General features: G+C 56.3%; 10 protein-coding genes across 17 annotated transcripts; 3 read left to right on the top strand and 7 right to left on the bottom strand.

The window, feature by feature from the left end:
* Positions 1 to 4,386: 4,386 nt before the first annotated feature.
* Positions 4,387 to 9,088, bottom strand: PYCR1 (pyrroline-5-carboxylate reductase 1). Its single transcript, XM_070390163.1, has 8 exons — positions 9,007 to 9,088; positions 8,470 to 8,582; positions 8,158 to 8,228; positions 7,219 to 7,398; positions 6,747 to 6,968; positions 6,344 to 6,436; positions 6,028 to 6,191; positions 4,387 to 5,199 (listed from the first exon to the last, which is right to left on the bottom strand). Exons 2-8 carry the CDS (start codon positions 8,534 to 8,536, stop codon positions 5,034 to 5,036), a joined length of 963 nt encoding a protein of 320 aa, XP_070246264.1. The 5' UTR covers positions 8,537 to 8,582; positions 9,007 to 9,088; the 3' UTR covers positions 4,387 to 5,033.
* A 2,740-nt stretch (positions 9,089 to 11,828) lies between these two features.
* On the bottom strand, positions 11,829 to 14,128 carry MYADML2 (myeloid associated differentiation marker like 2). Its single transcript, XM_005905371.3, has one exon. The coding sequence runs from the start codon at positions 13,974 to 13,976 to the stop codon at positions 13,053 to 13,055; it is 924 nt and encodes a 307-aa protein (XP_005905433.1). The 5' UTR covers positions 13,977 to 14,128; the 3' UTR covers positions 11,829 to 13,052.
* Positions 14,129 to 24,799: 10,671 nt separating this feature from the next.
* On the bottom strand, positions 24,800 to 32,311 carry NOTUM (notum, palmitoleoyl-protein carboxylesterase). Of its 2 annotated transcripts, none has more exons than XM_070388871.1 (11): positions 31,644 to 32,311; positions 30,445 to 30,497; positions 30,267 to 30,362; positions 29,690 to 29,750; positions 29,377 to 29,435; positions 28,869 to 29,073; positions 28,011 to 28,202; positions 27,785 to 27,885; positions 27,066 to 27,213; positions 25,802 to 25,849; positions 24,800 to 25,570 (listed from the first exon to the last, which is right to left on the bottom strand). In XM_070388871.1, exons 1-11 carry the CDS (start codon positions 31,973 to 31,975, stop codon positions 25,264 to 25,266), a joined length of 1,602 nt encoding a protein of 533 aa, XP_070244972.1. In that variant the 5' UTR covers positions 31,976 to 32,311; the 3' UTR covers positions 24,800 to 25,263. The 2 variants fall into 2 exon arrangements, with proteins under 2 accessions (XP_070244972.1, XP_005905432.2); XM_005905370.3 differs by having other exon boundaries at positions 28,869 to 28,971; positions 31,644 to 32,309.
* Positions 32,312 to 46,406: 14,095 nt separating this feature from the next.
* Positions 46,407 to 74,370, top strand: ASPSCR1 (ASPSCR1 tether for SLC2A4, UBX domain containing). Of its 4 annotated transcripts, none has more exons than XM_070390160.1 (16): positions 46,409 to 46,589; positions 47,500 to 47,555; positions 50,500 to 50,614; positions 51,898 to 51,998; positions 57,498 to 57,555; positions 58,549 to 58,622; positions 58,970 to 59,405; positions 68,312 to 68,451; positions 68,662 to 68,743; positions 69,116 to 69,182; positions 69,604 to 69,666; positions 70,184 to 70,236; positions 73,590 to 73,641; positions 73,872 to 73,941; positions 74,018 to 74,193; positions 74,276 to 74,370. In XM_070390160.1, exons 1-16 carry the CDS (start codon positions 46,488 to 46,490, stop codon positions 74,287 to 74,289), a joined length of 1,659 nt encoding a protein of 552 aa, XP_070246261.1. In that variant the 5' UTR covers positions 46,409 to 46,487; the 3' UTR covers positions 74,290 to 74,370. The 4 variants fall into 4 exon arrangements, with proteins under 4 accessions (XP_070246262.1, XP_070246261.1, XP_014336814.1 ...); XM_014481328.2 differs by lacking the exon at positions 46,409 to 46,589 and adding an exon at positions 46,759 to 46,973; XM_070390162.1 differs by lacking the exon at positions 46,409 to 46,589 and adding an exon at positions 47,059 to 47,321.
* A 1,179-nt stretch (positions 74,371 to 75,549) lies between these two features.
* CENPX (centromere protein X) lies at positions 75,550 to 79,176 on the bottom strand. Of its 2 annotated transcripts, none has more exons than XM_005905369.3 (5): positions 79,120 to 79,176; positions 76,729 to 76,780; positions 76,477 to 76,530; positions 76,110 to 76,198; positions 75,550 to 76,021 (listed from the first exon to the last, which is right to left on the bottom strand). In XM_005905369.3, the coding sequence occupies exons 1-5, from the start codon at positions 79,147 to 79,149 to the stop codon at positions 76,007 to 76,009; spliced, it is 240 nt and encodes a 79-aa protein (XP_005905431.1). In that variant the 5' UTR covers positions 79,150 to 79,176; the 3' UTR covers positions 75,550 to 76,006. The 2 variants fall into 2 exon arrangements, with proteins under 2 accessions (XP_005905431.1, XP_070244971.1); XM_070388870.1 differs by lacking the exon at positions 79,120 to 79,176 and adding an exon at positions 78,826 to 79,071.
* Positions 79,177 to 79,320: 144 nt separating this feature from the next.
* Positions 79,321 to 87,475, top strand: LRRC45 (leucine rich repeat containing 45). Of its 2 annotated transcripts, none has more exons than XM_070390157.1 (17): positions 79,321 to 80,021; positions 80,505 to 80,566; positions 80,948 to 81,018; positions 81,283 to 81,461; positions 81,681 to 81,809; positions 82,691 to 82,803; positions 83,150 to 83,208; positions 83,500 to 83,577; positions 84,030 to 84,165; positions 84,244 to 84,321; positions 84,402 to 84,513; positions 84,600 to 84,670; positions 85,076 to 85,168; positions 85,262 to 85,354; positions 85,882 to 86,052; positions 86,146 to 86,293; positions 86,534 to 87,475. In XM_070390157.1, exons 1-17 carry the CDS (start codon positions 79,802 to 79,804, stop codon positions 86,728 to 86,730), a joined length of 2,010 nt encoding a protein of 669 aa, XP_070246258.1. In that variant the 5' UTR covers positions 79,321 to 79,801; the 3' UTR covers positions 86,731 to 87,475. The 2 variants fall into 2 exon arrangements, with proteins under 2 accessions (XP_070246258.1, XP_070246257.1); XM_070390156.1 differs by having other exon boundaries at positions 79,322 to 80,021; positions 85,879 to 86,052; positions 86,534 to 87,394.
* Positions 87,476 to 87,677: 202 nt separating this feature from the next.
* On the top strand, positions 87,678 to 90,229 carry RAC3 (Rac family small GTPase 3). Of its 2 annotated transcripts, none has more exons than XM_070390159.1 (6): positions 87,678 to 87,840; positions 88,433 to 88,504; positions 88,696 to 88,813; positions 88,957 to 89,019; positions 89,425 to 89,588; positions 89,717 to 90,229. In XM_070390159.1, exons 1-6 carry the CDS (start codon positions 87,806 to 87,808, stop codon positions 89,910 to 89,912), a joined length of 648 nt encoding a protein of 215 aa, XP_070246260.1. In that variant the 5' UTR covers positions 87,678 to 87,805; the 3' UTR covers positions 89,913 to 90,229. The 2 variants fall into 2 exon arrangements, with proteins under 2 accessions (XP_070246260.1, XP_070246259.1); XM_070390158.1 differs by having other exon boundaries at positions 87,685 to 87,840; positions 89,425 to 89,584.
* A 662-nt stretch (positions 90,230 to 90,891) lies between these two features.
* Positions 90,892 to 93,559, bottom strand: LOC138992032 (L-xylulose reductase). The gene is made up of 8 exons (XM_070388869.1): positions 93,445 to 93,559; positions 93,270 to 93,367; positions 92,633 to 92,787; positions 92,473 to 92,515; positions 92,297 to 92,396; positions 92,130 to 92,194; positions 91,921 to 92,038; positions 90,892 to 91,801 (listed from the first exon to the last, which is right to left on the bottom strand). Exons 1-8 carry the CDS (start codon positions 93,494 to 93,496, stop codon positions 91,698 to 91,700), a joined length of 735 nt encoding a protein of 244 aa, XP_070244970.1. The 5' UTR covers positions 93,497 to 93,559; the 3' UTR covers positions 90,892 to 91,697.
* Positions 93,560 to 104,597: 11,038 nt separating this feature from the next.
* LOC102266439 (L-xylulose reductase-like) lies at positions 104,598 to 107,407 on the bottom strand. Its single transcript, XM_070388868.1, has 8 exons — positions 107,352 to 107,407; positions 107,211 to 107,308; positions 106,574 to 106,728; positions 106,416 to 106,458; positions 106,240 to 106,339; positions 106,075 to 106,139; positions 105,866 to 105,983; positions 104,598 to 105,746 (listed from the first exon to the last, which is right to left on the bottom strand). The coding sequence occupies exons 1-8, from the start codon at positions 107,401 to 107,403 to the stop codon at positions 105,643 to 105,645; spliced, it is 735 nt and encodes a 244-aa protein (XP_070244969.1). The 5' UTR covers positions 107,404 to 107,407; the 3' UTR covers positions 104,598 to 105,642.
* A 2,763-nt stretch (positions 107,408 to 110,170) lies between these two features.
* LOC102279110 (carbonyl reductase [NADPH] 2) lies at positions 110,171 to 112,405 on the bottom strand. Its single transcript, XM_005905367.2, has 8 exons — positions 112,354 to 112,405; positions 111,750 to 111,847; positions 111,491 to 111,645; positions 111,358 to 111,400; positions 111,170 to 111,269; positions 110,984 to 111,048; positions 110,656 to 110,773; positions 110,171 to 110,559 (listed from the first exon to the last, which is right to left on the bottom strand). Exons 1-8 carry the CDS (start codon positions 112,403 to 112,405, stop codon positions 110,456 to 110,458), a joined length of 735 nt encoding a protein of 244 aa, XP_005905429.2. The 3' UTR covers positions 110,171 to 110,455.
* Between the last annotated feature and the right edge of the window lie 8,494 nt (positions 112,406 to 120,899).

Here is a 120,899-nt window from a genome sequence, read left to right as displayed (position 1 = left end):
TTCTCCTGTGCCTTGTGTGCAGGACATTTCAAAGGCCACGTGTCCAGGGTACAGGTGCGGATCAGAGGTCCCACACATAACGGAGAAGATTCTCACGGTAGTTCTGATGCCGCCTGTCAGACTCTGCATGCACTGCCCCCATAACTGGAGCGGGCCTCAGCCCTGCCAGGAACGTTGGCCTGGCTCACGGAAGACCCATATACTCCCAGAGGTGAAGGGCTTGTCCAGGATTCAAAACTTAGGTCTGTCTGCCACTTCCAGCATCCTTCCTGTAGTGTAATCTGTCTTCACCCAACATCCTGAGACCTCACAAGGACTCAGGTGGTCCCTGGAACACATCTGGCTCAGAGTGAGTGAGGGGTAAACATCTGTTGAATTAACAGTTGACGTAGGAATTGTACCTTTCCTTTACTGTTTCATCAGCATCTGCCTGGAGCTCAGGTCACCGGTCCATGTCTGCTCCTGAACTTTCTGTAAGTTCTCACGGCTCTTCAAAATTCCCAGAGAAAAAGGTGACAAAAGGCAGACGGGAAATTGAAGGGATTCAATTTCTACTTTGAAGTTTTGGATTTACCTTCTCAAGTGTAAAGCCAGGAAGGGGGACCTACCCTGCCAGGCAGGTCAGAGGGATCAGGTGAGCTGAAAGAAGGATGAGTGAGAAGTTGCCTGTCCTCAGGGGGATTCAGTGCCGCTGAATGAATAATGGAGGCCAACCCAGGAGGCCCCCAAAGCCAGGAGACATCAAGCTGTCAGCAGCTCTCTCTCCCAGACTCTAATTCCCTCAGAATCCACAGGACCTACTTTGCAGTCACCTACTTTGGATCCTTCAGGACAAGATGGGAGCTAACAATTCCAGCCTCACTCCTTTGAACTGTATCCTGAAAAACTGGGATAGATTTGATCCCCAGGGCTTAAAGAAGACACACCTGATCTTCCTATGTGATACTGCATGGCCACAGTATCCATTGGAGGACGGCAAACAATGGCCAGTTGGAGGGTCTCTTAAGTATAATACTGTTCTACAATTAGACCGGTTCTGTAAGAAACAAGGGAAATGGGTGGCGACCCACTCCAGTACTCTTGCCTGGAAAATCCCATGGATGGAGAAGCCTAGTAGGCTGCAGTCCTTGGGGTCTCTAAGAGTCGGACATGACTGAGCGACTTCACTTTCACTTTCACTTTTCACTTTCATGCATTGGAGGAGGAAATGGCAATCCACTCCAGTGTTCTTGCCTGGAGAATCCCAGGGACGGTGGTGTCTGGTGGGCTGCCATCTATGGGGTCGCACAGAGTCGGACACGACTGAATCGACTTAGCAGCAGCAGCAGCAACATGGCACCCCACTCCAGTATTCTTGCCTGGAAAATCCCATGGATGGAGGAGCCTGGTGGGCTGCAGTCCTTGGGGTCGCTAAGAGTCGGACACGACTGAGCAACTTCCCTTTCACTTTTCACTTTGATGCATTGGAGAAGGAAATGGCAACCCACTCCAGTGTTCTTGCCTGGAGAATCCCAGGGACGGGGGAGCCTGGTGGGCTTCCGTCTATGGGGTCGCACAGAGTCGGACACGACTGAAGCGACTTAGCAACAGTAGCAGCAGCATGTGGTTGTCTTATCATCCTGTCTGTGTTCTTTAAGGGCAAGGCGTGTCCCGCTGCACTGGGTGTAGCCTGAGTCTCACAGATTATAGGGCCTTATTATACTCAGGGAGAGACTTCTAAAGCCCTCAACTCTTTTCTTTTTTAATTTTTTTTAAATTTTTGATTGCGCTGGGCCTTCATTGTGTGGGTTTTTCTCTAGTTGCGGCAAGTGAGGGCTTCTTATTGCAGTGGCCTCTCATTGTACAGCACAGGCTCTAGATGTGCGGGCTCTGTAGTTGTGACTCTTGGGCTCTAGAACACAGCCTCAGTAGTTGTGGACACAGGCTAAGTTGCCCCACAGTATGTGGAATCTTCCTGGACCAGGGACTAAACCCACGTCCCCTGCTTTGGCAGGTGGATTCTTAACCCACTGGACCACCAGGGAAATCCCACCCTCAACTCTTAATCTACTAGACCACAAAGACTTGCCTCTGAGGCCAAGAAAGAGGTCTTCTTGGACCTCTCGAATCCTCACCACCAGCTGCAGGCTCTTCTTCTGTCCTGCTCTGCTTAGGTCTGCTCATACTTGCAGGGATTTCCACAGGTGTCACTTCCTGCAGGATACCAAACACCTCATAGCATTCTCCCCACATCACATCCCTTCTCGGGCCTGTGTGGCTCTGCCACACTTCCCCATCTCTGGCCTTTGGTGGTTGGAATCAAGGTTCACAGACCTGCTGGCTGAAACCCAGTGTGTTCTTCACGGGGTAGCACAAAGCTTGTTGCAAAGTTCGTCTGGATCCCTGTGCCTCCTCCGAGGCTGCCACGGGTGATTCCTTACTTTGGAACCACCTTCTGGCTTTCTCCAAACCCCAGACCAGGGCACGTGTGGGAGCAGCAAGACCCCCTCATCTTATTGGTAGACACCTGACACACAGGAGGCGCTCCAACAGCGAGACTGACCTTGACTTGAAGGGAACAGTCAAGGAGAAGCTTTGGTCCTGGGCAGATGTGCAGTCTGTGGGACCATCTCGTCCAGGACACATTTCCCCCAGAGGGATGGTGCCAGGGTCTCCCCGCACTGTCAATTACTCTGCCAGGTGAGGCCCATAGCCCACTCATGCTTCTACCCACCAGCATGAGATGCCAGGGGCTCATGCCCTAGGGGGCCCCTGCAGGGACTCCAGGCCTCAAGAGGGCCTTCGGCACTTGGTACGTGGGGAATGACTGGGACTCTGGAGGCCACCCTGACAGGGACGAGGGAATGTAACCTCGCCCCTCGTGAGCATGCGTGCTCAGTTGTGTCCGACTCTTTGGGACCCCATGGTCTGTAGCCCACCAGGCTCCTCTGTCTGTGGCATTTTCCAAGCAAGAATGCTGAAGTGGGTTGCCATTTCCTCTTCCAGGCGATCTTCCCAACCCAGGGATCGAACCTGAGTCTCCTGTGTCTCCTTCATTGGCAGGCAGATTCTTTACAACTGAGCCACCAGGGAAGCCCTAACTGCTGTAGTCTTGCCCCTTAACTGTTTTTTCTGTCTCCCGTAGATTTGGAAGGCCATGTCCTTGTCCCCAGAGTGCTCCCTCTACCCACCACATTTGCACAGGGCTTTGGTCCTAAGTGGGCCCAGGGGAAAGAAATGAACCAGAGCTGAGACCTTGCAATGCGGTTCCTGGAAAACCTCTGCCCAGGGGCTCTCCTGATCCCCTCCCCTCACCCTCCTAGGACCCATCGCTTCACCTGGGTGCCCCCCCACCAACACCCTACAGATGCCCCGTCTTGCTCCTCTGACATACTCACTCACGTGTGTGTGATAGTGAACCTCTGGAGGCAAGGGGCCTTGTCTTCATGCTCAGTAACTGTTCATCAAACAAATGTGAGCCCTCTTGGCCCCAGAAAAGGTTCTGACCCTCACCAGCTCCTCTGATCTTGTGGGCCTCTGATAATGGATAATTTTAAGTCAACCTGACTGGGCCGTGGGGTGATCAGATACTACTTCTGTGAGGGTATTTTTGTAACATGTACATCAGTAGACTTCAACATTAGACCAAATTAACATTTTAATCAATAAAGCAGATTGCCCTCCTTATGTGGGTGTGCATCACTGAAGCAGTTGAAGGCCTGAATAGAAGACTGACTCTCTGCAGAGTAAGACAGAATTGTCCATCAGACCACTTCAGACCTCACCTGTCTACGTCAGTTCGCCCTGCCTGATGGCCTTCAAATCGAAATACTGGTTCTCTGTGGGTCTCCAACCTGCCTGCTTGACTCCATAATTGTGAGCCAATTTCTCATGATAAATCATATGATATGAGTTTTGCAACATATATAAAACATGATAAATCCTGTTTTTATATATATATATATATATATATATATATATATATATATAAGCCATCTCCTACTGGTTATTCCTCTGAAGAACTCTAACACATGTTCCTAAGGGGCTTCTTCCTTATCTGCCCTTGGCCTTGCCTGGGTGAGCTGGGGAGACATCTGTCTCCACCAGCCTCCACCAAACCAAGAGGTGCAGAGTGCTGAGGCTGGTACCCCTCCCCGCCACAGCAGGGCCTGCCAAGACCAGCTATGGTACCAGCTTCCAGTCATGCCTCTAGTGACTTTCCCCAGAAGCCGCCTTGCGCTCTGCTCACTGGAAGGCTCAGCCCCACCAGCCAGGCTGGCTGCCTTGGAATGTAGGGCTCTGGGCATGTGGGTGGCCAGACTTCAATGTTATACCAGACAGCAATGACCCTCTGGCACAGGTGGGAGCCTCCCTCCCCACGAGGGGACAAAGTTGCAAGTCCAGGCATTGGGGCTGGAAACCAATTTATTTATCCTAAAAAGTTAAGAGACAGAGCTGACAGCGTCTGTGGGTCAGGCTAGGAAAGGGAGATGATGGCGTGAGTGTTGGGGCCTCAGAAGTCCAACGGACTGAAGACCCTTTTTCTCAAATGTCCTGCTGGCCAAGAACCATGGGCTCTTCTGCAGGATGTCGGGGACCCTCAGGTCCTTCCCACACTGAGGAAAGGTGAGTGGGGAAAGGGCAGATGCTCTCCTTGGGTGGGCCTTCGTGGTGGGGGTGGGGAGGGGTGGGGCCTTGACCTTTGTACTCAAGCTGAAGCCAGCTAATGCTGAGGGGGGAGAGTAAAGCCCCCTCAAGCCTCCTGAGCTTTGGAGGAAGGTGGTCCTGACGTGGTTTGGGGACGGATGAATCAGGAGGCTGAGGCCAGAGAATCCTTGTTTTGGACCAGGACACACTTGGGGGACCATGGAGGTTCCCACTGGGAGGTGATGTGCCCCGTCCCCGGCTATGACTCGCGGGTCCGAGTGGACCAAGCCATGGGCAGTGTGGATCAGCGTGAGGACACCCTGTGTAGCCTGGGGCTAGATACTCCCAGCGCAAGAGCTGTGAGCCCAGGAGAAGGCGGAGAGTGGCCCACAGGCAGGCTCGACCCCTCAGTCCTGCTTGCCTGCTGGGGCCATGCTGCGGGGCAGCAGCTTGGAGTGGCCAGAAGGGGCCAGCGAGGTGCCGGGAGGGGAGTCCAGTTTCACCTTGTCCAGGATGGTTTTCTTGATGGCAGCTGGTGAGACCTTCTCCTGGTCGGCCATGGACTGCAGCTCTCTGGGGAGACAGTGAGGAGGGATGCGTCCAGGGCCCCACCTCCTTCCAAGCTCAGGGGCCCAAGAGGGAAGTGGGAGGAAGTCCATGGCTTCCAGCAGGGAGCTGCGCTGTCACCCCTACCTCAGGGCCTTTGTCCCTGCAATGCCCTTTGCCAGCGACCCCTCCCCTACACTGCCATCCATCTGCCGCTCACCCCATTCAGGTCAGCTCAGGGTCACCAAATCTACCAGCAGCACCTGAGTCACGGAGCCCTCCTAGCCCGGAGCACGGGACACGGGCCTCATCTGCCTCCCTTGCAGTCTGGCACCCAGAGGGCAATGCTATGTTCTAGCGTCACTGTCAGACAGGGGTAGAGAAGCCTGGGGGCTTGGACTGGAGGGCAGGCAGGATGCTGAGAAACAGTCCTGTCCATCCTGCAGTCCTGAACTTGCAACAGGAACTCTGAGCCAAGATGCCACACCGTGTCTGTCCCCTGCTCTTTCAGCTTTCACTGACCGCGCTGATGTTGTGCCAGTACCTCCCGCGCATCTCTCACTCTCCCCGCAAGGCCAAGAGGAAGGTGGTATCATCAGCCCCACAGAGATTTCCTCCTGGCCTGCCTCCCTGGCTTGGATGACCACCCCGGTCAAAAGGCCACAAGTGATGAAACAATGAGGAGCACAGCCTGGGCCCGGGAGGCAGCGCCTCCTCACAGCATGATGGGGGATGGTGAGAGATGCTGTACACTGCAACCCCAGGGCTCCCCGTGCCCTGCCCACTGCCAGGTCAAAGCTCGATAACCATCTGCTGAGCCAGTGACAGAGTGGGTGGGCAGTGGCTGAGGCCCACCGTGTGCGGGTGCAGGAGGCCTCCACGGCCTTGATGAGCAGCGAGCGAAAGCCCCCGCTCTCCAGCACGTGCAACGCATGGATCGTGGCCCCGCCTGGTGAGCAGACGTTGTCCTTGAGTTGGCCTGGGTGCTGTTCAGAGTCCAGTAGCATCTTGGCAGCCCCCTAAAGCCAGACAGAAGGTCTGAAGGTTGTGAAGGTACTGCCCCCACCCCATCCCAGCCACACCCACTGACTCTCCACCCATCCGCCCCAATGCACCAGTCTTGGTCCTGGCAAGGAGTGGCCCCCACCAGAGGGTCAGAAAAAACACTAACCAGCAGAGCCTGGGCCCCGAGGCGGACTGCCAGGCGTCTTGGAAGTCCCATCTTCACACCTCCATCAGCCAGTGCGTCCAGGGCTGTGAATGCCTGCAGGGAGAAAGCGTTTAAGCCACTGTCCCAGGCCCATTCTCATTTTCCTCCAGGCACTGCTTAAGACAACAACCCCAGGGAACCTCATGGCTCCCCGTGCCCTACCCACTGCCTGGCCAGAGCTCTATAAACAGCTGCTGTGTGAATGACCGAGTTGGTGGGCAATAGTTGGGAACCACCGTGTGCGGTGGGTCTGCAGTAGCTCTGCCCGCAGGAGTCCAGAGCAAGGAGGAGGGTGGAAGATGGGGAGACATGCCCTCAGGTCCTGGGAACCGCCTACTTGCCCCTGCCCCTCCCCAGTTCTCACATAGGCTGGGCCACTGCCACTGAGCCCTGTGACGGCATCAATCAGGTCCTCCTCCACCTCCGTGCAGAAGCCCACGCTGCTCATGAGCTGCTCCAGGAGCCTGCCGTCCTCCACCTGGGCATGGGTGCCTGTGGCATACACTGTGGCCCCTTCCCGCACCACGACCGGCGTGTTGGTCATGCAGCGGATGACTTTGGGAGCTGGCTGGAACGCCGTCAGCTTCTGGAGGAGAAACCAGCTGTGTATCCATCCCGGCCCCTTGCCCTGTGGGCTGTGCTGGATGTGGGTGTGAATGTTCTCACCCAATTCACCCAACCGAACACTTCCTGAGCTCTATGGGCTGCACCAATGCACCCACTTCACAGGTGGGGGACCCCAGGCGTGGAGCAGGCTAGGACTCCTAAGCCCTCTGTAGCACACACATCTGCCCCATCTCCAAACCCTCGAGCCAGCCTTGAGCCGCAATGCCCACCTTCTCAATGGAGCTGATGGTGACACCGGCTGCACAGGACACCACGATGTGCCGAGCCTCAATGTTGGCGGCGATCTCATCCAGGATGAAGGGGATGATGTGTGGCTTCACGGCCAGGAAGAGCACGTCGCTGTGCTGCACGGTCTCCTTGTTGTGATGCGTGAGGTTCACCCCCATCTTCTGCAGGGAGTGCCCAGGCAGGCTCAGCCTGTGATTCGTGGCTGGCTGGCCCCCCCAGTGTCCCCCCCCAGGCCAAAAGCCCCTCACAAAGCCCCTCATCATAGAGGATTCTGGAAATGTCAGCATGGCAGGGCTAGCGGCTCAGGGCATGAGGCGCTGACATTCTCTAACTGCCACTCCCACCCCAAGGTGGAGGAAGCATTCTGCTCTGAAAGGTAACCCTTTAGTGGGCGGAAGAGGGAAACTGCCCGCAGTCCAGGCCCAGCCCACCTGGGTCTGCAGCCCCTAGACCCCTGCCCTGTGCCCTCCAGGTGTGAGTAGTGCTGTAGATAGTAGTCTTAAGCTGGGAACCTGCCAGCACCCTTGGAGCCATCACTCAGCTATGGCAAACTGAAGCTGTGTTCAGCCCTTGGATGTCTGTCCTGGCCCCCACACTGTGACTGTGACCCCTTGTGGGGGCTCCACTAAGGGAACCGCATTCCTGACCAGCACCCTTTCCCCACCAGCTGCACATGTGCCCGACGAAGGTCCCAAGAGCTGAGGGAGGGAAGCCATCTGTAGTCCAAGAGGCAGAGTCTTTAAGATAGTCTTGCCCAGGGACCCTCTTCTCATTGGTATGGGGGACTGCGGCATGGTGCCGCCCACTGGGGCCCCTACTCCTAGTCTTCCAGGGTCAAGGCTGTCACACACTGGCTTCCAGAAATACTGACCAACCTCCAGAGGGACAGCCTCCCAGTCACCCTCCAACCCTGCACCTACCCTGAGGGCAGAAACGGTGGCCAGGTCCATGTCTGGAGAACTGGCCATTATCTTGTGGGCAGCAACAACACCTGCAGGAGTCAAGAGTCCCTCCCTCAAGGCCAGGCCTGGCATCCCTCCCCCACATCCCAGGAAGAACAGAAATCCCCCCACCCCAGGGTAAAACAGCAACCACCGCCTTACTCCAAAGTTCCCAAGGCTACCGTTTCCCACAGGGCTCAAAGGAGGCATATTATTCGGACTCCCTCCCAGCCTGGAGAAGGGTAACCACCCACCCTCTTACGTTTGTCCTTTCCTGGCTGTAGAGCCTACCTGCTGCTGTGAAGCCCTTGGCCAGCGCAAAGGCCAACTGGCCAGCCCCGATGAAGCCCACGCTCATAGTGTCTGGAGGTCTGCGCCCACCGCCCTCTCAGCTGGCACCGGCTCTGCAAGAACAAGGCGGGACGATGGGGCAGAATCCAGCCCAAGAACTTAGGCAGACAGTGCCAGCTCTGGCCACTCCACCGCCACCGGGAGTCCCCCCGCACCCGCCCTATTTCAGCCGGTCTAACTCTCCCCTACTCCGGTGCCCCGCCCACCGCGGCTTCCCGATCGGTTCCCGAGGGTCCCGGACACAGGGAGCAGGGAGAGGCGCGCCCGCCTCCGGAAGAGGTCGCAGCTGCTTGGGGTGGGGAGACGAATCATCTGCGCCCCGACGCACCCGGGCCCGAATCCCCTCCCCACGCCCACACCTCCCCAGGTCCGAGCCCCCTCCAGGCCGAAGGCGAGGGCACGGACCCACATTTCCCTCCCGCAGTACCACCGCCCGCCCAAGCCCGACTTCAGCCTGGCCCCCGATAACCCAGTTACCCCGTACGTGTCGCCCCCAGTCTGCACCGCCGCGCCCGCCACGCGGCACCCACTCCCGGGGGCCCCACCTCCGCCGCCCCAGCCAATCCGCGGCGCGGCCGCCCTGGAGCCGGCCAATCCAGGGGCGCGGGAGGTGCCGAGGGGCCGTTGCATCATCCTCTCGCCCCGGCCCCCCGCCCCCGCCCCCGCCCCCTAGGCCCTGTTGACCCCGCGCTTGAGAACCCGCACCCCGCTACCCCCAGCCCGGGCTCTGAACCCTTACCCACCCGAACCCGGACCGCGCTTGAGGACCGAGAGCAGCGGGGGAGGGGCGGCAGCAGCCGGGTTCTCAAAGAGCGGCCCTGGGTTTCGGCTCCCCTCTTGGGGCCCTGTAGATTGAACACGGTCGCGGCTCTTGCTCGCTGAGTCCAGACATGTTATTAACTTGATTATCGAGTATGGAAGAGTACAACTAGCTAGGATTTTTTCCTTTCTTTCTTGTAATGCCTTTTTTTTTTTTTTTTAATTACTTGCTAGGCTTCTTGCTTTATTTTCGGGAAGGGGGGATTGAAAACAATTTATCAAATAGCATTTAAGGTATAACACTATTTTGATACTGTATTTTGTCACTTAAATTTTTTTTTTTTTAATTGTATCCGGAGGTGTGGAAACTGGAGAGACAGCCCCGGGCTTTCTCAGAATCTCAAAACTGGGAGGCACCTGGGAAGTCCAGGTCCCTCCCCCTGAGATCTGTACCCCTTCCTTACCCACTAGTTTCCCCTCTGTTAGTCTCAGGCTCAGGCGCCCTTTTAAAACTACATGGCCCTGGGGGTCACTGGCCTATTACCACCGTGACCCTCCCCAAACAGGCTCTCAAGGTGGGTAGTGGTCAACCAGTAGACAGAGGAAGATGACCTCCTAATGGCCCAAGTTCCCACAGAGCACCCCATGTCTCTTGACATCTTGTCTGCAGGGTCCATGAAATCTTTTGGCCCTGGATTCTCAAAAGATTCTCAAAAGATTTCTAGTTGTCTTTGTGAAGGACATGCTCAGGGCTCATTTGAACTGAGCCTGCTTTTGGGGTTCAGAATAGTCTGGAGTCCCAGTCAGCAGCAAAGTTAAGAGCAAACGTAAGAAGCGATTCTCATTAACAACCCATCCCCTCCCCTGCTTTTTTTTTTTTTTTTTTTGGTTTTGTATCTTAAATGATGACAAGCTGTTCTGAAATGTAATTTCAGTGTATTTGGATGTTTGTGCCCCAGAAAGCGAAGAGTCAGACACGACTGAGCGACTTCACTTTCATGCATTGGAGAAAGAAATGGCAACCCACTCCAGTGTTCTTGCCTGGAGAATCCGAGGGACGGCAGAGCCTGGTGGGCTGCTGTCTATGGGGTGGCACAGAGTCAGACACGACTGAAGCGACTTAACAGCAGGAGCAGCAGCAGCCCCAGAAAGCAGGGCTGTGAGTTCTTGACATAATAATGATCAACACCGACACCACCAGACCACTGTGCAGTGAGCTCGTGTACACAGCAGATGTTCAGGCCTCCTTGTGTTTATTGTGGCGTTCAGTCCTCACCCTCTGAGGGAGGAGCTGTTGTAAGTTCCGGTCCAAAATGGATTGCTCAGGGAGTGGCCCAGACTCAAACGCATAGATGTGAAGCCAGGGATCCTACCGTGTTTTGACTGTATGTTATTAGAGAGGGGGCCTCCCAGGTGGCTCAGTGGGGAAAGAATGTGCCTGCAATGCAAGTGACCCAGGTTCCATCCTGGGTATGGAAGATCCCCTGGAGGAAGGCATGGCAACCCCCTCCAGTATTCTTGCCTGGAGAATTCTATGGCTAGAGGAGCTTGGTGGGCTACAGTCCATGGGGTTGCAAAGAGTCAGACGTGACTGAAACGACTTAGCACCCACGCGCGCACATATCATCAGAGAACAGAGTCCATCCTTTAAAAAGTATTGTTTTTCGCGTGACAACAACAAATAACTCCTTTCTCCAAAAAGAAAGAGTCCTCTGATCCAAGGAGTGAATATCATGAGGACATTCCCCATTGCAGCCTCCTGGGAGACAGAGGACATCTGCTACGCTTATCTTGAGCCCTGGAACCCCTCTCCTCCCCCTCTGTCTCTCCGCTCAGGACCTTTGAAATTTGGAGTGGATGGAGCTTTGGGGGCAGAAGATCACAGGGCAGTGAACGAACTGGGGACGTGTGACAGATAACTCATTTCAGAAACTGGGTTAGAAAAGGAAGGAAAACTGTTAAGGCCTCCCTGTGGGCTGAGAAGGGTGTGGCCCGTAGGCGCCTTTGTCACCTAGTAACATGCTTCCAACCCCCACCCTCCTTCGTCAGCAGAGCCGTCGGGACACCTCGGGACACAGGGGCTCCTGCCCCCTCCTGGATCTGCTGCTAAACTCGGGCCTCTGCAGGTGAAGGACCCCTGTGCGTGTGCCCTCCCCAGTGGGCAGACAGGCCATGTCTCTCTTACTGTGCATGGTGCCAGCACAGGGAGCCCTCGGACCCTGTGCCTAAAAGCTGCTTGGGCTCTGCTACCACGAGTGTAGTGGCCCCTCTGCCCACTGCCATGCCCAAGACCCCTGGGAACCGCAGTGGTGGTGGGGGTGCTGAGAACTCCCCACCCCCATCTTCCCCTGCTGTCACCCACTACTTCCTGGGGAGGCTGCCCCCCCACACACCCAGTATCCCAGCACCCCCCTCCCCCGCCACGACTGCCTCCTTACTCAGCCAGGTCTAGTCTAGGCTGTTCTCTGGGAACATTGTGGCAGATGGCCCAAGAGGTGCAGGTGGCCACCACCCCCTTAGCAGAAACTACTCAGTGCAAATCAGCGTTGGTGTTTATTTCCTGCTCAAGGCCCTGGGCCAGGCTATGGGCTGAGCGGCTACTGTGCTTGGGCAGCTAGTGGTCTGCTCCAAGCTGGCCCAATCTGGGCCCTTGAGTGGGAGAAGCTGGCTGGAGTGTGGAGAGCAGTGGCCCCAGCAGGCCCTTGTGGTCAGCTGCCAGGCAAAGGAACTCTTGAGCGGAGGTCGTTGGTCTGTGAGCCCCAGGGGGTGCTTGATACCCAGGTTCGTGTCTCAGTGGCTGCCCCAAGCTGGTCCTCCTCTGGATCAGGGCTGCCCCAGGCCAGCCCCCCCGGGTCCTTGGCAGGTACGGCAGGAGCTGCTACATCGGGGTAGATGCTGGGGGCTCAGCGGTGGCTCCCTGGTGGGTGAGAACCCAGTGTCTTCCTAGTGCTGTGCCCTTAGCAGTGTTGTTGGCCGCTATGGGCCCCTCCAAGCCTGCGCTCTCTAGCTTGCTGAGGCTGCCCTACGCGACCACTCTAGAGTCCTTGCTCGGCTTCCGAGGCTGTGGCAAGGTGGGCACCAGAGGTGGGCAAGGCAGGGTCCTAGTTCCCGGCTCCTCTCCTCGTCCCGGCACAGATACCCCAGCAGGAAGGTATCTGTCTGGATCTTTCCAGGGTTCCAGAAACTGCCCCCTCCAAGGCCAGAGGAAGCACTGGCTTCCCACACCCCTCCGCTGACCTGGCTCTGGCCCTCTCCTGGGTTCCCTTCTGACCCCTTCCCACACCTCTGGGAATTGTCGCTCTTCAACTCTACTTAGGTGACTCAACCTAGATGTGGTCTCCAGACACTGATGGGCTTTTGGGTCAACTTTGTAATCCTGGTCTCAAGGTCCCCATCTGCATAGTGGGTCACAAGAGTGCCTGCTTCAAAGGCTTCTCATGTGTTACAGGGGCCAGCACTGAGGGAGGGCATGCCAGGAAATGGAGAGAGATGGAAAGAGAGAGAGAACAAGAGAGAGACAGAGAGATAGAGTGGGAGTTGCCTGGCGAGACTCCTCCCCTGTGACCTGTTCATGGCCTCCTGCCGCTCTGTCCCCTCTCTGTGCCTCCCTGAGCTGCACCGCTGAGCACTGCCAGAAGCCCAGGCATGACTCTCTTGGCTGCCTCCCTCCAATTCATCCTCACGGGTCTGGGTTCACCTGGGTCCTCTCATGATGCCTGAGCCCCTGGAGAGCAGAGGTGGGTGGGCTGCTGCCACCTGTTATGCTAGAAGGTGGGCACGAAGCGGATCCTCTGGGAGTAGGCCAGGTCGGCGACGTAGAGGAGCAGGTTGACGTAAGTGAAGGTGGCCACCACCAGCTGGCTGTCCCAGGGGCAGCTGCCCCTCGGGCAGTCGGGGGGCCGCCCAGGCTCACCATACTTGGGGTCGAAGCAGAAGACGGGCCAGATCACTGCAGCACTGAGGTAGAGGAGCACGGCCAAGAAGGTGTACACCACCACCATACGGTCGAAGGGGCAGCCCAGGCCCCCCGTGTGACCCAGCACACTCAGGATCACCACCACCACTGTGGCCAGGAAGCAAAGGCTGTAGACGGCCACACACCATTGGGTGGCCACGTAGCGCCCATAGCGGCTATCATGGACCAGCGCCCCAAATATGATGCAGGCCACGAAGGCCTGGACGATCTTGAGGAGGCCTGACACTGTGGCCATGTAGCTGGCCACCTGGCCTGGCCGGGCCCGGGTCAGGGCCACCTCCGTAGCGTAGGCCAAGAAGAGGAGCCCGGCGAAGACGCTGGCTGCCAGGCGGAAGTTCCTGGCTGTGCAGCCCTCGGGCTCAGGCGGACACTCCAGCCGGGTGAAGTATAGTGGGTAGATGACCGCCGCTGTAGCGGACAGCAGCGTGGCGAGCATGGCGAAGGCCGCTGTGAAGTTTCCCCAGGACAGGCGCAGACAGCCGTGTAGCCGGGTGAACTCGCAGGCCACCACCAGGACGGAGAGCGCAAAGCAGAAACCCCAGGCCGCCATGCAGAAGGTGCCCTGAACGCCCGAGAAGCCACCCCTGTGGGCCACCAGGCTGAAGGTGGTGCAGCCAAAGACCAGCTGCAGCACGCGGGCTGTGCCCACGGGAGATGTCACGGCACCCAGGTGCAGGTAGCCGCCCCCGGGGGGCTCCATGGTGCTGCCCATGTGGCCGGCCGCGTCCTCGCCTCACACAGTGCCCGTAAACCCTGGGGTCTCTCTCGGCTCCGTCTCCTGCGGCAGTGGCAGGTGCCGGCAGCCTGCAGTGGCAGTGACGCCGCCGGTGACATTGCAGCAGAGCAGCCTCTCTGCCGCCTGTGTGTATGTGGGGGGGCCGAGGCCCCCCCAGCACTATAAATAGGCGACCAGGATCAGAGCCCCGGAATAGCAGCCTGAGTGCCTGTCCCCATCCCAGAGCGACATCTGACCCTTGCGTCCCGCCAAGCCCCAGCCATTAACCCCTTGGCCGCTGGCACCGCCTCCGCCTCTGAAGCACCTGCTTCTGTCGGTCAGTCAGCTGCGTTGCTGGGGGAGAGGCGGAGGGAAAAGAGCAGAAGGGACCAGGCACCCCAGCTCGAGCAGCCTCGGGCGGCAGTGCTGGGGGAGGGGCACAGAGAGAAGAGGACAGCAGCCACTCTGAGGCAGCAGTCTATCTGGGAGGCCCGCGGGGCTTGGTTCAGAGCTGGGATGGTGTCAGGGTCCCATTGTCCTCGTCCCTCGGCCAGCACTCAGCTCTGATTCCTGGGAGGTGGTGGGGAAGGGGAGTGGAGACCCTCCTCCCGAAGATGCCCACCCTCATTCTCTTCACCCTGACCTGGGGGCTGAGTTTTAGCTTTTATTTGTGGGGATTATAATGGAACTTTTTACTTGATCCTCCTAGTCATGTAAAATCCTAGGAAAAACTCAACTCTCCCATTTTTAGCCTGAAATATTAACAATAGGGACTTCCTTGGTGGTCCAGTGGCTAAGACTCTGTGGCCTCCTCAATGTAGGGGCCCAGGTTTAATCCCTGGTTGGGGAACTAGATCCCACACACCGCAGCCAAGAGTTCACGTGCCACAACTAAAGATCCTGCACGCCGCAAACCAGACCTAGGGCAGCACAGCCAAATCAATAAGTATTCAAATGAAGTAAAATATTAAAAATCTATGAAATGTTTTTGAAAAGGAAAAACAAATTTTGACCGTGAAAGTAGTTTTTGTTCAGGCCCAATCAATACACGAAAAGTGTAATTAATTTGCCTACTATCCTATCACCTGGGTTCAGTTGCCTGAATATTGACTTTCTATTAGGTACTATAAGTTACCTAGAGATGATTCAAAGTATTGAGGAGAGGAATTACCTGGTGGTCAACTGATTAGAACATGGCACTTCCACTCTCGTGTCCCTGGGTTCAGTCCCTGGTTGGGGAATTAAATCCTGAAAGCCACAAGGTGTGGCCAATAAATAAATAAAAATAAAATAAAGTGTATGAGAGGATGTGCATAATATTATACTGTTTTATACAAGGGACATGGATATCAGTGGATTTTGGTATCCTGGTGGTGTGACTGGGGGTAGTCCTAGAACCTATCCCTTCTGACACAGAGAGACAATTATAAGTACAGTCTTGTGTGTATTTCCCCCAACTTTCCATTTAGAAAAGTTTCAGATTTACAGACGAGTTTCAAAATAGCACAATGAACACTCATATGTCTTTCACCCAGATTCAAGAATTATTAATATTTTGCCCTGTCCATGCTGTTTCTCGTCCTCCATTAATAATTAATAATAACATTAATTCTGGCAATGTGACAATTCTCCACTAGACTTCCATGGACACCTAAGAGGGAGGCCGTTCTCCTGCAGAACCTGAATTCAGTGGCCACACTTGGGAAATTGAAGAATGATCACCTAATACACAGTCATGGGCTTCCCTGGTGGCTCAGTCGGTAAAGAATCCGCCTGCAATGAGGGAGACCTGGGTTCGATCCCTGGGTTGGGAAGATCCCCTGGAGGAGGAAATGGCAACCCACTCTATTCTTGCCTGGAGAATCCCCATGGACAGAGGAGCCTGATGGGCTACAGTCCATGGGGTCGTGAAGTGTTGGACAAGACTGAGCAACTAAGCACATACATAGTCTTTCAGTTTTCCCCACCTGTCCTGGAAATACACCTTACAGCATTTAAAGTTTTTGTGCCAGGATTTAATTGGAATTAAACATTGCATTTGGCCGTCATGTTTCTCACTTTCCTTTATTCTAGAATAGTCTCTCTCTCTCTTTTAAATATATTTCATAACACTGATTTTTTTAAAATGCCCCAGCTGGCAGCTTTATTGGTGGTCTTTCAGCGTGTTCTGTCTGTTTCCTCATGTTTAGATCCTGGCTAAATGCCCTTGGCAGGAAAACCATGTGGGAGATGTCACCTGTCAGGAGAATCACAATGGCTGTACATCCAGAGTAAGAAGTTTGACCATCTGGTTGGGGTGGTGTCCATGTCTCGTGCCCCTGTGATTCTCCCAGGCATCCTGGCATCCCTTTATGCTTCTTATGGGCAGCATTCTCCATGAACACACACCCTCTTTAAAAGCTGAATTGTGCTGGTCATCCGACAACATGATTGTTGGCGATGGTTCCAGAGCAGTCAACATGATTGTAAACAGAGGATTCCTGTTGCTGTTCGGAGGGTTTGCAGGCCCTCTGAGACTGTGTCTGGACACTGTGGTGGAGCAGAGTGGGCAGTGAGGTCTCACCAGGAAAACTTTTTATGGAGCCCCTTAGGAAGGATAACCCACCTCCTCTCTTCAGGCATCCGCAGCAGGTGCTCCTGACCCTGGACAAGGGAATGAGGGGAGCACGGGGCCTTAGGCTTCAGGGGTACAGACAAGCTGGTTCCAAACCCTTCTGCCCCCTGATCAGAGAAACCTGGAAGGAAGTCTTGCACAGAGCGGACGGTTTAGTTTATCTCAAGCAGACATGTGCAAACTTCAGCCCAAGTTCATAGCTCAGCGAATCCTAACAGTGAACATGCCCACATTTCTCGACCACACAAACTGTCCTTGGGGCATCAGCCTTGCAGTACTCTTGGCCCCTGTTTCCATTCCCTTTGTACCCCCAACCAAAAGGGTTCAGGTTGTAGTACCTGAAGCCTTGGGCACTTTGGGGTGTCCCCAGGTGCTCAGGGATACCAGCACATCGGCAGGTAGGAGGCAGCCTCTCAGGCGCTCTGTGGCCAGCGTGGCGGGTGAGACAGGCACCTGACTGGCCTTCTCCACAGGAAGTTGGTCCCCTTCCTCAAAATCAGACACTGCACTGTGCCTCCATCTTCTGGCACAATGAAGCCTGGAAACCAAATTGAAAAATGGGTTGACAGACGCTGGGCAGAGGCAAGGCACAACAACATGACCATCCTGGGAAGCCCGGCCGAGAAGCTCCCTGAAAGTGGTTGGGGCCACCGGGTTCTGAGTGAGGGTATGGAGCCCAGGTGAAGTGGCATCCTGGGACCCGTGTCCGTGGCTGTCCAACAGTGCCAGGAATGCCAACTAGCCCTCCACCTGGCCCCACTCAAAGTCCAATTGGCCCTTCGGAGCCTGGAGTCTTTCATCTGGGCCTGACCAGGCGAGAGCTGTGGCTGGTGTGGCTGGCCTGCAGGGCTGAACATGGCAGTGGGTGCTGTGCTGGGGATGGGGGTCAGTGTGTGGGTGTGGAGGGGGGACCTCAGTGAGGGAATCTCAGGTGCCAGTCAAGCCGAAGTCAGTACCATATGCTGGAACTCTCTGGGAAGCAAGATGCCCACCTTTGGCATCCTTACTTTCCTTCTCCACATGAGGAAGCTGAAGCTCTTGGCCTGAGCTGCCCAGCTTCCCACAGCCACCCTGTGCCTGCATGGGTATGCCTAGAACTGCGATCAGCCATCTGGCTTGGGCCTACCAGGGAGCTATGTCCAGGCTTGAGTCCTCTCCTGGGCCCAGCTTTTCCTGACCCACTTAAGTGACTGCTGTGCCCATGTGTGGGCTTCCTAGGCAAACAGCAAGGTCCTACTGTATACCACAGGGGACTGTATTCAATGTCCTGTAATAAACCATAATGGAAAAAGAAAATGAAAAGAATACATACATACAGTCATCAAGACAGTATGGTACTGGCACAAAAACAGAAATATAGACCAATGGAACAAGACAGAAAGCCCAGAGGTAAAGCCCACGCACCTATAGGCACCTTATCTTTGACAAAGACGGCAAGAATATACGATGGAGAAGGGACGGTCTCATCAATAAGTGGTGCTGGGAAAACTGGACAGTTATGCGTAAAAGAATGAAATTAGAGCACTTCCTATCACCGTACACAAAAATAAACTCAAAATGGATTAAAGACCAGAAACTATAAAACTCTTAGGAGAAAACATAGGCAGAACACTGTATGACATAAATCACAGCAAGATCCTTTATCACTCACCTCCTAGAGCAATGGAAATAAAAACAAAAATAAGCAAATGGGGCCTAATTAAACTTGAAAGCTTTTGCACAGCAAAGGAAACTATAAAAAGGTGAAAAGACAGCCCTCAGGATGGGAGGAAATAATATCACATGGAACAACTGAGGAAGGATTAATCTCCAAAATATACAAGCAGCTCATGCAGCTCCATACCAGAAAAACAAACAACGCAATCAAAAAGTGGGCAGAAGGGGCTTCCCCGGTGGCTCAGTGGTAAAGAATCTGCCTGCTAATGCAAGAGACAGTTTCGATCCCTGATCTGGGAGGACTCCACATGCCGCAGAGCAATTAAGGTTGTGCGCCACAACTATTGAACCTGTGTTCTAGAGCCCACATGCCCTAGAGCCCATGTTCCACAACAAGAGAAACCACAGCAATGAGAAGCCCGTGCAGTGCAGCTAGAGAGTAGCCCCCACTTGCCGCAACTAAAGAGAAGACTCAGCACAGCCAAAAATGAACGAATCAATAAAATTATTTTTTTTAAGTGGCAAAAGACCTAAACAGACATTTCTCCTGAGAAGACATACAGATGGCTAATAAACACTTGAAAAGATGCTCAACCTCGCTCATTATTAGAGAAATGCAAATCAAAACTATGATGAGGTATCACCTCATACCAGTCAGAATGGCCATGATCAAAAAATCTACAAACAATAAATTCTGGAGAGAGTGTGGAGAAAAGGGAACCCTCTTGCACTGTTGCTGGAAATGCAAATTGATATAGCCACCATGGAGAACAGTATCAGTTCAGTTCAGTTCAGTCGCTCAGTCGTGTCCCAGGAGAACAGTATAGAGATTCCTTAAAAATACTAGGAATAAAGCTACCGTATGACCCAACAATCCTGCTACTGGGCCTATACCTTCAGGAAACGACAATTGAAAAAGACACGTACCCCAGTGTTCATCGCAGCTATGACATGGAAGCAAGCTAGATATCCATTGAACGATAAATGGATAAAGAAGCAGTGATACATATACACAGTACAATCTCACTCAGCCATAAAAAGGAATGCATGTGACTCAGTTCTGATAAGGTGGATGAACCTAGAGCCTATTATACAGAGTGAAGTATGTCAGGAAGAGAAAGACAGATAATGTACATTAATGCATATATATGGGATCTGGAAAGGTGGTATTGATTAACCCTCTGTAGAGCAGCAATGGAGATACAGACATAGAGGACAGAATTACAAACACAGGAAGAAGGAGAAGGTGGGACAAATGGAAAGAGTAGCTTTCAAAGGTATACATAACCATATATAAAATTAGATAGCCGGTAGAAATTTGCTGTATGATGCAGGGAGCTCAAATCTGATGCTCTGACAACCTAGAGGGGTGGGAGCAGGTGTGAGGTGGGAGGGAGGTTCAGAAGGGAGGGGACATACATATACCTATGGCTGATACATGTTGGTATATAGTAAAACCCAATAAAGTATTTTAAGCAATTATCCTCAAATTTAAAGTAAATAAAAAAGGAATACATACATATATGTATAACTGAATCACTTTACTGTACAGCAGAAACTAGCACAACATTGTAAATCAACTGTATTTCAATTAAAAAAAAAAAATATCAGCTCCTTTTCTGAAAGAGGCCTTGAGAATCTGAGAACAAATCACAGCAAAGTCATCTTTCTTTGCTTTGCCAGTCGGGTTCTGCCCACCCACGAAGCCCCGGGGGAGCTCTGGGCTCCACCGTGGTCAAGGGAAGCGCTTCATGGCTGGACCCGTGGTGAGGATCCCTGGACCCTGGCATGGGCCATGCTTCTGGTTCTAGACACCGACTCCCAACTGGTTGGCCACTGTGCTGCTTGGCAACAATGTCTTCTGCTTTTGAGCTTTTGCTAATGTGTCACAATTACAGAAGCACAGTGATTCTGGATTGACAGCTTCTCGTACTATGGAAATGTCAACAAAATTTTAAGTGAGTTTGGTTGGAAGTCACCTAAAGTTCAACAGTAGGGACTGGTGAGTAGACTAAGAAACATCCGTGTGAGGTACACTCAGGCTGCCTTGAGATCACCTTGTAGAAGAGCAGAGTGACGAGGCAGGAGATCACAGGGGCAGTGTGGGAGACTAAAGGGCCCATGGCACATCTGCATCGGAAGATAGAAAGGCTGGGTAAACGCCTGAGGATGCCCTGCCATCACCTCCAAGGTGAGGCGCAGCGGGTGCTTCTGCTCTTTGGATTTTCAGTATTTTCCCAGTTTTAAACTAAATAGCTATTACTTCCTAAACCAGGAAAAGAGAATAATTTAAAAAAATAAATGAAGTGCATTTTGCTACAGTTCTAAACATGGTTAGGTTTATATTCTTGTATAAATAAAAAAAGCTGCTTTAAAAATTTTTTAAATAACTAAATAAAGGACTTCCCTGGAGGTCCACTGGTTAAGACTGCACTTCCACTGCAGGGGGCATGGGTTCAAGCCCTGGTCAGGGAACTAAGACCCCACATGCCACATAGTGTGGCCAAAAAAACACAAAACTTGCTTTTACAAAATTTTAAAATAGACTTTATTTTCTAGAACAACAGTAGACACACAGAAGAAATTGACTGGAAGAGCTCCTATATTCCTCACATCCAGAGTGTTCTATCGGAAACATCTTTCAGAACAATTGTTACAATTAATGAGACATTGGCATATCATATCAATACATTATTATTAACATTTATTCAGGTCTCCTCAGGTTTAACCTCATGCCCTCCGGCTGCTCCAGGACCTCGCCTGACCTCACATGATGAGTAGCCATCACGTCTCCTTCAGCTGCTCTTGGCCAGGAGGGTCTCTCAGACTTTCTTGGTTTGAATGACCCCAGTGGTTTGGAAGAGGGCTGGGCAGTGATGCACAAACTGTCCCTCTGCTGGCCTGTCTGATGTTTTTCTCGTTATTAGTCTGGGCTTGTGGGTTTGGGGAGGAAGACCAGAGAGCGGAAGTGCCCTTCTCATCACGTCCCCCTAGGGCCGTGCTCTCAACATGACTCCTCACCTTTTGCCCTTGATCACTTGGCTGAGGTGTGTCTTTCAGGTGTCACCTCTGAGGAGTTCCTCTTTCTTTCTCCCCCTTCCCATCCTGTTCTCTCTGGGGAGAGGACCCACACTTGTGGCCCACACTTAAGGGGAGTGTATTCTCCCCCTCCTTGAGGGGACAGTATCGACATAAATTATTTGGAATGCTTCAAAGAGGTTGGTCTTTCCTCCCCCACTTAACTTTCTTCAATTATCTACTTATATCAGGATCGACTTGAGGACATTCATTTTATATTTTGGGTTACAATCCAAAACTACATTTTTTATTCTGTTGCTCAAAGCCTTCCAAGTGTGCCTTGACATACCCCATCAGTGGGGGTTGGGGTTTGTTTTCAGCACCTCCTCACTGCAGGCACTGCAAGATATCCCAGGCTCATCCTGCGCATTTCTCCCCAGCCTTAGAGCCAGGTGTTTTCCAAGAAGCCCTGGTTCCTGTTACTGGAGACGGTGTAAGAGACCAAGATCTGGACTTTTCTGGTGGTCCAGTGGTTAAGAATCTGCCTGCCAGTGCAGGGGACAAAGGTTCGTTCCCTGGTCTGGAAAGATTCCATATGCCTCGGGGCAACTAAGCCCATAGGCCACAACTACTGAGCATGCACTCTAGAGACTGAGAGCAGTAACTGCTGAAGTCTTCGGGCCCTAGAGCCCACGCTCTGCAACAAGAGAAGCCACTGCAATGAGAAGTCTGAGTGCCGCAGTGAAGAGTAGCCTCTGTTTGCTGTAACTAGGGGAAGCCTAGGCAAAGCAATGAAGACTCAAAGTAGCCCAAAAAATTAAATTAACAAAAAAAGAATTGGCCACTTCCACTCCAGAGGGCATGGGTTCAATCCCTGGTTGGGGAACTGAGATCCTACCTGCAATGTGGCTCAGCCAAAAAAAGAAAATAAAAATAAAAGAAGTTGAGACGTCAGGGTAGACAGTTCCGCCTATCACTTCGATCATGCACTGAACACTACAGGTTTGACATCACTCACTCGCCTTATGGGTCCCAGGCTCATTTTGCCAATGGTACCCACAGTACTTTGGCCACCTGATGTGAAGAGCCAAATCATTAGAAAAGACCCTGATGCTGGGAGAGATTGAAGGCAGGAGGAGAAGGGGACAACAGAGAACGAGATTGTTGGATGGCATCACTGACTCAATGGACATGAGTTTGAGCAAGCTCTGGGAGATGGTGAAGGACGGGGAAGGCTGGCGTGCTGTAGTCCATGGGGTTGCAAAGAGTCGGACATGACTGAGCGACTGAACAACAGCACTCGCAGTAAGGCACAGACGCTGGAGGTAAGCTAAGCCTCCGTCCTTCTTTATCAGGAACATGGGGAGAAAGGATTTATTCATTTGGTGAAATCCCATTGGGCCTAACCCACAAGTATCATGTTCAGTGGGCCTGGCACGCCCGAGACACACAAAGCCACCCTGTTACTCTTCTCAGTCTACCTCATACAGAGTAAGGCATCTGTCTGTGCCGATGTCACCACCTGCTGCCCTTCTCCACACAAAGAACTGGCCTCCAGCCAGCGCCTCTGGGGTCCCTCCCCCAGAGGCCCAGCTCTGACCGCAGCATGGACCCCTCCCTCCATGCAAGTCTCCCTTGGTAGGTGAAGGCCAGGCCCCTTTTGGGTCCTCCCAGCCCCCATCACCGACTCGATGGACGTGAGTTTGAGTGAACTCCAGGAGTTGGTGATGGACAGGGAGGCCTGGCGTGCTGCAATTCATGGGGTCGCAAAGAGTCGGACACGACTGAGCGACTGAACTGAACTGAACTGAGCCCCCTCTCCCACTGGAAGGCCACTGTCATGCTGGGAACCCTGTTCATGCCTCTCCAAAGAGGCTGCTCCCCAAGCCAGCAGCCACCCCAGGGTCCCCCTTCTTTCATCTTCAGCCTTTGGCCACACCCCTCCCTGACCTCACTGTCTCCCTGGGTCAGTGAAACCACAAATGGGCCATTTAAGCTCCCCTTGGGGAAGCCAACTTCAGTGGGTCCAGAGCTGGTCAGACTTCAGGGCATACTCCCAGTCTTGGGGGGCCGTTGAGAGGATGAGGTCTCCGTGATGCTCCCCACTCTGGGATTGACGCTGCAGGCTGCCTGAGAGAGACTGGGTGGTCAGAGGCTAGGAGCAGGGTCCAGGCATGAATCCTTCCTCTGTCCCTTCACATAGCCTCTTCAGGCCTCAGTTTCTTTTTTAAAATTTTTATTAAGATATTTGGCTGCATCAAGTCTTTCCTCTATCCCTTCACATAGCCTCTCTGGGCCTCAGTTTCTTTCTTTTTTTAATATTTATTAAGATATTTGGCTGCATCAAGTCTTTGTTTCAGTATGTGGGATCATTTGTTGTGGCTGGGAGTGCGGGGGGTGGGGGCTTAGTGGCCTCAAGGCATGTGGGAGATCTTAACTCCTCAACCAGGGATCGAACCCATGTCCCCTGCATTGGGAGGCAGATTCTTAACCACTGAACCACCAGGGAAGTCCCAGGGCCTCAGTATCCCAATTTGCAAATTGAGGCTTGTAATAAGACCTACTTGCTGGGCACCGGGGGAATCAGGGTGTCATGTGTGGGGGGCACATAGTGCAGGGAACGCTGAGGAAGCCAGGTCTGTTGGAGAGTCATGACCCGGCCACCTTTGGAGGGGGTGCTTATCAGTATGTCACAAAACCCACAGGGGCTCACTATCTTCGATGCACATGCCACCTCGGGGTGCCTCCATGGAGATGCCGGCCTGTGAGCCTGTATGCAGTGGCGCTGACACAGACTAGTCACGCGGCCCTTTGTACCTGAAGACAGTATGAAGCACAGAGCTCACTGAAGACTGGGAATGTTCTCTTCAGTCCCAAGTTGCAGCAGGAGGTAGAAACCAGGCAACGAGTGTATGGTGTGCAGTCACACGTGAAGGACAAGATTGCGTCTATGTGTGTATGTTTGTGTGTGTGTGTGTATGTGTTTATGGGGAGGCTGTGTCCTCTGGGACTAACCACAGAAGCAGAGTCAAGGGCTGGCCTAGAGGGAGAATTTTCACCCTCCAAAATTCTGCCTCTTTCAAATTCTGGACCATGTGCATGTGTGATGTTGTGAAAATAAATATAATACAAACTTCAAAGAATGTGCTAGCTGGGTAGGGAGTGTTTTGTGATGAAGTTTTGAAAGTGGAGGTTGCTGTTGGAGACACAGCACTGTCGATGTACAAATGCCGAGTCGTGCCCCTAGAAATGGAGGAGGTGTGGCGTGAATGTCACCCCAAGATCAAAATAAAGAGGAAAGGGAGCTTCAAACCATGCTGGGGGCTTGTCTGAGACAGGCCCATTACTGCTGTGTGTGGAAAGGATGAACAGAAGGAGCAGGGGTTGGAAAAGGCCCCGGAGTCCCTCTCAGCTTCTCCCTGCTGCCCTGGGTTTGTAGGGGTCCGGGTCAGGTCGGGGTGTGAAGCAGCCAAAGTACCCCCTCAAATAAACACGTCTCCAGGGTGAGGCTCTTTTGTTATCTTTTCTTCATTATTTAAAAAAAATATGTTACAAAACAATATCATTCACTATATATTTCTTGCTTATTTTTCTTTTTTTAAAAAATTAATAAAAAAGTCACTTTATAAAATAATACAAAAGGGCAGGAGAGGCTGGGGGGCTGGGCTGGGGGAGTATGCCTTCTGGGCTGGAGGCTGAGGAATCCAGTGCTTCTGGCTCCCTACCATGGGTTGGAGGTGGAGGGAGTATGGGGCGGTTAGGAATGAGGCAATGGGGATGGGGGGTGTCAGGAGGGCGGGGCAGGAGGGGGCCAAGGACCACAGCCAGGCTGATGGCAGGTCCACCATCTCTGGCTGGGGCCCCTCAGAGGCAGTAGGAGAGAGACAGTGAAGGTTGCCAAGGGAGGGCGTCCAGACCCAGGGTGGGGATGGCAGGGGCCCTGCGGTCCTAGGAGGGCAGGAGGGCCTGGAGGGGAGATGGCCGGGGCGAAGGGCCCTAGCTTCCGCTGCTCAGCATCCCCAGCAGTTTACTGGGCTCCAGGCCCTGCTGCTGTGCTACCGTCTGCACGTCGAAGCCCATGTGCATCAGGAACTGGGCCACATTCATCTCCTGCCCCGTGAACTGGTCCCGGATGGTGGGGCATGAGGGGTTGCAGTGGGGCCAGGGGCAGCTGTCCACCAGGTGGATGGGGCAGCCCTTCAGGGGGGCTTTGTTGGCCTTGTGGCTGTCGTGGAGGCTTCGGTCCCAGCAGTGCAGCGCCCGGGGCAGCGAGGTCCCCTTCACCTGGACGTCTGTCCAGTGGCTGCAGACAGAAACCCAGGTTGGGGATCACTCGGGTGTGGCCAAAGCAGGGGACGGCATTGCCACCACTGAGTTCTTGCCACACAGCTGGTTGTGCAAGTGGTTTTGAAAACCCTCAGAAGAAGCCAGAGCTGGGGAGGCTGGTGGGCAGGCCTGCTGGGGATGGGGGCGTTGCAGATGTCTGGATTGAGAGCCATGGATACAAGCTGTTCTGGGGCCAGGGGGCACTGACCTTCGGATGATGATCTCGTGAGAGAGGCAGGCGGGGGCAAAGCTGGCCCTGTTAGGGAGAAGGCAACCTGTGAGCAACCACATCACACCTCAGCTCCTTCCCCACCCCAAAGCGCATAGGTCACAGCTCCTCTCCTGGGAGGCTGTCCCCTACCTGGCTCCTACTTCCCTCCTGCTGCTTGCTGTGTTGGCCAGTGGCTCCCCCTACGCCTTATCCCCACCAGCTCCCAGGTGCCCTATTAACCCCTGTCCCTTTCTGCCTCCAAATCCTGCTCAGAGTAGGGGCTCTGCTGGACAGGTGAATATTTGTTTTTTTAATAGACTTTAGTTTTTCACAGAAGCTTTATGTTCACATTGAAATTGAATGGAAGACATAGATTCTTTTTCATCCCCTGCTCTTATCCATTCACAGCCTCCTCCATCATGAATATCCCCCACCAGTTGGTATGTTTGTTACAATCAATGAACCTAGATGACACATTATCACCACCCAGAGTCTGTAGTTTACATCAGGGTTCATCCTTGGAGTTGTACTGTCTATGAATCTGGACAACCGTATAATGACACATGGGCTTCCCTGGTGGCTTAGATGATAAAGAATCTGCCTATATGAAGGAGACCAGGCTTCAATCCCTGGCTTGTGAAGGTCCGAGGGAGACGGGAAGAGCTACTACTCCAGTATTCTTGCCTGGAGAATTCCATGGACAGAGGAGCCTGGTAGGCTACATGTCGCAGTCGGACATGACTGAGCGGCTAACGCTACTACGACTGCAATGACATGTGTCCACCGTTGTACCATACAGAGCAGTTCCTCAGCCCTAAACATCTACTCTTCTCCACCTATTTATACCTCTCTCTCCCAACCCCTGGCCACCACTGATCTTTTTACTGTGTCCATAGTTTTGCCTTTTCCAGGATGTCATAGGGGCTTCCCAGGTGGCACAGTGGTAAAGAATTCGCCTGCCAATGCAGGAGATGCAAAAGACTTGGGTTCGATGTCACAGAGTTGGAATCACACCACATGTGGCCTTTTCAGACTGGCTTCTTTCACTTGGTAACATGCATTTACAGTTCCTCCTCTTTTCGCGGCTCAGTTGCTCACTCCTCTCTAGCGCTGGGTAGTACCCCTTTGTCTACATTGACCACAGTTTATCACCTCAAGGACCCCTGGGCTGCTTCCTGTTTTCCATCTTTGCGGCCTCTCTTTTCAAGTCAAGTGGTTTACTATGTATCTGGGGGGCCAAGTGGGGTCCCCACACACTCACGGCACATCCTTGAGTGTGTTCCGCAGCTCACGGCCCAGGTTCTGGATGTACAGCCATTGGCCCTCCTGCACTGGCTGCCCCGTGAGGTGCACATTGTCCACAGTCAGCTGGGCCTCGTCAAACAGCCACTGCACCACGAACACCGGGCCTGGGGGGATGGCTCAGCTGGGCCTCGCCTCGGAGCTCTGCCCCCCACCCCAGGCTCCAGGGGCAGAGGCCAAAGCCAGCTCCACAGCAGGCTCACAGCCCAGCCAGGCCCTGGCTGCAGAGTGCTGGCGACTAGTCCCCCTGGCACGCTGCCTTGAAGAGGTGCCTCGTTCCCTCCTCCCACCTTGGCCTGGCTCCAAGGACTCCGCTTTGACCAAAACATGGCGATTATGTTGCTTCGAGTGTGGTGCTGGCGAGGGACAGCCAAGGCCCCACGCAGGGACAGCACTGGGATTCAACTCCAAGGCACGTTCCTCACCGTGGGTGTGGTCAGCGTAACCAACCATCCTAGTTTGCTTTGAACTGAGTGGACTTTTAGCGCTAAAACTGAGAAAGTCCTGGCCAGGCTCAGATGACTTTGTCAACCCTTCTTGGGTGTGGCAATGGTCTCTGAGCCTAGCCTCTAAGGACTGGACTCCAGGCTGGGTTTCCAGCAGACACAGAAAGGCTGGACACCCACCGCCAAACCCCACCCAGCGCCCCCCCCCCCACCTCCCTGCGTGCCCACTCACAGCGCAGAGTTGGGTAGACTTTGTAGCCAAAGAAGCAGTTCCATTCCTCGCCCTCCTTGAACTGGCGCCGACAGCGCTCCGGGACCACCCCGTTCCAGTACCTAGGCCACACACTGCAGGTTAGGCTGCTCTCCCCCTCCCACCCAGCCCCCACGAGCTCCTCCACCCCCTGATGCCACCCAATCCCAGGCCCTCTGCACAGAATGGGCCCTCCCTCCCGGGGCACCTGATGCCCCGGCGGATGGCCTCTGTGGGCGCGCAGGTGATGGTGTCGATGCAGTCTGTGCGGCGGTACTGCTTGTTGTCCAGGAACCAGCCGGAGTCAGCCAGGCCCCGCACCTGGATGGCTGGATAGCCCAGCTCCTCCAGCTGCTCGGCCACGCGGTCCACGTTCAGCAGCACCCCTGTGCCCCCCGCACTGCAGGGAAGGTGGGAGGTCAAGCCGGGCAGATTGAGGAAGGACACTCACCCACCAGGCCTGCCCAGCCCCAGCCCATTCCCCAGGGCACAGGGATCCAAGAGCATTCTGAGCTGCCACCACGTTCTGGGTTCGTGTGTAAGGCCCCTGGGCCCTTCCAGGTCTTGGAGGCAGAGAAGGGCTGGCAGAGCTCCAGGCACTGACACAGAGCTAAGTGTCGGGTCATCTCACTTCCTCCCACCCCTTCTTCCCTCCCCCCCTTCTCACTCTCTGACTCAGTTCCCTTATCTGAAAATGAAGGTGAACTCTGTGGTCCAGGCCCCTCTGTCCATTCCTTAGACAACCCCTGAGTCCCCTACTGGGATACAAGCCCACTGGGATACAATGAAGTGATCTTGCCTACAGGGACCCCAGCCCTTGGCGGTGCATTGGTCCACAGCTAGCCCCTAGTCAACTGCCTAGGTCACTGTGATCCAAAGCCTCCCTCACACCCAACAACCACGGAGGCAGAAGCGTCTGCGGGACAGCTTCCAGCCACATGGCATTCGGGAGCCAAACCTCAGAGATGCCCCATGTTGCTGAGCCTCCTGGCCATGCGTCTGCCCTGGCTCAGCCCCATCTTCTCCCTTCCATCCACACTCCCACCCCAGCCCCTGCCCAGCCCACCTGCTCCCTGCCAGCAGCAGCACCTTGGCCCCACTCAGCCCTTTGCCCAGGAGCTCTCGCACAACCTCCCGGATGATGAGGGTGCCCATGAAGGCGTACTCATCTGCACAGAGAAGGAGAGCTGGCTTCAAGTGGTGGCCTGGACAGCCAGTCCTCCCATCCCCAGGTTGGAAGGAGGTCAGGTATAGCTGGGTGTCTGGAGGGTCTTCCACAGGATGGGAACAGGGGCAGGGGTAGATTGAAGGAAGGTGGGTCAGGTACACAAGACTGTGCTGGGGGCCCTTCCTCGGGGAACACCTAGGAGTGAGGAACCCCCTCCCCCAGTGTCAGGCCAGCCATGGACAAGCCAGGCAGTGGGCGCTGGGGGCGTGCACCCTGGGACACACTATCGAAGGGTTAGAGGGAGTCACAAGGCTGAACGTCTGTATTTCCCCACAAGTGCTGTCCTCCCTGCCCTGCCTCTGTGGGGGTGGGGGGGAGGGGGTGGAGGGGAAGGCATGGGACTCACTCTTCTCAGACTTGGATGAAGCCCCACTCCACACATCGCTGGAGCAGTAGGGGATGAAGCTGTGACACATGGATGGTGTGAGCCTGCCATGCTCCTCTGTTGCCCGAGGACCCCAGGAAGGATCACCCTCCTCGGGAAGGACTCCTGAGGACAGGACCTCCCTAGGAAGGACCTCTCCCAGGACCAGATCCCCTTAAGGACAGGATCCCCCAGGATGGACTTCCCCTAAGAACCTCTTAGGAAGGAGCCCCCAGAAAGGACCCCCAAGACAGGACTCCCCTCCCCCAGAAAGGATCTTCTGGCTCCCTCTTACACCATGTTGGCGTTCCACCAGTGGGGGTTCTCCTCTGGCTGGGAGGACAGGATCCCTGTGCCTGTGACAGGGAAGAACAGAGGCAGTAGGTCTTTTTGGTGGGAGCAGGGCATGCAGGCAGGGGTGAAGACTACAGGAAGGTAAGCGGATGTAGAGGGATCCTACCAAGCTCCAGCAAGGAGGTGGATGGTGACACCCACCTGAACTAAGGTTGCCGGGGAAGTGGGGAATGGATGGGTTTAGTTACTCCAAGGAGTCTCCATGACCAGGATGCCCAGCCGGGCTGTGACTTTTGGACATGACCTCAACCTCCCCCCCTTCCACCAGCTACTTTGACCAGGGACCAGCTCTGTACTGTGTAGCCAGGGTGAGCCCTGGGAAGTTACCTGTGGAATAAGAATGAAATGTTAGAGTGAATGTTCCCTAATCTTGGTGGGGTGGGGGACGGATGGGGTGGGGCCTCTCTGGGGATCTAGGGAATGAAGGAGAAGAGGCTTCTTCCAGGACTTCCAATTATGAGCCCCTTTCCCTTCCCCTGGCCTCCTGGGGATTCCTCGGCAAACCCTGGCGCGCTGACCTGTGCGAGTGCGGGGCCAGTCCTTGGAGCTCATGAGACGCCGCATGGTGTCATATCGGGAGTCGCAGTTCTCCCGGTTGAAGCAGTACCAGCCTCCTGCGGGCACAGCCCACAACCTCAGGGTCCAGTGCCGAGGGGACCCTCCTCTTGCCCCGCTGCATCCGCACCTGAGACTCACCTTCCAGAAAGAGTAGCCATCGCCGGCTGCCCTTGGATTCCTTCAGGTAGTAGCTGCAAGGGAAGTGAGTGGAGTGGGTGGTCATGGCGGGGGGTAGGGGGGACGGCGAGCGGGGGCTGCAGGGTCCAGCTCGGGGAGATAGGGGTCATTCCACCTGTCGCCGGGCACGCGCCGGCCGCACGGGGGCGCCAGCGGACAGGCCCCCGAAGAGCGCGCCCGGCCGGGCCAGCGGCGGTCAGTCCCGGGAGGTGGCGCTCGCGAGGCGGGGAAGGGCGGCGAGGGGCTGTGTGGTCCGTGGAAAATCCCCACGGCCCGCCCCGCGCGGGACCCGCTGTAACCCCGGCGCAGGCGGCCAGGCGGGGTGGGGGGTGGGGTCTTCGCCAGGGCTCCAGATCCTCCTGGGATGCGCAGTGGAGCTTGGAGAGTGAAAAGCACTCTCGAGGGTGCGTGGGGCAGGGGGACGGGGTCGCACAGGCGGGCGTGGAGGGGCCCGGGCGCCATCGAAGCGGCGTCGCATCCTTCCTACCAAGGTCGGACCTAACGTCGTGTTCCTCAGGCTGTGCAGTCACTTGAGGGCATGGGCAGCCCTAACCCCTCCCCAACCCTCAGCCTCGCATCCTTCCTTTATCTGCTAGGGGCTGGAGAGGGGGTGAATGCCGCACCCCAGGTCCTTCTGTCCCACCTGCGCCCCCTGTCTATTCCTCCGGCTGGCTGGATCTCTGGCAGTCCCAGCAGCAGCCCGGAGCAGACGGGGCGAGTTGAGCTGGGATGGGGGTGGAGGTGCGGACGGCAGGCGTCCCTCCGCCCCGCTGTGTCACCTCCTCTTGCTGGAGTCAGGGCCACTCGCGGACTGCCATCTCCCCGCCCAGGGAACGAAGAACGCGAGTACAGGGACTGGGTACCGGTGGCCGAGGGGTCAGTGCCCGGGGCTGGCCCAGGACCAACGCTGCCCCAACCCCCGCGCAGCTAGTCGCCTAGCAGGGCCCTACCCGGAGCCAGCGCCTCCGAGGCCCGACGGGAGCCCTTTCCCTTGTGGGCGACCACCGCTGCGGCCAGCAAGGACAGTCCAATGCAGGCTCCGTGCGTCTGAGCGGGGACAGGGAGGCGGGTGGTGCGCACCCGCTGGTGACCAGGCAGCCGGCGGTCCCGGGGCCACCGACGGGGGCTCGCTGGTCGCGGCGGGCGGGTGCAGGCCTTACCCGGCCGGGCTGCCGTCGTTGCAGGTCACCGACGTGTTGAGCAGGAGGTGCAGGCGCAGGTCTTCGTTGAGCTGCTGCGCCGAGCAGGGGTACAGGGACTGCGCCAGGCTCTTGACCTGTGCCATGAAGCTGTCCATGTTGCCCTCCACGGCCGTGAAGTCCAGAGGGAAGCTCTCCACCGGTTGCCCGGCTGCCGGGGCCGCCTCGGCCCGCGGCGGGGGCGGCGGCGGGGGTGGCTGCTGGCCTCGGCGCCGCCAGGTCTTCCTGCCCTCGCCGCCCCCGGCCCAGTGCAGAAGGCCCAGCAGCAGAAGCACGCGCACCCCTCGGCCCATGGCCGCACCGCTCGGGCCCGCGGCCACCTGCGGAGAGCAGGAGGCGTTGAGGCGGCGCGGCGGCGAGGGCGCCAGGCCGGGGGCGCCCGGGCCGCGGCGCGCCAGCCGCGCCTGCTCGCTCGCCCCGCTCCCCGCGTTGGGCCCGGCCGAGGAGGCGCGGGCGGCTCGGCGTCGAGGCTCTCGGGGCCGGGCGCCGTCGGCCTGGGCAGCTGGGACTCCGCGCGCGGCCGGCCGAGGGCAGCGCAGGGTCTGGGTGCGCTGGCTCCGGCCCGCGCCAATGAGCGGCGGGGGCCGAGCCTGGGCGTAGTTTGCGGGGGCCGCGGCGGCCCGGGTGCCCGCGCGTTAGATGTGCCGCCGCCGCCGCCGCCCGGGCTCGGCGGAGGGGGAGGGGGCCGCGCTCGCTCTTTTCTTGGCGGAGGCATCGCCTTTTCTTCCCAAACCGCAAGCCTGACGGAGGGGCCTGGACTACCCCGCCGCGGCCGCCGGAGGCGCTCCCGGCCCGGCTCCGTGGGGGGCAGCGCGGCCCGGCAGCCCCGGCGGCTCATTCACCGCGGCCAGCCCGGCGCCGCCGCCCCCGCCCCCGGGCGGCTGGAAGGGGCGGCGCACGGGGGCCAGCGGGGAAGGAGCGGGGTTTTTCCGCGCGGGGGGAAGCTCGGTTGGCCACGCGGCGGGTCGGCCCGACGGGTTGGGGGCGCAAGGGGAGCGCTCACCTGAGCCGCCGGGGGCCCTTCGCTCCCGCCGCCCAGGCCCAGAGCAGCGGCGGGCGACTGGCACCCCGGTCGGCAGCCCCCACCCCGAACCGGCCCGGAGTCCCGCGCTCACCGCGGCCCGCGCGGGCGGCCCCGCGGCCCCGGCTCCTTGGCGTCGCTCGCCCAGCGCCAGCCCGCTGTACGCCCGGCTCGGCTGCCTCCCCTCTGGCGCTGGCGCGGAGCCGCCCGGGACTTTTATCCAGCGGGGCCCCCGGGATCAAAGCGACGGCGGACACAGGGCTCCGCGCCGAGGGGCCGGCAGCAGAGGCGCCGGGGCCTCCCGGAGGAGCGGACAGGTGTGGCGCGAGGCCCCGGCGCCCTCGGCGACCTGCCGGAGGGACTGGGCGCCGCAGCACGGCGCCACGGGGGAGTCGCCCTGTCCCGCGCCTGGGTGGACAGATTCTGGGCGGCCCTCGGAGACAGTGGGTGCAGAGGGGGCGCCGCCACTTTCCGAGGTCGGTGGGCCTCGGGGTGACGTCCTGGTTCCTCCCCGCGTGTTCTCTGGCTTTGCATCCCGAGCCAGGGACCCCTAAGAACCTCTTCCCGCCCCAGCCGACACCGGGGCGTGGGCCAAGATGGAAGAGCTCCCGGCTTGGTCTCTGTTCAGTGACCTCCGGGCAATAAAGTGTACCTGCCCCTTCGTCTCACCTTCCCAGCGCACCTCACTGGGGACAGAAGGAGAGTTCTCAGAATCCAAAATGGGGTGTGTGTGTGGGGGGAAGCTGCTTACTTAGGAGCTTGTTCCGGGCTGCGTGGACAGACAAAAGAAAAAAAGGGGGATTTATCTGCCCTACACACAACACACACTAAGCACCATAGACAGCTTTGGTAGAAAGACCTCTCATTCCCCTCCCAGCCACAGCTTCGCGGATGTCATTAAGCCGTTCCAAAGATAAGAAATAGACCTTGCCTTTCGGGACAGGGGTCTAGAGCTGGGGCACAGCTTCCTGAGCTCCCTCCTGACTTGGGGCAGTAGGGAAGCTGTGTCCTCAGGGAGGCAAGCACCTGCAGCCCCTCTGAGGCAGGAGAAGAGAGGTTGCCAGAGCCTCTGGCCACACCAGGGACCACTGCCCCTGCCTTCCCCTCCTGCCCTGTTGGCCCCGAGCACTGTCCTCCTCAGCAGTCCCTGGGCTGGGTAATGAGCTGTGGGGTAAACAGTTACCACACCCACCCCGCGCACACACACACAGCAGGCTGCTTCAGCGGTCTCTCAGAAGACACAGTGAGAGACCAGACAGGGCCCTTGAGAGCTTCTCTGTGAGGCTGAAACTGTAACTTCAACCTCGAAGCCTTGTATCAGGCTGAGGTGCCCCAGAGGTCAGCCTTGGCTGGAATCACGCAATGGAGAAGAGGGCAGACTGTGACAGAGGGCCTCCCCACAAGCACCCATAGGGCAGCTGGGCACCCATTTTCCTGCTGAGGGGACCAGAGACTCAGAAGTGCTAGCGGAAGAGCTGAGTGTGAGCTCTGTTCATTCAAAAACCCACGCTTGCCACACTGCGGTTGTCAGGTCAGTATACAGGCCCTCCATAGGACTGGCCAGAGGCAGGCACTTCAAAGGCAGATTGCCCCATTTGAAGGTGTTCCTAGGCATTGGGGAGAACGAGCCCCAGGAACCTTCTCCGTCTAAGAGTCTGTTATTCTAAGTCCCAGGCAGGGAAATACTGCTTCCAGCCGGATGGCAGGATTGCATAGAGTTCTGCTTCACACGGACCTGGCTCTGAGCCATTTCCTGGCAGGAGATCCTGGGCAAGCTCCATGACCTCTCTGTGTGCCTCTGTTTCCTCTTCTTTAAAGCGGGGCAACGACCGTACCTCCATCAGAGGGCTGTTGTGGGATTACGGGAGCCCATGCGTGAAAGTGCTCAGCGCTGCGGGAATGGCAGTTACGACTGCCAATGGAATTCCAGTGTGAGGGGGGAGCTTGCATGCTGCACTCGCTGGCATTGCTGTAATGAGATTTAGCCTGCACTTTGACCAAAACGAGTTCCTGTTTGCTTTATTCAACACTACTAGCAGTATTGAAGAGCCTTCCCCAGAACTTGCCTGTCCTTCCGTGTCTCTGCCTTTCCCACATCCTCTTCTTTAAAGCTTTAGACCCCGGACCCCAACTCTTGGGGGCAACAGCTCCTGAGAGCCTTCTGGAGCTGTTCATACCCCCTTCTCCTCTCGACTCTCACAGACTGGCTCTGTTCCCTCAAGGGCCAGCTTTACCTTCTGCACCTCGGACTCCTCCAATTCAGTCTTCAGCTCCCAAAATCTGGGAGGGAGATTCCCAGGACAGCAGGTTGGCCTCAGTTTCCAGGCTGCCTGCACTCAGCCTAGAAGCCGCCGTGTCCCTGACACGTGGGAGGAAAGGGATCCTGGACTGAACAGTGGAAGTTCAGATAACACCTCACACCCACTAGGATGGCTGTGATAAAAAAATATGGAAAGCAGGGAATTCCCTGGGAGTCCAGTGGTTATGACGCACTCAGTGCTTTCACCGCCAAGGATCGGGATCAATTCCTGGTCAGGGAACTAAGATCCAGCAAGCCATGTGGTGCAGCCAAAACAAAAACAAACAAAGGAAAACATTGAAAACAACAAGCATTGGTGTGGGTATGGAGACACTAGAGCCCATGCATTGCTGGCTGGAATACAAAAGAGTATAGCTGCTATGGAAACAGTTTGGTGGCTGTGCAGTAAGTTACATACAAAATTATCACATGGCTCAGCAATTCCACGCCTAGGTACAATCCCAAGAGAGATGAAAACAGGTGTTCAAACAAAAGCCTAACCATCACTGTTCACAGAAGCAGTACTCACTGTAGCCAAAAGGGGGAAACAGCCCAATGTCCATAATGAATAAAATGTGGTCCATCCACACAATGGACTATTATTCAGCCACGAAAAGGAACAAAGTACTGACACGTGCTTCAACATAGATGAACCTTAAAAACAATAAGGCAAGTGAAATAAGCTGGAAACAAAAGGCCACGTATCTTATGATTCCATTTACATGAAATATCCAGAGTAACCAAATCAATAAAGATAGAAAGGCCTTTCTTGCTCAATCCTGTCTTAACTCTTTGTGACTCCATGGACTGTAGCCCTGCCAAGCTCCTCTGTCCATGGAATTCTCCAGGCAAGAATACTAGAGTAGGTAGCCATTCCCTTCTCCAGGGGATCTTCCCGACCCAGTGATTGAACTCTGATCTCTTGCATTGCAGCCAGATTCTTTACCTTCTGAGCTACCAGGGAATCCCATAGGGATAGAAAAGCAGACTGTTAATTTCCAGGGGACAGGGAGGAGCAGGGAGTGACTGCTAAAGGGTACAGGGCTTCTTTTTGGGATGATGAAAATGTTCTAAAATTGACTGTGGTGATGGTTGCACAACACTGTGAATGTACTAAATGCCTTGGGATTGTGCACCTTAAGGGTTTTTTTGTTTGCTTTTGTTTTGGTTTTGGTTGTGCTGGATGTGCAATGCAGCGCATGGTCTCTTCCTTTCAGCACTTGGGCTTTCTCCAGGTGCGGCCCACGGGGTCTTCTCTAGTTGTGGTGCATGGGCTTAGTTGCCCGGTGGCATGTGGGATCTGAGTTCCCCGACCAGGAATTGAACCCATGTCCCCTGCTTTGGAAGGCAGGTTCTTAACCATGGACCACCAGGAAAGTCCCTAAAGTGGTTCTATATTATGAATTTTACCTAAAAAAACCCCAAAACCAAACACCTAAGGGTCTGACCAGTGGTGGTCAGCAGGCTGGGCCTGAAGCACCAGGTAACTGGCAGGGAAGGAGGGTAGGTGAGTGAATGTGGTAGGCTGGTCCCACCCTGGAGATTCAGTTGGGACATGGGATGTACATGCCACTATTCACTTATTAGACAGATGTCTATGGTGACCCACACAATAACAGATGTAGCCGTGGGGCTGAGAGCCTACATCTGCCCCTGCTGGGCCTGCACCTGGTTCTCTGAACCTCAGGCTTATTATCTGTAGGGTGGGAACGAGAATACTACCTGCCTTCCAGGGTCATAGGAGCATGAAATGGGGCGGGACTTGTATAGGCCAGTGAGCACGTGATCAATGATGGTTGTTGCTCCCCAGTGGATGCCAACCATTCTTCAGGAACCAAGGCAGACTGCGGTCCTGGGCACAGGGGGCTTGTGTGATGTCTGGAGGGCTGACACTCAAGCTTGAGGAGGAAAAGCGGGAACAATGGCCCATGGACACCAGATACGCTGGACGTGGGACTCACGCTTCTGCCAACCCTGCCCCAAACCATTGCCATGTCCAGGTAGTTTCTGCATCATTCCTGTCTCTTGGCTTCCTGGTTCCCGTTCAGGTGGGCAATAGGTGCTTCTAGCCAAGCTTAGATCCTATGCATGCCCAGGTGCAAGGAGGCCTAGGAAAATGAGAGCCCAGAGGGGAGCCTCTGCCTCTTTTGAAGTGCCATCTTTAGATATGGGATGGGGGTTCAGGGGCTGGCCCTTTGGGGAGGAAGTTTTAGGGGAGGGAACACAGAAGGAACTGATGAGACTGGTCCACGTGTGGCATGCGTGCACGCTCAGCCACTTCAGTCGTGTCTGACCCTGTGCGACCCTATGGACTGGAGTGTGCCAGGCTCCTCTTTCTATGGGATTTTCCAAGGCAAGAATACTGGAGTGGGTTGCCAAGCCCTCCTCCAGGGGATCTTCCCGACTCAGGGATCTAACCTGTGGCGTCTCCTGCGTCTTCTCCATCGCAGGTAAATTCTTTATTACTGAGCCACACCGGAAGCCCTGTCCATATGCGTCCACATGTGCCTAGTTTCTGGGAAGGGGGCATCAGAGATGGAACATTTTGGGAAACAAGAGCTAGAGCCCGAGTTGGGGTAGGCTTGGGGTCCCTGCTGGCCAGCAGGCCCTGGGGAGGAATGTATGGTGGGGGGCAGTCAGTGGTGCAGGGGATCCCACCTGTTGGACTGGGCCTTCAGGGTCTCAGGATGTCCAGAGGCTCCAGACTCAGTGTCCTTACCAGGACTTGGGTCGGCCCCGTATCACATAGCCAGCTTCCTCCTGGGGATCCCCAGGGCCCTGAGCCCAGGGCTCCAACAGCACAAGGCTGCTCTGGGCTGCAGCTGCTGCCTGCCGTCTGGGGCCCAGCTGTTCCCTGCTGGCCTCAGCCGCCCCGCCTTGCACAACCACCTGGGCGGCTCTGCATCCCAGCTGCTGGCCTCTGAGGCCCAAGAGGGCAGGAAAGTGGGGCAGACCACCACACCCCCCACCAGTGGCTTGCCCTGAATGGAACCCCTACTCCCCAGCCAGCCAAGAGCCCACAGCTAGCTTTGAGCTGTGGGAGGGGCCTCAAGTTGAGGTCACGCAATCACAGAACTTGAATCTGCTTGGTTTCCCCGACCCCCAGCTCTCCATCAGCAGAAACCCCCTTCGGTTCACATCCTGGGGCCTTGATGAGAAAAGCCCATCCCCTGGAGCCGTCTGGTACAGGGTCTGGGGCCACCTGGTCAGTTCCAGGCCTTTACAAACAACTCTGAGGCATGATGTCAGAAGTTGTCCTCTCCTGTTTGCAGGTGGCCGTTTGCAGGCCTGGCCTGAGCAGCCTTGGGGTCACCTGCAGAAAGGACCCATACGCCCCTCACCATAGGAATGGGAGCATGTGGGAATCAGAGCTCCCTTTACTTAGGGGTGAGAGCCTCTAGGGCTGAAGGAGGAAGCTGAGTACCAGATGTGCCTGTCACTCTGCCGCAAGCCCCGCCCTCCCATGCCTGTGAACAGAGGACTGGTAGAGTTTTCTGGCCCCAGGTTTGACCCCAGCCCACCCTCCCCACACAGCCCCACCTGGCTGGTGGGCGATCCTGGCTGAAGGACTCTCCTGGATGCCAACCCACAGCTGACCTGGGCTAACTATGGAGTGTCAGGGTCCACCGGGGTCCCCCTGCGACCAGCCACATTCCAAAGCTGAGGGGAGGAAGGTGATGGGGATGGGAGGGGCTTCCTACACATCTGTGGAGATGGGGCTTCTTGGGGGTGTCACCAGAGCATCTGCAAAGTGCCAGGGCATGCTCCTCACTATATAGATGAGAGGGTGAGGGGGAGGTCAGGCTGCCCCAGGCCTGTGGAGAGGGCCAGAGACAGCTCCTCCTTAGTTTTCCCAGCTGCTGGCTCTGCTGAGCCCTAATGAGCTCCAGTCGGCTGGTCCCCATCCGAGCAGCCTGCTGGTCCTCATCGCTGGCTGCAATAGCGGCTGCAGGCCATGTGACCTTCGGCCCTCCCTCCCTCTCACCCTGTGATCCGCACGTGGCCTCTGGGGAGGCAGAAACAAACCCTCAGATCTGCCACTGGGAACCTTTCAGCGCCAGCGACTTCAAAGGGGGCAGCAGGGCGGCGGGGGTGGCGGATGCTTTTCTTAAAGAGCTACACCACTTTTTAATTCAAAGCAGATTCTGGGAACAGCTGTCAAGCCACTGCCTGGGAGGGACGAGGAGGTGAGGAGGAGCAGGAAGGTGGCTTCCCTGTCCTCTCCAAATCCCACCGTGTTTGCTTACAGAACTGGCTAGAGGGCGGGGCGTTGGGGACTATGCTGAGCACTTTCCTCACACCATCTTGCAGAAGCACCACCACCCTCCACCCAGGAGTCAGGATCCACTTCTCAGAGGAGGACACTGAGGGCCCAGCAAGCTCCTGAATCAAGGGTGTTGATTCTTCTGCTAGCCGGTGGCAGCTTAGAAACGGAACTAATTTCATGAAATTAACAGTGTGATCTCCTTTCCAGGTGTGAGTAGGAGCCGAGATTCTTACCTGTTCAGGTGTCTGCCTGGTCTGGAGGTCACCAACTGAGACCAGATGTGGGGCAGCTCCATGCATGGTGGTGGGGGCGTGGGGGTCCCTGACGATCTCACATGCACTCACCGGAGCCCTGTCCCAGGCTTGTCTGCTGGGGGTAAGGGGGCAGATGATGGAGACAGCTGCTCAAGGGACTCCACAATGTGAGGTCACGAGTGGACAGAAAACGAGAAAACCAGGCAGAGGGCAGCAGGTGGGAAACTGTCAGGGAAGCCCCCCAGCAGGTGACCTGTGGGCATCACCTTTCTGATGGGAGGGAGCTGAGGAAAGGCCTGGAGAATGGGCTGAGCGGGTGGCCATGAAGTGGAGAGTGCTGAGGGTGGACAGCAGGCCACCATCAGGAACTCACATTTTTTTTTTTCCTTTGGCAGTGGAAAGCCTTAATGATAATACAGATAATCACCCAGAGAATCTATGTTGGAAGGTGGATTTTAAACTTACTAAATTTAAATTGTAATTTTACTACAATTATATCTGTCTATATATATCTTTATATATATTTTAAATGTATTCAGCTGGAGTGTAAACACAGCGTGAGGCAGGGCTGAGCCTCCCCAGGTCCAGCTCAGAGGAGCCTCAGAAGCCACTTGCTCTGAGAATGAGCCACAACTTTCCCAAAGAGACAGGTGGAAGGAGCTTCAGTCCCCAGGTCAGCCCAGCCAGGGGCTTTTAAACCTTAACCTACAACCTGAAGTTCTAAGAGAACTAGTTTGGGACATTGTTTCTTTGGAAAATACAGCCTTGGTCCCATCAGGGGCACTGGCGAAAATAACCCCTATTACTGCCCCCTCACCCCAGCATTCAGGTGGGTCCTGGGCCAATGTTGAAGGGAGTCTGGGCAGCTTGGGGTAAGGACTCTGGCCTCACCTTCTGACCTGGCTCAAGATTTCCCACAGACACTGAGTAGAATCGCTGCCTGTGATGTTTGTCTGGCTCACCTGCACTGAGCCTCCACCTCCCTGGGCCTAGCTTTACAGATGAAGAATAGAGGCCCGGGCAGCCAGGAGATGTCAAAGCTCTGCTTGGTGCAGGTAGGGGAGCCTGGACCCCAAGCCCTGACCACTGTCTAACCTATATAACATCCAGGACTTTGTGCTCTGGATGTACCATACGGTGGAGTGGAGCAGAGTTAGACGAGGTTCCAGAGTGAGTCATACAGGCTGCAGAGAAGACAACAAATGAAGGTATGTTCTGTGTTACCTGCTGTGTAAGAAGGAAGGAGAGAATCTGCATCTGTGTTCACTTAGCTTCTGATACATGCATACGCTCATCTTTGCAGAAAAACAGGAGGGCTACCGCAGAACTGGAAGATTACTTCCTATGTGGGTGACAGTCGGAGTGATGAAGAGGGAGTGACCCTTTTCTGGCTATGTGTCATTTTATATTTATAACTTTTGAATAAAATAATATTTAACTCAAATAAATGAATATTTTCCATAATCAAAATATAATATTAAATAGAAAAAGAATGAAAAAGACCCTAAAATTCAGTAATAAATTATTTTTTGACTCATTTATTGTATATCAAATCAACATAACCACACAGAAAAAAGAGAATTCAAATAGCTTTGAACACCATATTCTGAATTTCAGTGTGATATATTCTGAGGACAAAAATAATTACAAAGAGATCTTGAGATTTCCTTAGTAGGTTTGGTTAGTAGCAGGATTGTTATAGTAATTTCAAAGCTATTTGGAGGGCATTTTGGAACAGAGTAAATTAATAAATATGTTGATGCTGCTGAAAAAGGGTTCTTACTGTGGATAAGGGTTTATTTGGTTGTGCCTTTTTTTTTTGAGATTGAAAATGGTTGAATATTGACAAATTCATACAGTTCAGTTCAGTAGCTCAGTCATGTCCGTCTCTTTGCGACCCCATGGACTGCAGCACGCCAGACCTCCCTGTCCATCACCAACTCCTGGAGTCCACCCAAACCCATGTCCATTGAGTCGGTGATACCATCCAGCCATCTCATCCTCTGTCATCCCCTTCTCCTCCTGCATCAGGGTCTTTTCAAATGAGTCAGCTCTTTGCATCAGGTGGCCAAAGTATTGGAGTTTCAGCTTCAACATCAGTCCTTCCAAAGAACACTCAGAACTGATCTCCTTTAGGATGGACTGGTTGGATCCCCTTGCAGTCCAGGGGACTCTCAAGAGTCTTCTCCAACACCACAGTTCAAAAGCATCAATTCTTCTGTGCTCAGCTTTTTTTATAGTCCAACTCTCACATCCATACATGACTAGATGGACCTTTGTTGGTAAAGTAATGTCTCTGCTTTCTAATATGCTGTCTAGGTTGGTCATAACTTTCCTTCCAAGGAGTAAGCGTCTTTTAATTTCATGGCTGCAGTCACCATCTGCAGAGATTTTGGAGCCCCCCAAAATAAAATCAGCCACTGTTTCCATTGTTTCCCATCTATCTGCCATGAGGTGATGGGACCAGATGCCATGATCTTAAGTTTTCTGAATGTTGAGCTTTAAGCCAACTTTTTCACTCTCCTCTTTCATCAAGAGGCTCTTTAGTTCTTCTTCACTTTCTGCCATTAGGGTGGTGTCATCTGCATATCTGAGGTTATTGATATTTCTCCCGGCAGCCTTGATTCCAACTTGTGCTTCATCCAGCCCAGCATTTCTCATGATGTATGTACTCTGCATATAAGTGAAATCAGCAGGGTGACAATATACAGCCTTGACGTACTCCTTTTCCTATTTGGAACCAGTCTGTCATACAATTCAGCCAAGTATAAATATGAAAGGAGGAAAGAAGAGGAAGACTAAAGGGTGGTGAATTCAGGATGCCTGCTCTGTCTCCTAGGGGGCCTACAAAGCAGAGGCATCCCAGTAGCAATGAACATGCTCAACTCCAGACCTTGGTTGCTAAATCCCACTCCCCTCTAACAGGGATTAGGGCTTCCTTGGGAAATGGCATTCAGGGCTGGGGCAGGGACATCCTGGGTGAGCTTAAGACACCTTCTTGCGGCTGAAGTGAGGAAGTGCTCAGAGAACAACAGAAACGTCAAAAAGATGCAGGAAAGGTGTGAGTATTATAGGTGACTGCAGAGTAGCTCGGATTGTTGTATCAATTACAGATCTCCCAATGTTGTATCATAGTTTGGTGGTGAAATAAGAGTGGCCCTTCTTCAGAAATACATACTGAGGTATTTAGTGGCAAAGGTGTACAATGTCCCCACTTACTCTCAGATGGTTTCAGAAAAAAAAAAGATATATATACACATAGCGACAGAGAAAAAATATACATAGAGAGAAATGATAATGATGAAGCAAATGGGCAGCATGTAAACAAGCGGTGTGTCTAGGAGGCATGCATGCAGGAGTTAGTTTCTGTACTGTTCTTGCAACTTCTAAGTTTGAAATAATATGAAAATAAAAAGTAACTGTCCTCCCCTCCCCAAACAAGCACAGGAGCCAGCTTGAACGGAGGGTCTAACTGGTCAAATGTGGATCAAATTTTAGCATCAAAAGAATAACTGAATGAAGGAAAAGAATCTATGTGTTCATATTAACATTTAGGAATTTAAAAAAATTCTTAATCAGAAAATGCCTGTTAAATATAGAGGGAATGATAAGGTTGGAAGACTGTGATTTTGCACCATAAATGTAATGATGGATTCAGGCAAGGAGTATCAATTGGTGCTAAAACCACTGGGTCAGTGGTTCTTAGAAAAACATCATATTTGCGCTCTCAAAGAATTACCTCCACACACAGCTTATTCAGTTTACAAGGGACCTGGAATGGGGAGGTTCAATCTTTGCATCCTTACTAATGGGACAAACTGAAATCCTGGAGCTCCTGAGAGGCTGTCATCTATACTGCCTCACTGCCCTGAATGTTTAACTCCAGGAAAAGATCATGCAGATCCAGCCTGTGGGCTCTAAAATATGTGAATGTCATGAAAAATAGAAACAAAACGAAAAACAGAGGCACTGTGGTTATTATTATTTTTGGCTGTGCCACACAGCTTGTGGGATCTTAATTCCCTAACCAGGGATCAAACCCATGCCCTCAGCAGTGAAAGTGCAGAGTCCTAACCACTGGACCACCAGGGAATTCCCAGGACTGTGGTAGATTAAAGGAGTGTAAACAGGCCCAACAACCAAATGCAATGTGACAACCAGCTATAAAGGACAATTTTGGGACAAGGGAAATTCTAACGTGGACTGTGTAGATATATCATTAGATAATACCATTATATCCATGTTTGTTGCATATGGTGACAGGTTATGATTAAACAGGAGAAGGTCCTAGTTCTTAGGAGGAGCTGCTGCAGTATTTGGGGAGAAAGGGCCTAGATAGCATCAACTTACTTTCTTTTTTAACAATACTCATTTATTTGGCTGTGTTGGGTCTTAATTGCGTCATTTGGGATCTTTTGTTGTGGCACATGGGCTCCAGAGCATGTAGGCTCAGTGACTGCAGTGCTCAGTAGCATGTGGGATCTTAGTTTGCTGACGAGGGAGTGAACCTGTGTCCCTTGCATTTCAAGGTGGATTCTTCAACCACTGGCCCACCAGAGAAGTCCTTCATCAACTTACTTTAAAATATAAATACGTATGCACATATTAACACACAGAGAAAAAGCCAAACACTGTCATTTCCATAATGGTATCATACAACATGCAGCCTTTGGGGACCAGCTTTTTATTTTTTTTCGCCACATGATGCAGCATGCAGAATTCCCCAACCAGGGATAGAATCCGCACCCTCTGCAGTGGAAGTATGGAGTCTCAATCACTGGACCACCAAGAAATTCCAGGACCAGCTCTTTTCACTCAGCGTGACTCACCCAGGTTGCAGTCAGTATTCATTCCCTTGATTTCTGAGCAGTACTCCGTGTGTGGATGTGCCGCATTGTTGAAGGACATTTAACTGCATTCCAGCTTTTGACCATTAGATAAAGCTGCTATGAATGTTAATGTACAGATATGTCATTTTTTTTAATGGCAAATTTGGGAAGAAAAAATAAGAGCTGCAAAAAGAAGCTGAACTATGAGCACCAAGAAAGGACTCCCCTTTAGGACCTTGCATGCTTCCCAAAGATAATCTTTGACCCCACAGTCATCTCTGTGACCTCTGTTGTGATCACACTCTCAAGGCTGTAACCAGACCCCCTGTAGGAGGCCTTGAGGCCATGAGGGAAGGTGCCAAGTTGCAGTGAGGAGCTCAGGAAGGCAAGCCCAAGGAGGCAGCCTCCTCATGAAGCAAATGGAAGAGTTCTAATGGAGGAGATCTGACTCAGGCTTGTGAGTTCTAATCCGTGGCAAACTTGCCTCGAAACAGGTGAGGGTCCTTCCTGCTGTGCTGAGGAGCTGGTATGTCAAGCCTGAATTTTTGCCCCTGGCCTGAAATTATCCCTTGTCCCAGGGGAGCCTCTGCTGGGCGTTTCCAGCCTCTGGAGGCTTCTCAAGCTGTTCCAGCATCAAGAGGTCGGCTCCAGGGCTTGCTTCATGGATGCCTCACAGACTCTGTTCTGTCATGCTTGGTCTTCAAAAGGTCACACCCAGCCAGGCAACTAAGGGAAGCAGGTCGGCTCTGTCTCTCCCATCTCCTAATGCCAGCACCAGGACACAGACCCCATGGAGCACGGGGCACCCTGATCTGCCTGGCGGGCAGCAGCAACCGGAGAAAGCACATGTGGGGGGACTGCACATACGTTTGTCTCCTCAATACTCATTCCTCTCACAGATGTTTGCAGAATTCCCGCCCCATGTGAGACTCTGGTCTGCGTGCCTGCCAGTGGATAGCCAGGCAGACAGGGCTGCCCTGCGTGGAGACAGCCAGTAAACAAGTGAGCAGGCACGAAAGGCCTGTCCCAGCAGATGGGGCTCTGAGGAAACCAGGCAGTACTGAAGAGGCCAGGTTGGGGGCAACCAGGGACCCAGCTGCCACAGAACTGCATGTGGGGCCTTGGCGGGCTGAAGGGTGGGTTAGAGAGCTTGCAGGCAGTGATCAGAAGTGCCCCCCCAGGAGTCTGCTCCAAGGTCTTGTGTACTCAGCTACACATGGATGGTGTGACCCATGCGAGCAGGTGGGAAGGGGAGGGTCAGGTCAACTGAAGCTGACTCTGAGCCAGAAAACTTCTCTGCCCTGTATCCTGTGCGGCTCCTCTCCCCAGAGGGGACTGGCTGATAGTGACCAATGTGTGGGCTGGGTGAGGCACTGAGGTTGCACAGTCAGTCCAATAGGACTGTAAGGCAAACAGGGAAGGGTGGCCCTGGAGCTGTGGCTACCCTGAAGCTTTCCCGTTTTCTCGCATAAACATGCTGTCAGTATGAGGCTGCTGGTGAGATGGATGTGTCAGCTACACGAAGGCGCGTTGCAGCACCCACTCCTGAGAGGTGGCAGGATCCACATGCCCCTCCTCCCCGTACCTTCCACTGACTTGGGCAGCTGGAATCAGAGGACAAATTCTGTCACAGGACAGAGTGAGAGCACGGAGAGTCAGAATGCTCGTCGCAGACTTTCACCGAATCTGCTCTCTGATTTGGAGTTTCTGGCGGGCTCTTCCCCAAAGCTGCTCCCAGACTTTCACACCACCCCTCGGCCGGCAGGCATTCACTCCACAGAGGTGCGGGAGCCTGGCTTCACCCCTAGGGACCATACGGGACAGGAAAAGGGGCAGTGGGACCCAAGACGGGCCGGAGGGGATAGGGAGCCCAGGGCACCCCAAGCCCGGACCCAGGGCCACGTGGCCCGGCCGGTGTGACCGTGGTCAGGTGTCGGGCGCGCGCTCGGGGGTGGGGGTGGGGGGTGGGCCACCAAAAGCGTCGGGGGCGTGGCCACGCAGGGGCGGACCCAGAGGCGCGCTGGCCCCGCCCCATCCCAGGCCCCGCCCCCGAGGCCGCGAGGCTGTGCGTCCGGCTGTTGCGGATAAAGTTGTTTGACGCCAGGCGGGCGGGCGGCGGGTCACGTGAGCGGAAGATGGCGGCCCCGGCAGGCGGCGGGGGCTCCGCGGTGTCGGTGCTGGCCCCGAACGGGCGGCGCCACACGGTGAAGGTGACGCCGAGCACTGTGCTGCTGCAGGTGCGGCCGCGGGCGGGCGGCGGGCGAGCGGAAGGCGGAAACGCGGCGGCTGGGACGTGGCGCCGCCGCTCCTGCGGTTGCTCCGAGGGCTGCGGGGGCGGGGCCGGGAGGGAACCTTGGGGCGGGGCTTGCTGCGGCCAATGAACAGCCCTATGGCGCGGCGGGCCCGCCCTCTTCCGCGTCGGGCTCTGGCGCTTGGGGATGGGGGCTGGCTAGCCTCCTTGAGGGGATGCCTGGGGTCGCGGCCCCCGCTACCCCCATCCGAGCCCGCGGCGCTCTGAGCCCAACACCGAGGGTCCCGGCCCCATGTCTTCACTCTAGGGTCACCCTCCGGCTCGGTGCTCTGTGGCGGCGTGTGCTGAGTCATTTACTGCCCTTAACCCGGTAGCTGGCCCATGTCGAACCTGTTATGTTGGAAATGCTTGTTGGGCCCTGTTATGTAAGGGCCGGCGCGAAGACACGGTGGGAAAGGGGGCTGAGCCGATGAATGGCAACTCAGTGTGCAGAGCGTGATGAAAGAGGGGCTTCCGTCGAGTGGGGAACCCAGGACCTCCTTGAGCTGGCTCTCTTTGGAGTTTGAACATTATTGTCTAGGGGTGGAGGGGCGTCCCTGAGTGTGTAGGAAGATACCTGTGGTGGCCAGTTGTTGAGGGCCTGATGTGGAAGGTCCCGCAGAACTGAATTGACACAGCAGGCCCAGTGAGGAGAGAGTAAGCAGGATTTGCACGTGAGGTGTGTGGAGGTGCTGAATGGGTGGTCCACGACTTGTATTACAGGCTTTGTCCTTCGGAGCCAGCGGGCTCTGCAAGAGGTGGACTCTGTGCCCTCAGCTGCCTCAGTGGCACTTGCCTGCCCCCGCCTGGGGCGACCAGGCCTGACACAGTGGCTCACACCCTCATCTCACCTTTAGGTCCTGGAGGACACGTGCCGTCGGCAGGACTTCAACCCCAACGAGTACGACCTGAAGTGAGTTTGCTCTGGCCAGGCCACCGGCTCCAAATCCATAATCCACCTTTCACCCAGGGCCCTGCTGGGGCTTCAGCCCACGTGGGTTTATTCTCTCACTCCCTGGAGGCCAGAAGCCTCTGATGATGGGGTTGGTGGGGCTGCATCCCCTCCAGAGATCTGGGCGAGTACCCTGTCTTACTTCTTTCAGCTTTGGGGGACTCCAGGTGTTCCTGGGCTTGTGGTTGCTTCCCTCTTGTCTCTGCCTCCCTGATCCTTGTGTGTTTGTGTCTCTCCTCTTCTGTCTCTTATCAGGGCACTTGTCTCTGAATTTAGGGCCTAGCAGATAACCCAGGATGACCTCATCTCGAGATTCTTAATTTCATCTGCAAAGGCCCTGTCTCCAAATAAGTTTACATTCATGAGTTCTGGGGGTTTGGCTATGGATATATCTTTTTAGGGGCCATCATTCCAACCACGGCAGAGAGCTCTGGGCCTTTGGTTGTGTAAGTTCCTGGTGGGGCTCTGAGGGCAAGAAGAGGTGATCATGGAGAAATGGGAAGAAACCTGTAAACTGCAAGTAGCTTCTGGTGGCCTCAGGCCCTGGAGCTGTGTGCACCAGTCTTTGTGTGCAGGCATTTTTCCAAAGAGAGGGGTTTCACCAGATTCTGGAATCTAGGGCAGTGAAAGAGTCAAAACCCCACACGAGTGGGTGTGGGTTTCTGTCGCATATGGGGAGCTTCCTACCTTAGCAGCATATTCTTCGCAGTATGGCTGTCCTCACATCAGGGGTAGACAGGAGCCCGAGGTGTGGGAGACTGCTCTGCTAGACCTGGCTCGCGCTGCCTCTCACGTGGGGCTCTATAGAAAAGGTCTGAGCAGGCATGCCTCCGTGTCATCCCAGATCCCTGCCTCCTGCCCAGCCACGGAGAATCCCAGGGCCTGTACTGGGCCTTCCCCTGGCATCCTGTCACAGAGATATGTACTCTTTCTTTGCTCTCCCTGAACCTGCCTGAGATTTCCATGTGGTGCCTGGTTGGACTCTTACAACATGTATTGATTTTTCTCTTGTCTTCTTTGTATCCACTGGCTGTGTAATTTGTTTAAAAACTGCTGCTCCTGCCAAGGAAGGGAGCTTCTTGCCCACGTGCGTGTGTGTACTTCATGAGGCCCCTTCCCCTCATCTCTAGGGCTCCGAGCGCCTCCCTTCTCGAGTTTTCCGTAGCTCTGCTGTCCTGTCTTGCACTTAACGTTGAAGTTGTTGTGTGGCAATTTCTAAAGTGTTGAAGATGGGTATCAAAGTTCTTCTTTCCTAGGTGTTCCAGACGCCCTTTGCATGTTCAGAAAACCATTGTTTCCAAAGGCATCTTGGTATTCATACTGCTGGGTGACCACTTCTTGTGTATTCAAATCTCATGTTCTCTTGCCAGTGCTGTAGTTCTCCCTCTCCTCCTAAACTGTCATTAAAAATGGAGCTCACGGTCTGACTTCTGAGAGGCATAAATAAGTTCTCTTATTCACTCTTCTGGTGAATCATTCTGGCCCCTGTCTGTGTCATAAAATCACGGCCACACGGCAGTACTGTTTTCTGTTACGGGCAAGAGCTTTCCTCACTCCCAAGTGATCTGTAGGGTTAACAGTGGTGGTTCTCCTTTCCATAGCATTTGTGGGAGCAGAGAGGGTCAGGAGGAGTGGGCCCAGGGTCAGGCAGGCTCCACGGCCACCTGGCTAACACCTTCCCGGCCCTCACCCAGGTGAGACAGTGTCAAGGCCTCCAAGTCCCAAGCCCCTTTCTGTCCCTCCTCTTGTCAGGTGTGGGTATCTGACTCTCTTTCAGTCCACAAACGAGATGTGATCTGAGCTGGATATCAGGAGCTGTACAGTGTGGTCCTAGCACTGCCTTTGGGTGGCCTGGGCTCCCTGTAGGTACTTTACATCTGGGTTTCCTGTTTGTGAAGCAGGCTGATCACAACCCTGGCCATGCTTCCCAGGAGAGCTGGCTGCCAGTGGAGACCAGCAGGTGTCTCGGAGGTCGCTGGATTCTCTACCTGTCCTCTTGGCCGTGGGTATTTCCCTCCTGACTCACCAGTTCACTTTGCTCCCACCAGTTCCATCCAGGAACCATCCGTCTTTGGATCCAGGAGCTCTGTACATGAGGGTCAGAGGAGGCTGTGGGCCTACGCGGGCCTCTTCCTCATCTGTTGGAAGCTCTAAGTTGCCAGGTCCCCAGCTCTAAGACATGCAGGACGTGGACAGAGAGACAGTGCCGCTCCAGGGTTGGAAGACCTGGCTTTGTGAGCCAGGAATGGTAGTCTCAGCCCTTTATCGCCATATTCCAGCCACTGTGAGGGCCTAGCTCTCCATGGGGATTTTAGGTCAGGTCATTCCATTTGTGATTCTCTAAAACCTTTGCCTCTGTCACTGGTCTTTGGGGTTGTGGCCCTGCTTCCAAGGATAGCAGGAAGCAGGGGAGACGGGAGCAGGTCATTTTGGCCGGTGGCCTGCAGTACAGGCGAGTGGCCGCAGTGGCTGGAGTGCTGCAGCTCCGGGCAGTAGCAACAGGGCTTTGTTCCATTAGAACTTTTCTGTGCAGAGCAAGGTGCATGCCCTTCAGTCGTGCCCACGTGTGCTTTCATCTTCTGAGTTTGTAGTTGGACTGATCGCTGCTCCATGGTCTGAGGGAGCAGGCGCTTGCTTTGCCCCAGGGGTGACCTGTCTGTGTTCTCACTGTTCTTGCTCGAACTGTATCAGTGCTCAGTCTCTTTCCTTCAGAAGACCCGCTACTGGAGTCAGGGACCCACCCTGTCTTTGCAGGCTCTCAGGCCATCCCTCAGTTCTTGCAGCTTTGCTGCCCGGGACTGTGGAAGTGCTGGCCAGACATGGGCGTCTGCTCGTACCCTGCTCTTGGCAGTGCTGGGCTGTGTTCAGGTCAGGGGGCAGCCTGAGGCTTTGATCTGTTTTGCAGGTTTCAGAGGAATGTGCTTGACCTCTCTGTCCAGTGGCGATTCGCCAACCTGCCCAATAACGCCAAGTTGGAGATGGTGCCCATCTCCCGGAGCCGCGAGGGGCCCGAGAACATGGTAGGTAGCTCTCGGCGGCCGCACCTCTCAGCTCTTCCTTTCAGACCGCTGGGAATGAGCAGATGGGTGGGCTGTGGGGCTGTGCACGTGAGGCACTCGTCCCATCCTCAGTCAGGTGACAGCCACTTTTCTATTCCCCAAACTGATGATTGAAAATTAGACTTTTCATTATTTGTGCTGAAGTGTTTTGGGGTGGGGGCGGTTACTTGTGCTGTGTCCATGTCGGCATGCTGGCAGCATTCACCATAGAATGTCGCCAAGAATCTTAGAGCCGGCAGGACTCTCTGTGTGGCATCCAGTGCAGCCTCAGCTCTGGGATGAGGACAGGGTAAGGCGCAGGCTTCCTCTGACTGGGCGCAGCGAGAGCACAGCCTGAGTCTTCCGACCGCAGCTCACTGCTTTCTACCAAATCCGCAGCTTTTGCTTCCTAGGGATTTAGCAAATGGTAGTGGATTACTACGGACAGACGAGAATCATGATGATAGCTACCCTCTTGTGCTCAGGCAGGTCCTTTAAGAACGAAAGTACAAATCCTCCCAACACTGCAGGGAAGCAGTTTTCATCCCGGGTGAAAGACAAGGCTAGGGCCTCAGCGGTGTGAGTTCTCAGTCTAGAGCCCACCGGGAGTCAGGCGCCTGGGGCTGAGCCTGATAGATCTCTTTTTTCATTACAGTTGTGGTTCTCAGCCTTTGATGTGGAAGGAACACTGACTTCCCTAGGGGATTCCTTGGGCATGGCTGGAGACCCCCTCAGGCTTTCCCACAGACGGGTTTCTCTTTTGTCTTTTATTGGGATTTAATGTAAATAATGGCAACCCACTCCAGTACTTTCGCTTGGAGAGTCCCTTGGAAGAGGAGCCTGGTGGGTTACAGTCCATGGGGTCGCAGATCGGACCTGACTGAGCGACTGACACACGCAATGTAAATAAGCGTGCCCTGGAGAAGCCCCTTGGCCAGAAGGGCAGGAGTAGCCGGACCTAGAGAGTCACTGCCCGGTGACAATGGGCGGAGCAAGGTCCCTCACCTGGGGACGTTGAGCTTTAGTGTGTCTGTCACTTGACTGAGGGACCAGAGTATTTATCCCCCTTGTGGGTTATAGTAGACTTGTGTCTCTATTTTGGGAGATAATTGTTAAAAGCATCTCATAAAACAGTGTGCTCACTTATTTAAAAAAAATTCAGCAAACACAGTACCCTCCGCCTGTACCCTGAGGACCAGACCTGGGTGGGGTGCAGCTAGGACAGCGCTCCTCTTCCTGACCTGGCTCCGACGTCTCACCCTCAGGTGCGCATTGCTCTGCAGTTAGACGATGGCTCTAGGTTGCAAGACACTTTCTGCTCAGGCCAGTCGCTCTGGGAGCTTCTCTGCCACTTTGCCCAGATCAGGTAAGTGCTGATGAGCAGGTTCTCAGCCATGCCTTTCTCCGCCATGGGGATGTTGCCGTGGTCACTGGGGTTGATCCCGAGCCGCAAGCCGGAGCTGTGCTTCGGCCTCCACCAGCCGCTGCTGGTGCCGCCTTCGGGCTACATCAGTAGCTCATCTGTCTTTATTGGGTGTCCTGGTGTGATGGCTGGGCCTCGCCCTCCTGGAAGAGCTTGTGGGGGACCCAAGATACCCCCTCCAGTCTGGTGAACATTGAATAGAGAAGTAGGGTGCTGACAAATGCTGCAGCTATAAAACTCCCTTGTCATGAGAATGGGCTGTATTCAGAGAAAATACTGTAATGACAGTTGCCATGGGTCAGTTTCTATCTGGTGATTAATGGTTTAAACTGTTTCTGAAAGTGTCAAAATGGTAGTCTTTTAAGTTCTGATTTTTCTTTATGGGATGGAAGTCTTTGTCCGCTTTTAAAGGTCTCCAGCTACAGAATGGAAGGGACCGTGGAAGGATATAGTGGTTGCTGTGTGGCCTTGGGCAAGTTGTTTGCCGTCTCTGGGCCTCCCAAGGGTGATATGATGTTATGAGTTGATGTTTCTCAAGTGCCTAGAACTAGGTTTGTCTCTGTGGAAGAGGGGACTCTGGATGGGGTCCTCACGGTGACAGGTTGGGGAGGGTGAAAAGGGGAGGTGGTGGGGGGGCCACTTCAGGCACTGAAGGAGATGAGGTCCTAGATCCCTGCAGACTCCACACTGCTGATGCGGAAGGTGGTTCCCTGGGTAGGGTGGGGCTCCGCCCGCACTGTCCCGAGAATGGGGATAGATGAGCGTGAGAATTCTGGAGGTCCTAGTGTTGGGGGCACGGGTGGCTCCTCAGATCACCACCTGGTTACTGATAGCCAGCTGTACTGTGGCCAGAGCCCCAGTGTAATTGGGAGCTCAAAGCCAAGGTGCCCAGACGTTTGAGTGAGCCTGACATGACAGTCCAGTGTAAACAGGAAGGGACAGCAGCTGTCAGGACAGGCAAGAGCATTTGTTCCTTTTCTTGGAGGATGGAGAGGCTGTTGGAACTGGGGAGCTGGATGCCATTAAAAAGGAGGGTTCAGAAACAAGAACTCTCAGAAGCAGATCAGGAAGCTGCAGTAGAAGGTGCTGGGGTCAGCCGTAGCTGTGGATCAGATGGCAAGATCCCAGACACACATGCCAGTGTGCTGCATGTCTGGGAGTGCTGCTGGACTAGGGGTCTGCCATTCTGCTGAGGCACCTGAGGGTTAGCTGGTCTGGCTGATCTGTGGCCTGCCCGAGCGCATTCTTCCTGTGGTAGCAGATGCCTGAGGGCACGTGGGGCCACAGAGGCGTGGGAGCAGACCTTGGACCTGGGGTGCAGAATCGCTGCCCTGCCTCCTCCTTGGAGGAGCCAGAGAGCCAGCGGCCAGACACGAGCACGAGGCCAGAGGATGGGGAGTCTGGACAGGCCAGTCTGCCAGCTCCCGCTGCCTCAACTCTAGAAAGAAAACAGAGCACAGGAGGAAGCTGGTGGGAAGCGGTCCTAGAACCAAAGGGTATGCGTTTCCGAGTGACAGGCTGGCTGTGCCTGGCCGTGGGGCCCCATCTGGTGGCATCACTGTGACTCGTCAGGAGCTGGGGATACAGGGATGGTTCTGCACCCTTGGGGTGGCGGGCTCGAGCTTGGGCTCTCCGTGGTAGTACCAGGATGGTGGCCGCGCAGTGCCTTCAGAACACTGTAGGAAATGCATTTGTTCTAGAATTCTCTGTTTTGCTAGATAGTTCTGGGGATGAGGATGAAACAGAGCCATTTTTAGACACACAAGGTCACACACGCACCACATGCACTCTCTGAGCAAGCTGCCGACTGCTCCGCCCTGAGATCTGCTCTGGAGGCAGAATTGCTGGACCTGTAGATGGCACTTGCCGAGGCTTTGTCTCCAGAAGCGCAGATCTGGGCCTTCGCTTGGAAGCTGGCATTAGCTAACTGTGAAGCAGGGTTCAGATGTGGGAGGGTGGGTGGCGGCTTTGGCGCCAAAACCATGGCCAGATGCCCAGTGAATTGGTGCAGTCAGGCTGGGGCCACAAGAGGGCCCTGCTGCCGGAGTAGGGGGCGGCCGCCTGACAGGTCCAATGTGGTGAGGGAGCTCCAGCTGGCTCATAGCAGCTCCCTCACTGGCTGGGTGGGTGGGAGGCTCTGGGAATTCCAAGTCTCCATGTGCCCAAGAGTGGGACAAGCAGGAAGTTAGTTTTTCTCACTTGATGCTTTTGGGAAGTGGTAAGCGTCCCTGAGCGACTGGCGCCGTGCATGGCCGGGAGCTGCGGGTGTGAGCTCGGCATCCCGGGTCCACTGTGGGTCGGGCGGTGGGTCCTCTGCTTGGGGATCACGGTGGACAGTGGCCCGGCCCTGATGCCAGCATCTGGAGCAACAGACTGTCCACTGGATGTGCCATGTGGGCCACACGTGCGGGACAAGGAGGTAATTCAGAATTTTCTGGTAGCCACATCAAAGAAAAGTAAAAACAGGGGCAATTAATTTTAGGAATATAATTAACTTGACTCAGTATATCCAAAATATTATCCTCTGAACATGTAATCAACAGGAAAAAGGAGATATTTTACATTCTTTGTTGGTAGGAGGTCTTTGAAATTCGGCGTGTCTCACACTTGGAGCTGGCCTCCCTCTGGGCCGGCTGCCCTGTGTGTGCTCAGCACCCGTGTGGACTGGTAGCTCTTACGGACAGCACTGGCTCCATGTGGGCTGGCCCATCCCCCTCTCTACTTCCCATGCGTCTGTTGCAGGGAGGCTCCAGGCATGCCATGGAGGCTCGATTCTCCCCTGAAGCCGTTGCCCCTGGGCACCTGGCCTGATTTCATGGCTGAGCCTGCTGGTCCATCTCAGCCATGTTCACCCTGTGGATAGTAAGAGCAGGGATTTAGGGGTCCTTGGGAAAGACAGGCCGTCTGCCTGTTCTCTTGGGGTTGTATGGTCCCCAAAGCACTGCGGGCTGCAGAGAAGCGCTGCCTGTGAGGTTAGGGACCAGCCGTGGTCACGCAGAGCCCAGACCCAGGGCCTTGTGGGCAGTTAACACAAGGCATAGATGCTGGACTCTTCATTCCGTGGTCTCAGGCGGGCCTCCCTCCCCGCCCCCAGCCTTGTTTGGAAGGGCCAGAGGCCACTTTGCTCTTGAAACTTCCCGTTCTGTCTTCTCAGGGGGAGGAATCCCTGTGATTTGGCCAGTCCTCGTCCTTCTTGCTCCATCTGGCGCTAACCTCATCTCTTTATGGGCTGGGTTGCTGAGTGTGGTGGGTGTGAGTCACCTGGCCCCTCAGGACGTAGCCTCACCCACCCTTGGGCCTTCTGGTGGCCTCAGGGGCCCCTCTGAGCCTGCAGGCATGGCTCTGTTAGTTTGGGTTGATTTCTGTCAGTTTTGGTTCTTCTTGTCCAGGAGTGTTGTGGTGCCAGGCTTGTGTCAGAGGCACCTGAGTTTGTACCAGCCCCACTTGGTCAGGCCCAAACAGGTGACAAAAACAGAAGGGGCTCCAGATAAACTGCCTTGCCCCCCGTTCACAGCATCACTTCCCTGGGAGCCCTGCTGGGAGCCCACGTCTGTAGGGTGGCGCACTCTGTGGTGGGTGAAGGACAGCAGGGCCTTGGCCGACCCCCTGGCCCAGCCCCAGGAGCAGGTGTGCTGGCCTTAGTGAAGCAAGATCCTCCCCAGCACCCCGCATTGGGCCAGTGGCCCTGCCTGGGCTGGGGGAGCTGAGGGCAGTTCCAGGGGCACAGGGGTCCCCGGGAGGGCCCTGCCAAGTTCCCTCTGAGAATGAGGATCTTCAGCGAGGCCTGTGGCAGGGAGTGCCGGTTTCGGCTCGCCAATGAACTGGAACCTCCTGGTCCGCTGTCCTCGGCTGGACACGAGAAGTCTGCTAATTGGCCAGGAGAGTCTGGAAGCGATTGCAGCTGCCACTCCCCTCAGCGTGTTTTGGGGCCTCCTCTCCGATCCCACATGCGGGAACCCGATCCCTCTGGAGGAGCCGACATCAAAGCCGGGCTGCTGTTTGATGTCCAGAGGCCTCTGAGGACAGCAGGCAGGCCGGCCGGCCGGCCTTCCCGGGTGCTGCGTGCTCTTGTCCCTGTCTGTGATTTGCGGTTCCTGGGCTGCCCTCAGGTACCGCGGGCGAGGATTTTGGAGGGAGGACGTGTGGCCGGAGCCCCCAGGAGCAGAGCGGGCTCCGCTGTCTTGCAATGGGCAGTCAGCCAGCTTTCTGAGCCCGGGCAGCTGCCGTCTCTGTTGCCGTTGAAAGGAGCAGGACCCCCGTGTCTCCCCCTCCTTCTTCCTTTCTGGGCCTGGGATCTTGTTTGCTGGAGTATCTTCCCTCGCTCCTCTGTTTTGGCATCTGGATGAAGAGCTTGTGGGCCTGGCAAGGGCTGACTCTCTGGCACTTTGGGGTCTTGTGTTTTCTTGAGGCCTGGCCCTGTAAAACGCGAAAGCAGACAAGAGAGATGGGAGAAAACATGCTGAAGCCGCCCAGAGGACATGGGTCCTCTGTCCCGGGTCTGGGGTGGCCCAGGCAGTGTTCCAGTGTCCATACGTTTACCAGCTCAGCACCTGTGTAATCCCGTCCCAGCCACTTCTGTGTTTGAGCCCTGGGGCCCGGCTGGGGCTGAGCTGCATGGCCTAAGGGGGCTTCAGGTCTCCTGCCTGCTGCACATCACCCTTCCTGGAGGAGAGGGACAGGCCTGGGGCACTGCTGGGGTCTGGGATGGGCCTTTATTTGGGGGCTAGTTCTATGGTTATGTGTTAGGAAAGGCAGAGATGAAGAAATGAACTTGAGTTGGTTGTCACAGGCCTGCCACCAGCAATTTAACCATCCAAAGCCAGGGCTTGGCCACTGTGTGCTTAAAACCTCGATGGCCGTCGAGGTACAGGCCGGTGCAAGTGGTGTGGACTGTCCTGAGAGTGTGTGCCCGACTGTGCACCTACATGCCCTCCACCCTCCAGCGTGCCCAGCTATGCTTCCCTAGGGCCCTCCCCTCCCATCTCGGGGTCTGCTTTACAGGGGAGGGGCATTGGTGGCCGGGCCTGTTGTCCGCCTCCCTGTTAGTCCCGGGGTTGCTCTACTGTCTCCTTGGAGTCCGTGTGATAGATCCGTGCCAAGTGATTCTGGTGTTTCTGGTGGCAGCAACCCGCTCAGGGGACAGGTTCAGATAAAAGCTCAGATCACAGTCCCCCAGGACTTGTCATCACCGACCGTGGGGACAGTTGCCAGAGACGTGAGGCACATCTGAGAGGTGACTGGTGCTGCCTGGCCCCTGTTCCGTGTCCTCTGTTTGCTCTGAGCCCCGAGGCCAGGGGTGGGTGGGAGACTGCCAGGCTGATGGCCAGCTGTGGGGTGGCCAGGGTGGGCGGGTCCCCATGGCGCTGGTCAGGGTGCCGTCCTGAGGGCAGCAGTGTCCCTGGGCAGGGGCTGCCTTTGATGCTTTCTTCACTCTCCTCACAGGGAGTGTCTGGAGCGGCCGTGTGAGGCCAGCCCGGTCTGCGTGTACATGAGGGATGAGGTAGGTGAGCTGCGGACCCGCCCACCTGGCCTGCACCCCGCCGCCCACTCCTAGCTGCCACACAGGCCCAGCCCCACTTTCCAATCTGGAAAATTCACTCTCTCAGACCTGCTTTCAAAGCAGCAACGGGCAGACTTGGGCCCTGAAAGCATGATGTGTTTCATGGAAAAAAGGCAGGACGCCGGCTCCGCTGGAACCGACCGCGGGCCGCCCGGGCTGCTCCCAAACCTCCCTCAGAGCCCTGTTTGTTTTCTCAGCTTCTCTCAAAGCCCAAGAGTCACAAAAGTGGTTTCATTTTAATAAATATTTGCTTTGCTCCATGTTTTGATCTTTTTCAAAACTGAGTGTGGCGTGGTGCAGGCTTGGCCTGGCACCGAGGCCCTGCCTGTCCCCGCCCGCCCGTGACGGGGGACCCTCCTGGCGCTCAGTGCCCTGGCTCACAGGGGCTTTTTGTTTCAACCCTGGCCAAGTGCCCTTTCCTGGCCCAGGGTGGCCACTGTCCCCGAGGGGCCCCTGGTATGGATGGGCCACACCCAACTATTTTTCCCAGCTTGAGGTTCCTGACCCAGGGCTCAGCAGGGTGAGGGTTCCAGGGCTATGAGTGGGAGGGACCTGAGGGGAGACATCTTCTCCTGCAGGAGAGAGACCACTGGGCCTTGGGCACCTGGGCCCAGATCGAGGCCATCGTGGTCAGTCCCGGCCCTCAGGGGGTTCATCAGCTGGCCAGATGTGGCTAACCCAGGCCTGAGCCCTGCCCACCCAGACCTCGGATGGGGTGGGGTTGGGGAGACAGACATGGATGAGCAGACAAATGCTCAGGTATAGATTGGGGTGCAGGGGCTGGACCCAGGCCTTCTGGGTGCTGGGGCTGGCAGGGCGACCCCACAGTGCTGTGACATAGTGCCCAGGCTCAGGGAGGCAGCATGTGGTGGGCTCAGCGGATGGGGAGCTGCATCAGCACGGGGTCAGCAGGATGTCCTGTCCCCGTCACAGGTGACCGGCAGAGCCGCCTTGCAGAGCACCACGCTGCAGTCGCTGGGCCTTACTGGGGGCAGTGCGATCATCAGGTGGGGTGTGTTTTTGAGTGTGGTTTAGAAAACGGGGGTCTCACAGGAAAGGCATCAGGAAACATGGGGATGCCCAGACCCTTGCTGGTGGCTTCTCCTGCCCACAGCCTGGGGGCTGGGCACCCTAGGGTGCAGCGTCAGGTGGGGGGATCTGCCCTTGGCAGGGTTGGCATGGTGACCCCATGCACATTCCTTGCCCTGGGAGGTGAGGTGGGTTGGGAAGGGCTGTGGGGTGCTTTTGGGGCACTGGGTTCAGTTTGGTAGTCATCAGAGGCTAGGGGGCGGCACCATGAGACCCAGGGCTCCACGTGTGGAGTTTCACTTGCTTTCTGGGCCTCTCCACTCAGGTTTTCCATGAAGCGATGTGACCCTGCCAGCAAACAGGAGCCTGGGGCCTCCTGGAGCAAAAGCCCAGGAAGCCCGACCCCCTCCGTGTCGGCTGACCAGGCAGCCAGCAGCCCTCTGCTCCCGCTGAATTCGGCGGGGCTCAGCCAGGGCGATGTGAGCCGTCAGGATGAGGCAGTGAGCCCGGGTGCCAGCCACGTGGATGGCCTAGGCCCGAAACCAGCAGATGCTCAGGCGAAGCAGATCTTGAAGGAGCCCCCACCTGCCCCTTTTGTTCCTTTCTCTGGTGGGGGACAGCGACTGGGGGGCTCCTCCGGGTCTGCCAGGCCTCTGATGTCATCTTCAGCCAAACTGCCAAAGTCCTTCTCCAGCCCTGCAGGCCCCTCCAAGCCGAAGAAGTCGAGGCCTGGCCAAGAGCCCCAGCCAGAGCCGGAGCCGGTAAGGGGTGAGCTGGGCTGGGCACTGGAGTCTTTTTTCCTGACAGCACCTGACCTCGTGGCTGGTCAGCCTAGGGTACAGCAGGGTCACTTGGGTACGTTTTCATCTTCTCAGGGAAGTGATGTTTTGGCTTTGTTTTGCTTGAAATTAACTTTCTTGAGGCACCACTTCAGATGTACTGTAGATGGGTTTTGACAAACCTGTGTGTCCCCGTGGCCACGTCACAGTCAACAGAGCCATCCTTTCTAGAGCCTCAGAGCTGGTACCTCGCCTTCTGCTGGGCTGGTGGGTTTGACCGGCACTGATGTGAAGGTGGTTTGGCCTTGATTGTGCCATGCCACCTTTACTCCTGAGCCAGGCGTTCCCCAGCTCACCCGTTGTGTCCCATTGCTGGCCAGAAGAGGGTGAAGTTGCTCACTCTTCACAAATGTTGTGGCCTTTTGGTCGGGCCTTGGACATCTCTTCTGGACATTTGTGGAAAGTTCCTGGTGGCCACCTGAGCCGCGGCTGGGAGGAAGGTGCATGGCCCTCTCTGAGCTCGGATGGAAGGGCGCAGGCTCTGGGTTGCCTCTGTGACGCCATTTTCCTGTCTGATCAACTCTGTTGAGGTATTGGGTTGGCCCAAAAGCTCATTCAGGTTTTTCTGTAAGATACTATGGAAAAACCAGAACGAACTTTTTGGTCAACCCAGTACAGCTTACTGCATAGACATCTGCCATCAGGGCAGCGTGGGGCTTTTGTAGATGTTGAGGCTGTCTGTGGGCACCTTTGAGCTATCGTGAGTCTCACACCCTCCCCTGCAGTGAGGCCCGCTCCCATCTTTTGCTCTGACCATACACAGACATGCACAGTGGCCGGAACCCTGCATCTTGGATCATGCTGAGCAAGGGGACCCCCAGGTGGCCAGCACCTCTGCAGAAGTGAGGCATGTGGCCAGTGTCTGCCTCCCCGCTGTCTGATGGTGCCAGCCCCCAAGGCCATCTCTGGTCTTCTGTAGGTCAGGCCAGCCCTGCCCTGGTCAGTTGCAGTCTTGGCAGAGCTCCTAAGAGGGAGGACAGGCATGACTTCTGTTGGATCAGGTGCTTGAGCTGGGTGCCGATGCAGGACTTTCCCCTCGGAGTGCCTCTGGGACTTTGTCCAGGAGGGCTTTCATGAGTCACAGGGCAAAGCCCCCATGGGCTTGTATTCCTCTTTGTGACTGTTCCCTCAGCAGTGCTCACAGACCCTGTTTTCAGGAATGGCATGTTGTAGATTTCTCAGTGTCTTGGGTTCCTGGGCACCAAGGAATGTCTTGCCCTGGGACTGTCTTGGGCACCCTGCCTCCTGGGCTTGGCCCCTAAGGAGGCTCTGTGCATTCATCCAGAGTCCAGCTTAGGCCTCTGGCTTGTGGCTGGAGAGGGTCTTTCCTAATGGAGACCTTATGGTGGCGCCAGCCTGGGTTGGCAGCCTGGGCGGCAGATGCTCACCTCTGGAGCCCTTGAGGTTGCACAGGTGCCTGTGGGCATTGTCTGAGACACTGCTGCACCTTCGGAGTGGGGCCCCCAGGTTCTCCACCCTCCTCTCCCCTTCCTTCCAGCCAGAGTGACTCCATGTGCCCACCCTCCACTCAGGATCCACTTGAGGTTTTATGTGATGAGAAGGATGCCGCTGCCAGAAGAAACTGCTCTTTACAAATCACCCTTGCAGGTGATGGAGAGCCATTGCAGGATTCCCTGCCTGGACTGGGAGCTTCTGGAGTGAGGGTGGTGAGGCTCCACCTGGGTGGTGGGATGTTCACCTGCTTTCCTGGTTCCAGCAGTTTCTCAGTGTCACTTGGAGTCTGCAAATAATGTCAGTTTTATCTTTTTCTTTGGGTTTTTCTTTTTTTTTTTTTTTTTTTTTTTGCTTGTTGTATAGCAGTGATTGGGTTTCTGGTGTCTGTTGAATAGCAAATTTAGTGAGCATTCTTATCTTGACCTTGATCTTACAGGGAGTAATCTTAGTTTATCTGTGAAGGATGCTGAAGACAGTGAAAAGTCTCTTTATCAAATCAAGGGTTTTTATTTCTAATTCTCTGAGAATTTTTCTTTATCGTCAGCGTGGTTATTTTATAAACTGCTTTTCCTGAATTGAGGTAACTCCACACCTTATGTCTCCTTGAGTTCATTTGCATGCTGTGGTTTTGGGTAGATTTCTCTGCTCAAGCCATCCTTGCACTCCAGGGCACAGTTTCAGTGATGTGTTTAGCTGGGCTGTTAGTTGCAGTTGCACTGATGTGTTAGTGCTGGAGCCTGCCTGCACCCTGTCTCTTCTAGAGCCCCCTTCCTGGCTTTCTGGCCCCCAAACTCAGGGACCCCTCCCCCAAAGGGCAGGCCTGAAGGGAGTCAGGACCCCAGCCCTGGTTCACCCCAACCACAAGGCTCTGCATTCAACCACTGATTCTGGGCCCAGGTGATGAGACTGGGGGCTTCATACTACTATTTAATGCAGCCCAAACATCAGTGTAGAAGCCAGTGGGGTCCCTGAAAGGGACTCTTGCTCCAGGTCACACACCAGAGGAGAGTGGAAAAGTAGGGGCACCTGTGCCTGTGTGTTGTGGGAACGTGGGGCAGCTTGGCCATGAAACAGAGCCTGAGTCCCTGCAGAGGAACAGGCATCGGAAGTCTCCTCCTGCTGAAACGGATGGTGGTGGGAGGGGGGTGTTGGAGGTGGGGTGGGGACTGAGCCAGTCCCAAGCCCCATGAATGGCCATCCTAGGGAGTTAGTGATGGTACCCTGGCCTTTCAGGGACCCCACTGGTTTCTACACTAATGTTTGGGCTGCATTAAATAGTAGTATGAAGCCCCCAGTCTCATCACCTGGGCCCAGAATCAGTGGTTGAATGCAGAGCCTTGTGGTTGGGGTGAACCAGGGCTGGGGTCCTGACTCCCTTCAGGCCTGCCCTTTGGGGGAGGGGTCCCTGAGTTTGGGGGCCAGAAAGCTAGAACTGGGGCTGGCTGTCTCCTCCTCCCAACCTAAAGCCTGTGGCTCTCTGCATCTTTTGGGAACCCGCTGACACCCATGTCTGTGTGGGGAGTGGCTTGGGCTGGTGCCGGCCTGGTAGTGGTTGCTGTCAGGCGCAGGTTCCCAGTGCATCCCCGAGTGCTGACCCCAGGGGCCCCAGGAAGGAGGGGTCCTGGGGAGGGTCCGCCTGGCCGCCAGCAGTGCGTGTCTTTGATCTGGGAGCCCCAGCAGCTGGTTGATTGTGGAGCATCCCCCGCCCGCCCGCCTGCCTCGCGCCTCCTGTCACACTGACAGCCGCGCACCCGGAGGCCTGGCTGGCCACATGGTGTCTGCTTTGTGTCCCCTCGAGTCCTGGGGGAGGGGAGAAGGGAACAAAACAGAACTTTTGGGGGAACTTCAAAGGTACATTTTAGTAATCAAGAAGAGTTTCCAAGTTTCCCATTAATGTTTTGCCTGTGTGTGGTTTTGGATTTGAATGAAGAGTCAGAAGAGACAGGATGAAATACAGGCAGGTCCTCGGCTGAGGCCCAGGATGGTTTACAGACCCGGGCGGCTCCTGCCTTTGATGTCAGAACATTAATTATTAGAAGGTAGTTTTACTGGCCGTCAGAACCGGGTGCGGGGAGAGGTTGGGGCTGCCCGGCGGCCCCTGGCCTGTCCTTTGAAGTCCTTCCGCTGGCCCAGGAGGCTGCCCCGCAGCTCTTTGTGCTGCTGGGCCGTGCTCCCAGCAGGCATCCCCCCACGCAGCTGGCACAGGGGTTCGTGATCAAAGGCCCCGACCCCCTAGGCAGGGCTGGCTGGCCGCCGTCTCCCTGCCTGCCCCCCACCCTCTGGGGGGTGGTCTCTTCCCTTGGAGACGTGGCCCCGTGGACTTGCTCCGCACCTCGCACCCACACCTTGGGGCAGGCATCAGCTTCATCTCTGGCTGTCCCCGGTTACTGGAAGGTTTAGAACACGCCGGACTGGGGGGACCCTGGCCAGGACCTGGGGGCTGGGGTGGACTGGGAGCAGCGCCTCTTGCTGGCTTGCCGCCCTCCTTCTCTTGGTCTGGGGTGTCTGTCCATGACAGCCCCCCAAGAGCACAGCTCACTGTCCCCTGTGTGTGAACCCAGGGTGGGTATGAGCTGTCCCTGACCTGCTGGTGACTGGATACCCGCGGGCGCCAGCCTTGGCCTTAATTGGGATGTCCTCTGAGGGTTTTTGGCAGATAGGTCAGCCGCTTAGAAGGCCCCAGCTGAGTCTCAAGGCGGTTTCTGAAGCCTGGTGACCGGCAGGTGCCCTCCAGCTGTCCCTGTGCTCTGTCAGCCATGACTGGACTCAGGGGAGAGACAGATGCCCAGCCTGCGGAGCCATGATGGAGAACAGGCGGGCAGGGCACCCCGGCCACTGGCACATCTTTTGGTACCCAGAGCCGCCCACAGGGCCAGGAGGCCTGGTTGGCGGGCCCCCATCCTGATTGGGCCCCGGGGCTCCCTGTGTGGGATTGCGCCTGGCCCTGGTCCACTGTGTGCGTTCACTCCCGGGCCTGCTGGCCTGGAACACGCGTCTTCCCCTGTGGATGAGGAGAGCCACCCCACGCCCCGCGTCTGCTCATTTCAGTCCTCGGGGGTTTGTGCACTGTGTGCACAGAGATGCTGGCTTCAAACTGCCCGTGTCGCTGTTGCAGCCCAGCGTTTCTCTTTTAAGATCCGCTCTGGTTTTTCCTGCTCGGAAGGCAGGCAGAGTCAGGTGTGGACCTCAGCCCCGGGCTGGGGCAGACCTGGCTTCTGCCTGTGTCATGACAGGCCCGGCGGGTGCGGGGCTCAGGTTGAGTGTGACCTTGCCGGTCAGGCCTGGCCTCGCGTTGGCTCGGCGCACGCTCCGGAGGGCGGCCGGCTCAGAGTGACGGAGGCTTGGCCCACGTCCCTCCCGCGTAGTGATTCATTTCAGCTCCAAGCCTCAAGGGGAAACGCTTCACATTCCCTGTTACCAAAAAGCATTGTCAGAGGACAGTCTGGGCAAGAAGGAGGCGGGAGGGACACAAGAGCCCTCACAGGGAAGCTGGAAAATCTGGGGTTGAGGTCACCTCCAAATAGTTTCTGCATTTTTTCTCCCTGTGTCATCACGTCCTGGAAAATTACCGTCAAGAAAATGAAACCTCAGCGGGCAGTGAGGCCGCTTCTGACACGAAGGGACCCTCGTGTGCCCAAGTGGGTCCTCAGCCACTTGTGCGGCGGCCACTGGAGCATGTCCACCAGCTGTCGGGGGATGCCATGGGCCCAGATCTTGGCCCGGTGCCCTGTCCCCTCCAGGCCCAGCCCCTGGCTGTGCCTGTGACCTCGCTGACCTGGAGTGCTGCTGACAGTGGGCGGTGCCCTCACTTCCTCCCCTCGGGTCTCCCTCGAAGGGCCTGTCCCCTGGTGGCGGCGGTTCTTTCTAAAGGTGCTGGTGGCTGTCTACAGCTGGTGGCTGGTTCCCAAGTCCCCATGACCAAGTGGCCCAGGTGTCAGTCCACTGTCTGTCCAGCCTCAGGCCATTGCTCGGGGCCTCCTCTGAACATCAGCCGCAGAGGGTGCTCCTGTCATCCCACCTCCGGAGGGTCTCGTCCCTCCCCAGGTGCCGTCTGTCCCCCTTGCCAGTTTCATCCAGTTCGCAGACACCCTGACTCATCCACTCTTCGCATCTACTTTCCTCCTTTCTGGTTTTCTGGGTGCTGTCTTGTCTGTAATAACTTTGGTGGAGGCTGCGACAAGGGAATCTTTGCCAGGGTCGCGTGTTTGCAGGAAATGAGGGACCCCAGCGGGGTGTTTCACCAGCAGGGTTGGGTCCCTTAAGGCCCTACCCTTGGAGCCTGCAGACACCCGCTGTGCCTCCCCTCAGGACAGTGCCTGTTTGCTCGTCTGCCACGGGCAGTCGTATAGACCCCCCACCTCGCAACTCCGTGGACTCAGGCCCCGGGCCCTGGCTGCTGCCTCATCATTCTGTTCATCTTCTCGCTGACAGATGCCCACAGCGTGGAGGCCATCAGGGGAGACCGGCTCCTCTGGCATTCCGGGGGTTAAGGGGTGGGGGAGTCAGAGCCAGTCGCTGCCCTGAATACTGACAGCCTTCAGGAGCTGGACTCTGAGCCAGTGATGGAAAACTTGAAGTTTTGCCAGGATGACCCAGGCCTGGTGACATTGTGTTCTTGGTGGAGACGCATCCTCCAAGCAGCTCCCGCAGGCTCTTGAAGAGTAGACCTGGAGTTCTGGGCTGTGAAGACAAGCTGTCAGGTGTGCTGAGGAGGTTCCAAGCCTGCCACCCCACAGCGGGGGTTTCATCTTGGAGCCCCATCCCAGAATCGGGGGCTCTGGCCCTCGACCAGCACGCAGGAACCCAGTCTCCGTGGTGAGCGCGCCAAGGCCCCTGGCAGTGGCCATTGTGGACCTTTCTTTTTCCTCCCCTGATGGTGTCTCATCCTAGACTTCTAGTCTCTATCCAAAAACATCTCCATAAATCCATCTAGGATGAGAGCTGTGTGCGTAATAACTGCCCATGACCAAGGAATGGCGGGTGAAGGAACAGCAAATGAGGGCCAGATTGCCGGCAGAGCATCCGAAGTGAGCGGGGCCAAGGCTTGGCCTCCCCTGGTGCCGTGTCTGCCGCACTTCCTCCCACGTGGAGCTGTCAGGCCCTCTTCCCTTTCCTGGTATCTCTCCTCTTTGCAGTGGAAATAGCTCCACTGCACAGGCTGTGTGGAGGTGTTTGAGGCCCCCTGGCTTCTCCCTTGGTCACTTGGTAGGACAGGGTGATGCGTCCTACCAACCAGCCATGGAAATCCACCTTCTCGTGGGACAGGGCCCTCCTGGGGCTGGATCAAGGCAGCAGCTCTGGGACTTGGGTGGTCTGGGCTCTGATGGGCGGCATCAGACCCCTGGCTCCTCTTCCCAGGAGCAGGGAGTTTCCCCAAGGTGCAGACGACGCGGGCGAGTCAGAGTCATCTCGAGGTGGCTCTCCCTGGCCCTCTGGCTCCCACGTGGGACCCTGGTTCCAGGCTGCTGTTGGACAGACAGACGGGCTTCTGGAGCAGAGCTGAGGCATGTGTGGGAAGAGGGGCATGAATTGAGGGTAGATCCAACACAGAGAGATTTCTGTCAGTTTACGGTCTGACTGAAGGTCAGTGGCCCCTGAGCAGCATGAAGCCAAAGGCTGATGTCGCCCACGTCCTTGTTCAGGAAGTTGTGGAAGTTGTGGGAGGGCTGCGGTCCTCCAGGTCACCCCTGGGCTGTGCGCTGGAAGCGCCCAGGACGAAGAGGCCAGAGCGGCCCCACGCTCTCGGGGTCGGTCTTCACCAGTGTGTCCCCCGGAGATCAGGGGCACTTCTGGATGGTCAGGCTCAGCTCCAGGCCACAGACCGTAAGTCACCTGATGGCTGGATTCTCAGGGTAACTCACTCGTGTGCCCACACAGGGCCCTCTGAGGGCGGGACTGGGGCAGGGTTGCCTATGGGCTCTCTGCTCACGCGCCCAGGGGCCTGGCACTTGTGGACACTGCGGTGCCCAGCTCAGGCACATCCATGTCTGCCCTCACCCTCCCCCAGGAGCCCGGGCGAGTGCTCGGCCCTTCTGGAATGCAGGCGCCGTGGCTGTGGGGGGCAGCCTGGCGCCTGGCATCTTGTTATAAAAAGCTTGGCGTGGACTGCCTGTGGGCTGCAGGAGGGTTGTGGCTTTGAGGGGGCAACCCCCAGGGGCCTCGGTCAGCCACCTACCGACCCCACTGCCCGGGCCTCAGCCAGTCTTTCCTAACCACCCTGCCACCAATGCCCTGAGATCAGAGGGCCTTCCTGGCGAGAGCCCACTGCCCTTTGTTACGAGGCGTGACTCAGCTGTGCGCTCAGGAATGGCAGAGACCTGCTGGCCTGGGCAGTCAGGGCCTCGGGGGTGGCTGGGGGAACAGCCCTGGGCCACCTGGCAGGTGCACTGGCCAGCTCCAGGATGGTGAGTCTGACTTTCAGAGCCAGCAGGGCTGGGGTCGGGCCAGAGTACAGGAAGGGATGAGCCCGGCGCTGGGTGTCGAAGGCAGAGGGTGGGATTCCTGTGCAAGGCTGGGGCGTGGAGGAGAGGGCAGGCAGGAGCAGGAGGCGAGAGAGGCCTCACCCCAGACGTTTGTGGACGGTCCGTGAAAGGGAGGGCAGGACCTGGCGTGGGCCCCACAGGATACTTCCGTCTGGCCGGGCTCCGTAGGCAGCCTCAGCATCGTGAAGGTATCTTCCCCCGTCGTCAGTTGGGCCACACCCGGAGGCACCACAAGCAGAGTGAGCCCTGCCTTGTAATTTCTGTCGCCGTTGGCTGCCAATTAGGAGAGAGGCTGTCCCTTCCTGTGTCCCCACGATGGGCAGAGGGCGGGGCTGACTGCTCCCCCAGGGAGGGGAGGTGGGGTCAGTCTAGCTATGGGGCCAGCAGCTGGCAGGTTTTTGCCAAACCTCTAATTTAGGGGCTGTTACTTGTCCTGCCCCTCCCATGGAATCCCTGACGTGGCCCTGACCAGGGTACTGTTCCCCAGTTTTGTTCCCCACTTTGGGAGACTGATAGCAGGTGGCTTCCTGGGGCTCTTGGGGAGCCCCCGTGAAGACAGGATGAGAACAGAGATGCTGCTCATTCACTGTCCAAGTCCCCCCAATAGTCAGGGTGCCGTCTGACCTGGCTGCGCTGAGATCCTCGGGCCCTGTGCCCTGTTGGTGAGGGTCTCGGCATTGTCATTGCTGAGTGGATGGGCCTGGGGGGAGGGGCCCTGGTCCTGGAGAGGCGTGGGCGCCCCACGCCCCACCCTGGAGCCTGGCCACGGGCTGACAGGTGGGGCTGGCAGCACAGGGTCAGCTGGGGTCTGCATGGCCAGCCCAGCCCCTCGGGGTGGGGAGCCTGGGCCCCTCGCGGGCCCTGCATAAGCTGAGCTCTCTGCCTGCTCAGCCGGTGGACCGAGACCCCGTGGTGTGCCACCCGGACCTGGAGGTGCTGCTGCAGGCCTGGCCTGCGGAGCTGCCTGACGAGTTCTTTGAGGTGACCGTGGACGACGTCAGAAGACGCTTGGCCCAACTCAAGAGTGAGCGGTGGGTGTGCCCTGGTTCCTTCTGATACACCCATGCGCTCAGCAGCACCTCGGAGGGTGGGGGGCCCAGGCAGAGCATGCTTAGTCCTGTCTGGGCCTGTGAGGGGGAGCAGCTCACAGAGCCTGAGGGAGAAGCCGAGTCCAGCTGGTGTGGGCCTCCGCTCTGGCTGGGGAGACCTGGGACCTTCACTACTGCCCGCCCCCTCCCCAGGAAGCGCCTAGAAGAAGCGCCCTTGGTGACCAAGGCCTTCAGGGAGGCTCAGATGAAAGAGAAGCTGCAGCGCTACCCTAAGGTACCCCGGGGGCGGGGTTGGGGGTGGTGCGGTCTCCGCACGGCTCTGCGCTGGGGCCTCCTGTGGTTCTCGCAGCCCACAGGCCACTGGCCATGGTCTCCTGTACTTCAGCCCAGGCCGGCAGGGCTGCGGTTTGTTAATGAACCAGTCAGCCCCGTTTTAAGATGAAAAATGTCACTGTGTTTTCACAAGTGCACGTGGGTACTTGTCTGGTCCTCGCGTCCAGCGCATGGCCAGGAGTTTCAGGGGGCAGCCAAGGTGAGGGGGTGCCAACCCAGTGTGGGGGAGGCCTGGCCACTGTGGGCCCAGGGATATGGCTCCCTGGGTTGGGCTCCAGCTGTCTTGCTGACAACCCGGCTTGTCCTGGCCTAGGTGGTCCTGAGGGTCCTGTTTCCTGACCGCTACATCCTGCAGGGCTTCTTCCGCCCCAGCGAGACCGGTAAGCAGCCCCGTCTGGGCGGCCAGGAGGGCGGGAGGCCCCGCAAGCCCCTCCAGGCTCTTTCCATCTGGGCTCTGGGGCAGGCAGTGGGCACAGGGCTGGGGCCGGCTCTTCGCCAGAGGCCTGACAGAGCAGCTGGGCAGTGCCTCCGGGACTGGGCGCCCTTCATGCACCCACCTGTTCTGGTATTGGTGGGACAGAGGGGCACACAGAGAAGATGGGCTCGCCTACACCCAGTACCGGGGTCTCTGGCCTGGGACCGCAGCTCACCTAGGAGAAAGACAGCCATGCCACCAGTTTTGAGTGGGGTCCTCCGTGACCTGGGGGGAATGGTCTGCACAGAGGTTGGACCTGGCTTGTCCCATTGCAGGGGGGGTGGCCCTGGAGTGGGGTGCCTGCTTACCCACCCTTCCTCCTGCAGTGGGGGACTTGCGGGACTTCGTGAGGAGCCACCTGGGCAACCCCGAGCTGCCGTTCTACCTGTGTGAGTGCTTCCTTGGGACCTCCTTTCAGCCGCCCCGGTCCCTCTCAGTCGGGGCTTGAAGTAGCTTTTCCCACAGAAGCAGCAGCGGGGACTGGTGGGTCTTGTGCTGGGGCCTGAGCATGAGTCGGGGAAGGAGGGTGACCATTGCTCTGCTCAGTACTCCTGTGCCCTCTACTGCCCACCTGCCCTGGGCGAGGTGGGGGCTGGGGGAGGGGGTGTCAGGGAGAGCTGCTGGCCACCTCTGGAGCACATCTGGGGGGTTGAGGGGTCAGGTGTTCCCCTGCGGTGAGTCTGCCCCCGGCCCTCTCCCCAGCTTCTGGCTGTTTTTGCAACAGCCGAGAGACGGACAGGGAGATGTGAGCTGAGGGGGCTGCTTCAGAAATCCTCCGGCTCACTCAAGCCTGTTCTAGGAGCGGGGTCGGGGGTGTAGGGGCAAGCATGGGCAAAAGGTGGGGGTGGTGATGGGGGGAGGGGAGGGGCAGGGCACTTCCTGGTGCAGACAACCACCTCTCCGCAGTCATCGCTCCTCCAAAAACCATCCTGGACGACCACACGCTGACCCTCTTTCAGGTACCGTCTGGGGCCAGCCTGGGAGGGACAGTTGCCAGGGAGGGCGGGTGAGGCCACAGTTAGAAGTATGATAAGGCCTTGTTGAGGGTTGAACTTGTACCAGAGCACCTCTGAAGGCAGTTTTGGGGCTTTCCAGTCTCTCGTGCCTCCTGCTTCAGTGGGGATGGGCTTGTTCAGCTGGCTGCTGCCGGCTTGAGCCAGGACTGCCCCTGGATCTGGGTGAGAAGGGGCTGGCACGTGGGGCTGCTCGGGGACCCCCGAAGGACCAAGGGTCAGAGGCCTCAGTTCAGGTGGCCAGCCGCCCAGGAGGCCCCTGGGGTGCCAGCTGCCAGGCAAGTTTGGCTGCAGACTGGAGGGGCTGCTGCCAGGCCTGCTGCCTTGCCCCTTTCTGTCCCCTGGATCCCATGGCCTCCACTGGGAATGCCGTGGCGGGCCCTCCCTGGGCACTGGGGGCCCCCAGAGCTCCCAGGGTGAGGAGTGTGGATCCGGTGCCCTGCTGGGCTGCAGTCCAGAGCCAGGAGGAATGTCCTGTCCCTTCACCCCAGGAGAGCAGCCCGGGGCCTCCCCAGCCCTCTGGCCTAATGGTTTCCTCTTAAAGTCTCTTCAGATATTTTAATTAGTAACAGAGGCTGGCCTTTGTTAAATGGCCAGCAGGCCCTGCAGAGGTCTGAGTTGGGGCAAGGGGATCTGCTTGCTGCCTGGGGCTGCCACCATCTTGGGGGAATGGGGCCAGACCAGCAGAGAGTCTAGAAGCCTCCCAAGGAAAGGAGTCGAGGTTGGTGGGAACAGGGTGCTTCCCCACATTCCCACTCCCCCTTCTCAGCCCCCTTCTGCAGCTCCCCCCCCCCTGCCCCCGGGAGCCCCAGAGGCACAGGGCCTCCTCCTATCCCCACCCGCCCTGCCTCCCTCCCTCCCTCCCTCCCTCTCTCTTTGGCCAGCCTGTTGATAAACATTGAATTTGGAAGATGCTTTGGGATGGAGAGAGGCCAGCGTCCAGGCACCCCCCTCCAATTAGGAACCCTGGGGTGCTGCCTGTCCGCCCACGCGGCCTGATTCCTGGTGACACTCTGCCCCCTGCTACTAGCAGCCGTCTCCTTTCATCCATCAGCTCGCCCTGGAGCCGTGGGGCCTCCTCTTGGGGTGGCGCCCCTGCCCGCCCGCGATCAGAGAGCTGGCAGGGCTCAGGGAAGGAAGCCTTCCTCCCTCCCGTGGGTGAGCGGGCGCGGAAGCTGCCGGCTTTCATGTCCCTGGCAGGCCCCGTGCTGGCTGCCGGCTGCCCTGGAGGCTGCCTGGGGGCCAGTCCTGCGCCCCAGGAAGTGACAGCTCAGGGTGGGTGTTGGGGTTGGAAGCCTAGCTGCCTGTTTTGGTCACGGGGCCAGGAGAGTGACTGTTGGGCAAGACGGGTGAGGTTGAGGATGGGCGGTTGCCAAGGATGCCATCCATGGACACAGAGGTCCCCAACAGCCCCCGTCATACCTGCTTCCTGGGTCCGAGCCCCCTTTGTGCTGGTGCAGCCCCGAGCCTCAGGGACCTCCCTTTGCTCCTGTCTCAGCTCCCCTCACGGCCTCCCCCAGAGCCCCAGCATCAAGCCCCACCCCTTGGTGATGCCCTGAGAGGGCCCTGAAGACTACCACGATCTGTGAACTTTGTCAGCCTGACCAGAGGGGTGCGCCTCCCTCCTGGAGTCATGGTGGTCTTCTGTGCTTTCTACTCACCCCTTTTTCCAGTGGGGTCGTCCCCTGGGACACAAGCTGGCAGGTGGGGGGCTTCCAGCAGGTGCAGAGGGCAAGCAGGGAGACCAGGTTCCAGAAGAGCTGCCTTGAGGGGCCCAGAGGGGCCCTTTAAGGCTTTAAGCTCTGCAGCCCCTATACGGCCCCACTGGGACGATCCTACCAGTGCCTAGTGGGTTGGCCACCTGAGAAAGGTTGAGGCACTGTCCTACCTGTTTCCAGCCCCTCCAAATTCCGGTGCCTCCAGGGCCGGGGGCAGCCCCCAAACACCATCCAGGCCATCCCTCCACAGCAGGCTGGGATCCCAGGCCTCAGAGTGGGGTTTCAGAGCGTTCATGGCCCTTTTCTGTCCCTCTGCTTTGCCTGCAATCCCAGCATTCCAGGTCTTTGAAGCTTCCTTCTATTAATAGTCCCCACCCAATTCCAAGAGCTCAGAGCTGAGAGGACACGCTCAGCTGGCAGCTGCGGCCCTTCCGCCAAGGGCTGAGGACACGGCTGTGGGTGGTGGCCTTGCTTCTCCTCAGGCCAGCTCTGGGGGTTGCAGCCACTCCTGCCTCGGACGCAGAGGTGGGAGTGGAAGCAGGTGATGATGCTGGGGGGCTCTGGGATCCTCTCCTACAGCCCTGATTTCTGCACCATAGTCTGGCCTCCTGCCTGGGAGGCCTCCAGGGACGTTTCAGGGGCCGTGTGATGCGTCCTGTGCAGGTGGGGCCAGTCCTTGAGGGGAAATCTTGTGCCACCACCCCCACGGACAGGGTGCCAGGAAGAATGTGGGGACCCCCTACCCTGCAGGAGGGGCTTCACACTGGCTAGCACTGGCTTTTCCTCATAAGGTGACCCAGTGCCAAGTCAGGGAACCCTTATGTGAGCTTTCAGGTCAAGGCAGTAGGCCTGGGGGCACCTCTGGGCCCAGGCTCCCAAAGCAGCTTGGCTCCAAGAGGCCCCCTGCCCACTTCCCCATGCCTGGGCCCCCCTGGAGAGCCCTGCACATGGCGCACCCGCCTCCCATCCAGCTGCTCCCAGTGGACCGGGCTCACCTGTCAGCCCCTGCAGGGTCCCCCCTCCATTCTTGGGCAGCAGACGTCGGGGGGGCTGGTGGGGGCACAGCGGGCTGCGCCTGTGTTGGCGGCCACCTTGTGCCCCCATGCCCCCATCCCCATCCATGCACTTCTGTTCATCCGCATCTCCTCTGACCTCTCGACGTCTCCTGTAGTCTCTGGTGAGGGTGGGGGTGGCCACAGCCTTCAGAATATTAAGCGTTGACCCTGGGACCTGGGCAGGAAGGGGAGGCAGTTAAAAATGCCAGAGCACGCACACCATAGGAGCTTCCTGTTCAGTTGGTGCTTGGGGCTGGGCCCTGGCAGGACCCTGTAGTTTGATGCCCTGGCCTGGCTCACACTGGGGTTGGTGCCAGAGAAGGAACAGGTGAAGCTGGGCAGCGGGCGGTGTGATGGGAGGGGCCTGGTGGGGCTGTAGGCCTCCTCAGTGGAGCCCTGGGCCTAAGAGATGTGGTGCCCGTGAGGCCAGCACGGAAGCGGGCTGCAGCCCTCCCTGCTCCTCCCTGCCATCCTGTGCCTCACAGTGCCCACTTGGTCCCTGAGCTCCTCTCCGCCCTCCCTGCAGGCGAACCTCTTCCCCGCTGCCCTTGTGCACTTTGGACCTGAGGAGCCAACAGGTGGGTAGGGTCCCTCTCTGCCCACCAGTGCCGACCAGCCCTGGGCCCCACTTCCAGTTCTTGAGATGCCCCAGAGCAGAGGACTTCGGGTCTGGGAGGGAGACCTGTTGCCCCGATACCCCCATACCCTACTGCTCCCCAGGGTTGGGCCATACTCCCTCCCAGAGCAAAGCAGCGGTAGGCAGGTGGGGTCCCGTCTGTGGCCTGAGGGTGCACCGGGCCTCCTGCAGGCAGCTACCTGGAGCCCAGGCTGCTGGAACACACCGTCTCCCCGTCTGCAGCCGACGTGCTCGTGGCCAGGTGCGTCTTCGCGAGGGCGGGGGGCCACTGGTGCAGCGCCGCCTCCGGCACCTCGGCCCTCACGCCCTCTTTTCAGGTGCATGTCCAGGGCGGTGGGAAGCCCGCCCCCACCGCCAGCCCCTGACCCTGCACCCCTTGACTTGGAGCCAGCTGCTGAGGAAGGGGCAGTGGGGCCCCCTGAGCCCAGCCGGGGGACAACGCAGCCTGTGAGGAGGGATCTGGGCAAAGTGCCCAAGTGGTTGAAGCTGCCAGGTACCCTGGGGGCGTGGCCGGGCAGGGAGGGGCTACGGGCAGGGGCCCGGGGCCCCGAGGTCACCCTGTGTTTGCCTTGCAGCCGGGAAGAGGTGAGAGCCGCCAGAGGTGCCCACTCTGCCAGCCACAGGACCCCTGCCCACCCTGAGCGGGAATAAAGACGCGAGCCTCTCTTGAGACCCTCCTGTCATCTTTTCCAGGGGAGGGTCCTTCGGTCCTCCGCTCTGTGCCAAGCTTCCAGCCACAGGCCCCCAGCCTAGCTGGGTGGCGATACGTGAGCCCAGAGGCTGCTTGCCGGGGCTTGTTCTTGTTAAGGACACAGGTGTCTTCCTTGAACTGCCTGCCCTTTGGTTTTGAACCTCACTGACATTAACAGCTCTCTCTCTGTGGAGGACACGAGTTTGGGGAGAAAGGCCTCCGGGCGTCACCCGCTTGGCTGCAGCTCAGGCCAGGCCCCCAGCCCCTGACAGGAGAGAGGATGTTGCCTCCACCCCCGGAGGGCGGGGCGGGCGGGGCGGCCTGGGGTTTCCCGGGGCCTGCCCGCCCCACCGTCTGAGTGCACTTCAAAGTGGCTGTGGGGGGGGCACGGGCCCTGGCACTTGTCGCCAGCCTCTCCCCTCAGGTCTAATTACTTCCACATGCGCCCAGAGCTTTGAAGCCCTGAGACTCCCTGTGGGAGGGGGGAGAGGAAGATGGGGGACAGAGGCGGGGAACGGGTGCAGGAAGGAGCCAGTGGGGCTAAACTAGGGAGGACGGGCGGGCTGGCCCCCTACCTATGCCACCCTTGGGGGAGGGGGCAGGGCTCCTGGGTGCCCATGGCAGTTGGGCAGATGTCCCTCCCCAGCAGGCCAGATCCCGCTGCTCCATGAGAGTCCTGACTCCGAGGTCACTGAGCCCAGAGCCCTTGGGGTGTTTCAATCCTAGGTTGACAAGTCCAGGCAGCTTTCAGAATTAATGGGAGGTAGGTGCTGGGGGTGGTGGTGGGGTGGTTGCTGGGCCCCAGAGGGCAGCCAAGCCTCCTAACTGGGCTCCTAACAGGTCCTGAACAGCCCTGACCTGCCTGGCCTGGGCCCTGGGGGCAGTGGTCCTTTCCACTGGCGTGACCCCTCTCCTTCTGAACAGCCCTGCCCACACATCCCTGGGCATCCCGGCCGGTCGGTGGCACCCCACGCCCACGGCAGGCCCATGGCAGAGGCACCATCCCAGGCGAGCAGCCACACGTGCGAGGGCTCCGATTTCACAGCCCCTCGAGCCCGGCCCACGGCAGGGTACTCACACATGCTCTTTGTTACTCTGTCCTCTCCCAGCTTTGAAGCAACTTGACTTTGGGTGATTAATGGCAACAGGAGGCTGTGCCTGGGGAGGTGGCTCTGATTTATTGATGTTGCTTTGTTGAAAACAAATATATAGCTCAGGGAAACATCTTTTGATGGGAGTATCAGATGGCTAGAAGGTGACACATTAGCTTTGGTACCAGTGGCAGAACCACACCATTTTGTGGAGGACAGATGGGCTACCTGTTCAGGCGGGCGGGTCTCCCGCACCCGCTTCCCAGTGACCAAATGCTTCTCTCACACGGTGGGCGCCTGGCTGCCCCGGGGAGTGGGGTGGGCACCTGGCACCTGATCCTGTCAGCAACCCCTCCCCTCCACATGCTGTGTTCTGGCTGTCAGCAGCAGGCAGAAGGGATGACCTGGGGAAGAGGGGTAGTTTGCTGGGAGCTGGAGGAGAACGTTGTGGGTCAGCGGCTTCTGTCATGTCTGCAGCCAGAGGCCACGGCTCCCAACGAGTGGTCACAGTGAGGGTCGAAACCCTAGAAGTCCAGAAGCTGTGGGGGAGAGGCGCACTCAGAGCCTTATGGGTGTGGGCCACCCACCTGCTCCCAGCCCAGGCCCTGTTCCTGGAGGCCCACCTACCAGCTGAGGCAGCACCTTCTCCAGCTGCTCCACGTCCACATGGGCCAGGCCCTCTGCCTGGGCCTGCCGGACACTGCGAATGGCCGCTTCTGCCGTGATGCCGGGGGAAGAAAGGTAGAGAAAGCTGGGGGGGCTTGAACCCAGCCCCCCTGGGCCAGCCCTGGCTGTTCCCCACCCCTGTGCCAGCTGACAGCTCAGAAGACTGAGGCTGGGGCTTCTGAAATACAGAAATTTTCAGGGACAGCGTGCTTGTGGGAAAATGGGAAAAAGGTGTCTTGATAGCCTCACTGAAAAATGAAAGGGATCACGCATGGTCCAGACAAGCCTGGGTGGGACCCAGAGGACATTATCGGGTCCCTCTGCTCACCTACAACGAAGATCTTGAGCAGCTCGGCCACAAGCTGCAGCGCATCCCCACTGACTGCAAGGCAAAGGGAGCAGGTTACAAGCATGCACTCTCCCTGCCACCCCACTCCGCCCTCACCACTTAGGACTAAGCTCAGGCTCAGGCTGGTGACCTCCGCCCTCTGTCTGGTCCACCCAGCCCTCCCCAAGGCCCTGGCTCCCGCAGAGCTGCAGCGCAGGGTCCCAACACCACCCCTGCCTCGGGCTCACACACCTTTGGTCTTCTTGTCTTTAAAGTGCAAGTGCAGCAGTTTGCTCACCAGCTCCTGGGGAACAGAGGGCATGTCAGTGAGCCGCTTCCCCCACCCCTCCTGCTGACCCTTTCGTCATTTCATTGTGGATGGGACGGGGTTATAATTTCCAGCTGGAAATGCTGTCTGTGGGGCTGGGTCTCCCCAGGGTGGAGGACTAGGCGTGGGGGGATATTTCCCTGCGAATGCCTCCAGGAGAGCCAGAAATCAGATGCGTGTGGCAGACACAAGGGAGCAGCCCAGGTGCCTATCCACTGCTCTGGGGCTCCAGTCCTCATGGTATCCAGGGTGGTCTTGTGCTCCTGCCCCCAGAGACAAGTTGCTTTCCCTACAGTGGGCCCCTTCACAGGCCTGCCCATGTCACTAACACTGCCTGGCTTTGCCAGACCCTGTTCTGAGCACAGCGCCAGCTCCATCCCAGGTCCCTCCTTGGGGCCTACAGCACAACACGGAGAAGGGTATCTTCCTGTAATGGGAAAGGGTACTGTGAGAACCTCAGAGCTGAGCAGGAGCCAGGCTCCTTTGTCAATGGGCAGTCAAGGTAGAGGACCCAGGGAGGTTGCTGAGGGTAGGGACCAGTTGGAAGGAGCTGTGAATGAGGAGCCCGCAGAGTGCCTGGGGAGGTAGGACAGCAGCAGTGGGTGCCCAGAAGCCAGGTGCCGTGCAGAGGTGAGCCGAGGACCCACCAGGCCTCCAGCCTTGGCCATGGAGATGGCACTGCCTCACCCAGTGCAGCTCAGCAAAGCTGGAGAGCAGAGGGGAGGGAGTGGACCCTGCCGGAGACCCAGCTCCGGAGGGGAAGAGCTTGCCACGGGTCACTTGGGCAGCGCTGAAGCAGCTTCACCCTTCCAGCTGTGACCACGGGAGCCTGGCGCCACCTGCTGGTCCTACTCACTGTGTACCTGGAGTGTTAGTCACTCAGCGGTGTCTGACTCTTTATGACCCCATGGACTGTAGCCTGCCAGCTCCCTGTCCATGGAATTCTCCAGGCAAGAATACTGGAGTGGGTTGCCATTCCCTTCTCCACGGGACCTTCCCAACCCAGGGGTTGAACATGGGTCTTCTGCACTGCAGGCAAATTCTTAACCAAGTGAGCCACCGGGGAAGCCTGTGTACCTGGAAAATACCAGGAAGGGCCCAGAAGGCTCTACCGCTCCACCAGCTCCCAGACCCAGGCGAAGAGCTAAATTAGTCGGATTGCTGCTGGGGGGCAGCTGCATGGGGTGGTCGTGACAACGGGATCAACACCAGCTGGGAGCAGAGATTCCCTAAACTTGCAGACGGGAGGATGGGACCTGGGACGTGGTCAGCCTTTGTCCCACTGTGTGGAGGCAACACAACCCCTTCTCCTCCCTGTCACCCTCAGGGGACAGCCCTGGTCATGGGTAATGGCCACAACCCCAGCTCTTGGTGATAAAGAGCGAAAATCCCCGCTAAGGACAGGCTGGACAAGGCAGCGCTCACAAGGGGCTGGGATACTCCTTCCCGCCCCAGGTTCACAAAGGCCTGACATCAAGGGCTCAGTGTCTTCTAACCTTAAGGCAGAGTATCAAAGTGAGAGTCAGATCACTCATAGCCAGCAGTGTATGGGAGGTGGCAGGCCTCCCTATCCATCCACCCAGAGCAGCACTCGCCAGGTGCAGAGCAAAGGGGCTTACTCTGGAAGTGGATGGCCTGGGTTTGACCCTAGTTCTGCTGATTTCTCCCACTGGCAAGTAGGGACAGTACTAGGTCCCATGTCCTAGGGTGTTGAGCATTACACGGGCTAATTCATGCCTGGTGCATATCCAGTGCCTGACTGCTGCGTGTGTTGCTAAGAAGAGCACTCGTAGAGCCAGCCCGGCTAAATCAAGACGCAAAGCACAGGGCTGGCGTGACAGGAAAAAGGCCAAAAAGAAGCTTTAGAATACACAGCCGAGACTACCAGCGAGCTGGGCCGCATTGTGCTCTACGGTAAACCCTTGAGGGTGGAGAGTCCTGCCGTTCCCGTAGCCGCGGGGCGAGGGGCAGGGCGGCCCAGGCTCCTCTTTGAGCCTCTCTGCATTTGTGCCAGCACCTACCCCTGCGCGATTTCTGCAGACCCCTCCGTCTGGCCACAGACCAGGGCGCCTATTCAACCTTCTGCTACCGGCCCACGGGACCACGGAGGACGAAGGGCGCTCGGGATGCGGGTCATTGCCGGATTCTGGAAACCGGCTCACCCTAGATGGCAGCGGGGGTGCCGGCTCAGGACCCGCACGTGAATCAGACAGGGAGCCGGAGCCGCAGCGTCCCCGCCGGCCCGTGCACATCCCCCAGCCGCGGAAACCTCGCCCGCAGCCCCCAGCCCGCCCAACCAGCACGCCCTCTCTCACTTTCCGGAAGACGGCTCCGGTTTCCTCCATGACCGCCACAAAAGCGCGCGCCCTCTGGAGCCCCGCCCCCGCCTCCCCAGCCAATCGACCCAGAGCGCACCTCCCGGATCCCCGCCCTCACACCGCCAACCAATGGGCCCGCCGCGCGCGCCCGCTCCTTCGCCTTCATTGGCCCGTGGTGAACGCCCTCCTCCGCAATGCCTCCTGGGAGTCGTAGTTTCTACGCCTTCCCGGCGCGCCCTGCTCTTCCTGGATACTGAGGCGCGCGGAGGCCGCGTACACCTGCGGCGAAAGAGCCGGGGTCAACTGCACGAGGGCTAGGGCCTTGGACCCGGGGCCCAGGGGTACGTCCGACGCCCGGACAGGCTCTGCCGCTGGAGGCTCCGCCCCCGAGGACGCCCAACTTCTCGGTCCCCGGCTCTTGCCGTCCCCTGAACATCACCTGCCCCTTCCCTCCTCCCTCCTGGGGCCTCCTGCCTGTTGGACCAACTCAGTTTGTTCCTTGTTTCTCGCCTGCTGAGGACTTAGGGTCTTTGTGCCCCCACTGAGCTGCCGGGGTCTCTGTAGGCCCCCATGGGAGAGGCCCTGCCCTACTGCCTTTCCCTGGCTTCCCGGCTCCAGCTGGTTTCTGGTGAGTCCTGTCTAGGAATTTTGGGGGAAGCCCTTCCTGCACTCCAGGGACATGGAGGAGTTCCGGCGCGCCTACAGCCGGCTGTGCAAGGAAAGTGGAACCGAACCCCAGGAGACTGTGCTACAGCAACTGCACCAGCTGCCGCAGGGCCGGCTGGACCTGGCCACACAGAGCCTGACAGTGGACACCTGCAGGGCTCTGGGCAAGCTGCTGCAGAAGGAGTCACTGCTGACAGAGCTCATCCTGAGTGACTGCATGCTGAGTGAGGAAGGTGGGCACCAAGGGCTGGCAGCGCCCAGGGCAGTCCTTGCAACTTCAGAGCTGGGGCTGGGTTCAAGCCCTTTGCTTCAGGGCCACCTCCCCTGACTGCTTTTGCACTGCTGCTTGTTAGCTACATATACCCCAGTCCTTGGTGCTTGGCACCTCTAGCAAAGAACCCTGTCCCACCTGCTCTCTTTTTTTATTTTTGGTGAAGTTTCTCAGTTTCACTGTCATTAAAGCAACCCCTTTGGAAACCTGGGCGCAGAAGGCGATTTCTCTTTTTAATGGGAAAGCCCTTAGCATCCCCCAGCCTAGGAGAGTCCCACCGTGCTGATGAGCACAAGGGTCAGCAGCCTGACTCGGCACTGGAAGCTGTTTCAAACCTGACACAGAAGTGGGGGCCACGTGGACAGCCATCCTTCCCCTGTGCCTGGGGAGCTGCCCCAAGATGGAGCCGCCAGGGGTGGGGAGTGACTGCCCTGCTCTCTTACAGGGGCCACACTGCTGCTGCAGGGGCTGTGTGTCAACACTGCCGTACGGTTTCTGGATCTCAAGGTGGGTGGATCTGCACTCAGGGGCATGCCACCTGAGAGCAGGAGTAGAGAAGATACAGGTGTCCCAGCGACCAGGAGTCTGCACGGTGGCCAGAGACCATGTCTGTAAGCGCTCTGGGCACACAGGCTCCACACCTTTTTCTCATGGTCTCATGCCACGTGTGCTGGTATTCTGAGGGCAGAAATGTGAGTTCCAGAGCATTCTCACAAGCACACTGAAAGATCCCGCATCAGAAGGCCACTCTGGTCAGGGAAGGCAGAATCTGAAAGGAGCCACACGTCTGCCCAGAGCTCACCGTGGCCTCACCTGCTGCCTGACCAGGGTATTCAGAGCCCAGCCCAGGACACCGGGGAGTGACTGGATGGCCTCTTCCTCTCCCAGGGCAATAACCTTCGAGCAGCAGGGGCCGAGGCACTGGCAAAACTCCTCCGACAGAACAAGTCCATTCAGAGGTAGGGTGGCAGTCCCAGCCCCCAGCTCTCCCCGCAGCCCCTGCTCTCTCTCTGTGGTTCTGGGTTGGCTCTCCACTGGACATTTTTCTGCAACATGAGAGTTCACACCTTCATGCCAGTCTTCTCTGGTAGGGGGAAGGTGGGTATAAGCTACTCAGTTTCTGCCAGAGACACCCCAAGCCTGTGCTCCTCCTTGAGCCCACTGGATCCCATGGGAGGAGGATGCCCTTTGAGCTACGCACCTCACGTCCACCCTTCCTGCAGCCTCACCCTGGAGTGGAACAACCTGGGCACATGGGATGAAGCCTTTGCCACCTTTTGCGGGGCCCTGGCGGCCAATGGCGCCCTGCGGCAGCTGGACCTCCGCAACAACCAGATCAACCACAAAGGCGCCGAGGAGCTGGCCCTGGCCCTGAAGAGCAATGCCAGCCTCCAGCAACTGGGTGAGGCTGCCAGCGCTGGCCTTCCCCACCCTCAGGGCAGGCAGGGAGGTCTTGCATCTCAGCCCTCCCAATGCTTCCTCTGTCCTCTCCCAGAAGGGAGGGGGTGGTGAGGAGGCGCACACTGAGCTGGGCTCCTGATCTGTGGCCGATCACAGGAAGTACCAGCGTCTTGGGCTAGGCCAGCCCTCCCACCCCTGGCAACACCACATTTCCTTCCAGACCTGCGCTGGAATCACATTGGCCTCCTTGGGGGCCGTGCCCTGGTGAACTGTCTCCCCAGTAACAGAACCCTGTGGAAGCTGGAGCTGGCTGGGAATAACATTCCGGGCGACATCCTCAGAGCCGTGGGTATGGGCACATGGGGCTGCTGGCAACTTTCACTGTTTGAAGCAGGGCATAGAGCTGATTCCCTGTTGACGGATCAGCTGGCTCACCCCTTAAAAGTCACATTTTGGCCTTTAACCTTTGGGCCAGAACCCCAGAGGGAGGGGCAGCTTGGGCTGGAACCATAAAGGCATCACAATGGTAGAGTGTTAGAAACAGAGGGAGCGGGAAGCAGGCACCAAGGAAGAAAGGGCAGAGGTGGGAGCCCGCAGAGTGCCAACGGCCCAGGCTCACCACGGTCCCCTCCTCACACCACGGTCCCTTCTGTCATGACCCTCCACTCCTCCATCCCAGGCCTGCTGAGCACTCTGCCACTCTCCATGGCAACTTGTTCCACCAGCAGCACCAGCCCCTCGAGGGCCCAAGCTTGGGCTGGAATCTAGTGTGGGGTTACCACCTCCTGAGTCTGCCCAACTCATGTCCTCTCCTGTTTCTTGGTTCTTGCACCTGCCTCTGAGTCACCCCAGTTGACAGCGTGGCCGCTTCTGGCTGGCCCCTCTCCAAATGCTGCCTGGATCTTTCCAGAACATGGGAGCTGAGCACGACATTCACCTCTTAAAAGTCACATATTGGCTTTTAACCTTTGGGGCAGAATCCAAATGCCCACCTTCTGTGACAGTTGAGCAACCTTTTCACCTCTTCCCATGTGCCTGTCCCCCCCACCAGGTGCCTCCCGGGCTCCTTGCTTCACTGTTGCCCCATCCCCTATCCCCACTGCCTCTGAGCCTCTCGCCTGCTAGTGCACTGAGCGGTCTGATCTGTATGGTTAAGACATGGGGGTGGGCTGGCCGTTGGCCACTCCTGGGGCTCAGTCCCTCAGGAGACAACTTCGCTCTTTCCAACAGAGCAAGCCATGGACCACAACCAGGACCGGCAGACCGTCTTCCGGGAGAGTCAGGCCCGTGCCCAGGTGCTCAGCAAGGAGGTGCGGCACCTCCGGGAAGAGAAGTCCAAGCAGGTAAGGACAACGCTGCCTCTGACTGCAGGGCCTCGCCCCGCCCTGGCTGTGTGGACAGAGCCCCTCTCAGCCCCCATGCCACGGCCTTCTTCCCTCCCTCTGAGCCCTGGAGCCTCTCCAAGAAGCCAGTACCTAGGCCCGAGAGGCAGCCTCTTTTCTGATGCCTTTCAGCTGGGTGGGTGGGCTTCCCCTCTGGGCCTCCCTGTCTGGCAGCCACCCACTCCTTGCATGAGGCTCAGCTCCTTGGTGTCCTGCTGCCTCAGTAAATGTCGGTCTCCTTTCTTGCCAACTGTGGGGAGTGAGCAGGCTCTGGGCCCTGATGGGCTCTGCCTGGCTCTGTCCCCAGTTTCTGGACTTGATGGAGACGATCGACAGACAGAGAGAAGAGATGGCCAGGAGCAGCAAGTGAGCTTGGCCCCGGTCCAGGGCAGGGCGGCAGTGCAGTGGGGGAACCTGGGGGTCCAGGTCCTGGCTCTGGCCTTGGAGTGACCTAAAGTGTGAACCTGGTCCTCTCCCCACGGACAAGAATGTAGGCTGTGTTTCCTGAGGGAGTTGGCTGGAGGGTTCGAGGCTCCACTGAGCACTGCCTTAGCCCACACCTGGGCATTGTGTGAGCATGAGGGGCAGCAGCCACTTTGGGGGGGGGGCTCAGACGACTCGGTTTTGGGCCCCTCGGACCCTCTTCTCTGTCTACAGGGCATCAGCTGCACGTGTGGGGCAGCTTCAGGAAGCCCTGAATGAGAGGCATTCCATCATCAATTCCCTCAAGGCCAAGTAAGGAGGGGCAGAGGGCAGGATGGGAGTATGAGGAGGTTTCAGAACACTTTAGAGACCTGCCCACAGGGCAGAGGAGGACCATCCTAATAGGGACTCAAGTTCCACTGCACAAATGAAGTCAGGGAAACCGCTAGGGTAGTTCCTGAGAAGGCTTTCTGGGAGGAGCTCCGACTCATCCACTTCCGGGCACTGGGCACTGAGGGAGGGAAGGTTAAGCTTCGTCCACTTTCCCCAAGCCCCATCCCAGGCTCCCCAGAAGCCTGGTCCCACCCCCCCACCATCTCCTTGCCTGGTTTTGCAAAAGCAAGTTCTTTTCACTGGCAGCAGACAAGTCTCTGAGGAGCCTAGACTAGCTCAAGGGGCACTAGCGGGGGCAGTGGCCTGGCAAGAATGACCTTAGCAAAGGCTAGAGGTTGGCTGGGGCGGTGCTGGCCCTTCCCTCCTTACAGACTGCAGATGACGGAGGCCGCCCTGGCTCTGTCAGAGCAGAAGGCCCAGGACCTGGGGGAGCTCCTGGCCACCACAGAGCAGGAACAGCGGAGCCTGGTGCAGAGGCAGGCCAAGGAGCACAGGCTGGAGCAGCAGGTGGGTGGGTGTGGGGTGGGTAGGCCGGGTGCGTGGTGGCCGATGGCCACTGATGCCCTTTTGCCGTGTTACCCCCAGGAAGCTGCAGAACGGGAGTCTAAGCTCCTCAGAGACTTGTCTGCTGCCAATGAAAAGAACCTGCTTTTGCGAAACCAGGTATGGGGTGGGGCTGGGGCCAGCCCCTGGGGCTTCGGGAAAGCAGAACGAAGCTTCCTCCCTCCGTGCCGACTTTGCAGGTGGATGAGCTGGAGCGGAAGGTGAAATCTCAGCAGGAGCAGCTGTTCCTGACCAAAACGGAGTTGACCAACACGACGGCTGAGCTGAAGATGCGGGCCATCCAGGCTGAAGGTCAGCACACCCAGGCCTGCTGCTGGGGCCTGGGAACCTGGGGCCCCCTGAGGAGTCCCACCCACACACCTCCCCTGTGCTTCCAGAACGCCTGGAGCTGGAGAAGAACAGGTCCCGGCAGAGCTTGGAGGACGCGGAACATCTGCGCTTCAAGGAGGTGCCTTATCAGTTGTGTCGTCTGGGCTTTGCCCTCCCCGCGCCCCCGGGGCCTGCAGACATCTCAGTGGGGCACGGTGCTCCCAAGGCAGACTCCTGGCCGGGCTTCCCTCAACAACCTTGGGCTGCTGATGACAGTCCCGGCAGATGTCAGACCCAAACCCTCCCCACCGGTTTCTAGAAGGGACTCTGACTGACTGTGCCCAGGCCACAGTGCAGGCTGCCACCTGGGGTGCAGCACTGGGACCTGCCCTCCGTCCTAGCTTCCTTCGAAGCCACTTGGGGCAGCCTCCACTCGGAAGGAACAGGGTCCCCAAGATTCATCTGCCCCCCCAGGGTGGGGATCCCATGAGGGGAAACCTGGGGGGCCAGACTGCCAGCCCTGTCCCCACCTGCACCCGGGCAGGTGGAGCACATGACTCGCCACCTGGAGGACAGCGAGAGGGCCATGCAAGAGAGGGTGCAGAGGTTGGAGGCTGCGCGGCTGTCCCTTGAGGAGGTGAGCTGGGTGCCAGGCTCGGGAGGCTGGGTGTGGCTAGAAGGGGTCCCCGGGCAAGGGCCAAGGATGGAGCGGTTACTGTCTGTGGTGTAGGAGCTGAGCCGGGTGAAGGCTGCGGCACTCACTGAGCGAAGCCAAGCCGAGGAGGAGCTCATCAAGGCCAAGAACCAAGTCCGCCTGGAGGAGGTGAGCGCAGGGTCATGGCGCACTGCTTGCAGCACCCGCCGGGGAGAGAGCACTGAGGGGCTGGCATGAGCTGCCGGGCTTGCACAGCCCTTCGGGCTTAAGTGGGCATGACCAAGGCTGTCTCCCGGCTCTGTGGGAGGGACAAGGGAACAGGAGTTCCAGGGGTGCAGAAGAGTCAGACGAGGACACTCAGCCCATCAGTACCACCTCCAGCTCCCCTGCAAAAAGCCAGTGTGCTCCCTCCCCATGCTGGGGAAGGGGTTTGTCCCAAATGTGCAGCCTGTGACCACTTGGTGGAAGCAGGGGGCCAGATGGCAGGATGGTGTCAGCCTGGCACATGGGGGAGGCTCCTCATTCGAGTTGAGCCCATTCAGAGCAAGGCATATGTTAACTGTAGTGACAAAGTGGTTTCCACATTGCAAATATAAGCTCCCTTCAGCCTGAAGGGACAGGGGTCACTCCTCACAGGAGCTCAGAGCCACAGGCCAGAGAGCAGCTCACCTGTCCTTCTCCTGGGCCCACAGCAGCAGCACCAGGCTCACCTGGAGGAGAAGCTGCGGCTGCTGGCACAGGCACGAGACGAGGCCCAGAGCACCTGCCTGCAGCAGAAGCAGACGGTGGCCGATGCCCAGGCGCGGGCCAGCCAGCTGGGCATGCAGGTGGAGAGCCTGAGGCGGCGCCTGGAGGAGCTGCAGCAGGTAGCTGGGACACTGAGGGCTCCTGGTGCCCTGGACCACCCCCCACCCCCACCCCCAGCCACCACCTCACACTCACCCCTCCTCGCCTGGCAGGAGCTGAGCAACAAGGACCAAGAAAAGGTAGCTGAGGTGACGAGGGTGCGGCTGGAGCTGCAAGAGCAGAATGGCCGCCTGCAGGCCGAGCTGACGGCCCAGGAAGCACTGAAGGAGAAGGCCGCGGCCCTGGAACGCCAGCTGAAAGGCGAGCTGAGCCCCAGGTCCCCCCACCCCTGGCATCGCTGCAGGGCCTTTCTTACTAGGACATCCCACAGGAGGAGGAGGTGGGCCGGGAGAGCTGAGCTTGGCCTAGGCCTTCGCTCCGGGAGGTGCTGGTAGGGGAGGCTGGGTGTGTGTACGCCCAGAGGACCCTGAGCAAACCCCACCACACCAGCCCCCTGTGGACCTCCGGGGCCCCCTTCCTCATGAACTTCCTCTCCTGCAGTGATCGCGAGTGACCACCGGGAGGCGCTGCTGGACAGGGAGAGCGAGAATGCCTCTCTCCGAGAGAAGCTTCGCCTTAAAGAGGCTGAGATCGCCCGGATTCGGGATGAGGAGGCCCAAAGGGCCAGCTTCCTGCAAAATGCTGTCCTGGCTTATGTGCAAGGGTCCCCCCTGAGGACTTTGAGCCCCCAGAAGTGAGGGGGCAGGGAAAGTCTGAGAGCGGCAGGAAGGTGGCATCTGTCGGACATGTGTCTGACGCCTGCCCCTCCCTTCTTCACCAGGAACAGGCCACTGGCAAGTCTGGTCTCTTTGCGCAGAGTCTACAGCCAGTAACGTGGAAAATCAGTGCTGGGCAGGATCTGAGAGCAGGACAGCCGCAGCTTACAACCAGGGTGCCTGCCTGGGTGGTTGGGGTGGTCCAGAACCTGGCTGGCCAAGAGGGCCTTCCCCACTCTGTCATCCCCATCACAGGGAGTGACATGCCTGAGAACAGACCCAAGAAGGGAGGAGCAATGTGTGAGCTCTCCCGGCCGCACCCACCGTGGTGCAGTCACCTTTCACAACCAGGAGCTCTGCAGGCCCAACTGCTCACCCCAGGGTATTTTGAAATACAGAATTTTGCACTTTGTGATACATTTTGGTTCCAGTGCCTTTCTCCCATATCAGTCTGTGCTCCCAAGCCTGGGCCCTGCAGGAAAGGCCAGCCCTCCAGGTGTGGCTGGGTCACCCCTTATAACTGCTACCAGGTGGGGATGGTCTGGCTACTGCAGCGGACAGGAGGGGCTGTGGGCGCAGCGGGCTGCCGGCCTTGAGGGTCTCTGGTGACTGACAGCAAACATCCGAGTTTTCACCAGCTGCCTTTTGGTTGGAGGGTAGGTGGGCCCAGGCGGTACTCTGCCTCGAGGAAACCCTGTGCCTACCGACCGCAACCTGTCCAGGTGGTTGGGAGCTGCCTGCCTGCGCTGCCCTCGCCCCATGAAGTGGGTCACAGGGAACCGGGGAGGGCCTGCCCGGGCTCAGACTCGCTGAGGGGTTCGTTGTGTCCCGCCCCTCACCAGGTTTCTCTGCAAAGCGCGTCGGCCCGGGTTCGGGGCCGGTCTGCGCCCCCCGCCCGCCCTGCCGGCCGCGTTCGGCTGTCTCCGCGCCCGACGCTCGGCAGCGCTCGGCTGTCTCCGGCCGCTCGGCTCCGCGCTCGGCTCGGGTCCGCGGCCGCTGCGGCGCCGGGCATTTCTCCGCAGCTCGGCTCGCGGCCGCGCCCGCCCGGCCCGCGCCCATGCAGGCCATCAAGTGTGTGGTGGTCGGCGACGGGTGAGTGCGCGGCGCGGAGGCCGCTCGGCCGGGCTCGCCTGGCGGGGTTGGCCCAGGGGATCCTCCCGGGCAGGGCGCGCGGCTCCGGGGCGCGGCCAGGGCGGAGGAGGCGGCGCGCGCACGGGCCAGGGATCCCGGCTGGGGGTCCAGGCGCGGCGGCCCGGATGCGCCCCCGACCGGCCTGTGGGCGCCCAGGGACCGGGCAGGGGCGGGAGGACGTGGTGGGGCGGGGTCCCGGCTATTCGCCGGGCGCAGGCCTCCAGCCCAGGCCCACCTGATGCTGCCAGCTGCTCGCGGCCCCGCCCGGCCTCCGGGTGGGTGGGGCAAGGGCTCTCACCTGGGCTGAACCCTCAGTGGGTGCCACCCTCCCGGTACCTGTCTGGGGCGCTGAGGCGGCTTGCCGCAGCCCGCACCCACCACTCTGTCCCCAAAGCCCACCTGCCCTGGTGCCCCTCCTCTGTCCCTCGTTCACTGCGGATCTGCAGGGCAGGCACCCCTGTCCCCACCCTGGGACCGTGGGAGGGGGCCGCCCTTGCTGAGCGGCGTGCAGAGGTGGGCCTGGGAGCAACGTGGGCTCGCCCTCTCTCCACAGCGCCGTGGGGAAGACCTGCTTGCTGATCAGCTACACAACCAACGCCTTCCCCGGAGAGTACATCCCCACAGTGTGAGCAGGCGGGCGGGTCCAGAGGTGGGGAGCAGAGGGTGTGGGCGCCTGTGCGCGAAGCTCCTCTGGGCTTCGAGGTGGGGCCCAAGTGGCCCTAGTCTGGGTTCCTGGGGTGGAGCAAGGTGCTGACAGAGCTCCAGGTGTGTGCAGACTGAGAACCCAAACACTGGCAGATCTCTCTGTTTCTGCAGTTTTGACAACTATTCTGCGAATGTGATGGTGGATGGGAAGCCGGTCAACCTGGGGCTGTGGGACACCGCCGGGCAGGAGGACTACGACCGCCTGCGGCCACTCTCCTACCCCCAAACTGTAGGGGACCACAGCGGGGCTTGCAGGGGCTGGGTGGCTTGGGTAGAGGCCCCGAGGGCCTGGTGCATGTGTGTGTTGGGGGCTGAGGCGATTCAGAGCCTTTTGACCCTTCCCACATGGTCCTTCCTTTCCTTTCTCCCAAGGACGTCTTCCTGATCTGCTTCTCCCTGGTGAGCCCAGCCTCCTTTGAGAATGTTCGAGCCAAGGTAGGGCAGGGCAGGCAGCCGGGTTGGTCTTCCTGGGAGGGGCGGAGACTGCCCAGAGAACTTGTCCTTACAAGGCAGGGTCTCTTGCCTGAAGGCCTGACAGAGGCAAATTGTCCTTTGGAGGCAGAAGAGATGCCTATTCCACTTGGGGTAGGGCTGGTGAGTGCAGCTCTCAGAGAAAGGAGGGCCCTGACTGAGACGCCCAGATGAGCTTGGAAGCTTCTTGGCAGCATATTTTTGTTCTTGGTCATTGCTTTACCAGACCTAATGGTTGCCCTGTGAAGCAAGAAGGGCTAAGTGTGGGTCTAGGCACAAGGAAGGGGCCCTTGAGAGCTGTGGCCTGCTCTGGGCCAGGCTGAGGGCAAGGCCCCCAAGGGTTAGGGATCAGAGCCTCCATTCCCACAGTGGTACCCAGAGGTTCGGCACCATTGCCCGCACACGCCCATCCTCCTGGTGGGCACCAAGCTGGACCTTCGTGACGATAAGGACACCATCGAGCGACTGCGGGATAAGAAGCTAGCACCCATCACGTACCCCCAGGGCCTGGCCATGGCCCGAGAGATCGGTGAGTGGGCCTGTCCAGGCCTGCTGGTGCAGGGAGGAGAGGAGTGTGCTCTGGGAGCCACAGCATTAGCCTGTGCTCCGCCCCCGCCTTCGATGACCTCTCCTCACTGTCCCCTTTCTTGGCTGATCCCAGGTTCTGTCAAGTACCTGGAGTGCTCAGCCCTGACCCAGCGGGGCCTGAAGACAGTGTTCGACGAGGCCATTCGGGCTGTGCTCTGCCCGCCCCCTGTGAAAAAGCCAGGGAAGAAGTGCACGGTCTTCTAGAGCCCCCACTTCCGGAAGAGCAGCCCCCTCCTGCCTGTATCTGTTGTGTTGAGATGTGTCCTTGAGTCCGCTGTGGGGGAGTGGTGGGGGTGGGGAAAGGGAAGAAGCATGGGGATGAGGCTGCTGCTCCAGGGGCGCTGCGGGGGCCATGGGGTCCTGTCTGCTCTGCCTCATCTTCGTGGGGACGCAGCTTCAGCCTCCCCTGGCCCCCACTGGAGGCCAGAAGGGAGCAGGGTCTCCCTCAGGCTGTAGGGGCGGGTCCGGGGCAGCCCCAGGATGGGCTTCCCAGATGGGAGACTTTGGGGGGGGTGGGTTCTGTCCTTGTGCCCCATGATGGGGCAGCCCCTTCTTATTTTATACAATAAACCTTCATCATCTCCTGTTCTCGACTCACTACCTGCCCTGCCCGGGTCTCTCCCTGCCTACTCCTCCACCCTGGGGGTCCTAGGCCCCCAACCCCTGCCAACCAAGGGTACAGAGCAGGTACGCTTGACACTCCCCGCCCCCCAGCCCAAGGCCAGTTGAGCCCTCTCAGTCTCCATAGGAGGGACCCAGATCAAAGTGGGAGTGAGTGTGCTTGGCCCCTTCTGGATAAAGCAAGCCCCTCCTGTGCTGACCTCAGGCCTCTGGGAGGGCACAGCACCCCTCAGCAGCTCCCAGGGGTGGCACAGTACAGTCTGCAGTCAGGCCCTAGGGGGCCCTGTGGAGCCCAGGCCAAGGCCAGGGGTCACTCAACTGAGTGTTCACGAAGACACACCATCCAGAGGAAGGGCGTTGTGCAGCTGTGGAGGTGTGGAGAGGACAGGAGGGGTGGCAGACGGGTCAACAGTTTGGGTTTGCTGGGCAGACACGGTGGGAGGTGAGGGGCGGCCCAGCCTGTCACTAGGACTTCACCCCTGGGGCCTGCAAGGCACCACTCTGGGCAGATCTGTGACATGAAGCTAAGTGACACTCAGCTCCCCTGCAGTGGTGTGCAGAGGGTGGACAGCTGGATTTCAGGAATTCTGCTAGCGAGTTATTAAGTAACCACTGTTAAGAATTACATAAACTTGAAATCAGTTGTATTTTAAAATGAAATTAACAAATACTAAAAACCCATCACTTCCTAAACATTTTTGTACAGGTACTATTATCTGTGCTTTTGGGTTACTGTAAGCCTTTTGTGTCTGTGTGGTGAGGACAGCATGGAAAAGTGGAGGACAGACATCTCTGTGCCAGCTCCACCTCAAGGACATCAAACAGGAGGGAATATGTCACCATGGAAGCTGGCAAATTCTACAGCTGGATCTTGCGATGGACTATGCCCTGTACATGGTGAAGGACTCACAATGCTGAGGGGAATATTCTCTCAGTAACTGAAAACCACCACCTGATTCGGCAAAGAAGTCATTCAACCATGAACAAAGCAGTGAAGCTCCAGCCTGCTCAGCTCACTTTTGTTTTCTGTGCTGACTTAAGGAATACCAATGAACATTCACGTTAAAAACACCACCGCTTCCACCCTAGAGGCCTCTGGACAGGCCATCCTTGGTCAAATTCACTACCCTCCTTAGAAGCTGGCCTTCTGGAAGGTCCTACATGTCTGCCAGGGACTTAGCCAGGCCCGAAAATCTCTGGCAGGAGAGCCAGGCTGCCACTGGCCCAGGATGAGAGCTGAAAAGGTGTCTCTACCTGGGACTCGTCCCCATGCCCAGCTCTGAGCTTTGCATCTTCCGGCCACATGACTGCAGCCTAAGTGTGAGTGTGCAGGCTGGACAGAACAATCATGTTTCCTGAAGAGATGGGGAAGGGGGATGGGGGTAAAGGTGGGTTCAGCATGGAACAGGGGTGTGTGGGGATGGAGGGGGCGCTTAGGTAGCCAGGAAGCCCCCATCCACTGGCACAGTGGAGCCTGTGGTCATGCTGCTGCGGTCACTGAGCAGGAAGAGGATGGTGTCCACCACGTTCTCCACCTCTGCGGGCAAGGTGCGGTTCAGGATGTGCACGAAAGGAGCTGCCCTTCGTCCCTTCCTCCCACCCCTCACCTGAGCAGGCCACTGGCGTGACTCCCAGCCGGGCTCCCGGCCAACTCACCGGCAAACCTGCCAAGGGGGATGCGGTCCAGCATGGCCTTGGCCTTCTGAGGGTCACTCCAGGCAGCCTGGCCCATGGGTGTCATCACCACCGTGGGGTTGACTGCATTCACACGGATCTGCACTGGCACAGGCAGGGGGTCAACTCGGTGGGCTGAGGCTCTCTGAGCACAGGGACTGGGCGATGGGAGGCGTCCCACTGGGGCTCACCTTGTGTGGCCCGAGCTCCACAGCCATCACTTTGGTCAGTGTGTCCAAGGCACCCTTAGTGGAGCCTGTGAGGAGGGACGGCACGTGTGGAGCCTGAGCTGCCTGCTCAGATGGGGGGTTGCGGGGGGGGGGGGAGTGGGGGCAGGGCACAGCCCGGGCTCACTCACAGTAGACACTGTGGTTAGTCAGTCCCCGTTGGGAGGCCTGGCTAGAAACATTCACGATGACCCCTGGGGCTCCCCGAGCTATCAGGCCTCGGGCCACAATCTGAAATGGCAGAAGAAGGATGAGGCAGGGCTGGCATCACCCAGCAATCCCCACTCCTGCCCTGAAGCCAGCGCACCTGCGACACCTGGATGACCGCCCGAAGGTTCACATTGAAAGACCTGGAGGCACATGGACAGACCCCGGTCAGGGACTGAGGCCCTGCAGCAGGAGACAGCCCTTCCCCAGGGGCGCTCCTCCACCCCACCCCACCCCACCCCACCCCACCCCCGGCTTACATGTCATATGCCTCCTTGGTGACCTCCAGGAAGGGCTGTAGAAACGCCACAGCTGCATTGTTCACCAGCAGGTCCACAGGGCCAACACCTCCCAGCGCCTGCTCCGTGGCCTCCCAGTCAGCTAGGTCCACGCACACGGTCTCTACCCCGGGGCACTGTGTATATTATGTGGTAAGGGGGCACATCGACCAGAGACTCCATGCCCCGGAGAGGCTACAGCTGGGCCTCTCCCATTCAACGGAGAGGGACTGTGTTTTCGTGACCTTTCAGTCTCCCAGGGGTAGGGGCTTAGGGGTCTCAGGGGAACCAGTCGCCTTCTTGGGGCTCCCAGGGTGCTGTCGGGAGACAGTTAACTTGGCCTTTGGGCAACTCAACTCGGGGCTTCAGGATCAGGGATCTAGCCCCGCCTCCAGCCAGTCTACTTCCTCCCAGCACCAGAGCGCCTCTGGCCCAGCAAAGCAGCCATTTCTGCCTCCTCCTAAGTCCAGGGGGAGTCGCCGTTCTTCCGCGCGTCCGGCGAGGGGCGGGGGTGCTAAGAGTCCTTGGTGAGCCCCAGCGCCCAGCTCCCGTGTGTCCCTGATGGGCCGCCCTCAGCTCCCCACTGCAGCCCTCTGGGCTGGGACAGGGCGGCGCCTACCTCGCGGACCAGGCTGTCCAGGTCGGCCTGGGTCCGGCTCACGGCCACCACTTGGGCGCCAGCCGCGTGTAGCGCCTTGACAATACTGCGACCGATGCCTGCGAGGAGCGCGGATGAGTGAGGGTACCCATCCCCGGCCACCTTTGCCCGCCCCCGGCCACCTCCCCAGGCCCACCTTTGCCCGCCCCCGTGACGAGCGCCCGGCGCCCCGCGAGTCTCAAATCCATGATGTTCCGGCAGCCACACTGCGAATCTTGAGCTGCGCTTCTGAGTTCAGAAGGGCGCGGGGCGGGGCGGGGGGCGGGGCCGGGAGAGGGGCGGGGCGCGGCGAGCCAATCGCAGGTTGGTGTCCTGCCGTGGGCGGGGATATTCAAATAGTGGTCTCCCCGCGGGGGCGATTGGCCGAAAGGAGTGGGCGCGGCCTAGGAGAGACACACGGGGTCCTCGCCTGACCGTGAGGCTGCTGCTGCTGCTAAGTCACTTCAGTCGTGTCCGACTCTGTGTGACCCCATAGACGGCAGCCACCACGCTCCCCCGTCCCTGGGATTCTCCAGGCAAGAACACTGGAGTGGGTTGCCATTTCCTTCTCCAATGCATGAAAGTGAAAAGTGAAAGTGAAGTCGCTCAGTCGTGTCCGACTCTTCGCGACCCCATGGACTGCAGCCTACCAGGCTCCTCCATCCATGGGATTTTCCAGGCAAAGTACTGGAGTGGGGTGCCATTGCCTTCTCTGTGAGGCAGAGTTTTGCCTTCTCTGTGGTCCTTCAACCCGGCAGGAAATAAGGTTAGCGGGCCCCGGCAGCCTTTTCCCCCTGCCAAGTAGGTTATTACAAAATCAATAAAACCAAATATGGTAATTTTTACCGGAAAGAAGGTGAAAGAGAACGCAGTGCTAACCCTTTTTTTGTTTCTGAGAAGAAAGGTTTGGCTAAAAGGATCACATGCTCCCCTCCCCCAGACCTGGGAGTAGCTCAGGCAAGCTCACTTGTATTGCTTAGAGCGAAAGGTCTGGACAAGCCTATAAGACATGACTGAGCGACTTCACTTTCACTTTTCACTTTCATGCATTGGAGAAGGGAATGGCAACCCACTCCAGTGTTCTTGCCTGGAGAATCCCAGGGACAGGGGAGCCTGGTGGGCTGCGGTCTATGGGGTCGCACAGAGTCAGACACGACTGAAGCGACTTAGCAGCAGCAGCACCAGTAGCATAAGCCTGAAGAAGAACTGATGCGAAGAACTGACTCCTTGGAAAAGACCCTGATGCTGGGAAAGACCGAAGGCAGGAGGAGAAGTGGACGACAGAGGATGAGATGGTTGGATGGCATCACCGACTCGATGGACATGAACTTGAGCAAGCTCCGGGATATGGTGCTGGTCAGGGAAGCCTGGTGTGCTGTAGTCCATGGGGTCACAAAAAGTCGGACACGATTGAGCTGAACTGAATTGGCTCCCAGAGGATCAGGGGACAAAGAAAGGATTTGGACACCATTCTGGGTCCAAATTGAGACTTAAATTGAAGAAAATTGGGAAAACCACTAGACAATTCAGGTATTACCTAAATTAAATCCCTTAGGCTTATACAGTGGAAGTAACAAACAGATTCAAGGGATTGTGTCTGATAGACAGAGTGCCTGAAGAACTATGGTTAGAGGTTCTTGATATTGTACAGGAGGCAGGGATCAAGACCATCCCCAAGAAAAAGAAATGCAAAAAGGCAAAATGGTTATCTGAAGAGGCCTTTCAAATAGCTGTGAGAAGAAGAGACGCGAAAGACAAGAAAAGGAAAGATATACCTATGTGAATCCACAGTTTCAAAGAATAGCAAGGAGAGATAAGAAAGCCTTCCTCAGTGATCAATGCAAAGAAATAGAGAAAAACAATAGAATGGGAAAGACTAGAGATCTACCAAGGGAATATTTCATGCAAAGATGGGCACAATAAAGGACAGAAGTGGTATGGACCTAACAGAAGCAGAAGATACTAAGAAAAGCTGGCAAGAATACACAGAAGAACTATACAAAAAAGATCTTCATGACCCAGATAATCATGATGGTGTGACTGAAGGAGGAAACAGACAGAACAGGCTCCATCTTGAAAGCAGGACTCCATCTTGGGCCCAACAGTGGACTTTGAGCTATATGCCCAGTATCTATGGAAATGACATGCCAGCTGGAAAACCAGGCCCCCGGAAGGAAGAGCCCTAGGGCTCGTACCTAGACTCTCCATCACCTAAAAGAATACCCTAATTATCTGTGTAGATAGAATCATACATTCTATTATGCTTATTGGGGTATGACCACAGGCCTATTGATAATTGTCCACTGTTAACTACCTAGGCCTAAGGCATATGAATCATGGGTCAACTTTGACTGTATCTTTCTTTTCATTTGTTCAGACTAGTTTCAGGGAATTTGGGGAGGTGGGTTTGGGCACATACACTTAGGGTATATACGGTTTTCAGAAAAACTGGTCAGGGTCCTTGGCTAAGAGGAGACTCTTCCTTGGGCCCGAAGGTGTAATAACCTGCACTCCACTATCTGCATTGTCCTTCTGAGGGAGTTTGTTTCCTGGAATGCGTGGCTATATTTGGTGCATTGGCCGGGAAACTCCTCACTTTGAGGAGACAGGTCCCCTTTGGGACTACTCTGAGGGCTTGCGGCTTGAATCTTCTAGAGGGGGGAAGGTGCCTTGCCCTTCTGGAAGGATTCTGCTCCTCAACACCCGGACCTTTCATGTTAGCAGGTAGTGGACGGCAGCAGGGGAACTGAGCGCTCAGGTGAGGAGGAACCCACCCGGGAAGGTGGAAGAGGGGGCTTGATCACCCCCCTGGGAGGGACTAGAAGGGGCACAGACCCACAGGAGCCTGGAATAGGCAGGTGGGAGCGATTGCTTGGTATGCAGGTTGACAAGCGTGTTAGGGCTTAGGAAGGAAATTTGTGAATGTCATTTAGGAGGTAGTGTCGATGCTGTCTTGGGGAAAATTATTACCAAGCTATCTCCAGGAGATTGTTAGGAGAAAAACTTGGTCTTTGTGTGCTTGTATTCTGCCCTCCCCAAGGAGGCGTCCCATCTGCTGTGAAATTCTTGACCCCTCGGAATTATCAGGCTAGAAGGAGGGGGACACATAAGTGAGTATGAATTGGCTTTTCCGGAGACAGCCTGGGATGTGGGATATTTAACCCATCTGTGTTTTCATCTTCTCCTGATCAAGCCCACCAAGGCAGAATGGACTTAAAAGTTAAGGGAGAAACAGTTTTGGACCACGTGGTATTCTGGTTTGGCAGTGCTGACTGGCAGGTGAAGACACTCTGATCCCCCTTCTCCCTCTGAGATCTGGCAGGTAAGGCTCCTCTCACCCCAATTAGGAAACCCCAATGGCAATTTAAGTGTTTCATTGAGTGGAAATATCAGAAGTACGTATGGTGCCAAGAACTTCATAGAACAAAAAGGAAAAGTAGAAGACAGTCTGAGAAGGTAAGCAAGATGGGAAGAAATGATTCTAAGGCAGCTGTATTGGACTGCAGGATTAAAAATTTAAAGAAGGGATTTGGAGGAGACTATGGGGTGAAGATGAAGCCTAACCACCTCCACATACTCTGTGAGGTCGAATGGCCCCCTATGGGAGTAGGGTGGCCACCAGAGAACACCATGAACTCAAAAATAGTGGAAGCAGTCTATACAGTAGTCACAGGAGAGCCATACTGATATATGGATATCAATATCCATATATTGACTCATGGCTAGGGTTAGCTCAAGACCCTCCTACTTGGACAAGGTTCTGTACCCAGAAGGGAAGGGGAAATATTAATGGCACAAAAATTGACTGATGATAAAAAAAAAAAAAAGAAGAAGTTCTACAGGATTTGGACCGGGATGACCTGACCCCTCCCCCACACTGGAGAATGACGAGCCCACCGCCCAGTGCTCCACCAGGACCAGAGGCTGCCTTAATGCCCGATCCAGGGCCAGGTGAAGGTCCTGCAGCAGCCGCTGCTCCTCCGCCAGCTCTCCTGGAGATCGTAGAGCTGCCATTTCAGCAGGCTCCGATCCCAGCGATGGAGACCTCCGGTCAGTGCCCCCAGAATTCCACCTCAGGTGGACCTCCTAGATTGTATCCACCTCTCCCGGTGTGTACTGATGGTAAGGAGGAAGAAAACACAGCAATTAGTCAGAGGCTGCGCTCCGCCAAAGAGCAGGGGGAAAGAAGCCCACTACAGATGCCCCTCAGAGAGCTACAATAGCCTCTGGTTCAGGACACATGTGGGCACTACCATCCACCCCCTGTAGCTTATTATTACCAGCCATTTTCTTCTACGGATGTATTAAACTGGCAGAGACACACTCCACTGTACTCGGAGGAGCCACAAGTCATAATTAGGCTAATGGAGACTAGTTTTCGAACCCACCGCCCTACATGGGAAGACATAATCCAACTACTAGTCTCCCTTTTCAGCACTGAGGGAAGACACAGGATCCTAACTGAGGCCAAAAATGGTTAAGAGAAATGGCACCTGAGGGTACTGCAAACGCGCAGCAGTGGGCAGAACTAGCCACCCCAGTGAGAGGCCCAGCTGGGACTGTACCACAGAGGAAGGGGGGCCACCTGGAGAGATGTTGGGTGACTATTTTACAAGGCCTCACAAGGGGGGCCCGAAAAGCTATGAGTATCACAAAACTCTCCAAAGTGATTCAAAGGGAAAGCGAATCACCCTCTGAGTTCTATGAAAGACTACGCGAGGCCTATAGAGTTTATACGCCAATAGATCCGGAGCCCACTGGGTCTCAGATGGTGATAAATGCAGCCTTTGTGCCTCAAGCCTACCCCAAAAATGTCAGATGTAGGGCACCAAGTGACTCATGAATTTTTATACATCTCTGAATGTGCCTTTGTTGGGAAGAGACTTGCTGTCTAAATTGGGGGCACAAGTGACCTTTCCCCCCATGAAAGACACACTCTTTGAGTGGGCTCAACCACCTATTTACTCTCCCTCTCGGTAACCCCTCAAGATGAATGGAGGTTGCTCAATCTCCCTGAAGGGAAACTGGATGGGCTACACAGTTGAGAGAGAGAGAGAGTTAACTCAACAGGTCCCTGAGGTCTGGGCAGAAGACAACCCCTCCGCCCCGGGCTTGCAAAACAAGTCCCATTGGTAATAGAACTCAAACCCTATACAATTACATCAGCACTCACTGGCCTTGGGCCTGCCAGACCTTGCTAAGCCATTTACTCTTCATGTGACTGAAAAGGACAAGGTGTCTATGGGAGTGCTGTCCCAGACTATGGGGACATGGGACAGACCAGTGACTTATCTCTAATCAGCTGGACAATGTTGCCACTGGGTGGCTGCGATGCTTATGGACAGTTGCTGTTGTTGTCTTACTGGTCTGGGAGACAACCAAGCTGACTTTGGGCCAAGATTTGATCGTAAAGTCCCGCATGAGGTCAGCACTCTCCTCTGAGGGGGCCCCCATAAATACCTGTCGACATCCTGGATTACTCGATACCAGTAACTGAGTAATTACTCAGTTACTCAATACTGTTATGTGAGAACCCCCATGTTACTACTGAGGCTTGTCAGGCCCTGAATCTAGCCACTCTCCTTCCTGTAGGAGAAGGTGGGCCCTCACATGATTACAAGGAAATCCTAGAAGTTTATGCCAGATCTGTCTTGAGAGAGCGGCCAATCCCAGACCCATAATTGGTCCTGTACACCAAAGGCACTAGCCTGGTGAAACAAGAACAATGACTGTCGGGATATGCAGTAGTCATGGAAGAAACCATCGTTGAGGCTGGCTCTCTGCCATCACACTGGTCCGCTCAATGGCCGAACTATATGCTCTAATCCGGGCCCTCCAGCTGTCAAAAGGTAAGAAGACAAACATTTACACAGACTCCAGGCATGCTTTTGCCACACTACAGGGCTCTGTATAAGGAGAGAGGCCTTTTGACAGCTAGTGAAAAAGATATTAAAAATAAGGAAGAAATTCTGACCCTATTAGATGCTGCCTGGGAACCAGAAAGGTGGTTGCAGTCATACACTGCCAAGGACGTCAAAAAGAGGATACCCCCCAGGCTCGGGGAAACAGACTGACAGATAAAACCCCTAAACAAACAGTTGAGGGCTTGGGGGTGAAAAGTGAAGCCCCTATTAAAGCTCTTGTATTGGCGGAGCTGCCTGACCTAACACTGGACTCTCCAAAATACAGTGAAGCCCAAAACCAACTAGCCAAAGCGGAAGGGGCCATCTAGACTGAAAAGGGATGGTGGGAATTGCCAAGTGGCAAATTATTGGTACCAGAGGAACTGGCACCCACTCTGGTAAGCCAACCACACCAAGCGACTCACCTAGGCCATGATAAACTGGAAGAGCTAATTCAAAAATATTTCTTGGTTCCCCGCCTCTCTTCTCTATGCAGGACAGAATCTCAGAACTGCACTGCCTGCTCACAGGTCAATGCTGCCTATCAGCACAGACGGAAACCTCTGGGATTCAGCTAAAAGGCAGGCTTCCTTTGAACACCTGGAAGTGGACTTCACTGAAATGAAACCTCACCAACACTACCTGCTGGTCATGGTATGTACATTCTCAGGATGGGTAGAAGCTTTTCCTACCGGGACTGAAAGAGCATCAGAAGTAGTCCAGTGCCTGCTTAGGCAGATAGGAGATAGTTCCTAGATTTGGATTTCCTACCAGCATTGGATCAGACAATGGCCTGCCTTTCGTAGCTGATTTAGTACAACAAATAAGCAAAACTTTAAACATCAAATGGAAACTACACACTGCGTATAGGCCCCAGAGTTCTGGGATGCTGGAATGAATTAACTGGACACTTAAAGAGACACTGTCCAAAATGGATCATAGAGACTGACTGCTCCTGGGTGGACTTGCTTCCAATGGCTCCACTAAGACTCAGGATGACCTCACGGTCCCATGGCTCTTCTCCATATGAAATTGTGTATGGGAGACCCCCTCCCATAATAAAACAGCTGTCAACAAATTTGCTTCAGGTAAGGGGAGATGAGATTTCACAGCAGATGGAACAACTGGGTAAGGTAATAAATCAGGTAACTAAGTTTGTACAAGGAAGGGTGCCATTCCCCTTTGGGGAACAGATTCACGAATTTGTGCCCGGGGGTCAGGTGTGGTCAAGGACTGGAAACAAGACTCCTTGGCCCCACATTGGAAGGGTCCATATACTGTTGCTCTAAGCAGCCCTACTGCAGTTAAAGTTGCAGGTGTCACTCCCAGGATCCACCACACGAGGGTGAAGAGAGCATACCACGCAGACCCGGAGGACACCAAGTGGACTACACAAAAGGACCCCACTGAGCCCCGTGAAACCAAGAGCATCTTAAAGAAGAAACAGAGGTGAAGCTCTACAATCAACTGCTGCTACAAGGACTTGCTGGTATCATCTTGAGACTAACCAGAGTTTCAGTACAAAGAGGGACCTGTGCTATAATTAAAGTTGAATGTTGTGTATACATTCCTGATTTATCTGGTTATGTATCAGCTGCTTTAGATGACATGAAAAACCAGGTAAAAGCAATGTCAAATGAAAACATTCCTTTCTGGACTTCGGTCCTATCTTGGGTGAAGGGGGATTGGTGGAAAACTATATTTACCATTGTTATAGTTGCCTTGATAATTCTGCTTTGTGGACCCTGCATTTTACAATGTATTATGAACTTTGTAACCCAAAGGTTGGTGTCGTTCTCCCAAATTGGTGGTCAGAGAGCCAGGGTCCAATATATCCCTATGAATGATGCTCATACTATGAATTAAGAGCATCAAGAGTGGGGAATGAAGGAGGAAACTGACAGAGCAGGCTCCATCTGGAAAGCAGGACTCCATCCTGGGCCGGACTGTGGACTTTGAGTTACATGCCTAGTATCTACGGAAACGACATACCAACTGGAAAACCAGGCCCCTGGAAGGAAGAGCCCCAGGTCTCGTACCTAGACTCTCCGTCATCTAAAAGAATACCCTAATTATCTGTGTAACCGAATAGAATCATAATTCTATTATGCTTATTGGGGTATGAGCACAAGCCTATTAATTGTCCACTGAGATCCAACCAGTCCATCCTAAAGGAGATGAGTCCTGGGTGTTCATTGGAAGGACTGATGTTGAAGCTGAAACTCCAGCTGAAGCTCAAACTCCAACTTTGGCCACCTAACTGAAAGAGCTGACTCATTGGAAAAGACCCTGATGCTGGGAAAGATTGAGGGCAGGAGGAGAAGGGGACGACAGAGGATAAGATGGTTGGATGGCATCACAGACTCGATGGACATGGGTTTGGGTGGACTCCAGAAGTTGGTGATGGACAGGGAGGCCTGGTGTGCTGCAGTTCATGGGGTCACAAAGAGTCGGACACGACTGAGTGACTGAACTGAACTACCTAAGGCATATGAATCACAGATTAACTTTGATTGTATCTTTCTTTTCCTTTGTTCAGACTAGTTTCAGGGAATTTGGGGAGGTAGGTTTGGGCATGTACATTAGGGTATATAAGGTTTTCACAAAAACTGGTTGGGGTCCTTGGCTAGAGGAGACTCTGCCTTGGGCCCGCCGGTGTAATAACCTGCGCTGCACTATCTGCACCGTCCTTCTGAGTGAGTTTGTTTCCCAGAACGCGTGGCTACAACATGATCACTCACCTAGAGCCAGACATCCTGGAATGCAAAGTCAAGTGGGCCTTAGGAAGCATCACGACGAACAAAGCTAGTGGAGGTAATGGAATTCCAGTTGAGCTATTTCAAATCCTAAAAGACGATGCTGCGAAAGTGCTGCACTCAATATGCCAGCAAATTTGGAAAACTCAGCAGTGGCCACAGGACTGGAGAAGGTCAGTTTTCATTCCAGTCCCAAAGAAAGCCAATGTCAAAGAATGCTCAAACTAGGCACAATTCCACCCATCTCACATGCTGGTAAAGTAATGATTAAAATTCTCTAAGCCAGGCTTCAAGAGTCATGAACTGTGAACTTCTGGATGTGCAGGCTGGATTTAGAAAAGGCAGAGGAACCAGAGATCAAATTGCCAACATCTGTTGGATCATCAAAAACGCAAGAAAGTTCCAGAAAAACATCTATTTCTGCTTTACTGACGATGCCAAAGACTTTGACTGTGTGGATCACCACAAACTGTGGCAAATTCTGAAAGAGATGGGAATACCAGACCACCTGACCTGCCTCTTGAGAAACCTATATGCAGGTCAGGAAGCAACAGTTAGAACTGGACGTGAAACAACACACTGGTTCCAAATTGGGAAAGGAGTACGTCAAGGCTGTATATTGTCTTCCTGCTTATTTAACTTATATGCAGAGTACATCATGAGAAATGCTGGGTTGCATGAACCACAAGCTGGAATCAAGATTGCTGGAAGAAATATCAATAACCTCAGATATGCAGATGACACCACCCTTATGGCAGAAAGGGAAAAAGAACTAAACTCTTGGTGAAAGTGAAAGTGGAGAGTGAAAAAGTTGGCTTCAAACTCAACATTCAGAAAACGAAGATCATGGCATCTGGTCCCAGCCCTTCATGGCAAATAGATGGGGAAACAATGGAAACCTTGACAGACTATTGTTTTGGGCTCCAAAATCACTGCAGATGGTGACTGCAGCCATGAAATTAAAAATGTTTTCTCCTTGGAAGAAAGTTATGACCAACCTAGACAGCATATTAAAAGGCAGAGACATTACTTTGCTAACAAAGGTCCGTTTAGTCAAAGCTATGGTTTTACCAGTAGTCATATATAGATGTGAGAGTTGGACTATAAAGAAAGCTGAGCGCCGAAGAATTGATGCTTTTGAACTGTGGTGTTGGAGAAGACTCGTGAGAGTCCCTTGGACTGAAGGAGATCCAACCAGTTGATCTTAAAGGAAATCAGTCCTGAATATTCATTGGAAGGACTGATGCTGAAGCTGAAACTCCAGTGCTTTGGGCACCTGATTGGAAGAACTGACTTATTTGAAAAGACCCTGATGCTGGGAAAAATTGAAGGTGGGAGGAGAAGGGAGAACAGAGGATGAGATGGCTGGATGGCATCACTAACTCAATGGACAGGAGTTTGAGTAAACTCTGGGAGTTGGTGATGGACAGGGAGGCCTGGCATGCTGCAGTCCTTGGGGTCACAAAGAGTTGAACACGACAGAGCCACGAATCACAGCACATTGGAGGACGCAGTGGGTGGGAGCGACGGAACGGTTCTCCTGACACCCACACATTGGGTGTGGATGTGGAGGAAGGTGGTCTGGTTAGGGGATGGGCCGGTGGAGCAGGTATGGGAGTGCAGGCCGGTCCAGCGAAGCCAAGGTGTGGCCCTGCCCTCTCCTCTTTCCTGGCTGCCCCCAGGCTCTGTCAAGTACCTGGAGTGCTCAGCCCTGACCCAGCAGGGCCTGAAGACAGTGTTCGACGAGGCCATTTGGGCTGTGCTCTGCCCGCCCCCTGTGAAAAAGCCAGGGAAGAAGTGCACGGTCTTCTAGAGCCCCCACTTCCGGAAGAGCAGCCCCCTCCTGCCTGTATCTGTTGTGTTGAGATGTGTCCTTGAGTCCGCTGTGGGGGAGTGGTGGGGGTGGGGAAAGGGAAGAAGCTTGGGGATGAGGCTGCTGCTCCAGGGGCGCTGCGGGGGCCATGGGGTCCTGTCTGCTCTGCCTCATCTTCGTGGGGACACAGCTCCAGCCTCCCCTGGCCCCCACTGGAGGCCAGAAGGGAGCAGGATCTCCCTCAGGCTGTAGGGGCGGGTCCGGGGCAACCCCAGGATGGGCTTCCCAGATGAGGGAGTTTTGGGGGGGTGGGTTCTGTCCTTGTGCCCCATGATGGGGCAGCCCCTTCTTATTTTATACAATAAACCTTCATCATCTCCTGTTCTCGACTCACTACCTGCCCTGCCCGGGTCTCTCCCTGCCTACTCCTCCACCCTGGGGGTCCTAGGCCCCCAACCCCTGCCAACCAAGGGTACAGAGCAGGTGCGCTTGACACTCCCCACCCCCCAGCCCAAAGCCACATGAGCTCTCTCAGTCTTCATAGGAGGGACCCTATGGAATGCAAGTGAGTATGGGAGTGAGTGGGAGCGAGTGTACTTGGCCCCTTCTGGATAAAGCAAGCCCCTCCTGTGCTGACCTCAGGCCTCTGGGAGGGCACAGCACCCCTCAGCAGCTCCCAGGGGTGGCGCAGTACAGTCTGCAGTCAGGCCCTAGGGGGCCCTGTGGAGCCCAGGCCAAGGCCAGGGGTCACTCAACTGAGTGTTCACGAAGACACACCATCCAGAGGGAGGGCGTTGTGCAGCTGTGGAGGTGTGGAGAGGACAGGAGGGGTGGCAGACGGGTCAACAGTTTGGGTTTGCTGGGCAGACACGGTGGGAGGTGAGGGGCGGCCCGGCCTGTCACTAGGACTTCACCCCTGGGGCCTGCAAGGAACCACTCTGGGCAGATCTGTGACATGAAGCTAAGTGACACTCAGCTCCCCCGCAGTGGTGTGCAGAGGGTGGACAGCTGGATTTCAGGAATTCTGCTAGTGAGTTATTAAGTAACCACTGTTAAGAATTACATAAACTTGAAATCAGTTGTATTTTAAAATGAAATTAACAAATACTCAAAACCCATCACTTTCTAAACTTTTTTGTACAGGTACTATTATCTGTGCTTTTGGGTGTAAGCCTTTTGTGTCTGTGCGGTGAGGACAGCATGGAAAAGTGGAGGACAGATATCTCTGTGCCAGCTCCACCTAAAGGACATCAAACAGGAGGGAATATGTCACCATGGAAGCTGGCAAATTCTACAGCTGGATCTTGCGATGGACTATGCCCTGTACATGGTGAAGGACTCACAATGCTGAGGGAATATTCTCTCAGTAACTGAAAACCACCACCTGATTCGGCAAAGAAGTCATTCAACCGTGAACAAAGCAGTGAAGCTCCAGCACGCAGCCTGCTCAGGGCTCACTTTTGTTTTCTGCGCTGACTTAAGGAATACCAATGAACATTCACGTTAAAAACACCACCGCTTCCACCCTAGAGGCCTCCGGACAGGGCCAAAAGCCATCCTTGGTCAAATTCACTACCCTCCTTAGAAGCTGGCCTTCTGGAAGGTCCTACATGTCTGCCAGGGACTTAGCCAGGCCCGAAAATCTCTGGCAGGAGAGCCAGGCTGCCACTGGCCCAGGATGAGAGCTGAAAAGGTGTCTCTACCTGGGACTCGTCCCCATGCCCAGCTCTGAGCTTTGCATCTTCCGGCCACATGACTGCAGCCTAAGTGTGAGTGTGCAGACTGGACAGAACAATCATGTTTCCTGAAGAGATGGGGAAGGGGGATGGGGGTAAAGGTGGGTTCAGCATGGAACAGGGGTGTGTGGGGATGGAGGGGGGGGCTTAGGTAGCCAGGAAGCCCCCATCCACTGGCACAGTGGAGCCTGTGGTCATGCTGCTGCGGTCACTGAGCAGGAAGAGGATGGTGTCCACCACGTTCTCCACCTCTGCGGGCAAGGTGCGGTTCAGGACGTGCACGGAAGGAGCTGCCCTTCGTCCCTTCCTCCCACCCCTCACCTGAGCAGGCCACTGGCGTGACTCCCAGCCGGGCTCCCGGCCAACTCACCGGCAAACCTGCCAAGGGGGATTCGGTCCAGCATGGCCTTGGCCTTCTGAGGGTCACTCCAGGCGGCCTGGCCCATGGGTGTCATCACCACCGTGGGGTTGACTGCATTCACACGGATCTGCACTGGCACAGGCAGGGGGTCAACTCGGTGGGCTGAGGCTCTCTGAGCACAGGGACTGGGCGATGGGAGGCGTCCCACTGGGGCTCACCTTGTGTGGCCCAAGCTCCACAGCCATCACTTTGATCAGTATGTCCAAGGCACCCTTAGTGGAGCCTGTGAGGAGGGACGGCACGTGTGGAGCCTGAGCTGCCTGCTCAGATGGGGGGTTGCGGGGGGGGGGAGTGGGGGCAGGGCACAGCCCGGGCTCACTCACAGTAGACACTGTGGTTAGTCAGTCCCCGTTGGGAGGCCTGGCTAGAAACATTCACGATGACCCCTGGGGCTCCCCGAGCTATCAGGCCTCGGGCCACAATCTGAAATGGCAGAAGAAGGATGAGGCAGGGCTGGCATCACCCAGCAATCCCCACTCCTGCCCTGAAGCCAGCGCACCTGCGACACCTGGATGACCGCCCGAAGGTTCACATTGAAAGACCTGGAGGCACATGGACAGACCCCGGTCAGGGACTGAGGCCCTGCAGCAGGAGACAGCCCTTCCCCAGGGGCGCCTCCACCCCACCCCACCCCACCCCACCCCACCCCCGGCTTACATGTCATATGCCTCCTTGGTGACCTCCAGGAAGGGCTGTAGAAACGCCACAGCTGCATTGTTCACCAGCAGGTCCACAGGGCCAACACCTCCCAGCGCCTGCTCCGTGGCCTCCCAGTCAGCTAGGTCCACGCACACGGTCTCTACCCCGGGGCACTGTGTATATTATGTGGTAAGGGGGCACATCGACCAGAGACTCCATGCCCCGGAGGGGCTACAGCTGGGCCTCTCCCATTCAAGGGAGAGGGACTGTGTTTTCGTGACCTTTCAGTCTCCCAGGGGTAGGGGCTTAGGGGTCTCAGGGGAACCAGTCGCCTTCTTGGGGCTCCCAGGGTGCTGTCGGGAGACAGTTAACTTGGCCTTTGGGCAACTCAACTCGGGGCTTCAGGATCAGGGATCTAGCCCCGCCTCCAGCCAGTCTACTTCCTCCCAGCACCAGAGCGCCTCTGGCCCAGCAAAGCAGCCATTTCTGCCTCCTCCTAAGTCCAGGGGGAGTCGCCGTTCTTCCGCGCGTCCGGCGAGGGGCGGGGGTGCTAAGAGTCCTTGGTGAGCCCCAGCGCCCAGCTCCCGTGTGTCCCTGATGGGCCGCCCTCAGCTCCCCGCTGCTGCCTTCTGGGCTGGGACAGGGCGGCGCCTACCTCGCGGACCAGGCTGTCCAGGTCGGCCTGGGTCCGGCTCACGGCCACCACTCGGGCGCCAGCCGCGTGTAGCGCCTTGACAATACTGCGACCGATGCCTGCGAGGAGCGCGGATGAGTGAGGGTACCCATCCCCGGCCACCTTTGCCCGCCCCGGTGACGAGCGCCCAGCGCCCCGCGAGTCTCAAATCCATGATGTTCCGGTGGCCACACTGCGAATCTTGAGCGGCGCTCCTGGGTTTAGAAGGGCGCGGGTCGGGGCGCGGCGGGCCAATCGCAGGGTGGTGTCCCGCCGCGGGCGGGGATATTCAAATAGTGGTCTCCCCGCGGGGGCGATTGGCCGAAAGGAGTGGGCGCGGCCGAGGTGAGGCACATAGAGTCGTCGCCGATCCTGGGGCAGAGTTTATCAACCAGATTGTCTTCTCAGCGGCACTTCAACCGGAGGGAAAAAAAGGTTAGCGGGCCCCGCATACTTTTTTCCCTTCCCAAGTAGGTTATTACAAAAATAAATAAATAAATAAATAGAATCAGATGTGGTAATTAATACCGGAAAGAAGGTATTAGACTTCCCTGGTGACTCAGACGGTAAAGCGTCTGCCTATGATGCGGGAGACCCGGGTTCAATCCCTGGATCGGGAAGATCTTCTGGAGAAGGAAATGGCAACCGACTCCAGTATTCTTGCCTGGAGGATCCCATGGACGGAGAAGCCTGGTAGGCTATAGTCCATGGGGTCGCAAAGAGTCGGACACGACTGAGCGACTTCACTTCACTTCTTCACTTTATCAGAGAGAAGGTACCTCGTGAAAGAGAACGCAGTGCTAACCCTTTTTTTGTTTCTGAGAATAAAAGTCTGGCTAAAAGGATCACATGATCCCCTCCCCCAGACCTGGGAGCAGCTCATGCAAGCTCACTTGTAGTGCTTTGAGCGAAAGGGTTTGGACAAACCTGTAAGCCTGAAGAAGAAATGATGCGAAGAACTGACTCCTTGGAAAAGACCCTGATGCTGGGAAAGATTAAAGGCAGGAGGAGAAGGGGACGACAGATGGTTGGATGGCATCACCGACTTGATGGACATGAGCTTGAGCAATCTCCGGGATTCAGTGCTGGATAGGGAAGCCTCGGATGGTGCAGTCTACGGGGTCACAAAAAGTTGGACACGACTGAGTGACTGAACTGAACTGATAAGCCTGAAGTAGAGCCCAAGGACAGCAAAGGTGCACTTTAGCTGCAAAGGGTGTTGAGACACTAACTCGTCCGACCCACCCACAGAAGGTCACTAGTACTTCAAAAACTAGGATAGGTTGGCATAGGCTAGGCTTGGGGTCATTAGGGTACCTGTGGCCCACAAGGGAAAGCATTGCTTCCTGGAGCTTTAGGGTCAGTTAGAGATATATGTGTGCTCATATGTCCATGCATGCACTGGTTCCACTGTTAAAGCTGCTTTGTTCTGTGGATCATGGTGGGAAAGCCTAGAACCTGCCCTGAGGGCCTTCTTTGGCCAGGATTATGTAAGCAATTGGTGACTGCAGGGCCCCTGGGTCATGTGGCTTTGGGCCCAGAGAGGTGGATTGTCTGGAGGAGACGGTGGCCTGGGGTCAGCAGGAGGCACAGATTTGAGAAGCCCCTGGAGGATCACCAAGTGAGTTCTCCCTACCAGACCTGGTCATGTGGTACTGCCCATCCCCTCTGGGCTCCCACCTAACCCTGCCTTCTGCTCCTAACCTTGGACCCTGCCATCTGCCTGCCAGAAGCCAAGAGGCAGGGAGGGGGGGGGTGGGGCAGTCCCCAGCCTGTCCTTCCTGAGAGGCACGTCAGCTCAGATCCCTTCACTGGCTTTTCCTGGCCCCCCAGAATGGTGTCCAAATCCTTTCTTTGTCCCGTGATCCTCTGTGGGCCAGTTCAGTTCAGCTCAGCTGTGTCCGACTCTTTGCGACCCCATGGACTGCAGCATGCCAAGCTTTCCTGTCCATCAGCAACTCCCAGAGTGGGCCAGTTGCACCGATCCAGATCAGTTTTGGCACAGACCTTGCTCTGGAAGCCCTGAGGCTGAGCAGAAATGCCCTTTGTTCTCTCAACCCAGCACTACCATTGCCTGGACGGCCCCACCCCAGCCCTTTGTCTCTTGCCTCCTTGCCCAGGGTTGTACACTGCACCAGGCCAGCTGACTGACCACCTCAGGCCCTCATCACCCACTCAGATGCCATGGGTCCTACAGGAAGCTGACCAGGGCAAGCACAACTGAATCCCAGCAGGGCCCGGGAGACCCTCTAGCTGCCCCAGGTGCAGGGCTCTTGTGTCCGGGGTCAGGCCAGGAACAGTAGGCAGGGCAGCAGCTCTGGACACTGCCCCACCTGGGGCTGCCCTCTTCATGGATTGTCTTGTGGGGGAAGGTGTGCCCCAAGGTGAAACTGGGTTTCTCATGGTTGGAGAAACTATAATAGTCCAGCACCAGCCCCCTACCTCCTTCACATCAGGGCTGAGAGCTCAGGCCCATCTTCCCTAGGGATGGTCCAGAGCATCTCCCTGCAGTTCCTTAGACCCTCTTCCTTCTCCAGCCAAAGGTAGTCAGAGCAGGGGGTGCTGGGCTGAAGGTCAGAGCCAGAACCACAGGGAAGGAAAGTTGGGTGCAGGCTGCCCTCTGCACAGAGAAGGCTGGGTGTAGTAGGGCCATGGACAACAAAGACAAGGAAACACAGCCATTCAGATCAAAGTCACGGGTCAGCTGTGGAATTCCTTTGGCTTTGGATCTGCCCCCTCTCTACCTCTTTTAAGATTTCCTGCGGCTCAGTCCCTGATTCTCCCCTCTCTGCCCTTGGGGCAAGCTCATCCAGAGCCCTGACAAGGCTACTAGTTTCAGAACTTCTATTTATTTAGGCAAATCCACCCTAGCACATTGGACCACAGAGTGGGTGGGATCGACAGGGACTGGGTCCCCTGGCATCCACACATTGGGTGTGGATGTGGAGGAATGTGGTCTGGTTCGGGGGTGGGCAGGGTGGGCTAGGTATGGGTTTGCAGGCTGGTGGGGCGCTGGCGAAATGCATCGTGGAGGTGGGACCAAACCCGGGGCGGGAGCCTGCAGATGGTTGTCTGGGCGTGGGCGTGGATGGCGTCGGGGGCGTGGCCTAGGGCGTGGAGAAACCTTCGCCTGGTGGCCCTGGAGGCCTGAGGGCGAGGCGGCGGGGCGTGGAGGCGGGGCCAGGCTCGGCCGCGCACCATCCCTCTGGCGCCCAGAGCGTGGCGCTCTAGGAGGCCAGGTACCCGGCGTCCACCAGGATACCTGACCCGCTGGTGGAGGCGCTGCGACCGCTGAGCAGGAAGAGGATGCTGTTGACCACGTCTTCCACCTCTACAGCGGGTGGTGGGCGGGGTCAGCGCGGCTCGGCCCGGCTGGCTCTGCCCAGCCGCCCCAGCCACGTCCGCCACTCCGGGAAGCCCCCCTGACCTGCAAACTTCCTCAGCGGGTGGCGCTCCTTCAGCTTCTGGGAGAACTCAGGGTCAGCCGAGACTTTTTGGCCCATGGCTGTCAGCACCACCGTTGGATTCACGGAGTTCACCCGGATCTGGGGTCGGAGGGGCCAGAGGGGCGGCCTCAGACGGTGTAGGAACCCCGCCCTCACGGCCCCCACTGAGCTTGCTCACTCACTCCTTGAAGCCCCCTACCCCCGTTCTGATCCCCAGGCCCCAACCTTGCCCACCACCACCCACCTGACCCCTACCCTGCGTGCCTTCTTAGGCCTGGGCCCCTGGCACCCCAGGGCCCCCATGCCTACTTTGTATGGTCCCAGATCCATGGCCATGGATTTGGTCAGCATGGTCATTGCACCCTTGGTGGCGCCTGTGAGGAGAAGGCAGCACTGAGGATCCTTAAGGTTTCAGCAGGCTTTGCATGAGGCCCAGCCTGGAGCCCAACTGCTCCTGCCCGGAATAGGGGCTCAAGACTGGCTAGAGGGACTCACTGTAGGCAGCTAGGTTGGGGAAGGTGACATGGGCCACCATGCTGGAGACATTGACAATGGAGCCAGGCACTCCACGGTTGATCATGCCCCGGGCCACGACCTGGAAGCCAAGACAGGGGACGGCCTGAGCCCACCGCACCCCGACCTGGGCCACGTCAATGCTGAGCCACAGCCTCCCACCACCTCACCTGGGACACCTGGAACGCAGAGCGCAGGTTCACACTGAAGGACCTGGGGAGCCGGCAGGCAGTTAGGCCGTGGTCACGCCCGAGACACATCCTGGACAGCTCCCTCCCGTCGGCTTCCTTCCCTCCTCCTCACCTGTCAAAGTCCTCCTTGGTGACCTCCAAGAAGGGCCTCATCAGTGCCACGGCGGCATTGTTCACCAGCAAGTCCACGGGGCCTACACCGCCCAGAGCCTTCTCCGTGGCCTTCCAGTCACCCAGGTCCACGCACACAGGCTCTATCCCGGGGCACTGTGGGGAGGCATTGGCCGGTGACCAAAGGGGTGCTCCTGGCAGGCTCATGAGGCATCCCCAAGGGTCATGGCCCCGGGTCACACTAGGCCCGTACACCTCACCTCCTTGGAGAGGCTGACCAGGTCAGCGTTGGTGCGGCTCACGGCCACCACTCTGGCTCCTGAGGCATAAAGGGCCTTCACCGTGTCCCGTCCAATACCTACAGGGGTTCACCAGGCAGGAAGATGGACCAACAAGTCTGCGGGTGGTGGCTGCAGATATGCTGCTCAGGAAAGAGTGATGAGAGGGTGCTGGCCAGAGGGGTGTTGGCCCAGGAGGTGGCAGGAGGCAGGGATCTGGACAACCAGGATCCGGCCAAGGGAGGCCCAGAGGGCAGCCCCTTCCTGCTGGGCCCATGGAAGAGGCCTTGGCTAGATGCGCCCCCATCTGCTCGGACTGAGTCTGAGGGCCGTCCTCTCAGGAGGGCTCTTGCATTGGCCAGGGAGAGGCTAGTGTCCTGTCCCAGTGGGGCCTGCTGGATGGTAGGGAGCAGTGCAGGCCCACTTTGGCTGGTTCGGTGGCTGGAGTCGGAGGCACTTGCCGGCAGGGCAGGCTGTGACAGGCACAGAGGGAATGTGCAGGCCCCAACACTAGGCTCTGGGTCTGCTCATTTTGTTTTCTAACCTCAGCTCCTCTCACATCCCCACCTGCCCGGCTCATACCTACCTTTTCCTGCTCCTGTCACCAGGGCTCGAAGGCCACTGAAATTCAGCTGCATGGTGCTGCTCCAAGTCACTGTTCAACTGGAAATGAGGGTATGGGGATTTTATAGGCCGGGGCTGGGGCAGGATGGGCAGTTTGCCAGGAAGGCAGGTTTCTGTAAACTAGAGACAGAAGCTGTGCTGATGCCTGGCTCCGCTGGGTGTCCCTAACTTCCCCTTCTCTGGCCAGGTCTGGAAGGGATCACTTTCCTTACCCACAATCCAAAGGGGCCAGCCATAAGCTCTGTCCTGGGTTGGAAAACCAACTAGAAATAACAAGCTAGAAATAAACCCTGGAGTGTGGAACATGTCCCTGGCTGGCCAGAAGCAGATGGCCTGAAGCTGGTTCCTGTGAGCCCTGAGTCTGGTGCGCTGGAGTGACAGCCAAGAAACACAATGCTTCAGGCTGGCCCCCTGCACCTGCCGACCTGGATCACACCGTGCCCCAGTCTGGGGGCCACTTTGGCCTCGGGCATCTTCACCTGCCCCTTGCCAGCCTCAGACTCTCACTTCTCAGACATGCCTGTGGGCCCCGGCCACCTATACCCTACTCTGATTCAGGGATCCTGCCATTAAACCCATCTCACCTCTCTGAGATCTCCCTGACTCCTGGAGGCCCAGATGGGCTTGCTCTTCTGATCCTGTGAATTCATCAGTGACTAAAAGGAAGGCAGTCCCTGCCCTGCCAGGGACTCAGGTAACACATCCAACCTGGCTTTCTTCCCTCACACTTGTCAGAAACTCATTCTTTTTTTTTTTTTTTTGGCCTTGCTTGAAAAATCTTCGTTCCCAGACCAGGCACTGAATCTGGGCCCTGGCAGTGAAAGTCTTAACCCCTGGATCACCCTGGCCAGTCTTTTTTTTTTTTCTTTTTCAAATGAGCAATAATCGCACACTGGATAAATCTCATTGGCTATGGTACTGCTGCTATGCAAAGCTAGAGAAACATTCTTAAAAGAGACTCAGGATGCAGACTGTGGAAGTGGAAAACTGACAATCAATTCTGTGCATGAGTGAGCTGGCTCAGAATACGCAACAGGGGATGCCCTGAGCAACAGAAGGCTGAGTCCTCATATACAGTGTGACTAGAAGGTTTCTTCACGGGACCAGACCACAGGACAGAGCACACCTGCTCCCAGCCCGTTCCGGAGTCCTGGGAGCTAACCTCCAGGTGGCCTGATGAAAAGGAACATCCATTGGCTGTGGCATATTCCAGCCCTACCCGATCCCCGCCCCGCCCCGCCCGCACTGCCTGCCTGATCTACTCTCAGAGGTCCTTCTGGGAAGTGTTCTCCCAAAGGTCCATAGCTTAAAAAGTCTCCCTACCTCCATCAATTCCCACCCCAAACAAAACCCCAGCAGCACCTGCCCCACTCAACCAAGGCCATCACTACACTCTAGACACATTTTCAAATGCTAAAGACAATATTTATTTTGAAGTAATTCAGTTGCAAGGATAGCGGGAACTTTTCTCCTTGAACCATTTGAGAGAAATTTGCAAAACTAGCATTCTGTCACCCCCAGACAGCTTAGTGTCTGTTTCCTTTGAACAAAGACATTGTCCTATACAACCACAAAAACACACAATAAATACAACAAAATCTCAACACACACCACCACAACAAATATAAAACACAACCATCAGAGTCAGGAGAATAACACCATGTGTTCCTACACGTGTCCTCAGCCCTCATTCAGCTTTCAAAAGTTGTCCCAATGATGTTCTTTATGTTTCTAAAGAACATAAAGCTTTATAAAGGTTTAATTGATATATACAAGAGTACCTAATTTAATGTATACAGTTTAATGAGTTTGCACAAAACACCTGGAAACCATCACCACAATCAAGGTCATGAACATATCCATCACCCCCAAGTTTCTTCGTGTCCATTGTTGTTTTTTTAAGATTATTTTTTGATGGAGACCATTTTTTAAAGTCTTTATTGAATTAACTACAATATTGCTTCCGCTCTATGTTTTGGGGTTTTGGGGGTGCTTCCAAGGCATGTGGGATTGTAGCTCCCTGACCAGGGATTGAACTCACAACCCCTGTGTTGGAAGATGAAGTCTTAACCATTGGGCCACTAGGGAAGTCCCTGCACACTGGTGTTGTGTTTGTGGTGAGGGCACCCGCCTCACACAGAGTCCCATTGGTTAGTACTAACTGTGAGCTACAGGTCTCTAAAACCTGCTTGTCGGGCATAGCTGAGACTCCCCATTCCAGTTCTTCATGGCCAAACCATCCAGTTCAGGCTCACATATTGTCTTTGGAGGTCCCATCTCTAGTTTTCCTCACTCTGGAACACTCCTTAGTCTTTCCTTGATCTTTATGACCTTGATACTCTTGAAGAATATAGATCAGTTATTTTTAGAAAGTCCTTCAATTTGGCTTTGCCCAATGTTTCCTTGTAATCATGCAGGCTGTGTATCTCTGTCGTGAGCACCATGATGACGAAGCATCCTTACAGCATCCCACCAGTTGGCACCATTTTGATTGGTCCCATCACTGGTGATGTTAAAGATGGAAGCGGACATCACTAGGACACCACTTTAATCACAGGATGGAAGTGGACACAGGATGGAAGGACAGAAGCGGGCATCACTAGGACACCACTTTAATCACTGCGTCTCCCTTCCAGGTGCAAAAAGAACATGATTGCTGTAGCTTCACTTCTGTTTCCCCCAAATCCCAGGCAGAATGTCCCCCGTGTTCCACACCAGCTCGGAACCGTGCAGAGAAAGGACTATGGGACCCTAGGTTCAACCTTGCACAATATACACTGACCACTACAAACCCACCCCAGTCCATCTAACTTCAATTCCAAGTAAAGTTAATAGCAAAGACTGCCTGACATAATGCAACCACCAACACACGACACACAACACAATACGTGTTACCCTCTGACCAGAAGATGACGAAGTCCCTTTATCCATCTTTGGGTGATATTCATTCCTTTTCCAATGGAGCCACACCCTCTTATATATTCTGTAACTTCAGTGTTGACCTAGAAGGATAACCACTATTAACACATATTATGCTAGATAGTGAGGGAGAGGCAGAAGAGAAAAAAAATTGGTTAATATGTGCACAAATGTATTTGTGAAGAACAGGGAAGCCTGGCATGCTGCAGTCCATGGGGTTGCAAAGAGTTGGACACGACTGAGCAACTGAAGAGCAACAACAAATGTATTTGTGTCAAAAGGAGGATGAGATTATTATAGTTCTCTTTTCTGCAACTTGGATTGCAAGGAGATCAAACCAGTCAATCCTAAAGAAAATTAGTCCTGAATATTCATTGGAAGGACTGATGTTGAAGCTCCAATACTTTGACCACCTGATGCGAAGAACTGACTCACTGGAAGAGATCCTGATGCTGGGAAATATTGAAGGCAGGAGGAGAAGGGTATGACAGAGGACGAGATGCTTGGATGGCATCACTGACTCGATGGACATGAGTTTGAGCAAGCTCTGAGAGTTGATGATGGACAGGGAAGCCTGGTGCACTGCAGTCCATGGGGTAGCAAAGAGTCCGACATGACTGAGCGACTGAATTTTCTGCAACTAGTCACATGGTCACATGACCATCAGTTCAGTTCAGTTCAGTCGCTCAGTCGTGTCCGACTCCTTGCGACCCCATGAATCGCAGCACGCCAGGCCTCCCCGTCCATCACCAACTCCCGGAGTTTACCCAAACTCATGTCCATCGAGTCAGTGATGCCATCCAGCCATCTCATCCTCTGTCGTCCCCTTCTCCTCCTGCCCCCAATCCCTCCCAGCATCAGAATCTTTTCCAATGAGTCAACTCTTCGCATGAGGTGGCCAAAGTACTGGAGATTCAGCTTTAGCATCAGTCCTTCCAAAGAACACCCAGGGCTGATCTCCTTTAGAATGGACCGGTTGGGTCTCCTTGCAGTCCAAGGGACTCTCAAGTCTTCTCCAACACCACAGTTCAAAAGCATCAATTCCTCAGCACTCAGCTTTCTTCACAGTCCAACTCTCACATCCATACATGACCACTGGAAAAACCATAGCCTTGACTAGACGGACCTTTGTTGGCAAAGTAATGGCTCTGCTTTTGAATATGCTATCTAGGTTGGTCATAACTTTCCTTCCAAGGAGTAAGCGTCTTTTAATTTTATGGCTGCAATCACCATCTGCAGTGATTTTGGAGCCCCAAAAAATAAAATCTGACACTGTTTCCACTGTTTCCCCATCTATTTCCCATGAAGTGATGGGACCAGATGCCATGATCTTTGTTTTCTGAATGTTGAGCTTTAAACCAACTTTTTCACTCTCCTCTTTCACTTTCATCCAGAGGCTTTTTAGTTCCTCTTCACTTTCTGCCATTAGGGTGGTGTCATCTGCATATCTGAGGTTATTGATATTTCTCCTGGCAATTCCAGCTTGTGCTTCTTCCAGCCCAGCGTTTCTCATGATGTACTCTACATATAAGTTAAATAAGCAGGGTGACAATATACAGCCTTGACGTACTCCTTTTCCTATTTGGAACCAGTCTGTTGTTCCATGTCCAGTTCTAACTGTTGCTTCCTGACCTGCATATAGGTTTCTCAAGAGGCATATAGGTTTCTCAGGTGGTCTGGTATTCCCATCTCTTTCAGAATTTGCCACAGTTTATGGTGATCCACACAGTCAAAGGCTTTGGCACAGTCAATAAAGCAAAATAGATGTTTTTCTGGAACTCTCTTGCTTTTTCCATGATCCAGTGGATGTTGGCAATTTGATCTCTGGTTCCTCTGCCTTTTCTAAAACCAGCTTGAACACCTGGAAGTTCACAGTTCACGTATTGCTGAAGCCTGGCTTGGAGAATTTTGAGCATTACTTTACTAGCATGTGAGATGAGTGCAATTGTGCGGTAGTTTGAGCATTCTTTGGCATTGCCTTTCTTTGGGATTGGAATGAAAATTGACCTTTTCCAGTCCTGTGGCCACTGCTGAGTTTTCCAAATTTGCTGGCATATTGAGTGCAGCACTTTCACAGCATCATCTTTCAGGATTTGAAATAGCTCAAGTGGAATTCCATCACCTCCACTAGCTTTGTTCGTAGTGATGCTTCCTAAGGCCCACTTGACTTCACATTCCAGGATGTCTGACTCTAGGTGAGTGATCACACCATCGTGGTTATCTTGGTCGTGAAGATCCTTTTTTGTACAGTTCTTCTGTGTATTCTTGCCATCTGTTCTTAATATCTTCTGCTTCTGTTAGGTCCCTACCATTTCTGTCCTTTATCGAGCCCATCTTTGCATGAAATGTTCCCTTGGTATCTCTGATTTTCTTGAAGAGATATCTTCTACACTGCTCCATATTCTTTTTTTAAAAAAATTAATTATTTTACTTGACCGCATTGAGTCTGTGTTGCAGCACCTGAGGTCTTCCTTGCACCATGTGGGAACTCTGGCTGGGGCACATGGACTCAGTGGTTGCAGCGAGTGGTCCTAGCTGCCCCAAGGCACATGAGATTTTTGTTCCCCAACCAGGGATTGAACCCAAATCCCCTGCATAGCTAGGTAGATTCTTAACCACTGGACCACCAGGGAGACCCTGTGCCCCATATTCTTTTGTTCTCCACTGCCAGCTAGAGTCAGATCTCTGAGGGTACAACATTTTGATCACTGCTTTGGGTCTGCTTACCATTGTGGCATGGCTCCCCTGGTGGCTCAGAGAGTAAAGAATCTGCCTGCAATGCAGGAGACCTGGGTTTGATCCCTGGGTTGGGAAGATCCCCTGGAGAAGGGAATGGCTACCCACTCCAGTATTTCTGCCTGGAGAATTCCATGGACAGAGGAGTCTGGCGGGCTACAGTCCATGGTGTCACAAAGAGTCAGACACAACTGAACAACTCATACACACACACACCATTGTGGCAAAGTTGTCGTTGAGGATTAAGTCAGTGGAGCTGAAGTGGAGTGGGACCCTATGCTCTTTGCCCCATCCCCATGTCCTCAGCTTGTCTTGTCTGTGGAAAAACTTTAACCAAAGAGTAAGTTTAATCAGAGAAGTAAGAAAATGCAGAAACAAAGGAAAAGAATCCAATGAGACTAGATGGTAATAGTTTACTCATTAAGCATAGTTTAGTTTCTTTAGTTTCTCTTCAAGAGCTAAGAGATTACTCTGAACATTATCCTTTGAGCTGTTTTATAGATATTAAAATGTTCACCAGGTGAAAGAAGTTAACTACATGATGACCAGACTGTAGCCATGACATAAGCTGCCACAGTTCCAAGCGCTGGCCTCAAAGAAATGGGAACAAACCTACCTTGGAACTGAAGATTAAGTGTACTTAATCAAGACGACAAATTTCAAGATGACTATCAGAGCTGACTGTGCTGTTTCTGCATGTAGCTCCTCCTTTCACCTATAAAAACTCTTGCCAACTGATTGTCAGTGCAGAGGAGTCAACCTGTGGATAGGTGTCTGCCTTCACCCCAAGGCCTGCCAGCCTCCTAAAGAAAGCAAACTTTCTTTTCCACCAACTTTGCCTCTTTATTGGCTTTAGAGTGGAGAGCAGCCAATCCACACTTTCGGTAACAGAATCAAGGGAACCTCAGCCACATCTGGAGTCTGGGTAGGCTTGTAGGGGAGCTCTCCTGCCTCCCACACGCGTCCATGACCCCAAACAGCAAGGACAGTTGCCTCTATTTACTGTCCAGTAGGAGGAAGAAGTGGAGAAGGCAATGGCACCCCACTCCAGTACTCTTGCCTGGAAAATCCCATGGATGGAGGAGCCTGGTAGGCTGCAGTCCATGGGGTCGCTAAGAGTCGGACATGACTGAGCAACTTCACTTTCACTTTTCACTTTCCTGCATTGGAGAAGGAAATGGCATCCCACTCCAGTGTTCTTGCCTGGAGAATCCCAGGGGCAGGAGAGCCTGATGGGCTGACGTCTATGGGGTCGCACAGAGTCAGACACGACTGAAGTGACTTAGCAGCAGCAGTAGCAGGAGGAAGAAGTCTTTGCGCCCAGACAGCCCAGCCAATCCAACCAATGGGATGCCTCCATACGGTGGTCTCCCAGTTCCTCCAACTGAGACTCTGGTTATTACCCCCTGCTCCTCGCGCCTCTTCCTTCCACTATAAAAGCAAGTTCCCCTCCCTTGTTCTCTGGGTTTGCCTCTGGTTCCGCATAGTTTGAGGTTTCTTGAGTCACAGTTCCTCTGGCTGTCCTGGGATAAACCTGTTTCTGCTGGTGAAATTGGCTACTCTGTTATTAAGTGCTACCCCTTGACCCTTGCCCCTCTGGGATTTCCATCACTCCCAACACAATGGCAGCTTTTGCCCCCATAAGCTCTGACCTACAGAGAAGAGCCCTACAGAGCTCTGTGCTTTGCAACAAGAGAAGCCACGGCAGCTAGAGAGTAGCCCCTGCTCGTCACAACTAGAGAAAGCTTATGCAGCAACGAAGACCCAGCATAACCAAAAATAAAAATAAAGAAATTATTAAAACCAAAAAACTGGAACCATAAATACAGAATATTTGAGCAGGGGAGGAGGGGTGGGGCTGATGTCCGGGCTGGGCAGGGTCCAGGACAAGAGATCTCTGAGGGGAATGGGCCCCCTCAAAGGGTCAGCTTTTGGGTGCCCACTACGAAAGGCCAGGGTTCAAAGGGTCAGCCCTTGGGTGCCCATTGAGAAAGGCCAGGGTCCAGGCAGAATGGCCACAGGGGCCTCAGGGAGAGCTGGGCACCCAGCAGAACAGGGGCAGGAGGTACATGACAGGGGTGCCAGGGAAGGAGTGCCCGCAGGCTAGGCCCCACCCTGCAGCCCAGGCTGGACAGGGCTTGATGCCACGTAGAATTCCACGTCTGGGAGATGGACTGGACCCTCTGGACCTGGACATCAAGACTTTCTCCCAAATAGCGCCCAGCTGTAGCCAGGGTCATGGGTGAGTGGCACTTTCCCATGCCTCATCCAGGTACTGCGCCTTCTTGCTGTTTAAGCTGAGCCGTCACTCCTCACTGAGCTGCAGTGTCTCCTCTATGCCACCTGACCCCACCCAGAGCCACAGCTGTGGCCCCAGAACTGCCCACTGCTCAGCCCAAAGCCATCACTTGCTCCAGACCTTTCGTCCTCCTCCACTGCTCACCTGGGGTGCACCAGGCTCACTGGTTCTACCACACGAGGAGCCTTTTGACTGCCTGCGTCCCTGTGTCTCGCTCCCAAAGGCCAGGTCAGCTCCGCTCATTGCCCAGTGCCTGCCCTGCGTGGCTTTGCAAGCCTCTCTGCTGGCCTGTCTTCGCCTTCTGGCTCTGGGCCCTGCTCACATGTCAGCTCCCTTGCGGGACAGCCCTCTGGGCTCCCGCACTCCTGGGATGGCTCTCCCCAGGAGTAGTCACCTGAACCCCCAGAAGGCAGGGGTGCTTTCTCCACCGCTTCCCCAACACCTGGAAGAAAGTGTTCATCCAACCCATGTCTACAGAGTGAACAAATAAGGGAAAGACATATTCTGAAACAATCTGTGAAACCCACTGGTAGCCACACAAAACACGGGCCATG

Source organism: Bos mutus, chromosome 19 (genome assembly GCF_027580195.1).
Source record: "Bos mutus isolate GX-2022 chromosome 19, NWIPB_WYAK_1.1, whole genome shotgun sequence".
Classification (NCBI taxonomy): domain Eukaryota; kingdom Metazoa; phylum Chordata; class Mammalia; order Artiodactyla; family Bovidae; genus Bos; species Bos mutus.
This window is presented reverse-complemented; position numbering and strand designations above follow the sequence as displayed.

What these genes read in the sequence shown, in the direction of transcription:
- CENPX (XM_070388870.1), bottom strand. Translation starts at nt 79,056, where the DNA reads ATGTGCACGGGCCGGCGGGGACGCTGCGGCTCCGGCTCCCTGTCTGAT. An exon ending in TCTGCAGAAATCGCGCAGGG is followed by an intron (nt 76,781 to 78,825) that starts GTAGGTGCTGGC and finishes TCTGTTCCCCAG; the next exon opens with GAGCTGGTGAGCAAACTGCT. An exon ending in GCTCAAGATCTTCGTTGTAG is followed by an intron (nt 76,199 to 76,476) that starts GTGAGCAGAGGG and finishes GCATCACGGCAG; the next exon opens with AAGCGGCCATTCGCAGTGTC.
- LRRC45 (XM_070390156.1), top strand. Translation starts at nt 79,802, where the DNA reads ATGGAGGAGTTCCGGCGCGCCTACAGCCGGCTGTGCAAGGAAAGTGGA. An exon ending in CTGCATGCTGAGTGAGGAAG is followed by an intron (nt 80,022 to 80,504) that starts GTGGGCACCAAG and finishes GCTCTCTTACAG; the next exon opens with GGGCCACACTGCTGCTGCAG. An exon ending in ATCAATTCCCTCAAGGCCAA is followed by an intron (nt 83,578 to 84,029) that starts GTAAGGAGGGGC and finishes CCCTCCTTACAG; the next exon opens with ACTGCAGATGACGGAGGCCG.
- MYADML2 (XM_005905371.3), bottom strand. Translation starts at nt 13,976, where the DNA reads ATGGGCAGCACCATGGAGCCCCCCGGGGGCGGCTACCTGCACCTGGGT.
- LOC102279110 (XM_005905367.2), bottom strand. Translation starts at nt 112,405, where the DNA reads ATGCAGCTGAATTTCAGTGGCCTTCGAGCCCTGGTGACAGGAGCAGGA. An exon ending in TGGTCAGCCTCTCCAAGGAG is followed by an intron (nt 111,646 to 111,749) that starts GTGAGGTGTACG and finishes GCCTCCCCACAG; the next exon opens with TGCCCCGGGATAGAGCCTGT. An exon ending in CCCGCTGAGGAAGTTTGCAG is followed by an intron (nt 110,560 to 110,655) that starts GTCAGGGGGGCT and finishes CACCCGCTGTAG; the next exon opens with AGGTGGAAGACGTGGTCAAC.
- LOC102266439 (XM_070388868.1), bottom strand. Translation starts at nt 107,403, where the DNA reads ATGGATTTGAGACTCGCGGGGCGCTGGGCGCTCGTCACCGGGGCGGGC. An exon ending in CGTCACCGGGGCGGGCAAAG is followed by an intron (nt 107,309 to 107,351) that starts GTGGCCGGGGAT and finishes CGCTCCTCGCAG; the next exon opens with GCATCGGTCGCAGTATTGTC. An exon ending in CGGTCATCCAGGTGTCGCAG is followed by an intron (nt 106,340 to 106,415) that starts GTGCGCTGGCTT and finishes CTGCCATTTCAG; the next exon opens with ATTGTGGCCCGAGGCCTGAT.
- PYCR1 (XM_070390163.1), bottom strand. Translation starts at nt 8,536, where the DNA reads ATGAGCGTGGGCTTCATCGGGGCTGGCCAGTTGGCCTTTGCGCTGGCC. An exon ending in CAAGGGCTTCACAGCAGCAG is followed by an intron (nt 8,229 to 8,469) that starts GTAGGCTCTACA and finishes TGACTCCTGCAG; the next exon opens with GTGTTGTTGCTGCCCACAAG. An exon ending in CCATCAGCTCCATTGAGAAG is followed by an intron (nt 6,969 to 7,218) that starts GTGGGCATTGCG and finishes TTTCTCCTCCAG; the next exon opens with AAGCTGACGGCGTTCCAGCC.
- NOTUM (XM_070388871.1), bottom strand. Translation starts at nt 31,975, where the DNA reads ATGGGCCGAGGGGTGCGCGTGCTTCTGCTGCTGGGCCTTCTGCACTGG. An exon ending in AACGACGGCAGCCCGGCCGG is followed by an intron (nt 30,498 to 31,643) that starts GTAAGGCCTGCA and finishes CTTCCCTTGCAG; the next exon opens with CTACTACCTGAAGGAATCCA. An exon ending in CACGAGATCATCATCCGAAG is followed by an intron (nt 25,571 to 25,801) that starts GTCAGTGCCCCC and finishes TTCTGTCTGCAG; the next exon opens with CCACTGGACAGACGTCCAGG.
- ASPSCR1 (XM_070390160.1), top strand. Translation starts at nt 46,488, where the DNA reads ATGGCGGCCCCGGCAGGCGGCGGGGGCTCCGCGGTGTCGGTGCTGGCC. An exon ending in CCCAACGAGTACGACCTGAA is followed by an intron (nt 47,556 to 50,499) that starts GTGAGTTTGCTC and finishes TCTGTTTTGCAG; the next exon opens with GTTTCAGAGGAATGTGCTTG. An exon ending in GCGAGGGGCCCGAGAACATG is followed by an intron (nt 50,615 to 51,897) that starts GTAGGTAGCTCT and finishes TCTCACCCTCAG; the next exon opens with GTGCGCATTGCTCTGCAGTT.
- LOC138992032 (XM_070388869.1), bottom strand. Translation starts at nt 93,496, where the DNA reads ATGGATTTGAGACTCGCGGGGCGCCGGGCGCTCGTCACGGGGGCGGGC. An exon ending in CGTCACGGGGGCGGGCAAAG is followed by an intron (nt 93,368 to 93,444) that starts GTGGGCCTGGGG and finishes CGCTCCTCGCAG; the next exon opens with GCATCGGTCGCAGTATTGTC. An exon ending in CCCCCTTGGCAGGTTTGCCG is followed by an intron (nt 91,802 to 91,920) that starts GTGAGTTGGCCG and finishes CCTTGCCCGCAG; the next exon opens with AGGTGGAGAACGTGGTGGAC.
- RAC3 (XM_070390159.1), top strand. Translation starts at nt 87,806, where the DNA reads ATGCAGGCCATCAAGTGTGTGGTGGTCGGCGACGG. An exon ending in TGTGTGGTGGTCGGCGACGG is followed by an intron (nt 87,841 to 88,432) that starts GTGAGTGCGCGG and finishes CTCTCTCCACAG; the next exon opens with CGCCGTGGGGAAGACCTGCT. An exon ending in TTGAGAATGTTCGAGCCAAG is followed by an intron (nt 89,020 to 89,424) that starts GTAGGGCAGGGC and finishes CCATTCCCACAG; the next exon opens with TGGTACCCAGAGGTTCGGCA.